This window comes from Sander lucioperca, chromosome 23, assembly GCF_008315115.2.
Source record: "Sander lucioperca isolate FBNREF2018 chromosome 23, SLUC_FBN_1.2, whole genome shotgun sequence".
NCBI lineage: Eukaryota > Metazoa > Chordata > Actinopteri > Perciformes > Percidae > Sander > Sander lucioperca.
Genome location: NC_050195.1, coordinates 13,010,992 through 13,155,170, shown reverse-complemented (window position 1 = coordinate 13,155,170; position 144,179 = coordinate 13,010,992). Strand labels below are relative to the sequence as shown.

Below are 144,179 nucleotides of genomic sequence, written 5' to 3'. Positions count from 1 at the left end.
TCAGATTTAGAGGTGCTGATCCTCATCCCAGCCGCTTCACACTCGGCTGTGAACCGATCCAGTGAGTGCTGAAGGTCACAGGCTGATGATGCCTTCAGGACCACATCATCTGCAAAAAGCAGCGATGAGATCCCCAGCCCACAGAACTGCAACCCCACCCCACCCCGACTACGCCTTGATATCCTGTCCGTGAATATCACAAACACGATTGTTGACAAAGCGCAGCCCTGGCGGAAGCCAACCAGTCAGATTTATAAAACCGTGTGTACGCACATCTGTAAGCAATGTTCACTTTATAAATCAGAGATTACCTACAAGTGTGCATACGTGGATCAGCCTCTTATCCCACCCTGTACATGCCCATTTTTAACCATAAATAGTCAATGCAAAGCACCTCATGAATGCTGATCAGTATATGAATGACACTGGCAGTTGTTAGACCGAATCGTGACGACTGGCGGAGAAAAAGCAAAAAAACTTCTCAGACATTCAGGAATTGCTGCAAATTGAATTAATTAATTTCGGCCTGTTCTTGCACAGTGTAGGGAAACCTGATCTATAACTACATGTATTAATAATACGTCCAAAACGGCAGGCATTACAGCATTCGGGGACAGCTTCAATATACCAGACGTATATGCACGGTCCCGGCGCGATGCCCGCTCTACTGGACCCAATTCAGTACATAGATCCAAGAGCTCAGCTTTAGGGAATCTAAATCGGCATATTAGCCAGTCATCGTCATGGTCCCTGAAGTCTCTTTTTCTCCTGAGTCTTCCATTGGGGGTTAGTCCTCCTGCAGGGCCAGCAGTGCCATTATGCAGCATTACCACGGAGGGGTCACCGCAGAATTTATATGTTTACAACAATTTGTGATTGTTAACACCTTGCCAAAATCACAGCATTAATGGTATCCCCCACCCCGAGATGCAATTTAAAGACGAAAGAAAGTGTAATAGGCAAACACACTTTCTTCATGCAGGTTTTGTCACAAACAGTATTAAAGTTCGGACTGATAACAAGGACTTTAAGTGTAACGATTGCGCGAGAGCTTATACGGCTGTATTTTCAGACTTTGACATTTGATGATATATGCACAGTTTTAAAGACCGATATTTAGTTATTTACACTGTGTTCTGCTAATTTTATCTTTCTAATGCTAGGGTATTTGATGCTATCTTGTAATCAATGCAGTCGGGCCATCTTCTCCTCCTGCGCTCCGTAGCGGACAATGTGACGGTGAGACAGCACCGATTAAACATTAAGAACACATTTTTATTTAAGATTTGAGTTGGAGGTGTTTATGGAACAATTATCACTCAGTACAAGTGCAAATAACACTGCTGGATATAACCTTCATGGTAACGTGGATGATATGAAGTGAAAAAATGTGCGTGAGGCATCACTACTTGAAAATATTACGAGTAATCGTTATTTCCATTTACTTTCTGTAGTCACCATCTGCGTCGCCAATTCCTATTTTGTCTCCACACACATTTTCAGCCCCGTTTTGTGCATACGCCACATTTATAAATGAGACCCCTGGTCTGTTGTTCCACGACCAGGAGGGAATCCGCATTGTTCCTCTTCAATCTGAAGTTCGACTATCAGCCAAACCCTCCTTTCCAGCACCTTGAAGTAGACTTTACCAGGGAGGCTGAGAAGTGTGATATCCCTGTAATTGGCACACACCCTCTGGTCCCCCTTTTTGAACAGGGGAACCACCACCCCAGTCTGCCACTCCTAAGGCACTGTCCCAAACTTCTATGCAATGTTGAAGAGGTGTGTCATCCAAGACATCCCCTCCACACCCAGAGCTTTCAGCATTTCTGGACGGATCTCATCAATCCCCGGGGCTTTACCACTGTGGAGTTGTTTGACTCCCTCAGCGACTTCCACCAGGGAAATGGACGACAATTCGGCACTGCTTTGCCTCTTTCACGGCAGAAGAGAGTACGTTTTTCTTTTTGTCATTAAAATCATTCATACCCTCTGCTGCCTCCTCGTCAACTTTCTGCACACCAAATCTGCACCACCCTGACAATTAGTATATCAAAAATCATAATTGCCCTGAAAGAAGTGATAGGAAATATCCTTTATTTCCTCAAATTATTTTGACAATATTGTCAAAAAAATTGAAGAGGTCTTGCTACACCTCTGACCTCAACTCTGACACATGGCCCTTTAAGAGGAAATCAAAGTATGTTGCATTATGTATAAAAACTTGTACATTATGTTTTATCTTGCTATGAATCTGCTGATAAAACTTGCTACTGAAAAAACACAAAATACTCATTCTCTTTAGAAGAGCTGTCAATTCAATTCAATTCAATTCAATTTTATTTATAGTATCAAATCATAACAAGAGATATCTCGAGACACTTTACAGATAGAGTAGGTCTAGACCAAACTCTGTACTTTACGAAGCCCCAACTATTACAGTGGTTGCCTCAAGAGCAAGCATTAGCAGTAGCTATTGCGACAGTGGCAAGGAAAAACTCCCTTTTTTTGTTAGGAAGAAACCTCGGACAGACCCAGACTCTTGGTAGGCGGTGTCTGACGGCACCAGTTGGGGGAGTGGTGAATGGTGGCAATAATAGTCATAATAAAGATAGTGAAGCAGTGATCACAATGGTAGTCATAGTAGTTCATGTCATAGTAGGGCACAGCAGGGCGTTACGGGGTGTAGTGTGGCACAGCAGCCTGGGTGGACGCGGTTGGACGCGGCAGGACGCAGTCGGACACTGCGGGGAAACGCAGAGCGTAGCAGGGTGTAGTAAGTCCATAGCGTCAGCTGCACCCAGGACCCCGGTGTAGGTGCCACCCAATTCCAAGGCGATGTTCTGGGTGAAGAAGAAGCAAAGGGACGCCGGGGAGAAAACTCCCCAGAGCTAGGTTAGTAACAGGCATTTCTGGGACTAAGATGCACACAAAAGGAGACAAGTGAAAAGAGAGAAGAGGGAGCGGCTCATTGTGTCCTTGGAAGGAGCTTCCCACAGCAGTCTAGAGTTATAATAGCATAACTAAGAGAGGCAGGCTAAAGAGAGGGGCCCTGGACCGGGCTCGTACTCTCCCCTGCCGGAACGGGCTTGTACTTCCTGCCTCCCTCTACTCTACTCTACTATGCTGCAACTCCTCACTCCCTAACTATAAGCTTTATCAAAGATGATGGTTTTCAGTTTATTCTTAAATGTGGCGACGGTGTCAGCCCCCCGAACCCAAGTTGGGAGCTGGTTCCACAGGAGAGGAGCCTGGTAGCTGAAGGCTCTGGCTCCGATTCTACTTTTAGAGACTCTAGGAACCACAAGTAGCTCTGAGTTCTGGGAGCGCAGTGCTCTAGTGGGACAATAAGGTACTAAAAGCTCTTCTATGTATGATGGTGCTTGACCATTTAGTGCTTTGTAGGTCAGGAGAAGGATTTTAAATTCAATCCTGGATTTTACAGGAAGCCAATGCAGAGAAGCTAATACAGGAGAAATGTGATCTCTTTTGTTAGTTCTTGTCAGAACACGTGCTGCAGCATTCTGGATCAGCTGGAGGGTCTTGAGGGACTTATTTGAGCAGCCTGATAGTAAAGAATTACAGTAGTCCAGCCGGGAAGTTACGAATGCATGGACTAGTTTTTCAGCATCGTTTTGAGACAGGATGTTCCTGATTTTGGCAATGTTACGAAGATGGAAAAAGGCTGTTCTTGAGGTTTGTTTTAAGTGGGCGTTAAAGGATAGATCCTGGTCAAAAATGACTCCTAGATTTCTGACAGTAGTGCTGGAGGCCAGGGCAATACCATCTAGGGTAGCTATATATTTAGATAATGAAGTTCGGTGGTGCTTGGGTCCCAGCACAATAACTTCCGTTTTGTTTGAGTTCAACATCAGAAAATTGTGGGTCATCCAGGATTTTATATCTTTAATGCATGCTTGAAGTTTAGCTAACTGACCGCTTTCGTCTGGCTTGATTGACAGATATAATTGGGTGTCGTCTGCGTAACAGTGAAAGTTAATTGAGTGTTTCCTAATAATATTGCCTAGAGGAAGCATATATAAAGAGAATAGAATTGGTCCAAGCACTGAGCCTTGAGGAACGCCATGGCTAACTTTAGCGTATTTGGATGGTTTATCGTTAATATTAACAAATTGGGATCGCTCAGAAAAATAGGACTTAAACCAGCTTAGTGCGATTCCTTTAATGCCAACTAAATGTTCCAGTCTCTGTAAGAGGATGGTATGGTCAATAGTGTCGAATGCAGCACTAAGATCTAATAAGACAAGTACGGAGACAAGTCCTTTGTCAGCAGCAGTTAGAAGGTCGTTAGTGATTTTCACCAGTGCCGTCTCTGTGCTATGATGCATTCTAAATCCTGACTGAAAGTCTTCAAATAGACTATTTCTATGCAGAAAGTCACACAATTGATTAGCGACTACCTTCTCAAGGATTTTGGAGAGAAACGGGAGGTTAGATATAGGTCTATAGTTGGCTAAGACCTCAGGGTCGAGGGTGGGTTTTTTCAGAATAGGTTTTATCACAGCTACTTTAAAAGACTGCGGTACGTGACCCGTTAATAAGGACATATTGATCGTATCTAGTAATGTGGTGTTGACCACGGGTAGTGCTTCTTTAAGTAGCTTCGTTGGAATGGGGTCTAAGAGACAGGTAGTTGGCTTAGCTAAAGAGACCCTTAACATTAATTGTTGGAGGTCTAAAGGATAAAAGCCGTCTAAATAAGTATCAGGTCTTATCGTTCTCTCTAGCCCTCCTGCGCCCAATGGTGAGTCGTTGGAAGCTGTGGGCAGAAGGTGATGAATTTTTTCTCTAATTGTTATAATTTTATCATTAAAAAAGGTCATGAAGTCATCACTGCTCAGAGCTATAGGAATAGATGGCTCAATAGAGCTGTGACTATCTGTCAGCCTGGCTACAGTGCTGAAAAGAAACCTTGGGTTGTTCTTATTTTCTTCTATTAGTGTTGAGTAATAGTCTGATCTGGCATTTCTGAGGGCCCTCCTATAATTTTTTAGACTATCTTGCCAATCCACACGAGATTCTTCCAGTTTGGTGGAACGCCATTTACTTTCAAGTTTTCGTGAGATTTGTTTTAATTTGCGAGTTTGGGAGTTATACCAAGGTGCTAGTTTCCTTTCCTTCATCATCTTCTTTTTGAGAGGAGCAACCGAGTCTAAAGTAGTCCGTAGGCAGGCCGTAGCAGCGTCTACAAAGTTATCAAGTTGGGAGGGACTAGAGTTAACATAACAGTCCTCTGTTATATTAAGGCATGACATTGAGTTAAGTGCTGTTGGAATAGCTTCCTTAAATTTAGCTATAGCACTGTCAGATAAGCATCTAGTGTAGAAACTTTTATTTAATTTCGTATAGTCTGGTAGTAGGAATTCGAAAGTTATTAAAAAATGGTCTGATAATAAAGGATTCTGCGGAAATACTATTAAATCGTCAATTTTGATGCCATATTCTAGCACAAGGTCGAGGGTGTGGTTAAAACAGTGCGTGGCCTTATGCACCCTCTGACTGAAACCAATAGAATCTAGCAGTGAATTGAAAGCAGTACTAAGGCTATTGCTCTCAATGTCCACATGGATATTAAAATCACCTACAATAAGTACTTTGTCTGATTGAAGGACTACGCATGATAAAAACTCTGAGAATTCAGATAAAAACTCAGAATATGGATCTGGTGCTCGGTAAACAACAACGAATATAATTGGCTGTACTGTTTTCCATGTTGGGTGTTGAAGATTAAGAACAAGGCTTTCAAACAAGTTATAATTTAGTTTAGGTTTAGGATTAATTAACAGGCTCGAGTCAAATATGGCTGCAACTCCCCCTCCTCGGCCTGTCAGAAACGGATCCCGTCTCATATGTCTAGTTAGTTTAAATAAACAACTTTTTGACTGATTTATCTGTGTGTGACCTCCCTTTTGTCGCCGGCCTTGACCCAGGCAGTAACACAATGAACAAACAAATTATTAAATATTGGTCCACAGGAGGTCAATAATGACACCTCATCTATACCTCCAAGTAATTCCAAGATTTATTTTATGATAACAATAATAACAATGGCAATATTGAGTGAATCTACTTTGTTTGCAGCTCTACATTAAAGCTCAACATAAAAAATGTATTGTGGCCATATTAATTGGTACATAACTGCTACACAGTCCTTACGAGGAATTTTCCTTGGTTGTTGGTATATAAAAATTCTAAACATTACCTTGAAATACACAAACAATAAATATATAAACAAATATGTACTTATAACTGTTTAACATTAAGAAAAGAAAAAAGAGGCTGTATTGATTAGTCAAGAATGGTGCCAAAATGTTGAGGGATGTGCAAAAGTTCAAGATATATAGAATGTGCAGAGGACAGGTATATAGTCCAGGATATAGGATAGAGCTGCAAGTAACTGTGTGCGTTAAAATTATTTTCTAGCTGTTGAAAGAACTACAGATGAAGCGATCTAAATTTTCCCCTCCAAGCCATAAGCCAGCCAGCTGTCAACCGGTTGCCTCCCAATATCACTTCCAGTCCCCCCCCCCCACTCCTGCGTCCTGACAGGGTGTGTCTAAATTCCACTGTAAACACCCATTCATTCACTTGCAGGGTTTCCCCATGAGGTGGCGCTTCCTTCACAAAGTGTAGTGAGTGAGTTAAGCTACCATTTATTGTACATTACAGTTTTTCTCAATTGCTAAAACACTAAAACCCATTGGCTGAACAAAGTTCTCAGTTGCCTAAGCTCATTTAGCTAATTGTGCAGTCTGTTGTCAATACCTTAAACCGTTTCACATAGTAAAACACAATTTGCAGATCTCACTTAGACCTTTCAGCAAATCTCTAAACACATTCTCATTCTCAAAACACATTCTGCCCTCTAATGCACATGTCATCCATACTGGTCAACACAAGTAGCAACAATCAAAGACAAATAGAGAACACATGTCATTGATTGAACACAACCACTCAAAATTGATTTCACTTGTTTCAAATGATGTGACACAACCAACATAAGCCAGCTCAGAGAGCAAACAGGTTGTTGAAGGTGGGAAGGAGAAAGTCTGAGAATGGATAGATGAAACAATGTGAGAGGACGAGTGCGTCTGCGAGGTGTCAGCGCTGGATACGGCACACAAGAGGCTTCTTCCCCCGGTACCTTTTAGTATTGTATACTGTAGTACAGTGCATTGTAGGCTGTATACTGTACAATGAACAAATTGTATGGCCCTGAACATTGTGCTTTCTATTTGTTACTGTAACAGTACTGACTGCTCAATAGATTTTGACTGGTTGCAGGTTCATATCAACAAAGAATTACAAGAATTACAGTATCACAGAGACAAAGGACAAGTTTGTGAGATGCAGGGTACAGTACTGTAAAAATAGGGGTACAAGGAGGAGGAAGAACAAAACAAATGGCAAAGAGCAAAGCAGAGTAGTAATTTCTCAATTTCAATTTTGAGCTACTATGATAGAACATGTTTTCGTGATGGAAAAATATGAAATTTGTTTTGAGATTAAAAATGCACTTCTCCCTGAGAACTATATGTTTTGAACAATGTGTTTTCTGTTTTTTGGTGTATTGTTAACTGACTGCTGTGAAAGTTTCATTTTGCAAGAGGAGTCGGAGGTTTTGTAAATAGTTCTTGAAGATGAGGTTTTGTGTTTAATATTTTCAGAAAATGGAGCAATTTTCAAAAATTGTGTTTTAGCAATTGAGAAAAACTGTAAATGACGCTTTACTACACTGAGACACTCCCCCAGAGACATGTAGCAAATCAAGTTCATTCCAAGTCAATGATGTCTGTTATAAAGTAGTTAAAGACTACTGTAGTTTTGTTCTCCAGTCTCTAATCTAGCTATATTTTTGAGTTAGTCTATTTAGTTATTGTAATTTAGCCTTTAATTAGGCCTATTTATTTATTTTACCGAGGCAGAGTTAAAATGTAGGATATATATGTAACCATGTTCCTACGGTTGCAATTTTACATACATTATAGCAAAATTAAATAATAAAATTAAAGAATGTTTTGCTCTCTTAACTAGTTAATATAAACTGAGGAAAATATTGAATTTACTGTGCTGCTCAAAGGCGACCACTGTCAGCTATACTAAAAAAATTAAGGGTGAAATGTTTCTTGCATGTTACTTAATAATACCCCTTTCACACCAATGGCTCAATCAGGGATACCCAGGTCGACTGTATTTTTGAATGGGTTAACCCTCCATGATCTGCTCGGCTTCGCGACCAAGGTAGCAAGTGGGTTTGATCAAGGGTCGATTTCAATGTGAATTGCAGACGACCTTGGTCGTTAACAGCCAGGGCGGGACAAATTATTCGTCACAGGTCACTGCACACTTTGAAAAAACAGCAACATAAATTTTATCTCAATGTGCTGGGTTTTCAAAATAGACTGTATAAAACTAGGATTTCCACAGGCAGCTTCAACATCAGCAGAGCGGAGCGGTTTAATTCATTTCTGAACAGTACGTGCATTGTATGTTTCTTACATTTCAATGGGACTCTGACTTTGAATTCCAATATTTAGCATACAAAAACATACCGCATCTGATGATGTGTCAGTCATTTTGCTGATGGTTTCTTGATCACAGCAACTAGCATGTTCATTAACATGAAGTTGCCTGCAATGCATACCAATGACCGTAATGAGTGATAGGTACATGGACTGCTCCTGAATGACTTAAAAGGCAGGCGCTTGATCTTCAAGCCACTACCACTTGCATTTGTTTCATTACTTTTTGAGGTTGAGCTGCACATGTATGCATATCAGGGTATATTCCTATTATTCAGATATTGGGGAAGCTGACTCATGCGAACATGTTGAAGCTGGCCGTGCATTGTATTTTTCTTACATTTCAATTGGACTCTGACTTTGAATTCCAATATTTAGCATACAAGAATAATCCACAACTGACGATGTAGCAGTCATTTTGCTGCTGGTTTCTCGGTCACATCAACTAGCATGTTCATTGACGTGAAGTTGCCCGTCATGTATCACAAACCTGTTGGATGGGGCATAATATATATTTGCCTATATTTCATCAAGTGACCTGCATACCAATGACCCTAATGAGTGATAGGTACATGGTTTGCAATAGTCTACCTTCTGATATCGGTCACACCACTTGTGTTATCTTTGGGCTGGTCTATATTCTCCTGCAGAAAGATAGTGCCCAGAGTTGGCTCATTCCTGGTTATTTAAGCACAAAACGTCCCTGGGTGGACTTGAACCACCTTCCTTTCGGTTAACAGCAGACTGCCCTGACCTATTGCGAAACAGAAACTGCTCCTGCTTAACTTTAAAGGCGGGCACTTGATCTTCAAGCCACTTCCACTTGCATTTGTTTTATTACTTTCGAGGTTGAGCTGCACATGTATGCATATCAGGGTATTTTCCTATTATTCAGAAATTGGGGAAGCTGACTCATGCGGACACGTTGAAGCTGGCCGTGCATTGTATTTTTCTTATATTTCAATTGGACTCTGACTTTGAATTCCTATATTTAGCATACAAGAATATTCCGCAACTGACGATGTAGAAGTCATTTTGCTGCTGGTTTCTCGGTCACATCAACTAGCATGTTCATTGACATAAAGTTGCCCGTCATGTACCACAAACCTGTCGGATGGGGCCTTATATATTTGTCTATATTTCATCAAGTGACCTGCATACCAATGACCCTAATGATTGATAGGTACATGGTTTGCAATAGTCTACCTTCTGATAGAGGTCACACCACTTGTGTTATCTTTGGCTGGTCTATATTCTCCTGCAGAAAGATAGATCCCAGAGTTGGCTCATTCCTGGTTATTTAAGCAGATAACATCCCTGGGTGGAATTGAAACACCTTCCATTTGATTAACAGCAGACTGCGCTGACCTATTGCCCCACAGAGACAGCTCCTGCTTAACTTTAAAGGGGAAGCTGACTCATGCGGACATGTTGAAGCTGGCCGTGCATTGTATTTTTCTTATATTTCAATTGGACTCTGACTTTGAATTCCTATATGTAGCATACAAGAATAATCCACAACTGACGATGTAGCAGTCATTTTGCTGCTGGTTTCTCGGTCACATCAACTAGCATGTTCATTGACATAAAGTTGCCCGTCATGTACCACAAACCTGTCGGATGGGGCCTTATATATTTGCCTATATTTCATCAAGTGACCTGCATACCAATGACCCTAATGAGTTATAGGTACATGGTTTGCGATAGTCTACCTTCTGATAGAGGTCACGCCACTTGTGTTATCTTGGGGGTGGTCTATATTATCCTACAGAAAGATAGAGCCCAGAGTTGGCTCATTCATGGTTATTTAAGCACAAAACGTCCCTGGGTGGACTTGAACCACCATCCTTTCTGTTAACAGCCGACTGCGCTGACCTATTGCGCCACAGAGACTATTCCTGATTGACTTAAAATTCGGGCACTTGATCTTCAAGCCACTTCCACTTGCATTTATTTCATTACTTTTTGAGGTTGAGCTGCACATGTATGCATATCGGGGTGTTTTCCTATTATTCAGAAATTGGAGAAGCTGACTCATGCGGACATGTTGAAGCTGTTATCTTTGGGCTGGTCTATATTCTTTGAAGTTGCCTGTCATGTATCACAAACCTGTCCGACGGGGCCTTATATATTTGCCTATATTTCATCAAGTGACCTGCATACCAATGACCCTAATGAGTTATAGGTACATGGTTTGCGATAGTCTACCTTCTGATAGAGGTCACGCCACTTGTGTTATCTTGGGGGTGGTCTATATTATCCTACATAAAGATAGAGCCCAGAGTTGGCTCATTCATGGTTATTTAAGCACAAAACGTCCCTGGGTGGACTTGAACCACCATCCTTTCGGTTAACTGCCAACTGCGCTGACCTATTGCGCCACAGACACTGCTCCTTGACTCTGACTTTGAATTCCTATATTTAGCATACAAGAACAATCCACAACTGACAATGTAGAAGTAATTTTGCTGCTGGTTTCTCGGTCACATCACCTAGCATGTTCATTGACATAAAGTTGCCCGTCATGTACCACAAACCTTTCGGATGGGGCCTTATATATTTGTCTATATTTCATCAAGTGACCTGTATACCAATGACCCGAATGAGTGATAGGTACATGTTTTGCAACGGTCTACCTTCTGGTAGAGGTCACGCCACTTGTGTTATCTTTGGGCTGGTCTATATTCTCCTGCAGAAGGATAGAGCTCAGAGTTGGCTATTTAAGCACAAAACTTCCCTAGGTGGACTTGAACCACCATCCTTTCGGTTAACAGCCGACTGCGCTGACCTATTGCGCCACAGAGACTATTCCTGCTTGACTTAAAATTCGGGCACTTGATCTTCAAGCCACTTCCACTTGCATTTGTTTCATTACTTTTTGAGGTTGAGCTGCACATGTATGCATATCGGGGTATTTTCCTATTATTCAGAAATTGGGGAAGCTGACTCATGCGGACATGTTGAAGCTGGCCGTGCATTGTATTTTTCTTATATTTCAATTGGACTCTGACTTTGAATTCCTATATTTAGCATACAAGAATAATACACAACTGACGATGTAGCAGTCATTTTGCTGCTGGTTTCTCGGTCACATCAACTAGCATGTTCATTGACATAAAGTTGCCCATCATGTACCACAAACCGGTCCGATGGTGCATTATATATTTGTCTATATTTCATCAAGTGACCTGCATACCAATGACCCTAATGATTGATAGGTACATGGTTTGCAATAGTCTACCTTCTGATAGAGGTCACACCACTTGTGTTATCTTTGGCTGGTCTATATTCTCCTGCAGAAAGATCGATCCCAGAGTTTGCTCATTCCTGGTTATTTAAGCAGATAACGTCCCTGGGTGGAATTGAAACACCTTCCATTTGATTAACAGCAGACTGTGCTGACCTATTGCCCCACAGAGACAGCTCCTGCTTAACTTTAAAGGGGAAGCTGACTCATGCGGACATGTTGAAGCTGGCCGTGCATTGTATTTTTCTTATATTTCAATTGGACTCTGACTTTGAATTCCTATATGTAGCATACAAGAATATTCCGCAACTGACGATGTAGAAGTCATTTTGCTGCTGGTTTCTCAGTCACATCACCTAGCATGTTCATTGATATAAAGTTTCCCGTCATGTACCACAAACCTGTCGGATGGGGCCTTATATATTTGTCTATATTTCATCAAGTGACCTGCATACCAATGACCCTAATGATTGATAGGTACATGGTTTGCAATAGTCTACCTTCTGATAGAGGTCACACCACTTGTGTTATCTTTGGCTGGTCTATATTCTCCTGCAGAAAGATATATCCCAGAGTTGGCTCATTCCTGGTTATTTAAGCAGATAACATCCCTGGGTGGAATTGAAACACCTTCCATTTGATTAACAGCAGACTGCGCTGACCTATTGCCCCACAGAGACAGCTCCTGCTTAACTTTAAAGGGGAAGCTGACTCATGCGGACATGTTGAAGCTGGCCGTGCATTGTATTTTTCTTATATTTCAATTGGACTCTGACTTTGAATTCCTATATGTAGCATACAAGAATAATCCACAACTGACGATGTAGCAGTCATTTTGCTGCTGGTTTCTCGGTCACATCAACTAGCACGTTCATTGACATGAAGTTGCCCGTCATGTATCACAAACCTGTCCGATGGGGCCTTATATATTTGCCTATATTTCATCAAGTGACCTGCATACCAATGACCCTAATGAGTGATAGGTACATGGTTTGCAATAGTCTACCTTCTGATAGAGGGAACGCCAATTGTGTTATCTTTGGGCTGGTCTATATTCTCCTGCAGAAAGATAGTGCCCAGAGTTGGCTCATTCCTGTTTATTTAAGCACAAAACGTCCCTGGGTGGGCTTAAACCACCTTCCTTTCGGTTAACAGCAAACTGCCCTGAACTATTGCGAAACAGAAACTGCTCCTGCTTAACTTTAAAGGCGGGCACTTGATCTTCAAGCCACTTCCACTTGAATTTGTTTTATTACTTTCGAGGTTGAGATGCACATGTATGCATATCAGGGTATTTTCCTATTATTCAGAAATTGGGGAAGCTGACTCATTCGGACACGTTGAAGCTGGCCGTGCATTGTATTTTTCTTATATTTCAATTGGACTCTGACTTTGAATTCCTATATTTAGCATACAAGAATATTCCGCAACTGACGATGTAGAAGTCATTTTGCTGCTGGTTTCTCGGTCACATCAACTAGCATGTTCATTGACATAAAGTTGCCCGTCATGTACCACAAACCTGTCGGATGGGGCCTTATATATTTGTCTATATTTCATCAAGTGACCTGCATACCAATGACCCTAATGATTGATAGGTACATGGTTTGCAATAGTCTACCTTCTGATAGAGGTCACACCACTTGTGTTATCTTTGGCTGGTCTATATTCTCCTGCAGAAAGATCGATCGCAGAGTTGGCTCATTCCTGGTTATTTAAGCAGATAACGTCCCTGGGTGGAATTGAAACACCTTCCATTTGATTAACAGCAGACTGTGCTGACCTATTGCCCCACAGAGACAGCTCCTGCTTAACTTTAAAGGGGAAGCTGACTCATGCGGACATGTTGAAGCTGGCCGTGCATTGTATTTTTCTTATATTTCAATTGGACTCTGACTTTGAATTCCTATATGTAGCATACAAGAATATTCCGCAACTGACGATGTAGAAGTCATTTTGCTGCTGGTTTCTCAGTCACATCACCTAGCATGTTCATTGATATAAAGTTTCCCGTCATGTACCACAAACCTGTCGGATGGGGCCTTATATATTTGTCTATATTTCATCAAGTGACCTGCATACCAATGACCCTAATGATTGATAGGTACATGGTTTGCAATAGTCTACCTTCTGATAGAGGTCACACCACTTGTGTTATCTTTGGCTGGTCTATATTCTCCTGCAGAAAGATAGATCCCAGAGTTGGCTCATTCCTGGTTATTTAAGCAGATAACATCCCTGGGTGGAATTGAAACACCTTCCATTTGATTAACAGCAGACTGCGCTGACCTATTGCCCCACAGAGACAGCTCCTGCTTAACTTTAAAGGGGAAGCTGACTCATGCGGACATGTTGAAGCTGGCCGTGCATTGTATTTTTCTTATATTTCAATTGGACTCTGACTTTGAATTCCTATATGTAGCATACAAGAATAATCCACAACTGACGATGTAGCAGTCATTTTGCTGCTGGTTTCTCGGTCACATCAACTAGCATGTTCATTGACATTAACTTGCCTGTCAGGTATCACAAACCGGTCCTATGGTGCATTATATATTTGTCTATATTTCATCAAGTGACCTGCATACCAATGACCCTAATGAGTGATAGGTACATGTTTTGCAACGGTCTACCTTCTGGTAGAGGTCACGCCACTTGTGTTATCTTTGGGCTGGTCTATATTCTCCTGCAGAAAGATAGTGCCCAGAGTTGGCTCATTCCTGGTTATTTAAGCACAAAACGTCCCTGGGTGGACTTGAACCACCTTCCTTTCGGTTAACAGCAGACTGCCCTGACCTATTGCGAAACATAAACTGCTCCTGCTTAACTTTAAAGGCGGGCACTTGATCTTCAAGCCACTTCCACTTGCATTTGTTTTATTACTTTCGAGGTTGAGCTGCACATGTATGCATATCAGGGTATTTTCCTATTATTCAGAAATTGGGGAAGCTGACTCATGCGGAAACGTTGAAGCTGGCCGTGCATTGTATTTTTCTTATATTTCAATTGGACTCTGACTTTGAATTCCTATATTTAGCATACAAGAATATTCCGCAACTGACGATGTAGAAGTCATTTTGCTGCTGGTTTCTCGGTCACATCAACTAGCATGTTCATTGACATAAAGTTGCCCGTCATGTACCACAAACCTGTCGGATGGGGCCTTATATATTTGCCTATATTTCATCAAGTGACCTGCATACCAATGACCCTAATGAGTTATAGGTACATGGTTTGCGATAGTCTACCTTCTTTTTTTTTTTTTTTTTTTTAAAGAATTATTTTTTGGGGCTTTGCCCTTTATTAAGTGACGGTGGATAGATATGAAAGGGGGAGAGAGATGGGGGAAGACACGCAGCAAAGGGCCGCAGGTTGGATTCGAACCCCGGCCACTGCAGGACTCAGCCAACATAGGTTGAATGCTCTAACTGGGTGAGCTAGAGGCCACCCCGCAATAGTCTACCTTCTGATAGAGGTCACGCCACTTGTGTTATCTTGGGGGTGGTCTATATTATCCTACAGAAGGATAGAGCCCAGAGTTGGCTCATTCATGGTTATTTAAGCACAAAACATCCCTGGGTGGCCTTGAACCACCATCCTTTCTGTTAACTGCCAACTGCGCTGACCTATTGCGCCACAGACACTGCTCCTTGACTCTGACTTTTAATTCCTATATTTAGCATACAAGAACAATCCACAACTGACAATGTAGAAGTAATTTTGCTGCTGGTTTCTCGGTCACATCACCTAGCATGTTCATTGACATAAAGTTGCCCGTCATGTACCACAAACCTTTCGGATGGGGCCTTATATATTTGTCTATATTTCATCAAGTGACCTGCATACCAATGAACCTAATGAGTGATAGGTACATGTTTTGCAACGGTCTACCTTCTGGTAGAGGTCACGCCACTTGTGTTATCTTTGGGCTGGTCTATATTCTCCTGCAGAAGGATAGAGCTCAGAGTTGGCTATTTAAGCACAAAACTTCCCTGGGTGGACTTGAACCACCATCCTTTAGGTTAACAGCCGACTGCGCTGACCTATTGCGCCACAGAGACTGTTCGTGATTGATTTAAAATTCGGGCACTTGATCTTCAAGCCACTTCCACTTGCATTTGTTTCATTACTTTTTGAGGTTGAGCTGCACATGTATGCATATCGGGGTATTTTCCTATTATTCAGAAATTGGGGAAGCTGACTCATGCGGACATGTTGAAGCTGGCCGTGCATTGTATTTTTCTTATATTTCAATTGGACTCTGACTTTGAATTCCTATCTTTAGCATACAAGAATAATCCACAACTGACGATGTAGCAGTCATTTTGCTGCTGGTTTCTCGGTCAGATCAACTAGCATGTTCATTGACATTAACTTGCCTGTCAGGTATCACAAACCGGTCCGATGGTGCATTATATATTTGCCTATATTTCATCAAGTGACCTGCATACCAATGACCCTAATGAGTTATAGGTACATGGTTTGCGATAGTCTACCTTCTGATAGAGGTCACGCCACTTGTGTTATCTTGGGGGTGGTCTATATTATCCTACAGAAAGATAGAGCCCAGAGTTGGCTCATTCATGGTTATTTAAGCACAAAACGTCCCTGGGTGGACTTGAACCACCATCCTTTCGGTTAACAGCCGACTGCGCTGACCTATTGCGCCACAGAGACTGCTCCTGCTTAACTTTAAAGGCGGGCACTTGATCTTCAAGCCACTTCCACTTGCATTTGTTTCTTTACTTTTTGAGGTTGAACTGCACATGTATGCATATCAGGGTATTTTCAAATTATTCAGAAATTGGGGAAGCTGACTCATGCGGACATGTTGAAGCTGGCCGTGCATTGTATTTTTCTTATATTTCAATTGGACTCTGACTTTGAATTCCTATCTTTAGCATACAAGAATAATCCACAACTGACGATGTAGCAGTCATTTTGCTGCTGGTTTCTCGGTCAGATCAACTAGCATGTTCATTGACATTAACTTGCCTGTCAGATATCACAAACAGGTCCGATGGTGCATTATATATTTGCCTATATTTCATCAAGTGACCTGCATACCAATGACCCTAATGAGTGATAGGTACATGGTTTGCGATAGTCTACCTTCTGATAGAGGTCACGCCACTTGTGTTATCTTGGGGGTGGTCTATATTATCCTACAGAAAGATAGAGCCCAGAGTTGGCTCATTCATGGTTATTTAAGCACAAAACGTCCCTGGGTGGACTTGAACCACCATCCTTTCGGTTAACAGCCTACTGCGCTGACCTATTGCGCCACAGACAGTGCTCCTTGACTCTGACTTTGAATTCCTATATTTAGCATACAAGAACAATCCACAACTGACAATGTAGAAGTAATTTTGCTGCTGCTTTCTCGGTCACATCACCTAGCATGTTCATTGACATAAAGTTGCCCGTCATGTACCACAAACCTTTCGGATGGGGCCTTATATATTTGTCTATATTTCATCAAGTGACCTGTATACCAATGACCCGAATGAGTGATAGGTACATGTTTTGCAACGGTCTACCTTCTGGTAGAGGTCACGCCACTTGTGTTATCTTTGGGCTGGTCTATATTCTCCTGCAGAAGGATAGAGCTCAGAGTTGGCTATTTAAGCACAAAACTTCCCTGGGTGGACTTGAACCACCATCCTTTCGGTTAACAGCCGACTGCGCTGACCTATTGCGCCACAGAGACTATTCCTGATTGACTTAAAATTCGGGCACTTGATCTTCAAGCCACTTCCACTTGCATTTGTTTCATTACTTTTTGAGGTTGAGCTGCACATGTATGCATATCGGGGTATTTTCCTATTATTCAGAAATTGGGGAAGCTGACTCATGCGGACACGTTGAAGCTGGCCATGCATTGTATTTTTCTTATATTTCAATTGGACTCTGACTTTGAATTCCTATATTTAGCATACAAGAATATTCCGCAACTGACGATGTAGAAGTCATTTTGCTGCTGGTTTCTCGGTCACATCAACTAGCATGTTCATTGACATAAAGTTGCCCGTCATGTACCACAAACCTGTCGGATGGGGCCTTATATATTTGTCTATATTTCATCAAGTGACCTGCATACCAATGACCCTAATGAGTTATAGGTACATGGCTTGCGATAGTCTACCTTCTTTTTTTTTTTTTTTTTTTTAAAGAATTATTTTTTGGGGCTTTGCCCTTTATTAAGTGACGGTGGATAGATATGAAAGGGGGAGAGAGATGGGGGAAGACACGCAGCAAAGGGCCGCAGGTTGGATTCGAACCCCGGCCACTGCAGGACTCAGCCAACATAGGTTGAATGCTCTAACTGGGTGAGCTAGAGGCCACCCCGCAATAGTCTACCTTCTGATAGAGGTCACGCCACTTGTGTTATCTTGGGGGTGGTCTATATTATCCTACAGAAGGATAGAGCCCAGAGTTGGCTCATTCATGGTTATTTAAGCACAAAACATCCCTGGGTGGCCTTGAACCACCATCCTTTCTGTTAACTGCCAACTGCGCTGACCTATTGCGCCACAGACACTGCTCCTTGACTCTGACTTTTAATTCCTATATTTAGCATACAAGAACAATCCACAACTGACAATGTAGATGTAATTTTGCTGCTGGTTTCTCGGTCACATCACCTAGCATGTTCATTGACATAAAGTTGCGCGTCATGTACCACAAACCTTTCGGATGGGGCCTTATATATTTGTCTATATTTCATCAAGTGACCTGCATACCAATGAACCTAATGAGTGATAGGTACATGTTTTGCAACGGTCTACCTTCTGGTAGAGGGCACGCCACTTGTGTTATCTTTGGGCTGGTCTATATTCTCCTGCAGAAGGATAGAGCTCAGAGTTGGCTATTTAAGCACAAAACTTCCCTGGGTGGACTTGAACCACCATCCTTTCGGTTAACAGCCGACTGCGCTGACCTATTGCGCCACAGAGACTGCTCCTGCTTAACTTTAAAGGCGGGCACTTGATCTTCAAGCCACTTCCACTTGCATTTGTTTCTTTACTTTTTGAGGTTGAACTGCACATGTATGCATATCGGGGTATTTTCCTATTATTCAGAAATTGGGGAAGCTGACTCATGCGGACATGTTGAAGCTGGCCGTGCATTGTATTTTTCTTATATTTCAATTGGACTCTGACTTTGAATTCCTATATTTAGCATACAAGAACAATCCACAACTGACAATGTAGAAGTAATTTTGCTGCTGGTTTCTCGGTCACATCACCTAGCATGTTCATTGACATAAAGTTGCCCGTCATGTACCACAAACCTTTCGGATGGGGCCTTATATATTTGTCTATATTTCATCAAGTGACCTGCATACCAATGACCCTAATGAGTGATAGGTACATGTTTTGCAACGATCTACCTTCTGGTAGAGGTCACGCCACTTGTGTTATCTTTGGGCTGGTCTATATTCTCCTGCAGAAGGATAGAGCTCAGAGTTGGCTATTTAAGCACAAAACTTCCCTGGGTGGACTTGAACCACCATCCTTTAGGTTAACAGCCGACTGCGCTGACATATTGCCCCACAGAGACTGTTCCTGATTGATTTAAAATTCGGGCACTTGATCTTCAAGCCACTTCCACTTGCATTTGTTTCATTACTTTTTGAGGTTGAGCTGCACATGTATGCATATCGGGGTATTTTCCTATTATTCAGAAATTGGGGAAGCTGACTCATGCGGACATGTTGAAGCTGGCCGTGCATTGTATTTTTCTAATATTTCAAATGGACTCTGACTTTGAATTCCTATATTTAGCATACAAGAATAATCCACAACTGACGATGTAGCAGTCATTTTGCTGCTGGTTTCTCGGTCAGATCAACTAGCATGTTCATTGACATTAACTTGCCCGTCAGGTATCACAAACGGGTCCGATGGTGCATTATATATTTGCCTATATTTCATCAAGTGACCTGCATACCAATGACCCTAATGAGTGATAGGTACATGGTTTGCGATAGTCTACCTTCTGATAGAGGTCACGCCACTTGTGTTATCTTGGGGGTGGTCTATATTATCCTACAGAAAGATAGAGCCCAGAGTTGGCTCATTCATGGTTATTTAATTACAAAACGTCCCTGGGTGGACTTGAACCACCATCCTTTCGGTTAACTGCCAACTGCGCTGACCTATTGCGCCACAGACACTGCTCCTTGACTCTGACTTTGAATTCCTATATTTAGCATACAAGAACAATCCACAACTGACAATGTAGAAGTAATTTTGCTGTTGGTTTCTCGGTCACATCACCTAGCATGTTCATTGACATAAAGTTGCCCGTCATGTACCACAAACCTTTCGGATGGGGCCTTATATATTTGTCTATATTTCATCAAGTGACCTGTATACCAATGACCCGAATGAGTGATAGGTACATGGTTTGCAACGGTCTACCTTCTGGTAGAGGTCACGCCACTTGTGTTATCTTTGGGCTGGTCTATATTCTCCTGCAGAAGGATAGAGCTCAGAGTTGGCTATTTAAGCACAAAACTTCCCTGGGTGGACTTGAACCACCATCCTTTCGGTTAATAGCCGACTACGCTGACCTATTGTGCCACAGAGACTATTCCTGATTGACTTAAAATTCGGGCACTTGATCTTCAAGCCACTTCCACTTGCATTTGTTTCATTACTTTTTGAGGTTGAGCTGCACATGTATGCATATCGGGGTATTTTCCTATTATTCAGAAATTGGGGAAGCTGACTCATGCGGACATGTTGAAGCTGGCCGTGCATTGTATTTTTCTTATATTTCAATTGGACTCTGACTCTGAATTCCTATATTTAGCATACAAGAATAATACACAACTGACGATGTAGCAGTCATTTTGCTGCTGGTTTCTCGGTCACATCAACTAGCACGTTCATTGACATGAAGTTGCCCGTCATGTATCACATCACCTTATATATTTGTCTATATTTCATCAAGTGACCTGTATACCAATGACCCGAATGAGTGATAGGTAAATATTTTGCAACAGTCTACCTTCTGATAGAGGTCACGCCACTTGTGTTATCTTGGGGGTGGTCTATATTATCCTACAGAAAGATAGAGCCCAGAGTTGGCTCATTCATGGTTATTTAAGCACAAAACGTCCCTGGGTGGACTTGAACCACCATCCTTTCGGTTAACAGCCGACTGCGCTGACCTATTGCGCCACAGAGACTATTCCTGATTGACTTAAAATTCGGGCACTTGATCTTCAAGCCACTTCCACTTGCATTTGTTTCATTACTTTTTGAGGTTGAGCTGCACATGTATGCATATCGGGGTATTTTCCTATTATTCAGAAATTGGGGAAGCTGACTCATGCGGACATGTTGAAGCTGGCCGTGCATTGTATTTTTCTTATATTTCAATTGGACTCTGACTTTGAATTCCTATATTTAGCATACAAGAATAATACACAACTGACGATGTAGCAGTCATTTTGCTGCTGGTTTCTCGGTCACATCAACTAGCACGTTCATTGACATGAAGTTGCCCGTCATGTATCACAAACCTGTCCGATGGGGCCTTATATATTTGCCTATATTTCATCAAGTGACCTGCATACCAATGACCCTAATGAGTGATAGGTACATGGTTTGCAATAGTCTACCTTCTGATAGAGGGCACGCCAATTGTGTTATCTTTGGGCTGGTCTATATTCTCCTGCAGAAAGATAGTGCCCAGAGTTGGCTCATTCCTGTTTATTTAAGCACAAAACGTCCCTGGGTGGGCTTAAACCACCTTCCTTTCGGGTAACAGCAAACTGCCCTGAACTATTGCGAAACAGAAACTGCTCCTGCTTAACTTTAAAGGCGGGCACTTGATCTTCAAGCCACTTCCACTTGAATTTGTTTTATTACTTTCGAGGTTGAGATGCACATGTATGCATATCAGGGTATTTTCCTATTATTCAGAAATTGGGGAAGCTGACTCATGCGGACACGTTGAAGCTGGCCGTGCATTGTATTTTTCTTATATTTCAATTGGACTCTGACTTTGAATTCCTATATGTAGCATACAAGAATATTCCGCAACTGACGATGTAGAAGTCATTTTGCTGCTGGTTTCTCAGTCACATCACCTAGCATGTTCATTGATATAAAGTTTCCCGTCATGTACCACAAACCTGTCGGATGGGGCCTTATATATTTGTCTATATTTCATCAAGTGACCTGCATACCAATGACCCTAATGATTGATAGGTACATGGTTTGCAATAGTCTACCTTCTGATAGAGGTCACACCACTTGTGTTATCTTTGGCTGGTCTATATTCTCCTGCAGAAAGATAGATCCCAGAGTTGGCTCATTCCTGGTTATTTAAGCAGATAACATCCCTGGGTGGAATTGAAACACCTTCCATTTGATTAACAGCAGACTGCGCTGACCTATTGCCCCACAGAGACAGCTCCTGCTTAACTTTAAAGGGGAAGCTGACTCATGCGGACATGTTGAAGCTGGCCGTGCATTGTATTTTTCTTATATTTCAATTGGACTCTGACTTTGAATTCCTATATGTAGCATACAAGAATAATCCACAACTGACGATGTAGCAGTCATTTTGCTGCTGGTTTCTCGGTCACATCAACTAGCATGTTCATTGACATTAACTTGCCTGTCAGGTATCACAAACCGGTCCTATGGTGCATTATATATTTGTCTATATTTCATCAAGTGACCTGCATACCAATGACCCTAATGAGTGATAGGTACATGTTTTGCAACGGTCTACCTTCTGGTAGAGGTCACGCCACTTGTGTTATCTTTGGGCTGGTCTATATTCTCCTGCAGAAGGATAGAGCTCAGAGTTGGCTATTTAAGCACAAAACTTCCCTGGGTGGACTTGAACCACCATCCTTTCGGTTAACAGCCGACTGAGCTGACCTATTGCGCCACAGAGACTATTCCTGATTGATTTAAAATTCGGGCACTTGATCTTCAAGCCACTTCCACTTGCATTTGTTTCATTACTTTTTGAGGTTGAGCTGCACATGTATGCATATCGGGGTATTTTCCTATTATTCAGAAATTGGGAAAGCTGACTCATGCGGACATGTTGAAGCTGGCCGTGCATTGTATTTTTCTTATATTTCAATTGGACTCTGACTTTGAATTCCTATATTTAGCATACAAGAATAATCCACAACTGACGATGTAGCAGTCATTTTGCTGCTGGTTTCTCGGTCACATCAACTAGCATGTTCATTGATGTGAAGTTGCCCGTCATGTATCACAAATCTGTCGGATGGGGCCTTATATATTTGCCTATATTTCATTAAGTGACCTGCATACCAATGACCCTAATGAGTGATAGGTACATGGTTTGCAATAGTCTACCTTCTGATATCGGTCACACCACTTGTGTTATCTTTGGGCTGGTCTATATTCTCCTGCAGAAAGATAGTGCCCAGAGTTGGCTCATTCCTGGTTATTTAAGCACAAAACGTCCCTGGGTGGACTTGAACCACCTTCCTTTCGGTTAACAGCAGACTGCCCTGACCTATTGCGAAACAGAAACTGCTCCTGCTTAACTTTAAAGGCGGGCACTTGATCTTCAAGCCACTTCGACTTGCATTTGTTTTATTACTTTCGAGGTTGAGCTGCACATGTATGCATATCAGGGTATTTTCCTATTATTCAGAAATTGGGGAAGCTGACTCATGCGGACACGTTGAAGCTGGCCGTGCATTCTATTTTTCTTATATTTCAATTGGACTCTGACTTTGAATTCCTATATTTAGCATACAAGAATATTCCGCAACTGACGATGTAGAAGTAATTTTGCTGCTGGTTTCTCGGTCACATCAACTAGCATGTTCATTGACATAAAGTTGCCCGTCATGTACCACAAACCTGTCGGATGGGGCCTTATATATTTGTCTATATTTCATCAAGTGACCTGCATACCAATGACCCTAATGAGTGATAGGTACATGTTTTGCAACGGTCTACCTTCTGGTAGAGGTCACGCCACTTGTGTTATCTTTGGGCTGTTCTATATTCTCCTGCAGAAGGACAGAGCTCAGAGTTGGCTATTTAAGCACAAAACTTCCCTGGGTGGACTTGAACCACCATCCTTTCGGTTAACAGCCGACTGCGCTGAACTATTGCACCACAGAGACTATTTCTGATTGATTTAAAATTCGGGCACTTGATCTTCAAGCCACTTCCACTTGCATTTGTTTCATTACTTTTTGAGGTTGAGCTGCGCATGTATGCATATCGGGGTATTTTCCTATTATTCAGAAATTGGGGAAGCTGACTCATGCGGACATGTTGAAGCTGGCCGTGCATTGTATTTTTCTTATATTTCAATTGGACTCTGACTTTGAATTCCTATATTTAGCATACAAGAATAATCCACAACTGACGATGTAGCAGTCATTTTGCTGCTGGTATCTCGGTCACATCAACTAGCATGTTCATTGACATTAACTTGCCTGTCAGGTATCACAAACCGGTCCGATGGCGCATTATATATTTGCCTATATTTCATCAAGTGACCTGCATACCAATGACCCTAATGAGTGATAGGTACATGGTTTGCGATAGTCTACCTTCTGATAGAGGTCACGCCACTTGTGTTATCTTGGGGGTGGTCTATATTATCCTACAGAAAGATAGAGCCCAGAGTTGGCTCATTCATGGTTGTTTAAGCACAAAACGTCCCTGGGTGGACTTGAACCACCATCCTTTCGGTTAACAGCCGACTGCGCTGACCTATTGCGCCACAGAGACTGCTCCTGCTTAACTTTAAAGGTGGGCACTTGATCTTCAAGCCACTTCCACTTGCATTTGTTTCTTTACTTTTTGAGGTTGAACTGCACATGTATGCATATCAGGGTATTTTCCAATTATTCAGAAATTGGGGAAGCTGACTCATGCGGACACGTTGAAGCTGGCCGTGCATTGTATCTTTCTTATATTTCAATTGGACTCTGACTTTGAATTCCTATATTTAGCATACAAGAATATTCCGCAACTGACGATGTAGAAGTAATTTTGCTGCTGGTTTCTCGGTCACATCAACTAGCATGTTCATTGACATAAAGTTGCCCGTCATGTACCACAAACCTGTCGGATGGGGCCTTATATATTTGTCTATATTTCATCAAGTGACCTGCATACCAATGACCCTAATGAGTGATAGGTACATGTTTTGCAACGGTCTACCTTCTGGTAGAGGTCACGCCACTTGTGTTATCTTTGGGCTGGTCTATATTCTCCTGCAGAAGGATAGAGCTCAGAGTTGGCTATTTAAGCACAAAACTTCCCTGGGTGGACTTGAACCACCTTCCTTTCGGTTAACAGCAGACTGCCCTGACCTATTGTGAAACATAAACTGCTCCTGCTTAACTTTAAAGGCGGGCACTTGATCTTCAAGCCACTTCCACTTGCATTTGTTTTATTACTTTCGAGGTTGAGCTGCACATGTATGCATATCAGGGTATTTTCCTATTAGTCAGAAACTGGGGAAGCTGACTCATGCGGACACGTTGAAGCTGGCCGTGCATTGTATTTTTCTTATATTTCAATTGGACTCTGACTTTGAATTCCTATATTTAGCATACAAGAATATTCCGCAACTGACGATGTAGCAGTCATTTTGCTGCTGGTTTCTCGGTCACATCAACTAGCATGTTCATTGACATAAAGTTGCCCGTCATGTACCACAAACCTGTCGGATGGGGCCTTATATATTTGTCTATATTTCATCAAGTGACCTGCATACCAATGACCCTAATGATTGATAGGTACATGGTTTGCAATAGTCTACCTTCTGATAGAGGTCACACCACTTGTGTTATCTTTGGCTGGTCTATATTCTCCTGCAGAAAGATAGATCCCAGAGTTGGCTCATTCCTGGTTATTTAAGCAGATAACGTCCCTGGGTGGAATTGAAACACCTTCCATTTGATTAACAGCAGACTGCGCTGACCTATTGCCCCACAGAGACAGCTCCTGCTTAACTTTAAAGGGGAAGCTGACTCATGCGGACATGTTGAAGCTGGCCGTGCATTGTATTTTTCTTATATTTCAATTGGACTCTGACTTTGAATTCCTATATGTAGCATACAAGAATATTCCGCAACTGATGATGTAGAAGTCATTTTGCTGCTGGTTTCTAGGTCACATCACCTAGCATGTTCATTGACATAAAGTTTCCCGTCATGTACCACAAACCTGTCGGATGGGGCCTTATATATTTGTCTATATTTCATCAAGGGACCTGTATACCAATCACCCGAATGAGTGATAGGTAAATATTTTGCAACGGTTTGCAACAGTCTACCTTCTGATAGAGGTCACGCCACTTGTGTTATCTTTGGGCTGGTCTATATTCTCCTGCAGAGGGATAGAGCCCAGGGTTGGCTCATTCCTGGTTATTTAAGCAGATGATGTCCCTGGGTGGACTTGAACCACCATCCTTTTGGTTAATAGCCGACTACGCTGACCTATTGCGCCACAGAGACTATTCCTGAATGACTTAAAATTCGGGCACTTGATCTTCAAGCCAATTCCACTTGCATTTGTTTCATTACTTTTTGAGGTTGAGCTACACATGTATGCATATCGGGGTATTTTCCTATTATTCAGAAATTGGGGAAGCTGACTCATGCGGACATGTTGAAGCTGTTATCTTTGGGCTGGTCTATATTCTTTGAAGTTGCCTGTCATGTATCACAAACCTGTCCGATGGGGCCTTATATATTTGCCTATATTTCATCAAGTGACCTGCATACCAATGACCCTAATGAGTTATAGGTACATGGTTTGCGATAGTCTACCTTCTGATAGAGGTCACGCCACTTGTGTTATCTTGGGGGTAGTCTATGTTATCCTACAGAAAGATAGAGCCCAGAGTTGGCTCATTCATGGTTATTTAAGCACAAAACTTCCCTGGGTGGACTTGAACCACCATCCTTTCGGTTAACAGCCGACTGCGCTGACCTATTGCGCCACAGAGACTGCTCCTGCTTAACTTTAAAGGCGGGCACTTGATCTTCAAGCCACTTCCACTTGCATTTGTTTCATTACTTTTTGAGGTTGAGCTGCACATGTATGCATATCAGGATATTTTCCTATTATTCAGAAATTGGGGAAGCTGACTCATGCGGACATGTTGAAGCTGGCCGTGCATTGTATTTTTCTTATATTTCAATTGGACTCTGACTTTGAATTCCTATATTTAGCATACCAAGAACAATCCACAACTGACAATGTAGCAGTCATTTTGCTGCTGGTTTCTCAGTCACATCAACTAGCAGTTCATTGATGTGAAGTTGCCCGTCACGTATCACGAACCTGTCGGATGGGGCCTTATATATTTGCCTATATTTCCTTCCACTTACACTTACACTTGCATTTGTTTCATTACTTTTTGAGGTTGAGCTGCACATGTATGCATATCAGGGTATTTTCCTATTATTCAGAAATTGGGGAAGCTGACTCATGCGGACATGTTGAAGCTGGCCGTGCACTGTATTTTTCTTATATTTCAATTCGACTCTGACTTTGAATTCCTATATTTAGCATACAAGAATAATCCACAACTGACGATGTAGCAGTCATTTTGCTGCTGGTTTCTCGGTCACATCAACTAGCATGTTCATTGTCATTAACTTGCCTGTCAGGTATCACAAACCGGTCCGATGGTGCATTATATATTTGCCTATATTTCATCAAGTGACCTGCATACCAATGACCCTAATGAGTGATAGGTACATGGTTTGCGATAGTCTACCTTCTGATAGAGGTCACGCCAGTTGTTATCTTGGGGGTGGTCTATATTATCCTACAGAAAGATAGAGCCCAGAGTTGGCTCATTCATGGTTATTTAAGCACAAAACGTCCCTGGGTGGACTTGAATCACCATCCTTTCGGTTAACAGCCGACTGAGCTGAGCTATTGCGCCACAGACACTGCTCCTTGACTCTGTCTTTGAATTCCTATATTTAGCATACAAGAACAATCCACAACTGACAATGTAGAAGTAATTTTCCTGCTAGTTTCTTGGTCACATCACCTAGCATGTTCATTGACATAAAGTTGCCCGTCATGTACCACAAACCTTTCGGATGGGGCCTTATATATTTGTCCATATTTCATCAAGTGACCTGCATACCAATGACCCTATTGAGTTGTAGGTACATGGTTTGCAATAGTTTACCTTCTGATGGAGGTCACACCACTTGGGTTATCTTGGGGGTGGTCTATATTCTCCTACAGAAAGATAGAGCTCAGAGTTGGCTCATTCATGGTTATTGAAGCACAAAACGTCCCTGGGTGGACTTGAACCACCATCCTTTCCTTTCTTTTAATAGCCGACTGCACTGACCTGTTGCGCCACAGACACTGCTCATGCTTAACTTTAAAGGCGGGCACTTGATCTTCAAGCCACTCCCATTTGCATTTGTTTCATTATGGCCCGAGCGCCGACAGCGGCGAAGGCCCTATTGAAACTGAAAGAATTATTATCAGGGCCCGAGCGCCGACAGCGGCGAAGGCCCTATTGAAACTGAAGGAATTATTATTAGGGCCCGAGCGCCGACAGCGGCCAAATTTGGCGGTCGCATCAAGTCTGTTGAAAATTTACGTATTTTAAGGGTTTCGGGAATAGGCGCGCATGTCTCGCTACAATGTTAAAAAAATTGAGCCCCTGCAGTGCGTTTAACGTAGACTCACGAAACTTGGTACACATATGTATCATGTCAAGATGTACAAAAAACGTCATTGAAGCCATACCCTAAGCCCAACAGGAAGTCCGCCATTTTGAGCTCAAAGTTCGAAATTAATGCGATTTTGGCCATTTCCACATGTCGTACTTTAACGGACTCTTCCTAGAGATTTCATCCGATCAACTTCAAATTTGGTCTGTACCATCTTGAGACGTTAAAGATGAAAAGTTGTTAAAAGAAAAACTTTTCGTCATAGGGCGTGGCCGTGGCGGGGCGGCCATTTTGTGTGTTTCGCCGCCGAAACAGGAAGTGGGTGTAACTCAAGTGTACATTGTCCGATTGGCTCGAAACTTTTCAGGATTCATAAGAGTCCAACCCTGAGGACAAATAAAGGCCGATATTTACTTAAAGTCATAGCGCCCCCTAGTGGCAACAGGAAGTAGGCCTAAAAGTCAAGGTGCTATACTTTAACGAACTCCTCCTAGAGATTTCATCCGATGTACTTCAACCTTGGTCTCTATCATCCCAACACCTTAAAGATGAAAAGTTATTAAAAGAAAAACTTTTCGTCTGATGGTGTGGGCGTGGCGTGGTGGCCATTTTGAGTGTTGAGCGATGAACAAATAAATTGTTGTAACTTGAGTGTACGTTGTTGTATCTGCCCGAAAATTCTCAAGATTGACAAGGGTCCAGGCCTGAGGACACCTACAGGCCATATTTGACTTTTGGTCATAGCGCCCCCCGCTGGCAACAGGAAATGCGCCTTATATGACAAACATCATCCGATTTACATGAAACTTAGAATGTGTGGTCTACATGTGATAATGAGCCGGCCCCTATAATATAACCACGCCCACTTACTCAGGCCACGCCCCCTTTCATAACATTTGTACCGTTTAAGGTAGAGCCTTGTGTGAGGTGTCATTGAACTCAGCAGAGAGTTGCTTCTTCATTGGTGATGGTTTGGCCCGCCCCCTATGCTTAAGCCACGCACCCTTTCATAACATTTGAACCGTTTAAGGTAGGGTCTTGTGTGAGGTGTCATTGAACTCAGCAGAGAGCTGCTTCTTCATTGGTGATGGTTTGGCCCACCCCCTATGCTTAAGCCACGCCCCCTTTCATAACATTTGAACGATTTAAGGATGACCATTGTGTGAGGTATCAATGAACTCAGCAGAGAGTTACTTCTTCATTGGTGATGGTTTGGCCCGCCCCCTATGTTCAAGCCACGCCCCCTTTCAGAAATGCTGACCCATCTAAGGTAGAGTCTTGTGTGAGGTATCATTGAATGCAGCAGGGAGTTCCCTTTTCATTGGTGACGATTTGCGGTGTCTGAGTGCCGCGCAAATGCACGGTCGCAAGGAGCGGCGACCGCCGGTGACCCCGACGCGCGCAGAGGAGCGAGGGCCCGTCCATCGCTGCTTGCAGCTTTAATTATTATTCTTTTTCCCAGTCAAATTAATTGGCTTTTTGAGGGGCTTAACATATTTAAAAACTCACCAAATTTGGCGGTCGCATCAAGTCTGGTGAAAATTTACGTATTATAAGGGTTTCGGGAATAGGCGCCCAAAAATGGTTCGCTAGCACCCCCTACAAAGTTAAAAAAAATTTAGCCCCTGCAGTGCGTTTAACGTAGACTCACGAAACTTGGTACACATATGTATCAAGTCAGGACGCACACAAAACATCATTGGAGCCATATCCTAAACCCAACAGGAAGTCCGCCATTTCAAATTGAATGTTCGAAATAAGTGCGATTTTGGCCATTTCCACATGTCGTACTTTAACAAACTCCTCCTAGAGATTTCATCTGATCAACTTCAAATTCGGTCTGTGCCATCTTAAGACATTAAAGATGAAAAGTTGTTAAAAGAAAAACTTTTCGTCATAGGGCGTGGCTGTGGCGGGGCGGCCATTTTGTGTGTTTCGCCGCCGAAACAGGAAGTGGGTGTAACTCGAGTGTACATTGTCCGATTGGCTCAAAACTTTTCAGGATTCATAAGAGTCCAACCCTGAGGACAAATAAAGGCCGATATTTACTTAAAGTCATAGCGCCCCCTAGTAGCAACAGGAAGTAGGCCCAAAAGACAAAGTGCTATACTTTAACGAACTCCTCCTAGAGATTTCATCCGATGGACTTCAAACTTTGTCTGTATCATCCCAACACCTTAAAGATGAAAATTTATTAAAAGAAAAACTTTTTGTCTGACGGTGTGGGCGTGGCGTGGCGGCCATTTTGAGTGTTTAGCGATGAACAAAGAAATTTTTGTAACTTGAGTGTACGTTGTCATATCTGCCCGAAAATTCTCACGATTGACAAGGGTCCAGGCCTGAGGACACCTACAGGCCATATTTGACTTTTGGTCATAGCGCCCCCCGCTGGCAACAGGAAATGCGCCTTATATGACAAACATCATCCGATTTACATGAAACTTAGAATGTGTGGTCTACATGTGATAATGAGCCGGCCCCTATAATATAACCACGCCCACGTACTCAGGCCACGCCCCTTTCATAACATTTGTACCGTTTAAGGTAGGGTCTTGTGTGAGGTGTCATTGAACTCAGCAGAGAGTTCCTTCTTCATTGGTGATGGTTTGGCCCGTCCCCTATGCTTAAGCCACGCCCCCTTTCATAACATTTGAACCGTTTAAGATAGGGTCTTGTGTGAGGTGTCATTGAACTCAGCAGAGAGTTGCTTCTTCATTGGTGATGTTTGGCCCGCCCCCTATGCTTAAGCCACACCCTCTTTCATAACATTTGAACGATTTAAGGTTGACCATTGTGTGAGGTATCAATGAAATCAGCAGAGAGTTCCTTCTTCATTGGTGATGTTTTGCCCCGCCCCCTATGCTTAAGCCACGCCCCCTTTCATAAAAGAAACTGTCTAGTAAACCCATGTAGTATTTATATGTTGCGGTTCAATGGTGTAATGGTTAGCACTCTGGACTCTGAATCCAGTGATCTGAGTTCAAATCTCGGTGGAACCTGTAACGTTTGATTTTCCACTAAATGAAAAATCAAACATTCCACATCTAGCTTACAGGTAAATTGTCCTTGGCCATTTAGACTGAAAACAGTATGTTGGTGGGGGCATGTTGAGGAGTCACCTGGTCTTGCTCCAAATTTGACAGTATTAACAGGAAGTGAAAGGCTTTGAGTTACATGATAGATACACACTTTACATTCTGTCCTATCACCATAAAAATGAGGTTTCGCTGAGATTTGAACTTGTGTTGCTGCAGTCAGAGTATACAGTGCTCATCCTGAAGGGGCCAGTATAGTGCATCAGAATTGCTTGTTGAATGGTCAACTAGCTTTAGAAACCCCCTTTCCCCACAGCTTTCCTTTGTCGTATAGGGGTGGGGGAGTGGGTACTGTGTCCAACCATTTCTGTGTAAAAAACAACTAAAGAAGTGTCTTGGATGAGTGACAAAACATCTTTGGAGCACATTTTACCAAGTCCAGCTGCCCTTGATTTGAACCCTTCCCTAGATAACTATTCATGGGTAGCTGTATTTTGTCCCTTAAAATCTGCGACACGTCTGCCCCGACTTACTTTTGCAGACCTTTACATTTACCTTGTAACGTTACATAGTCCATCCCCATACACCGGCGATAGCTAAAGGCTTTCATCATGACATATTTGATTTACTGTATTATAATTTTTGTGACAATTCCTACTAAACTTCGGTTCATTCAGTCAGGATGGCCGAGCGATCCAAGGCGCTGTGTTCAGGTCGCAGTCTCCACTGGAGGCGTGGGTTTGAATCCCACTTCTGACAGCAGAGCTTTCCTCTGGAACTAATGTCTGAAACATGATATTGGGAAAAAAGGAACTTAGCAATTCTTTGTATTTTAGGGCACATGAATATGCGCAAGATACGGAATTGTGAGTACAGCCCCACCTTTTGTGAGCATCTTCATTGTCAACCCATGTAAAGTTACCATGTGTTTGTACACAGTAGACCTATCTACTGCTGTATTCATTGTTTGTGGCAAGTCCTTCAAAGCCTTTTCTTGAATTGCCTTTTCCCACATCCTCTGTGAATGCTTAGCTTACTGAACTACTTAAGTTACCCAGTTGTTCTGTCCTCACTAAGTGTTGTCCACACAAACTTATACTCAGCTATACAGACAGCTAAACACTCTCCTAATGAAGCTCCAAGGAACAGGCTCATGTATTGATTTTTGATTGTTTAATCAGGTTTAAGTGTAAAACTGTGGACAAAGAACAAAAATGATACCAAAATGAAAATTTGGCATCATAATGCAAAATATCACACAAAGCTTAGCTTATGAACCTTGGGCACTGCTTAAGCGGTGTAATGTTTTTTTTTTCCTGGATAGTATACAAAATGACTTTCGGTTTTCAAAGCAGCAGCAGTAGACCTACTGTTAAAATACTTAAGCAGTATCTTAGCACACACTTATGGTATAACGTTTAGCTAACATTATTCAATTTAATTTATAGTATCAAATCATAACAAGAGTTATCTCAAGACACTTTACAGATAGAGTAGGGTGATAGGATAGAGTTAAAGCGGTAACATTAATGTTACAAGGATGAAAACCAGAAGTTATCCTTTTTAATGCCTTTGACAGTAACATTAAATTTAACTGGCCATTTCTGAAAAAGTGCTGATTATTTCTCAGCACTTTGGTGGCTTGAAACAATACTTTTTCTTATACTCAAGTATACTGAATACGATTCACCTCAAGTTGTTGAAATGCATGAGATTCTTATGTATGTTAAATAGTGACCTGCTTTTATTTGAGGAAATACTGCTACAATAAGCCCATCAACTTTTTAACTGTGAGAAATTGTACTGATACTATTTGCAGGGTGCTAAAAAGGATGCTGCTTAAAGCTAAACTTGGAGATGTCCAAAAATTTGTCAGAATAACTGAGCCAAATCTGAAAGAGTTTTTGATTGCAGGTAAGAATTTTATAATTTAATTTATACTGTTTATTGATCCCCAGTGGGGAAATTACAATTTACGGAGTATGGAATATTCCTAAAATGATGGGACATTTTAAGTTCTCAGGTTTTTGGAACTGGTCCATTTTTGTATGTCTAAATTTCTTCTGTGATGCCCTTTGTAACTACACTTTAATTGTGGATGCATTGCTTAAGATATAGTTATGATGCTACAAAAAGCCATTTTAATCACTTAATAGTGTTTGTTTAAAACCTATTTTATAGGGTAAGGTAGTTGTACACTGTGAAATTATTATATAAATAATGATTTACTTTTGTTTACACAAGCTTTGATCCCTGTTTTTTCTAGCATTTGCAAATGTTGGTGTCCCAGCTGTAACAGAAGGTGTGAAAGTTGTTGATAGTTCGGGGACTGAATTGGATGATGATGTTTTTGAGGATATTATAAAGGATCCCTCAACTGGGGTGCTAACCATCAAATATGACTCGTTGTTTGTTGTTTCAGTTAATTAATTAATGGATAAGTTATTTCTTTGTTTTATGAAGGTCATGGTGTCTATTAAATAAGTGTCTTAGATAAGGGTTTATGAGGGAACTATATATAATTTTTTTTCTTCTTTCTGCTTCTCAAATCATGGTTAGAATCTGTCTCCATGGTGGCCTCTCTTGAGCAGTCCCAACCATCATCCCTTGATACCTTGGACTCTGAGGATACAGTCATCATTTCAGATAGCCCCTCCAGAAAACGCCAGAGGCTGGATACAGAAGCCAAGCAAGTAAGACAATTATGACATTTTAAATTCTGTTCTTGAATCAGTTCTCAGAGAATTAAAATTACATTAATATACATTGTAAATTACATGGTTTCTGAACATTTTTGAAGTCATGATTAGGGATGTCCCGATCAAGTTTTTTTAAGCGCCCTATCCTATCCTATAAGGATGCCCCCTGGGCGCCTCCCTAGGGAGGTGTTCCAGGCACGTCCAGCTGGGAGGAGGCCTCGGGGAAGACCCAGGACTAGGTGGAGGGATTATATCTCCAACCTGGCCTGGGAACGCCTCGGGATCCCCCAGTCGGAGCTGGTTAATGTGGCTCGGGAAAGGGAAGTTTGGGGTCCCCTGCTGGAGCTGCTACCCCCGCGACCCGTTACCGGATAAGCGGAAGAAGATGGATGGAGTTTTTTCTGATTGCTTAAGCACATTTTTTGTAACTATTGGCTATTTTTGCAAAACTCTAGACACAAATAAGAAAACCTTTCACCCAATTATCAAAACATTGTAGTTCTCTTGCAAAAGCGAACACAGCTAGATTAACTCTTCACACCTTCGTAAAAATGGTGTTTTCGTGTCAAAGAGTAAACACAAGCCATCATCTACTAAGCACACAATGTGGCAACTACACACTGATGGTATGAATACAAAACACATCTGGCTTTTGCTTTCTCTGTGTACAGATGTCAATTTGAGGTCATACTTTTGTCATAGTGTCATGTAAACATACAAGGATCCAAACTTCAAGTATTGGTGTTTATTCACACTCATCAAAACCAAGACAAAGTCAGAACACAAAATAGTAATTTCACAAAAAAAAAGTATAAAAGACAATCAGTCTACATCATGTCGTCTTTCTGGGTCCGGCCACAAAATTTCATCCACATCGCATGCGATATCCTCCAGTCCAAGGCACCGGGGAAAATATCTCCTTGAATGCCGTATCCAGGCTTGACATGATGCCTGATCAATATCTCCACATGCCTCCTCCATTGCCTGTAAAAGGGCTACCTGTTGATGAGGATGACGGTCGTACACTTTCCAACGCCAGGCAGAGAAGAACTCCTCGATGGGATTTAAGAATGGAGAGTATGGAGGGAGGTTGAGTGCCATGAAGAATGGGTGGTCCGTAAACCAGTTGCGGACCAAAGCAGCCCTATGGAAACTTACATTGTCCCATATGATGACATATCGGGTATGCTCTGGTCTCTGAACAGTGAGCATGTCATGTAAGGTGTCCAGGAATGCAATAATATGTGCAGTGTTGTATGGGCCTATGGTTGCATGATGGTGAACAACACCATTTAGGCTTATAGCTGCACACATGGTTATGTTACCACCACGTTGTCCTGGGACATTGATGATGGCACGGTGTCCAATAATGTTCCTGCCACGTCTCCTGGTTTTACTGAGGTTAAAACCGGCCTCATCTACAAAAAGTAGCTCATGTCCCATGGCATCTGCTTCTAGTTCCATCACTCTCTGGACAAGACAAAACAAATGCAACACATCAGGCCCATGCACAGCACTACAGTATGCACTTCCAAATTCAGAACCAATGACACTATAGCTTACCTGCACATAGTCATATCGCAGTTGCTTTACACGTTCTGTGTTTCTCTCGAAAGGAACTCTGTAAATTTGCTTCATTCTTATTCTGTGGCGCGCAAGTACACGACTTAGTGCAGAAATGCTTACACTGTGTATATTTTGAAAGATGGTGTCATTATCAATTATGCGCTGCTGTATTTCGCGCAGTCTTATTGCATTATTGGCAATCACCATGTTCACTATATGGGTCTCTTGCTCTGGAGTGAACATTCTTCCTCTGCCTCCAACATCTGGACGTCTAGCAATTCTGTAAAGTAACAATTTCAGTATTTTTGCATGTATGGTACTGTTGTGTTTCTCATTAGAGTATGGCAGTGCTACAAAGTACTTACCGATTCTCATTTCGAAATGTCCTAATGATGCTTGCCACAGTGTAGCGGCTCAAATTAGGCTGAACGCGTTGGCCAGCTTCCCTCAGGGTCATCCCATGGTTGATGACATGGTCCACTACTGTAGCTCTGATGTCATCAGTTATTCTATTTCTTACTCTTCTTACCCTTCCTCTTTCCCCTCCTCGTCCTCTTCTTGCTCCTCCTTGTCCTCTTCCTCTAACTTCCTCTAACCCTCTCACTTCTTCAAGTCCATGTCCTCTCCCTCCAACTTCTTCAACTCCACGTCCACGTCCTCGTCCTCTTCCTCGGCCTCCTCTGATTCTCACTCTTCTCACTCTTACTGCTCCTTCCATTGTACTCCACACAGACAGCTTACCTGTGGCTTATTTATAGTGCTTAGGCTGATTGCAAAGTGAACTAATTATCTAAAACAGTTTTCACATGTGAATGTGTGCCAGACAGTTGGCAAAATAGTGTTAATGATAGCCATACATGTGTATAATTTTGCTAGCAGTGTGTTGGAAATGTGGTAATTGAGTGTAAGCACAGAGTTGTGTTTAAAGTTCTGCAAAAAGAGTGTTGTGCTGTGAATTGTGCCTACAGTTTTGCAAAGTGTGTGTTACAAAATTGCAAAATGAGTGCAAAGCAGTGTTTGTGCTTTTAGTTTTGCAAACTCAGTGAGTGGTTTTGCTATACGTATTAATAGTTTTAGAAATTGTGCTACAAGATTCACGATTAGCGCTTAAGCAATCAGAAAAAACTGTAAGTTGGTGGACTCAGCTCTTACCAACAAACCTGGTGGGGAACGGATAATAAATGAATACAACCGAACCAAGTCCTTGACGGATGAAACTAGACGTAAAATGGTGAACATGCTGGCAGCTGACATGACAGAAAAGAATGGGTAATATGTTAATAGTCGTGTTCTCAATCTGTAAATCTAAATCCGAATCTAAGTGAATATGACTGCACAATCCTTTCTTCTTCAATTTTGCAGTAAATCTCCACCCAGACAGGTGAAAGAAATGTATGCCAAAGGAATAGTGACCTTATTCCCGTACCTCAGTGACCCATTCTCTAAGAATGGCTATGTGAGTTGCACACAGTAATAGTTGAAATGTTAAATGCTATTGGAAGATTTTGAATCCTACCAGACCATGTTGTTTTCAATGAAGTATCCATTTTTGTTATCCTTTCATTCTTCAAGGAGCATTATTATGATGGTGAGAGTGGAACTGGGTACTTGGCCTGGAGGATTAAAACTATTCAGAGAGGCACCGCTAAAGACAGGCGATCATCATTTGGAGGTAATACTGGAAATGTATGGAACAAAACAGTTGCTAGATCAATAATTGCATTTGTTGCACAATGTTTCTCAGTCAGATAATATAATGTGTAACTACATCTTTCAATTCTGCTAGCTCCCTCCCTCTTAGCAAATAAAAAAAAAGCATCAGAGACCTACAAAGGACTGTGACTTTAGGGGGTGTTGCCTCGACACTGACTGGTGTGATAAACTGGCCTTGCAAACTTTAGGGTGATTTAAAGCAGTAGATGGCATTTTGATAAATTTTCAACCCACGCAGATTTTCATAAATTGTGAAGAAATAATGTCAATATTAACACCAGCATTGATGTCTTTCATCACAGCACATTCATCCAATTTAGTTTACAGCTCAAAAAGTATGTTTTACAGTGGAGTACCTCCTTTAAAAGTTAGCCAGGCTACTAAAACGTTTGACATGATTGACATTTTCCCGTGTTGTGTAGAATCAGCCAAAGGATCATCTGGTGAAGACATGTCTGGAGGACCAACTGTCAGACGAGAATCCCAGTTTGTTCCAGAGACTGCCCTGACTGAAGATGAGTGCAACGAAGCAATCTCACTGATGAAACATTCTGCTGATGCAGACACAATCAAGAAGAAAATGAAACTGACGTTTGTGTATTGCCACAACATGATCCTCGACCCCCAGCAGTCAAGCAACATACTGTCTGAGTTTCTACATTTTAAAGACGTCAAAAGCTTGGTAATTATGTTATTTTGAAAATGAAATGACAAGTGAATTGTTTTGTAAGACATTGTAGTGATACTCCAATAACTAGCACCCAATACCTTTTGATTGGCTGTCAAATAACTGAAATTGTCACCAACACCACCCCACTCCAGGTTGAACAGGATTTCGTTCTGATGTTCGGAAAGGATACCTCAAGCAAGCGTCTGGAAAGGTGGCCGGTCACGTTCAAGAAAAAGATCATCAAACAATGCAGAAAGCTTCCATCCACAAGTGAGCTTGAAGAACTCTTGCTGGCAGCTGATCCTCCTGAGAATGGCACTGAATTGGATGTTGACTTTGGTAAGCTGCTTGTAAGCCTACCTTTCGTGTTGTATTGCAATAAATATATCAAAATTATGTGTAAACCTTTACATATCAACATAATACTAAGAAGCTGGATCTGTGAAAGATTTACGAGGACGTTCTGTAGCAGTATATTGAACAAAACCTTTGAGATTTGACTCAGCCCTGTGGATGTTTTAGTTGGAGAACTTCTTGTGATATAGAACTGCTGTCTGTGGGGGGGTCTTTTGTAAAGAAAACAACATAACTGAAGTGTGTTAACATTGAACTTGTGTTGTTACAGGTTGGGAAAGTGATCTGTCATCAGTTTTACTGCTGCTACACCTGATTCCACCCTCCGCTCAGGGTTGGAAGAGACCAGGAAATGTTTCTGCATCCCAAGCAGAGAAACATCTTGTGGTATTCAAGAAGGTTTGTATTTTTTCTAATTTGTGGTATGAACACCTACTATTAGGGTACAAGTATTCATTCAATATTCATATTCAATACTAGTAGTGTATTTGCTCTTTCTGCACATTCTACAACTACTTGGCCATTAACTAGAGTTTTCCCTCATTTGTCTTCGCAGACTGGAACAAACATTCAAGAGCATCTCAATGCCATCAGTACTAGCGCTCAGCCCTATCTCCTGGCTGTTGGAGTTAAGAAGAATGCAATCCACCAGTTCTTCATCATTCTCGACAAGAATGCCATACCTTGCAGGTCAACCTCTTCTTTTTTTGCTTTTGACGAACTATTTAAGGCACATTTTGTGTTTGGCACATCCTACAACACCATGCTCCACAACATGTACACTTTCGTCCAAACCACAGTGTACAACATCGATGTTGGCAAGGTCAAGGAGAGTCCTCGTGTTGCTCAAGTCAGGACGAGGTTATTTCATTAGTGCTTGAAGTTTCTCCTCGAACATGAAGTGTTTTGTTTGTCAGGCTGAGTTATCTAGTTAAAATACGCTTGTTAGGCATTTATGATTAGTTCACGGTTACTTACCTGTTTTTTGAGATTCATAGTCAAGCTAAAGATGCAGCTTTGCAGTGCTTATCTCCACAGGACACAGAAAATAAGAACAGAATAGAACAATATTTGCAAAAGTTGGAAAACCCCTTCACACCCTTAAATTCAGAAGCTAAACAAAATAAACACTTCAAAGAGAAATGGGAATCGTAGAACCTGTTGAAAAGGTGCTTGGCACAAGATTTGACAGCAGAAGAAACAAAACAACTAGGACATATGATCAGGTCGTTGTAACTGACAAGTTTGCATATATTCATATTTTAGAAACACTAAAGGCAATTTTTCAAAACCCAGAATTTGCAGACATGTTCAAGCCCAGGCACATGCCCAAGGAAGGTGTGTATGCAGACTTGAGAGATGCCGCATATTTTAAAAAAAGTCCCTTATTCTCTACAGAAAAAGATGCCTTACAGATACAGCTATTTTATGACGACTTTGAAACAGCAAACCCCTTGGGGTCTAGAAAGGGTATACACAAATTAGGTGCTATATATTTTACATTAAGGAATTTTCCCCCATTGATAAATATTCATTTGTGTGCTCTTTTCCATGCGCAGGACATCAAGCGTTATGGATTTAATTTGATACTTGAGCCACTTGTCAGTGATCTTAAAGTACTCGAGACAGAGGGATTTAAAGTTCCCAGATTGAAAGATGTGATTCACGGTACCATAGTTCAGGTCACTGGTGATAATCTTGGGTTGCATGGTTTGTTTGGCTTTGTGGAGTCATTTGGGGCACAGTATTGTTGTCGTTTCTGTCTCCTTGAGAAAGATTGTTTTCAAACTGTGTTCTGTGAAGATGATCCAGAAGTTGTACTACGAACTATCGAGATGCACAAACTGCACTGTCAAACTTTACAAACAGATCCTACACTACCTCATATATATGGTGTCAAACGCATTTGTCTGTTGAATTCACCACAGTATTTTAATACAGCCAACAATTTTTCTGTAGATATAATGCACAATATTTTAGAAGGAGTTGCTCAGTTTGAAGTCAAAGTTGTCCTGCAGTACATTAAGGAAAACTTCCTAAATGCTGAACAACTGGCTGGTAGAATACATGCTTTTGACTATGGTTACAATCAGCAGCGAAACCGTCCACCTAAAGTTGTTTGATGGAAGTAATGATTTGGGGTTGAATGCTATACAGTCTTGGTGCTTATTACGTAATATGCCTTTGCTATTTGGTGATTTTATACAGTCAGATGATCAGCACTGGCATCTTCTACTTTTGCTTCTACACATTGTTAACATTGTATTTTCACCAGTCCTTACAGAAGGCATGACCATTTACCTCAAACATTTAATCATTGATCATCATCAGCTCTTCAAGCAGTTGTTTCCTGCAATCAAGGTCTTACCAAAGCATCACTTCATGATTCATTACCCTCGTAATATAAAAAACATCGGCCCAGTTCTGCACATGTGGTGCATGCGTTATGAGGCTAAACATAATTTTTTCAAGAAGCAATTAAAAAGCTTTAAAATGTAACAAAAACATTAGCCAAAAAGCACCAAAGTTGTATGGCAATGTATCAAGAGTCCTTTAGCAAGGAAAGATTAACTTTAGGTTCGGGGAAGATGGTGACACTTAGTGAGCTCAGAGTGATAGAGAAAGACAGAGTGGCGACACTCCCATTTGACTCCGTTGTACGCTTTTTGCCGCCTACTTCCGGGGTATGCAGTCTCGCATAGTTCCAAACAATCCATTCACGGTCATTCATTTTCATTGCTGGCCGTGGAGTAACTTCTGAGGTAAGCTGATTAAATAGCTACCTCTTTTGAATTGTCAACTGTCTATATTTTATCAAAGGCCCTTTATGATGCATATACTGATATTTATTTGTATGTGTGCACAGCGTAATTATATATATTTTTATCTTGGTAGCCGACCGATTGCCTGCTAGTTTATTAGCTCGTTTGTTAGCTTGACTTCGCCAGCTGTGAAGGTATTGCTACACCAACAATTACGAAGTTCAGTAGTGAATCTCTGACAACTTTTATTTAGTTAGTGTGGTGTCTTAAATAGTAATGCTGTGATGCTGTATGAAGAGGAATCCGCCGACACTGATCTTGAGTATAAAAAGGTTTATTACAAGCAAAGATTCAGCATCAATTTTACAAACTCCTGCAGAGAGCTTGGAGAACGACCAACCCAAATTCTTCCAAAAAGTCGTTCTGCCTTTTCTTCGTGTGAACAACGTATATATCCTATGCATTGTATCAACATAGGACGTGATATGTGTGAGTATATGATTCGACCACAGAACTGACCAATCAATGCCTGTTATCTGGCACAACTCCAAAAAAGGTCTCTTCTGTCTTGGGGGGACCTCTGCTCATGTTAACAATTTCCAGATGTTCTCAGTGAATGTAGAGTAAAGTTCATGCATCCTCCTTATACCAACTCTTAAGTCAAAGTATATAGAATGTTATAGAATGTCAATATACCACATTTCCCCCCTTCGAGACTTAATAAAGTCTCGAAAAACAAGAAGAGTAGGAATAACATTTCTCATTATAACATGTTCCTTATAATATAACTTTCGGGGTGTAAACAAACTTATAGAGTGTAGCAAAATGAAATCGTTGGAGTGTGAGAGCGAAAAACCCATCTGGCAGCTGTCTTTTCAAGTAACCATCAATCAATCAAGATAGGAAAACTCTCTCACGGTCCCTCTGCCCTAGGCGACCACCTTAGTACTCCAGATCAATAAGAAAATAAATCTTTATCAATTTATATAGAATTATGGTTTAAGCAAATACATGTGAAAACCTCAGAAAATGAAATAAAATCAAAACAATGTCCAAATTCAGGCAGGTCGACCCTTCGGATCTGAAAAAGGACTTCTATTTCCTAGACCCCATTTCCCTAAGCGTCGAGAAAAAAAGAAAAGCATCTGAGGTCTCCATATATTCACTTCATGACAGAAAACATCATTCTTCAAACAATCAATGCAAGAATACTATACAAAGTATATGTTACACATGCAAACATGTATTTATATCAGACAAACACAGGAATGTAGTCTACTACATTGCAGCTTCTCAGCAATGTTGATGTGGTGAAATCTGAACAGATCCACACCATCCTGGTTCAGAAGTCTCCTAGTTCCTTCATATTGTCCATATCCATATTTGTATCTGTATCCCTTCTGCACATTACCCCATATGCTCTGGAAGAAAAGAAAACACTGACCAGTATCGTTTGCAAAACAGCACATGAAAATTAAAAACATCAAATAAGAATAAAAATTACTATCAAAAATAATACATGATAATATGAATCACATTCCATTTCCCCCCTTTGATTAATAAGACGATACGAAATACCACTACAATATCCAAAGAAATGTGAAAAAAGCATACAGTAAGCCAAACCCTTATTTATAAACAAAATTTCTAATTCCCTCTTCGCCGACCATTGATAGTCAGAAACAAAAGTTATGTCATTTCTAAAAAAAAAAAAAAAAAAAAAAAAAACTCTTATCCTGATGCATCAATCACACCTTCAACAAATTAAATCAAACAAATCATAAACATCCCTTTTTAACACGTCTTGGTGTAGCCAATTGGGGATTAGAGAAGACCAAATTTATTTTAAGAGCCAATCATTTTGTTGCATGTAATTACTCGCTTTTTACAAAGTACCACACAAAGTCTCTCTTCACTGTTTGGTTACCAGATAGTGGGTGTAATAAATCTCCTCATGTCCAACTCTGTCAACCTCATCTATGTGACATTCCTGTTTAAATTAGACAAAAGACAAACCAAGTCTGCTTGCTAATGTAATATGCAGAACAATCGTTCCTCTCCAATTGTAATCACTATCAAAATTCAATAAACACTATAAACAACAAATTAACCAATGCAAACAACTTTTCATTTAACTAAAATATATCTGTGATTGGGAGTTGTCTTACTTCCCAATAAATTATCTGGGCAACATTCAAATAATAGAAACATCTCCAAAAGTTGCCTATGTCATTGGACCACAAAAATAAAACAGTGAAATGTTCTTTTAACATTTCCTGACACAGCAACCAAAGTACCATATTTGTCACTAGTCTTGTTAGAAGCTTTCACAGGAAAGTCATTACAAATTTAACAGAATAGATTTCACCAGATACTGACAAAATGTAAGGTTTTCATACCAAGTTGCTTAATTTAGATGCATGTCTCAACCCTTCACATAGGTGTGTTCACATAGGAGTAACTCTATTTTAAAAGTAGAATTAATTACTTCTTTAGAGTATGTGTATTTTCAAATTGTGTGTTTGTCGGTGCATTACCTCCTTTTTATGTGTTGGTGCGTCAATGCGTCGATGCGTCGATGCGTCGATGCGTCGATGCGTCGATGCGTCGATGCGTCAGAGCAAATCCGATCTCTCTCACTCCTCCCTCTTTCTCTGGTCAGTCTGCTGATGTCAACGCTCATCTGTGCAGATCTGTATCAACTCGTGACTGTCCTTGTCCTCAATTGTTGGATCTCTTTCCGGCCCTGATGACACCAGCTGACACCCCCCTTTCAGATCTTCTGGGCATCTCTAGAATCCTGGTTCCAGACTCCTGTATCCTCCTCTATAATTTCCTCTGGAGTTTCTTCCTGGTCTATTACACTCACGGGCAAAGTGTCCATCCTGTCCACAATTAAAACACGCTTGTGGTGGTTGCATAGAGTATGAATCAAATCTTCTTCCTCTTCCTCTGCCTAAGCTTCCTCGTCCTCTTCCTCTCCAGTTCTGTATCTGTCCAAAAACTGGCTGTGGATATAAAACAACTGGAACCACTAGTGGTGGTTGGGGCAACTGGCTTGACTGGAATTGTGGCGGTAATTGTTGATTTGGTGGGCATTGATTCTGCACAACCAAAACCTGCTTCTTGTCCTTCTTATTCTCCACCAGCTGCATTTGATTGAGTTTTCTGAGAGTTTCTCGGTCCTGTTCTTTCTGCTCATTTCTATATAGCTTCACTTGATGGGCTATTTGATTTGTATAAACACCTATTGTCATACTTCCAAGTCCCACTACTTCTGCTAGCTTACTCCTTACTAGTAGGGGCAGCCCCTCCTGCAGTTTGGTTCGCAAAATTGACTGTTTCAGTTGGCTCAGATCTGGATCATTTCCTGTAATATTTCTCCACACTTGATAAGCTCTCGACACATACGCTCTCGGTTTTTCTTCCTGTCCCAATGGCTCAATCAGGACGTTGTCTGGATGCACATTTGTTGGATAATCATCTCTCAGCTCTCTCCACAGACGTCTTCTACTTGCGGCAAACAACTCAGGATCATATACAGAAGTCCCACCATATCGATTAAGTCCTGCTCTCTGGAAGATTTCTCCCATAGCTGGAATCCCAACAAGATTAGCCAAAAGTCTCTTGATATCTCCTATGGCAAACTGTGTTCCCGTCGACATTTCTTCCAACTTTGCAATCCAAGGATGTGCTCCCTCTTGAAGAGTAGGCAATTTATCAAGAATATCTGACATATCAGTGTTCTGCAAGGGCTTATACTCCAAATCTTGAATGATCACTGGAAGCCTCTTCTTCCTTGTGCCCCTTTGTCTTGGGCGCAATGTATACTTCTTCTCCACTTTCTGGGATCCTTTTTTCAGCAATGTGTCCCTCTGTATCTTCAGCTTCTCAAAGTGCTCTTCCAATCGCTCCATGTCTCTTTCAATCTCTTCTATGCTAGACGCTGCAGGATGAAATCCTGTAGCTCCTCTGCTCTCCAAATCTTCATTGCTGTCTCCATCTTCACTTTCATAACACTCTTCTGAATCACTCTGATCATCATCATCATCATCATCCTTTGTCTTGCTAAACCTCAGTCTGCCCTTAGTTTCCAGATGTTTCATTTTCTTCTTACTTTTGGAGCTTGGATTCATCTCTATGGTTGTTTCAGCTTGTCCTCTCTCAATTATTAGTTCATCTGTGAATGTTTCACCAAAGAACTTTGTAGGCATGTGTGACGTTACTTCTTTAATGTCAGTCTCTGGTCATGCCCTGAGAGCCATCTGGGTGTCCAATTCAGTCACTTAACCATGGACAGTTGTAAATCTGTCGCCCCTCCTTCTCTGCTGCTCCAGCTCCAGATGCAGTTTCTGGTGCAAGTTTGTGGGGATGGGGCCAAAGTTGACTACCAAATCAGCTTGTAGAGGAGTGAGACAGGTCTGCTCTGACATCCATCGAGGCACACTGAATAAACACAAAACACAACACCTCCGAGAAGCATTACTTGTACTTTAATCATACTCATTTTAGTTTTCTTGCTTCTAACCTATGACATCATTGATTCAAAATGTTGCTACAAAAATATTACCTAAGTAAGAAAAGTATCATAAAATATGTACTCCAAGTATAAAAAGTAACAATGTAGAAAAATCCTCACATTTTTAAACTGGAATGATCACAGTAGTCCTGTCAACTAACTAAGCATTTCAAACAGCTAAACATTTCAACCAAACTTGTAGGCCTACATATTTGTTGAACAGTCTAACAACAATTAAACAACATATTCTATAAACATATGTTTGTTCTACACAAATCCTAATTAATTTTTTATATGTCAGATTACAATAATATCCAAAAGCAATTTGTCTTTAAAATTGCCATTAGTCATTCCTGAAAATTACATAATTTATCTCTTTTTCCCTAAGTTTTTGGTGCTTGTGGTATAGCAGTTTTTACTATTTTCATCTAAACGTCTTCCCTCCTGTAGATTGTAACCCCAATGCTACAGTTGTCTCTGTAACAACAATATTAGTATGAACTCCAGTATCCTAATTCAAAAGTACATTTATCTCTTTCTTTGTCTTTCTGTCACTTTCACAACACTCTCTTTCTGTCTTTAACCACCTTAGTACTTTATTGTACACTTAACTTTCTCTTAAAGTCATGCCTTTTTTCCCTTGTCCCATAAAACTTTCTTTTACCTTTCTACAGCATACACTTCTCTCAGCTTTCCTGACCATCTTTTGTAACAATAGTTACCCATTATTAACTCAGTCTGTTGTTTCATTAGGATTGAATTGACTCGCTGTTTCTTCACAGGAATCAGATTCATTTTCGTTTTCCACCTTCACAAATGTCACTCATTTCCTTGGTGCAATGACATAACCACATGTGACAGTGGGGTACTTTAGCAAAATCAAAAACCTTATAGAATTATCAAATTTTGAATTGTTTTATTCAAAGTAAAATCATTTTAGATGCCTCACCACTCAAAACAAGTGGTCCAACATTTTAAAATGGCAGAGGTGACAATCCTGAAGCCCATCAATCAGTCCTCTCATCTCTTACTTTCAATAGAGGTATAGAGGCTGGAATTTTCTTAATCCAGGGTGATCAATCACTGATATGAGTTCCAGCAAATCACCTATGCCAGCTATTAATCTCTCTTTTTTCCTTTTTCTTTCAGGCCTGAGCCTTATTTATCCTACTTTTGTCCTCAAATCTTTCTCCCAATTTTTCTTTTCATGCTTCAGAAGCAAGCATAGTTAAGGCTTCCTAATTAGAAGGACATTTCAAATTCTAATGCCATTTCTCTAGGTGTTTTATGACATTTTCTCTCTCTTTTTTATCTATCAACATAACTCTCATTTATAAATTTGATGGATCCCTATCAAATAGTTACATAGTCAAGCAATAGCCACTTTAATGTTTTACTGAGCTGCACTCTACCCCCCTTCTCCTTTAGCCGCTCCGTCTCTGCCCTTAAGTGCAGGTAAGGAGTGGCCTAAACTTTCTGTGAAGACTTGAATTCCTAGCATTCTTGGGCATGCGCAGATCAGTCAGCAGTGTGAGTTCACAGTGAGAGGAACTCCAGAGCACCCAAGCTCATACTCAACCAAGAAGAATAACTAAAGAATCACTCAGCTTACTTCAACATAAAATTTCTTAATCTCACTAGTTTCAAAGCAGCAGATAACGCAAATAGCAATATGCTATCACAAAGCAGTTTAAACGATCTCAAAGAAATCAGAGAAAACTTAATGATTCTTACAAATTCTCTCAACAGACAGACCTATTGTCTCTCCATTTTTCCCTTCAACAGAGCACATTAAAACAACAATGACAGGACAAAACAAACCAACACAAAACATAAAGCACAAATACTACTTTTGAAGCTTCTTATTTTTACTATAGTCTAGGCTATTTTCACACCCTCCAAAAGGGGCTCATAAGTTTTTATATGTTTTTGAAAATGTTCTCCTTCGAAGAAGACTCATAAGATTGTTAAACAAAAGTCCTCCCAAAGAAGGCTCATACATTTTAACACTTTAGAAAACGTTCTCTTCAAAAAGAGACTCATATTTTAGCCATAATGAACAGAATATTTTTCCTTACAGATAACTAAGACTCCTGTTTACAACCAAAACATATATGTATATATCTATCTAATATAGGATCCTTATGACGCATGTACAGCCTATCACACACAGCAGAAACACCACTGTTCACACACACACCACTGTTCACACACACTCTCTCTCATACACACAAAAGTCGACATCATTCATGCATGTAATTCCTAAAAAGAGCCTGCTTTCCGCCGTATTCTTTTTCCTTTCTTATTTCTTTTTCCTTATTATTTTGCTACCTAGATATAGAAGTCCAATGGGAGGTCTGCGTCGGACATTATTCGTCAGCAATGAATCGATTGGCAAACCTACCATTGAACTGTTAGTCTACACCTCAGTTCTCAGAACTGGCTCAAACTTTTCATCTAATAAAAGTTCAAGAATACGGCCCATCCTAAGATCGCCTTTTTTCAAAGGGTTTTTTATCAGATTAACGGCGTTATCCTTTATTCTTTATTCCTGTTATTTTCTCTTTATTCTTTATTTTTCTCTTATTTCCTTTTATCTTCTCTTCATTACTTCTTGTTTTTATTTACTCTTGTTTCCTTTTTCTTTATGTTGTTTAAGCCAAATTACCCTGGCCAGGTTTATCAACTGTTTTCTTTAATCCAATTTGCCTATTCCTTAAAGCCTTTTCACATTGTCTATGTGAATATTCCTTAATCCAGTACTTTTTTCCTTTTCTCTATTTCTTCACTTAAATTTCCTTTTCCTCTGTTTCTCTAACTTTTGTTTTCCTCTTATTTCTCATATGTTAACTCACACTTCCCCCTGTCTGCGTTGATTTTAACGCAAATAAATTTAGGACGGAACCTCCCCCTCACAGCAATCACTGCACAAAACACACACAGGTTCGACACGGTGCAATCCCTCAACGCACACACAGAGCCACACACGAACTGACCAGCGCCCAAATTGTGAGAAAGCTCACCTCATAGTCGACCAATGAAGCGGGAGTCAGTCCCTGGGTGCCCATGATGAAACGATGACCTGGGAGATGCAACCGATCCCATCCTCGTCGCCAAAATTGTGGTGTCTTAAATAGTAATGCTGTGATGCTGTATGAAGAGGAATCCGCCGACACTGATCTTGAGTATAAAAAGGTTTATTACAAGCAAAGATTCAGCATCAATTTTACAAACTCCTGCAGAGAGCTTGGAGAACGACCAACCCAAATTCTTCCAAAAAGTCGTTCTGCCTTTTCTTTGTGTGAACAACGTATATATCCTATGCATTGTATCAACATAAGACGTGATATGTGTGAGTATATGATTCGACCACAGAACTGACCTGTTATCTGGCACAACTCCAAAAAAGGTCTCTTCTGTCTTGGGGGGACCTCTGCTCATGTTAACAATTTCCAGATGTTCTCAGTGAATGTAGAGTAAAGTTCATGCATCCTCCTTATACCAACTCTTAAGTCAAAGTATATAGAATGTTATAGAATGTCAATATACCACATTAGTTATTGATGTTGGATTACTAGGATCATTAAAAGTATTAAGGCAAATTTCACAGTTGTGTTTTTTTTTTTTTTTTTTACTGTTGATTTATTTAACGTTTTCCACTGTTTAAGTTAAATAATTGCAACATCTTTCCAGAAGTCAGCGAGTAATCGTGTTAAATTATCGTGATTTCAATATTGACCGAAATAATTATGATCATATTTCTTTCCATATTCGAGCAGCCCTAGCTAGTGCTGGCCACGGCTGCTGAAATATGAGGCGACTGGAGGCTGCAGACGGTGTGCCGGGGATGGAGAGGCCAAAGACATCCATGGCAACCAGTAAGGTGTTTGGCAGTGGACTAGATGTTATGACCTTAGTTGAGGAAGTCTGCTGGGTTGAAATTGCCTTCTTAGTCTGACTCTTGCTGCCAAGGTACCCCTTATCACGGTTGTTTACCTTCCTCTCAGCCCTGATGCACTTTGATTGTCATCACATGTTTATATTTCACAGTGTCAGTATTTCTGTTTTAATCTGTGCACTTTGCTTGTATCCTTAACCTCAGCCTGATATATGTGGAGGATTTTTTTTGTTAATTAATCACTTATACTATTCCCCCCTGTTCCTTCACTTTGTTCTTGTTTTTCAAGTAAGATACACACCACACCTGTTAACACATTTGTTGTTTTTTTTCCACTCATGACTAACTTTGTTTTATTTATTGATACCCCTTGGCTCTACTTTGTTGCTCTTATTCATGCTATTTCCCACTTGTTTTTTATTCCACAAACCTCAGCCTGATATATGTGGAGAGGATTTGTTTTATTAAACACTCAGCATCACAAACACTAACCCCCCAAACTCCTGGCTCCAGCTTTACATGCTGCATCCTCCTTTGCAGCGTGCGGATGTTAGGCAGTAGAATCTGCATTTGCTGAAGGGTTTTATAACCAGTGGTGCCAGCGGTAAATCTTATTTGTATTGTTTTTTTTTTTAATTGTCTCCTTTCTCCACTGTATTCCTTTTTTCTGTACTTGTTCTTGTTGTGTCACTCATTGTTTAATAAAAAAATACATTTCATTTATTCATCCAAGTGTAATGAGTTGTTATTCTTTAATATATGTGATACTTTGTGTATGGCTTAGTCTTAAAATGATCATGGTTGTGTGGTCAACTCCTGCCTCATCAGAAGAAGTGGGCTGGACACTAAATGCTGAATGGACTGTTGCTACTCTGCTTTCTCAATCGCTCTGACCACAGGTAAGTGAATCAGAATTACAAGCAAAATCAAGGAAAATACAATAATCCAGATGTGCAAAAAAGAACATCTTGAATCATCTTTGATTTAAAAAAAAGATGTAGTAAGGTTAAGGTTAACCCTTGTGTTGTCCTTCGGGTCCCTGGGACTTAGTTTATTTTTCACGTTTTTGCATTGGCCTGGCATTGAGCTTCGGGTCCCCCGGTGACCCTCGCATACTATGTGATGTCATTTAACGTGAACTGGCACGGGGGGTCCCAGACATATCAGAACGAACGCGTTTGGACAGGCTAATACAAAATGTAAATAAACTAAACAAGCCCCGTGACACAAAGGACAATACAAGACAGTAGCCTAGTGCTACTCATGCTACTATATACACGGACGTGAAGCTTTCCCTCCAAAACTTAAAAACGTATCAATACATAGCTTTCAGTTGTCACCCTACCACTCCGAATGTAAAACTGGCATTTACAAATATGCAATAACAATCAAACAAGTACATGGGTATGTGTTTTTATTTATATTTACCATTCAATATAGCAATCGCTGCTGTCAGTCCCATAGTAGAACATGACAGCGCTGCGTGTGTTTGGAACTATACAGGCTTACATGAACCACGTGACCACCCCGCTAGTGAGATCAACGAGTGTCGCAACTCTTACTATCTCTATGGCTCTGAGTGAGCTCAAAGAAGGTCCCGAGATTGCTTTCAAATTTGGGGCTGTATTGTCTACCAGTGTGTTTTCTGCCAAGTGGATAAAACATCATGGTACAGAGTACCGCCGTGACTTCATTATCTGTACTGAGGTAGCATTTGAGATGCCTGTATTTTATAAAATCAAAATTATTGCTGTGAAAGATGACTGTGTATTGCTCTGTGGAAAACCGATGGAAACAATGTGTTTTGATCACCATTACTATGCCTTTAAGGTCAGGATGCGTCCAGACAGGGTGAATCAAAAAGGTCAATCAAAGTCATCAAAAGGTGATCAACATTAATGAACTGTGTTACTTTAAACCTTTTGATGTTCAAATGAAGTATCGAACAACAGATTTCTCCTTGTATGTTCTTCCCTATTGTCATTTTATGGAGACCTAAGGTCAGTGTTTTAAAAAGGGATTTGTATTCTTCGTGTTTTAGCCTTACATAGTTGAGCTGATAATAAAAATTTGAAATGCATTATTTTGTGGAAAGTTGTGATTTTTACTCACTTAATGGTGTATTTGGTGTAACTTGACACTAAAAAAGTGTAAAATTGATACTGCTGAGATTTATTTCTGTGACACTATACAGTGTTAGAATTTGACTCTATTTGAGCTTGTTTTTCACTGCAAGATAGTCAATTATCAACACAACAGTGTGTAACATCAACACTTAGCAGAGTTATTTTACCCTTGAGTGTCAACTTTTAATAACTCCATGCAGTGTTAAACTGGACTGGAATCAAACTCAATCAGAGTTGATTTGTTATTGTAGAAGAGTAAATGATCAACTCTTCCAAGGGTAATATTTACACTCTCCAGTGTTATTTAACCTTTAGTGTAAAATTAAAATAACACTATTCAGTTTAAGTGAGTGTTAAATTTTTACTCTATTTAGAGTTAATTTAACTCTAAAATTTTAACACTATGAAAAGAGTCAATTTAACACTAAATGTAGCTCAGCGTAAATTCTGTCAGGTAGACTTCTAATACGTTGTCTCTTTTCTCTTTAACTGATCAGCTGGGCAGTGAGTGTTTCGGTTCTGTATACCAATTAGAATCAGGCACGTATGTTTTATCCAATCACAGCATGACTACCTTGTTTTAAATATCTTCTCTCTCCCGTTTTTGTCAGTTGTATTTTCAGACGAGAGTGCGAGTGCGACTAGTAGTTGTTGGCTTATGGCATTAGTGGTTTTCTATGTTGCGTCTGGTTCGTGGTTCTGTGTCATTTCAGGTTAAGAGCACATTTCAATTCACCTTTTCCGGCGTGTCTCGTGTGGTAGCAAATGATGTCTATCCTAGACGATTTCTCTCTCGCACTTGTCCTGCAAGCTGTTTTCCGTAGCATGGCGCATGCACGCGGGTGCAAACAGTAGCATCCTGGCAGGCAGAAATCACTCCAGAAGTACTTTCACACGACTGCAGTCCCGGAGATTTTGCCTTGTTTGTAGCTCCCGACTCGCCGCACGGCCCGCTCTGAACTGCAGCTGGCCTCCAGCCGCGACTCTCAGCCGTGGCGTTGTACGTGTTTTGGTCAGGTTCATTACGGCAGAGGAACCGGCATGTCAACTCAGATGAATAATCCAACCCTTCGTAGTTAAGTTGTCTCATCGGGCATATTTTGTTCATTCATGTTTGCCGCCACCAGTAATGCGGATCACGTTGCTGTGGCCTGGAGTTCCAGGCTCTGTCTAAACTCTGGCTTCTACCGCAGATTCCTCTGCATCTCTGGGGCCTATTTACCGTAAATTCTATGATAGAGACAGCCGGGGACGTCGTTTTACTTCTATACATGCAGCAAGGTTAATTGTGTACTTAGACTGGCACGTCTTTTCTCTATGGGCTCTCTAGGCTGGCTGCTTTTTAGTTTTCCGACATTTTGTTAGTGTGCTGTCATTGCAGCTGACGTTCTAAAGTAAAGTACGTGCGCGTTTACATGCGCATTTACGGTGGATTCAGTTTTTCAACAGGTGTTGCTCTGGACATGGATGCATTAGCTGGATGGTGACACTGAAGTATGTTAGGGCTGAGCGCTACTGCGCAGCTGCAAACTGAGTTTACCTACGTAGTTGTGGTATGAAGAGCCTGTCCGAAGTTGTAATCTTCTGATGGTTGTGCATGAGTAAACTCCATCGTATCAATCTTGCAGAGTGAGATTGAGTTATGTGCTAGGAATAATGTAGGCAAGGGGTAATTGTTGCTAACTGGAATGCTAGTTAACATTAGTTATTATCTTGCAAGTAACGGTAGCTTTTTTGTTTTTAACTATAAACGTCTGTTATGGTGCACACCGTGACATACAAGCTATGGAGCATTTATACATTGTTGTGTTTCTTTAGTTAAATGTACGAATTACGTCTTTAACGCTTCGGATGTAAGTTATTGGTGTCAAGTGACGTCATATGGCAGTCACTGGATGCTACGGGGGGTGAGTACTTGGTAGCATATAATGGGCAGTACATGGAGGTACGTAAGTGTGTGGTCCCATATTCGTGATGTTTCTGGGCTTAAGTACTGGTTAATACTTGGGCAGGTGTAAATTCTTTCTCGTTAGGGAATGACACGTTAAGGTTTGTCTTCGGAGCTGTCGTGATAATTGTCAGTAGTCATGCTGACGTCAGCAAAATGCATAAGGCACTTATATTCTGCATTTGTACATAAATATACTCATTGCCGTTGTTGCCTGCTTACTAACGTTTTGTGCGTTATGCTCACTCATGGTGGGTAGCTCACACTCATTATGTTTCATTTATGGTCTTTCAAAGCAAGTGTTCTCAGCATAATATTTATATTGTACAAACTATCTAACAAGCTGCATTGCTCGCATCAGCTATTTAGCCTACTTTTATTTTCATCTCATATCTGTGGGGCCTCTTGGTGTTTACGTTTTATTTTATCTATTTACAAGATGTGTTGTTCATTTCCACTAAGCTTCCTGTGTTGGTAATAGATTGGTGTGAGTCCTGCAAATCAGATTCTGACTGATTCCCGGTAGATGTGTTGGAACCGGTGGCAGCCCAGGTTTCTAATCACTACGTGTATTCACTTTCGGTTATGGCTGGTCGGTGGTTAGTCTTGCATCATTAAAGTACGTTGTCTTATTCATTATTCGCATAATCGTCATCGTGCGGTTGGCTTCTCTGTCTTAACCACGCTAGGTCAGTTGGTATCTGGGTTTTATTAAGGCGCTGTATTAATAATACATGTGTGGCACTTGTTTTCTTTTGCTGAGCTAAGTTTTGGGGGAATCCCTATCCTAAGTATGGTGGTGGTAGTCCATCTTACTGGGCAAAAGGCAGTCGTTATTGTCTTATGTTACTGATTGAATTTTAGCAGCTAGTTGTACAGTTCATCTCTGCAATATGTTTAAACATAATTCTGCAAACCTTTGCAATGGGATTCTTATATAGCTACACCCTATAGATCTCCTCATATCTATGTCTCATTATGAGCATGTTTTACACGATATCGTTGCAGCACGGCCAGCTATACTTCATATTATGCACGTTTAAATAGCCTCTTATTGCAGCATGTTTAACCTGTTTTTCTCGCAGGATGGGTAAATTCTCTATTGTAACTCTTCATTTATGCAGTGCATTAAGTGACGTTATCACTAATCTTGTACGCAGCTAACTCATGACATTTGACCTCATTAGTTGTACTCCTTACAACACTAACCTTCTAAGTCTCAGACACTGCTTCTTTTCATTGTTTTTATCTAAGATTAACTACTCATTGCTTATGCTCATACTAGAGGTTTTCCGGGTGTATTTCGGTTTAGCCATCATTTAGTTTTCTTTACTCAGTTTAGTCGGGTCATTCATTCAGAATAGGGGCAGCTACTAATGTGGGAAATCTAGGCATTTCATGTATGTCCCTGCAACAACCCGGCATATGGTCTTCCTCTGTTTATTCCCCTTACATTCGTAACGTCTTTGCAACCCAGTGATCTTTTTGGCATAATCCAGGTAAGCGTGCATATAACTGGTTGTGGTGTATTGATCTCTTAACAGTGGTGGTTGTAGTACTGCATCTCAGTAAAATAACCAGGCATATATTTATTTTAGTAAAAGTACTATGTTAACCCTTCAGTAACAGTACCCGGTTCTAATGTACTTTAAGTATTAAAGTATAAAGTCTGCAGAGGTTCTGTGTGTTCCGGCCTGAATTGCCGAGGTTTGGGTTTGTGTTCAGCCTTCTTAATGTGGATGCGCTAGTTCAATCATTGTTGCCCGCACTGACACACAGTTTTGCCATTTAAAGATATGATTGAGTATCTATCTTACAGAGTAGTACCCTGTCACCCTTATTTGTTTTCCTGGAGATTTCCCTATGTCAAAATGTTGGTTTAAACAGCATTTGGTACTAGTCATTATCAAAGCTAACATTTCACCAAAGCGTTTTACGAGTCATTCATTTGGAATAGGGGCTGCTACTACTGCTGCTAGTCGAGGGGTCTACAGTACTTCTCTACAACAACTTGGACTGTGGGCTTCCTCTGTGTACTCTTCATATATTTGCTCTGATGTAGAAGACATCATCAATAACCAGAGATCTCTTAAACCTTGATTGTGGTAAGATTGCATATAACTGGTGGTGGTGTATTGGATGGGTGGTGTTCTCAATGGTACTGATGTATTGTTATAACTGTTTTCATCAATTTAGATTTTATTTTTGCATCTATCATAACTACAGGTTCTGTGTTTGTTCCTGCCTGAATTCCCAATGTTTTGTGTTATGTTCAGCCTGAATTGCTGATGTGTATTGCCCTTATAATTACAGGTGCCTTTGTAACTGCAGAGGTCTGTGGTTGTTCCTGCCTGGATTGCTGAGATTTCGTGTTCAGCTGAATTGCTGATATGTATTTTTGTTTTAGATCTGCAGAAGTTTTGTTTGTTCCAGCCTGAATTGCTGATATGTGGTTGTTTTGTAATTACAGGTGCCGTTGTAACTGCAGAGGTCTGTGGTTGTTCCTGCCTGGATTGCAGAGTGCATGTTCAGCTTAATTGCTGATAATGTGTTTGTTCCGGCCTGTATTGCCGAGTTTTGTTTTGATCCGGCCTGTATTGCCAAGTTTTGTTTGTTCCGGCCTGAATTGCCGAGTTTTGTTTGTTCCGGCCTGAATCGCCGAGTTTTGTTTTGTTCCGGCCTGAATCGCCGAGTTTTGTTTGTTCAGGCCTGAATCGCCGAGTTTTGTTTTGTTCCGGCCTGTATTGCCGAGTTTTGTTTTGTTCCGGCCTGAATCGCAGAGTTTTGTTTTGTTCCGGCCTGTATTGCCGAGTTTTGTTTTGTTCCGGCCTGTATTGCCGAGTTTTGTTTTGTTCCGGCCTGAATCGCCGAGTTTTGTTTGTTCCGGCCTGAATCGCCGAGTTTTGTTTGTTCCGGCCTGAATCGCCGAGTTTTGTTTTGTTCCGGCCTGAATCGCCGAGTTTTGTTTTGTTCTGGCCTGAATCGCCGAGTTTTGTTTTGTTCCGGCCTGTATTGCCGAGTTTTGTTTTGTTCCGGCCTGTATTGCCGACTTTTGTTTGTTCCGGCCTGAATCGCCGAGGTTTTCTTTTGCAAAATTGTATTCTTATGTCTTTTGGGCAATGTCAATGTTCAATGTCTTTGTTACACTGATTATTCACTGATTATTTAACACTTCATGTTTCTATTACCATACAGATTGTGGCGGCTGTAAGGTAGGCTATATTCATGTCATTTAATCACTTAAATTCTTTTCAAGTTTGGGGGATGTGTTTGGTTTTCCTAAACATTAATTGTATAGATCCCCTTTTACAATGGAGTCTAATCTCTAAATTATTGTTTGTACTTGTTTGGTTAATTGTTAGTAATAAATGTTTGCATATCTGCAACGAAGTCTCTCCTGATTGAAATGTAGCTCAGCGTAAATTCTGTCAGGTAGACTTCTAATACGTTGTCTCTTTTCTCTTTAACTGATCAGCTGGGCAGTGGGTGTTTCGGTTCTGTATACCAATTAGAATGAGGCACGTATTTACGTTTTATCCAATCACAGCATGACTACCTTGTTTTAAATATCTTCTCTCTCCCGTTTTTGTCAGTTGTATTTTCAGACGAGAGTGCGACCCACCTCCTCCCCTTCTACCTCCAGGCATTGTCGACGGTGTATCGGTCTTCTCCCGGCTGACGGCCCATTTTATATCTCGGATTTCTCACCACCACCACCAGTGTCTAGATTCCATTGGGGGATGTGTTTGGTTTTCCTAAACATTAATTGTATAGATCCCCTTTTACAATGGAGTCTAATCTCCAAATTATTGTTTGTACTTGTTTGGTTAATTGTTAGTAATAAATGTTTGCATATCTGCAACGAAGTCTCTCCTGATTGAATTCAGGGTGGGACCAAATACACTCAGGACTAGTGTTAAATTTAACTCTTTAAGTGTTACTTTAACACTTCAAAATTTACTGTGTATAGCGTTTTGCCTGCAAAACCATGTCTGTGTTATTCATTTATTATAATGTAGAATTGTAATGTAGAATTATAATTTCCTCTTCTTATGTAACATCTGGTAGATGTTTGCGATTGGTCGTGCTGTGCAAACACCGCCTCTTTTATGTGAACGTCCGCTGGATTGGGAAACCCTGGGTTGATTGATCTAGTTGATAACCAGCGTCGTGATACAGCTTATGTAGGACTGCGGTTGTTAGGTTAGGTGAAGCGGGGTAACTGAAAGAAATCCAGGACATGTTGATCTTGCTTTGTAGTACAGGGGCCTGTTTCACAAAAGCAGAATATATAAATCCAGGATAACTGATAAAGCGAGGCTTGACCTAGTCTAATCTGTGCATCCTGGCTTGGTGCGTTTCACGAAGGCCAAGCCAGGCTGAGGAGAGACTAGGTTGAGCCAGGCTGAAGTAATTCCGATAGATGCGCGTCCACGGCTTTCCTCAAAAGACCGCAAGGTCGATCACAGATTTACTGATGCCAAAATGGAGAATACGAATTGTACATACTTTATACAGAGTGAGCAGCAGCTTCTTGTGGAAGTATGATGATGTGAAACACATTTTTTGTATAAAAAGAAAAGAAACACGGCCGCTGTAATGAAACAGCGAGAGAAAGCGTAGCAGACCACGGACCGACTGAAGGCGTAAGTAGCCTAAATATATACAATAACTGACCACTGCTCTGAACTGAAACCGTCATAATCATTCATTCATTCAAGGATTAGGCTACTAATCATTTGCACAAATTAACAGTTGTACTCTTTGCCTTAAAAGTAAGCAGAAAATAATGTTACTCAGGAAATTTACCATGAAGATCAATTTTCTACAACGCTAGAGTATGATGCGTAAATATCTCTTTCACTCTGTTCCTCCCTCTCTCTCATGGGCTAAAATATACATTTCCTAAGTTTCCATATTAACTTCCACTGCTCGCTTTTAATGCAAAGTGTACAACTGTTTGCTTTTGCAAATAACAAGGGACTCATTGAATGGTTTCAGTTAAGAGCAGTAGTTCATAAATGTATATTTTTAGACTATCATTCTGTCTGTAAGTCACGTTTTTTTTAAATTTTTTATAGAGGACAAGTTTCTTCTCTACATATTATATGCCTTGCTCCCTTGTGGACATATAAAATAAAGACACTGAAGAAATTGGACTCTAAAATCTAGAAAGTATAAAGATAATTAAGTGATAAATTCCATGCACACTGTAAACATGAATGGAACAGAGTATATTCATCAGTTATTTCCCCCCCCAGCTAAACATAAGGTCAAAAACCATTGGAGTGTCCTCTCCCCTGTTGTTACATGAATGTACAGTAGCCTACATCACTAGATAGTTACTGGTCCAGTGAACTAAGACTATAATTTGGGAGGATTGTACAATTAGGATATGTTCTTTAAATTGTACAATCCTCCCAAATTATAGTCCCAGTTTACTGGACAACACAATTTGTGTGCTAAGAATGCCAAGTAACAATGCACATGGAAGCGGAACAAACATGATCCTTATTGTTAAAGAATTAAAAAAATGAATCAACTAAATTAATTCAAGGTGCATTGGTCAACTATAGAAATGTACAGCATTGTATGTATTGCCCTTAGTAACAGACTTCATTTAAAACACATTTGAAATGTTATCAGCCTTTTCAAATTATCTCAACAACTGCCATAATATATTCATCAAACTTCTAACAACAATATGAACAGCAGTCTTCATACAGCAATATAACAGTAACAATGACTGTCACATGAATAATTATTAAAAAAAATAATGGTCCCAACTTTAAATAATAACAGTACATAAATGAACAGCAATATGCACTTGTTGTATTTTAATCCAGGCTGATAACAATAGGGTAAAACCACTGCTGGGTGATCAGAAAAGACTCCAGGATTAATAAATCCTGGCTGCACAGAATAAATCTCCATGGTGATTTATGTGCCTCCACTTTAGTGAAAACGAGTCAAGGCTTACATCATCCAGGATAACTGATAAATCCCGGCTTAATCCCTTATCTTGGTTTTGTGAAACAGGCCGCAGGCCTCTGGTGACTCCTCAACATGACCAAACAACATACTGTTTTCAGTCTAAATGGCCAAGGACGATTTACCTGTAAGCCTACTTTAAGTTAGATGTGGAAAGTGGAAAGGTTGATTTTTTTTTTCATCTGTGCTCTGGCTTAAAACCAGGTTCCACCGAGATTTGAACTCGGAATGCTGGAAAAAAAAAAAAGAAAAACGGCAGCTGATTGGATGAACGCGTCACATGCTCCAAAGATGTTTTGTCTCTCATCCAAGAGACGTCTTTAGTTGTTTTTTAAACAGAAATGGTTGGACACAGTACCCACTCCCCCACCCCTATACGACAACGGAAAGCTGTGGGGAAAGGGGGTTTCCAAATCTAGTTGACCATTCAACAAGCAATTCTGATGCACTATACTGGCCCCTTCAGGATGAGCACTGTATACTCTGACTGCAGAAACACAAGTTCAAATCTCAGCAAAATCTAATTTTCATGGTGATTACAAGACAGAATGCAAAGTGTGTATCATGTAACTCAAAGCCTATCACTTCCTGTTAATACTGTCAAATTTGGAGATCCTACAAGTTAACATAAAGACCAGGTGACTCCTCAACATGCCCCCACCAACGTACTGTTTTCAGTCTAAATGGCCAAGGACATTTTACCTGTAAAGGTAGTTACACACCAACCAGACGGCCGACCGTTGGCAGAAAAGGCAGTTGGACTGATCAGTCTCCCCGAGTTGGTCAAAAAAGTACATCGGAACACACTAAAGCGACGAGACGTAACACGTCTCCATAACAGCAGGCGGCGCTAATCTGTATTGTCGCCCAAAAAATGAAAAACGGCAGCTGATTGGACGAACTCGTCACGTGGGTCTGGCTGCTGCTTCCGGTTTTTTGAACGGCCATTACTGGCGACTCATTCAGATTACGATCTCATATTGTAATAAAATAGTTCACCGAAACGTGTTTCTAAAAAACATTTTAAGTGAGAAATAGGCCACGCAGTTGCTGAATCTGTCTTCATTTCAGATCGACAAAGGTCAGTTTAAAAGATTTTCGTCAGATTTTGAGAGGCTTAGTCACTCTCATGCCGCTTGCCATTTCCGGTCCCGACTGCCCTGTCTCCGACTGAGCATGTCAGTTCGGCGAAAATGAAGGACGACAGCTTCTACAACGGACGACGGCACAGAAAACACACCAAACAGACTCGAGTACCTGACATCGCCAGACTGTCCAACGGCCGATTATTGGCCCGGTGTGGAACTGCTTTAAGCCTACTTTAAGCTAGATGTGGAAAGGTTGATTTTTTTTTTCACCTGTACTCTGGGTTAAAACCAGGTTCCACTGAGATTTGAACTCGGATCACTGGATTCAGAGTCCAGAGTGCTAACCATTACACCATAACATAAAAATCCTACATGGGTTTGCTAGGCAGTTTCTTTCATAATATACACATGTATGCTATTAAAGGCACACAACAATCACAAAGTAGATACGATGACAAAGCAGAAATTACTGGCTAACTTAAGTAATTCAGTAAGCTAAGCATTCACAGAGGATGTGGGAAAAGGCAAGTCAAGAAAAGGCTTTGAAGGACCTGCCACAAACAATGAATGCAGCAGTAGATAGGTCTACTGTGTACAAACACATGGTAACGTTACATGGGTTGACAATGAAGATGCTCACAAAAGGTGGGGCTGTACTCACAATTCCGTATCTTGCACATATTCATGTGCCCTAAAATACAGGGAATTGCTAAGTTCTTTTTTTCCCCAATATCCTGTTTCAGACATTAGTTCCAGAGGAAAACTCTTGTTGTCAGAAGTGGGATTCGAACCCACGCCTCCAGTGGAGACTGCGACCTGAACGCAGCGCCTTGGACCGCTCGGCCATCCTGACTTGACGAACAGAAGTTTAGTAGGAATTGTCACAAAAATCATAATACAGTAAATCAAATATGTCATGATGAAAGCCTTTAGCTATCGCCGGCGTATGGGGATGGATTATGTAACGTTACAAGGTAAATGTAAAGGTCTGCAAAAGTAAGTCGGGGCAGACGCGTCGCAGATTTTAATGGACAAAATACAGCTACCCTTGAATAGTTATCTAGGGAAGGGTTCAAATCAAGGGCAGCTGGACTTGGTAAAAGGTGCTCCAAAGATGTTTTGTCTCTCATCCAAGAGACTTCTTTAGTTGTTTTTTACACAGAAATGGTTGGACACAGTACCCACTCGCCCACCCCTATACGACAACGGAAAGCTGTGGGGAAAGGGGGTTTCCAAATCTAGTTGACCATTCAACAAGCAATTCTGATGCACTATACTGGCCCCTTCAGGATGAGCACTGTATACTCTGACTGCAGAAACACAAGTTCAAATCTCAGCAAAATCTAATTTTCATGGTGATTACAAGACAGAATGCAAAGTGTGTATCATGTAACTCAAAGCCTATCACTTCCTGTTAATACTGTCAAATTTGGAGCTCCTTCAAGTTAACATAAAGACCAGGTTACTCCTCAACATGCCCCCACCAACGTACTGTTTTCAGTCTAAATGGCCAAGGACATTTTACCTGTAAAGGTAGTTACACACCAACCAGACGGCCGACCGTTGGCAGAAAAGGCAGTTGGACTGATCAGTCTCCCCGAGTTGGTCAAAAAAGTACATCGGAACACACTAAAGCGACGAGACGTAACACGTCTCCATAACAGCAGGCGGCGCTAATCTGTATTGTCGCCCAAAAAATGAAAAACGGCAGCTGATTGGACGAACTCGTCACGTGGGTCTGGCTGCTGCTTCCGGATTTTTTGAACGGCCATTACTGGCGACTCATTCAGATTACGATCTCATATTGTAATAAAATAGTTCACCGAAACGTGTTTCTAAAAAACATTTTAAGTGAGAAATAGGCCACGCAGTTGCTGAATCTGTCTTCATTTCAGATCGACAAAGGTCAGTTTAAAAGATTTTCGTCAGATTTTGAGAGGCTTAGTCACTCTCATGCCGCTTGCCATTTCCGGTCCCGACTGCCCTGTCTCCGACTGAGCATGTCAGTTCGGCGAAAATGAAGGACGACAGCTTCTACAACGGACGACGGCACAGAAAACACACCAAACAGACTCGAGTACCTGACATCGCCAGACTGTCCAACGGCCGATTATTGGCCCGGTGTGGAACTGCTTTAAGCCTACTTTAAGCTAGATGTGGAAAGGTTGATTTTTTTTTCACCTGTACTCTGGGTTAAAACCAGGTTCCACGAGATTTGAACTCGGATCGCTGGATTCAGAGTCCAGAGTGCTAACCATTACACCATGGAACCACAACATAAAAATCCTACATGGGTTTGCTAGGCAGTTTCTTTCATAATATACACATGTATGCTATTAGAGGCACACAACAATCACAAAGTAGATACGATGACAAAGCAGAAATTACTGGCTAACTTAAGTAATTCAGTAAGCTAAGCATTCACAGAGGATGTGGGAAAAGGCAAGTCAAGAAAAGGCTTTGAAGGACCTGCCACAAACAATGAATGCAGCAGTAGATAGGTCTACTGTGTACAAACACATGGTAACGTTACATGGGTTGACAATGAAGATGCTCACAAAAGGTGGGGCTGTACTCACAATTCCGTATCTTGCACATATTCATGTGCCCTAAAATACAGGGAATTGCTAAGTTCTTTTTTTCCCCAATATCCTGTTTCAGACATTAGTTCCAGAGGAAAACTCTTGTTGTCAGAAGTGGGATTCGAACCCACGCCTCCAGTGGAGACTGCGACCTGAACGCAGCGCCTTGGACCGCTCGGCCATCCTGACTTGACGAACAGAAGTTTAGTAGGAATTGTCACAAAAATCATAATACAGTAAATCAAATATGTCATGATGAAAGCCTTTAGCTATCGCCGGCGTATGGGGATGGATTATGTAACGTTACAAGGTAAATGTAAAGGTCTGCAAAAGTAAGTCGGGGCAGACGCGTCGCAGATTTTAATGGACAAAATACAGCTACCCTTGAATAGTTATCTAGGGAAGGGTTCAAATCAAGGGCAGCTGGACTTGGTAAAAGGTGCTCCAAAGATGTTTTGTCTCTCATCCAAGAGACTTCTTTAGTTGTTTTTTACACAGAAATGGTTGGACACAGTACCCACTCGCCCACCCCTATACGACAACGGAAAGCTGTGGGGAAAGGGGGTTTCCAAATCTAGTTGACCATTCAACAAGCAATTCTGATGCACTATACTGGCCCCTTCAGGATGAGCACTGTATACTCTGACTGCAGAAACACAAGTTCAAATCTCAGCAAAATCTAATTTTCATGGTGATTACAAGACAGAATGCAAAGTGTGTATCATGTAACTCAAAGCCTATCACTTCCTGTTAATACTGTCAAATTTGGAGCTCCTTCAAGTTAACATAAAGACCAGGTAACTCCTCAACATGCCCCCACCAACGTACTGTTTTCAGTCTAAATGGCCAAGGACATTTTACCTGTAAAGGTAGTTACACACCAACCAGACGGCCGACCGTTGGCAGAAAAGGCAGTTGGACTGATCAGTCTCCCCGAGTTGGTCAAAAAAGTACATCGGAACACACTAAAGCGACGAGACGTAACACGTCTCCATAACAGCAGGCGGCGCTAATCTGTATTGTCGCCCAAAAAATGAAAAACGGCAGCTGATTGGACGAACTCGTCACGTGGGTCTGGCTGCTGCTTCCGGATTTTTTGAACGGCCATTACTGGCGACTCATTCAGATTACGATCTCATATTGTAATAAAATAGTTCACCGAAACGTGTTTCTAAAAAACATTTTAAGTGAGAAATAGGCCACGCAGTTGCTGAATCTGTCTTCATTTCAGATCGACAAAGGTCAGTTTAAAAGATTTTCGTCAGATTTTGAGAGGCTTAGTCACTCTCATGCCGCTTGCCATTTCCGGTCCCGACTGCCCTGTCTCCGACTGAGCATGTCAGTTCGGCGAAAATGAAGGACGACAGCTTCTACAACGGACGACGGCACAGAAAACACACCAAACAGACTCGAGTACCTGACATCGCCAGACTGTCCAACGGCCGATTATTGGCCCGGTGTGGAACTGCTTTAAGCCTACTTTAAGCTAGATGTGGAAAGGTTGATTTTTTTTTTCACCTGTACTCTGGGTTAAAACCAGGTTCCACCGAGATTTGAACTCGGATCGCTGGATTCAGAGTCCAGAGTGCTAACCATTACACCATGGAACCACAACATAAAAATCCTACATGGGTTTGCTAGGCAGTTTCTTTCATAATATACACATGTATGCTATTAGAGGCACACAACAATCACAAAGTAGATACGATGACAAAGCAGAAATTACTGGCTAACTTAAGTAATTCAGTAAGCTAAGCATTCACAGAGGATGTGGGAAAAGGCAAGTCAAGAAAAGGCTTTGAAGGACCTGCCACAAACAATGAATGCAGCAGTAGATAGGTCTACTGTGTACAAACACATGGTAACGTTACATGGGTTGACAATGAAGATGCTCACAAAAGGTGGGGCTGTACTCACAATTCCGTATCTTGCACATATTCATGTGCCCTAAAATACAGGGAATTGCTAAGTTCTTTTTTTCCCCAATATCCTGTTTCAGACATTAGTTCCAGAGGAAAACTCTTGTTGTCAGAAGTGGGATTCGAACCCACGCCTCCAGTGGAGACTGCGACCTGAACGCAGCGCCTTGGACCGCTCGGCCATCCTGACTTGACGAACAGAAGTTTAGTAGGAATTGTCACAAAAATCATAATACAGTAAATCAAATATGTCATGATGAAAGCCTTTAGCTATCGCCGGCGTATGGGGATGGATTATGTAACGTTACAAGGTAAATGTAAAGGTCTGCAAAAGTAAGTCGGGGCAGACGCGTCGCAGATTTTAATGGACAAAATACAGCTACCCTTGAATAGTTATCTAGGGAAGGGTTCAAATCAAGGGCAGCTGGACTTGGTAAAAGGTGCTCCAAAGATGTTTTGTCTCTCATCCAAGAGACTTCTTTAGTTGTTTTTTACACAGAAATGGTTGGACACAGTACCCACTCGCCCACCCCTATACGACAACGGAAAGCTGTGGGGAAAGGGGGTTTCCAAATCTAGTTGACCATTCAACAAGCAATTCTGATGCACTATACTGGCCCCTTCAGGATGAGCACTGTATACTCTGACTGCAGAAACACAAGTTCAAATCTCAGCAAAATCTAATTTTCATGGTGATTACAAGACAGAATGCAAAGTGTGTATCATGTAACTCAAAGCCTATCACTTCCTGTTAATACTGTCAAATTTGGAGCTCCTTCAAGTTAACATAAAGACCAGGTAAACTCCTCAACATGCCCCCACCAACGTACTGTTTTCAGTCTAAATGGCCAAGGACATTTTACCTGTAAAGGTAGTTACACACCAACCAGACGGCCGACCGTTGGCAGAAAAGGCAGTTGGACTGATCAGTCTCCCCGAGTTGGTCAAAAAAGTACATCGGAACACACTAAAGCGACGAGACGTAACACGTCTCCATAACAGCAGGCGGCGCTAATCTGTATTGTCGCCCAAAAAATGAAAAACGGCAGCTGATTGGACGAACTCGTCACGTGGGTCTGGCTGCTGCTTCCGGATTTTTTGAACGGCCATTACTGGCGACTCATTCAGATTACGATCTCATATTGTAATAAAATAGTTCACCGAAACGTGTTTCTAAAAAACATTTTAAGTGAGAAATAGGCCACGCAGTTGCTGAATCTGTCTTCATTTCAGATCGACAAAGGTCAGTTTAAAAGATTTTCGTCAGATTTTGAGAGGCTTAGTCACTCTCATGCCGCTTGCCATTTCCGGTCCCGACTGCCCTGTCTCCGACTGAGCATGTCAGTTCGGCGAAAATGAAGGACGACAGCTTCTACAACGGACGACGGCACAGAAAACACACCAAACAGACTCGAGTACCTGACATCGCCAGACTGTCCAACGGCCGACTATTGGCCCGGTGTGGAACTGCTTTAAGCCTACTTTAAGCTAGATGTGGAAAGGTTGATTTTTTTTTTCACCTGTACTCTGGGTTAAAACCAGGTTCCACCGAGATTTGAACTCGGATCGCTGGATTCAGAGTCCAGAGTGCTAACCATTACACCATGGAACCACAACATAAAAATCCTACATGGGTTTGCTAGGCAGTTTCTTTCATAATATACACATGTATGCTATTAGAGGCACACAACAATCACAAAGTAGATACGATGACAAAGCAGAAATTACTGGCTAACTTAAGTAATTCAGTAAGCTAAGCATTCACAGAGGATGTGGGAAAAGGCAAGTCAAGAAAAGGCTTTGAAGGACCTGCCACAAACAATGAATGCAGCAGTAGATAGGTCTACTGTGTACAAACACATGGTAACGTTACATGGGTTGACAATGAAGATGCTCACAAAAGGTGGGGCTGTACTCACAATTCCGTATCTTGCACATATTCATGTGCCCTAAAATACAGGGAATTGCTAAGTTCTTTTTTTCCCCAATATCCTGTTTCAGACATTAGTTCCAGAGGAAAACTCTTGTTGTCAGAAGTGGGATTCGAACCCACGCCTCCAGTGGAGACTGCGACCTGAACGCAGCGCCTTGGACCGCTCGGCCATCCTGACTTGACGAACAGAAGTTTAGTAGGAATTGTCACAAAAATCATAATACAGTAAATCAAATATGTCATGATGAAAGCCTTTAGCTATCGCCGGCGTATGGGGATGGATTATGTAACGTTACAAGGTAAATGTAAAGGTCTGCAAAAGTAAGTCGGGGCAGACGCGTCGCAGATTTTAATGGACAAAATACAGCTACCCTTGAATAGTTATCTAGGGAAGGGTTCAAATCAAGGGCAGCTGGACTTGGTAAAAGGTGCTCCAAAGATGTTTTGTCTCTCATCCAAGAGACTTCTTTAGTTGTTTTTTACACAGAAATGGTTGGACACAGTACCCACTCGCCCACCCCTATACGACAACGGAAAGCTGTGGGGAAAGGGGGTTTCCAAATCTAGTTGACCATTCAACAAGCAATTCTGATGCACTATACTGGCCCCTTCAGGATGAGCACTGTATACTCTGACTGCAGAAACACAAGTTCAAATCTCAGCAAAATCTAATTTTCATGGTGATTACAAGACAGAATGCAAAGTGTGTATCATGTAACTCAAAGCCTATCACTTCCTGTTAATACTGTCAAATTTGGAGCTCCTTCAAGTTAACATAAAGACCAGGTAAACTCCTCAACATGCCCCCACCAACGTACTGTTTTCAGTCTAAATGGCCAAGGACATTTTACCTGTAAAGGTAGTTACACACCAACCAGACGGCCGACCGTTGGCAGAAAAGGCAGTTGGACTGATCAGTCTCCCCGAGTTGGTCAAAAAAGTACATCGGAACACACTAAAGCGACGAGACGTAACACGTCTCCATAACAGCAGGCGGCGCTAATCTGTATTGTCGCCCAAAAAATGAAAAACGGCAGCTGATTGGACGAACTCGTCACGTGGGTCTGGCTGCTGCTTCCGGATTTTTTGAACGGCCATTACTGGCGACTCATTCAGATTACGATCTCATATTGTAATAAAATAGTTCACCGAAACGTGTTTCTAAAAAACATTTTAAGTGAGAAATAGGCCACGCAGTTGCTGAATCTGTCTTCATTTCAGATCGACAAAGGTCAGTTTAAAAGATTTTCGTCAGATTTTAAGAGACTTAGTCACTCTCATGCCGCTTGCCATTTCCGGTCCCGACTGCCCTGTCTCCGACTGAGCATGTCAGTTCGGCGAAAATGAAGGACGACAGCTTCTACAACGGACGACGGCACAGAAAACACACCAAACAGACTCGAGTACCTGACATCGCCAGACTGTCCAACGGCCGACTATTGGCCCGGTGTGGAACTGCTTTAAGCCTACTTTAAGCTAGATGTGGAAAGGTTGATTTTTTTTTCACCTGTACTCTGGGTTAAAACCAGGTTCCACCGAGATTTGAACTCGGATCGCTGGATTCAGAGTCCAGAGTGCTAACCATTACACCATGGAACCACAACATAAAAATCCTACATGGGTTTGCTAGGCAGTTTCTTTCATAATATACACATGTATGCTATTAGAGGCACACAACAATCACAAAGTAGATACGATGACAAAGCAGAAATTACTGGCTAACTTAAGTAATTCAGTAAGCTAAGCATTCACAGAGGATGTGGGAAAAGGCAAGTCAAGAAAAGGCTTTGAAGGACCTGCCACAAACAATGAATGCAGCAGTAGATAGGTCTACTGTGTACAAACACATGGTAACGTTACATGGGTTGACAATGAAGATGCTCACAAAAGGTGGGGCTGTACTCACAATTCCGTATCTTGCACATATTCATGTGCCCTAAAATACAGGGAATTGCTAAGTTCTTTTTTTCCCCAATATCCTGTTTCAGACATTAGTTCCAGAGGAAAACTCTTGTTGTCAGAAGTGGGATTCGAACCCACGCCTCCAGTGGAGACTGCGACCTGAACGCAGCGCCTTGGACCGCTCGGCCATCCTGACTTGACGAACAGAAGTTTAGTAGGAATTGTCACAAAAATCATAATACAGTAAATCAAATATGTCATGATGAAAGCCTTTAGCTATCGCCGGCGTATGGGGATGGATTATGTAACGTTACAAGGTAAATGTAAAGGTCTGCAAAAGTAAGTCGGGGCAGACGCGTCGCAGATTTTAATGGACAAAATACAGCTACCCTTGAATAGTTATCTAGGGAAGGGTTCAAATCAAGGGCAGCTGGACTTGGTAAAAGGTGCTCCAAAGATGTTTTGTCTCTCATCCAAGAGACTTCTTTAGTTGTTTTTTACACAGAAATGGTTGGACACAGTACCCACTCGCCCACCCCTATACGACAACGGAAAGCTGTGGGGAAAGGGGGTTTCCAAATCTAGTTGACCATTCAACAAGCAATTCTGATGCACTATACTGGCCCCTTCAGGATGAGCACTGTATACTCTGACTGCAGAAACACAAGTTCAAATCTCAGCAAAATCTAATTTTCATGGTGATTACAAGACAGAATGCAAAGTGTGTATCATGTAACTCAAAGCCTATCACTTCCTGTTAATACTGTCAAATTTGGAGCTCCTTCAAGTTAACATAAAGACCAGGTAAACTCCTCAACATGCCCCCACCAACGTACTGTTTTCAGTCTAAATGGCCAAGGACATTTTACCTGTAAAGGTAGTTACACACCAACCAGACGGCCGACCGTTGGCAGAAAAGGCAGTTGGACTGATCAGTCTCCCCGAGTTGGTCAAAAAAGTACATCGGAACACACTAAAGCGACGAGACGTAACACGTCTCCATAACAGCAGGCGGCGCTAATCTGTATTGTCGCCCAAAAAATGAAAAACGGCAGCTGATTGGACGAACTCGTCACGTGGGTCTGGCTGCTGCTTCCGGATTTTTTGAACGGCCATTACTGGCGACTCATTCAGATTACGATCTCATATTGTAATAAAATAGTTCACCGAAACGTGTTTCTAAAAAACATTTTAAGTGAGAAATAGGCCACGCAGTTGCTGAATCTGTCTTCATTTCAGATCGACAAAGGTCAGTTTAAAAGATTTTCGTCAGATTTTAAGAGACTTAGTCACTCTCATGCCGCTTGCCATTTCCGGTCCCGACTGCCCTGTCTCCGACTGAGCATGTCAGTTCGGCGAAAATGAAGGACGACAGCTTCTACAACGGACGACGGCACAGAAAACACACCAAACAGACTCGAGTACCTGACATCGCCAGACTGTCCAACGGCCGACTATTGGCCCGGTGTGGAACTGCTTTAAGCCTACTTTAAGCTAGATGTGGAAAGGTTGATTTTTTTTTCACCTGTACTCTGGGTTAAAACCAGGTTCCACCGAGATTTGAACTCGGATCGCTGGATTCAGAGTCCAGAGTGCTAACCATTACACCATGGAACCACAACATAAAAATCCTACATGGGTTTGCTAGGCAGTTTCTTTCATAATATACACATGTATGCTATTAGAGGCACACAACAATCACAAAGTAGATACGATGACAAAGCAGAAATTACTGGCTAACTTAAGTAATTCAGTAAGCTAAGCATTCACAGAGGATGTGGGAAAAGGCAAGTCAAGAAAAGGCTTTGAAGGACCTGCCACAAACAATGAATGCAGCAGTAGATAGGTCTACTGTGTACAAACACATGGTAACGTTACATGGGTTGACAATGAAGATGCTCACAAAAGGTGGGGCTGTACTCACAATTCCGTATCTTGCACATATTCATGTGCCCTAAAATACAGGGAATTGCTAAGTTCTTTTTTTCCCCAATATCCTGTTTCAGACATTAGTTCCAGAGGAAAACTCTTGTTGTCAGAAGTGGGATTCGAACCCACGCCTCCAGTGGAGACTGCGACCTGAACGCAGCGCCTTGGACCGCTCGGCCATCCTGACTTGACGAACAGAAGTTTAGTAGGAATTGTCACAAAAATCATAATACAGTAAATCAAATATGTCATGATGAAAGCCTTTAGCTATCGCCGGCGTATGGGGATGGATTATGTAACGTTACAAGGTAAATGTAAAGGTCTGCAAAAGTAAGTCGGGGCAGACGCGTCGCAGATTTTAATGGACAAAATACAGCTACCCTTGAATAGTTATCTAGGGAAGGGTTCAAATCAAGGGCAGCTGGACTTGGTAAAAGGTGCTCCAAAGATGTTTTGTCTCTCATCCAAGAGACTTCTTTAGTTGTTTTTTACACAGAAATGGTTGGACACAGTACCCACTCGCCCACCCCTATACGACAACGGAAAGCTGTGGGGAAAGGGGGTTTCCAAATCTAGTTGACCATTCAACAAGCAATTCTGATGCACTATACTGGCCCCTTCAGGATGAGCACTGTATACTCTGACTGCAGAAACACAAGTTCAAATCTCAGCAAAATCTAATTTTCATGGTGATTACAAGACAGAATGCAAAGTGTGTATCATGTAACTCAAAGCCTATCACTTCCTGTTAATACTGTCAAATTTGGAGCTCCTTCAAGTTAACATAAAGACCAGGTAAACTCCTCAACATGCCCCCACCAACGTACTGTTTTCAGTCTAAATGGCCAAGGACATTTTACCTGTAAAGGTAGTTACACACCAACCAGACGGCCGACCGTTGGCAGAAAAGGCAGTTGGACTGATCAGTCTCCCCGAGTTGGTCAAAAAAGTACATCGGAACACACTAAAGCGACGAGACGTAACACGTCTCCATAACAGCAGGCGGCGCTAATCTGTATTGTCGCCCAAAAAATGAAAAACGGCAGCTGATTGGACGAACTCGTCACGTGGGTCTGGCTGCTGCTTCCGGATTTTTTGAACGGCCATTACTGGCGACTCATTCAGATTACGATCTCATATTGTAATAAAATAGTTCACCGAAACGTGTTTCTAAAAAACATTTTAAGTGAGAAATAGGCCACGCAGTTGCTGAATCTGTCTTCATTTCAGATCGACAAAGGTCAGTTTAAAAGATTTTCGTCAGATTTTAAGAGACTTAGTCACTCTCATGCCGCTTGCCATTTCCGGTCCCGACTGCCCTGTCTCCGACTGAGCATGTCAGTTCGGCGAAAATGAAGGACGACAGCTTCTACAACGGACGACGGCACAGAAAACACACCAAACAGACTCGAGTACCTGACATCGCCAGACTGTCCAACGGCCGACTATTGGCCCGGTGTGGAACTGCTTTAAGCCTACTTTAAGCTAGATGTGGAAAGGTTGATTTTTTTTTCACCTGTACTCTGGGTTAAAACCAGGTTCCACCGAGATTTGAACTCGGATCGCTGGATTCAGAGTCCAGAGTGCTAACCATTACACCATGGAACCACAACATAAAAATCCTACATGGGTTTGCTAGGCAGTTTCTTTCATAATATACACATGTATGCTATTAGAGGCACACAACAATCACAAAGTAGATACGATGACAAAGCAGAAATTACTGGCTAACTTAAGTAATTCAGTAAGCTAAGCATTCACAGAGGATGTGGGAAAAGGCAAGTCAAGAAAAGGCTTTGAAGGACCTGCCACAAACAATGAATGCAGCAGTAGATAGGTCTACTGTGTACAAACACATGGTAACGTTACATGGGTTGACAATGAAGATGCTCACAAAAGGTGGGGCTGTACTCACAATTCCGTATCTTGCACATATTCATGTGCCCTAAAATACAGGGAATTGCTAAGTTCTTTTTTTCCCCAATATCCTGTTTCAGACATTAGTTCCAGAGGAAAACTCTTGTTGTCAGAAGTGGGATTCGAACCCACGCCTCCAGTGGAGACTGCGACCTGAACGCAGCGCCTTGGACCGCTCGGCCATCCTGACTTGACGAACAGAAGTTTAGTAGGAATTGTCACAAAAATCATAATACAGTAAATCAAATATGTCATGATGAAAGCCTTTAGCTATCGCCGGCGTATGGGGATGGATTATGTAACGTTACAAGGTAAATGTAAAGGTCTGCAAAAGTAAGTCGGGGCAGACGCGTCGCAGATTTTAATGGACAAAATACAGCTACCCTTGAATAGTTATCTAGGGAAGGGTTCAAATCAAGGGCAGCTGGACTTGGTAAAAGGTGCTCCAAAGATGTTTTGTCTCTCATCCAAGAGACTTCTTTAGTTGTTTTTTACACAGAAATGGTTGGACACAGTACCCACTCGCCCCACCCCTATACGACAACGGAAAGCTGTGGGGAAAGGGGGTTTCCAAATCTAGTTGACCATTCAACAAGCAATTCTGATGCACTATACTGGCCCCTTCAGGATGAGCACTGTATACTCTGACTGCAGAAACACAAGTTCAAATCTCAGCAAAATCTAATTTTCATGGTGATTACAAGACAGAATGCAAAGTGTGTATCATGTAACTCAAAGCCTATCACTTCCTGTTAATACTGTCAAATTTGGAGCTCCTTCAAGTTAACATAAAGACCAGGTAAACTCCTCAACATGCCCCCACCAACGTACTGTTTTCAGTCTAAATGGCCAAGGACATTTTACCTGTAAAGGTAGTTACACACCAACCAGACGGCCGACCGTTGGCAGAAAAGGCAGTTGGACTGATCAGTCTCCCCGAGTTGGTCAAAAAAGTACATCGGAACACACTAAAGCGACGAGACGTAACACGTCTCCATAACAGCAGGCGGCGCTAATCTGTATTGTCGCCCAAAAAATGAAAAACGGCAGCTGATTGGACGAACTCGTCACGTGGGTCTGGCTGCTGCTTCCGGATTTTTTGAACGGCCATTACTGGCGACTCATTCAGATTACGATCTCATATTGTAATAAAATAGTTCACCGAAACGTGTTTCTAAAAAACATTTTAAGTGAGAAATAGGCCACGCAGTTGCTGAATCTGTCTTCATTTCAGATCGACAAAGGTCAGTTTATTCAACCTGCCAAAGACAATGATGGTGCACTTCTACACAGCCATCATTGAGTCCATCCTCACATCCTCCATCACCATCTGGTACGCTGCTGCCACTGCCAAGGACAAGGGCAGGCTGCAGCGTGTCATTCGGTCAGCTGAGAAGGTGATTGGCTGCAATCTGCCGCCGCTCCAGGACCTATACGCCACCAGGACTCTGAAGCGTGCTGGAAAGATTGTGGCTGACCCCTCCCACCCCGGACACAAGCTCTTTGAGCCACTCCCCTCTGGCAGGAGGATGAGGTCCATTAGGACCAAAACCTCACGCCACATAAACAGTTTTTTCCCCTCCGCCACTAGCCTTCTAAACAAGGCTCGGAATCCATCCTGACTCTCTCCACACCCCACCTCTGGCTCCTCATGCCACTGTACCTACTCTGCTGTAGCGTCCCTTTTCACTACTGTTTAACTTATTTTACTATTTATTTAAATTTATTTTATCGTTATTAATACGTACTGTGTGTATATGTTTATACTTATATTGTTTATATCTTTTTATCCTTCTTATATTTGTATGTGTGACATGCTCCAACAACACCATGACAAATTCCTCGTATGTGCAACGTACTTGGCAATAAAGCCCTTTCTGATTCTGATTCTGATTCAAATCTCAGCGAAATCTAATTTTCATGGTGATTACAAGACAGAATGCAAAGTGTGTATCATGTAACTCAAAGCCTATCACTTCCTGTTAATAGTGTCAAATTTGGAGCTCCTTCAAGTTAACATAAAGACCAGGTGACTCCTCAACATGCCCCCACCAACGTACTGTTTTCAGTCTAAATGGCCAAGGACATTTTACCTGTAAAGGTAGTTACACACCAACCAGACGGCCGACCGTTGGCAGAAAAGGCAGTTGGACTGATCAGTCTCCCCGAGTTGGTCAAAAAAGTACATCGGAACACACTAAAGCGACGAGACGTAACACGTCTCCATAACAGCAGGCGGCGCTAATCTGTACTGTCGCCCAAAAAATGAAAAACGGCAGCTGATTGGACGAACTCGTCACGTGGGTCTGGCTGCTGCTTCCGGATTTTTTGAACGGCCATTACTGGCGACTCATTCAGATTACGATCTCATATTGTAATAAAATAGTTCACCGAAACGTGTTTCTAAAAAACATTTTAAGTGAGAAATAGGCCATGCAGTTGCTGAATCTGTCTTCATTTCAGATCGACAAAGGTCAGTTTAAAAGATTTTCGTCAGATTTTGAGAGGCTTAGTCACTCTCATGCCGCTTGCCATTTCCGGTCCCGACTGCCCTGTCTCCGACTGAGCATGTCAGTTCGGCGAAAATGAAGGACGACGGCACAGAAAACACACCAAACAGACTCGAGTACCTGACATCGCCAGACTGTCCAACGGCCGATTATCGGCCCGGTGTGGAACTGCTTTAAGCTAGATTTTTATTCACTTGTACTCTGGGTTAAAACCAGGTTCCACTGAGATTTGAACTCAGATCGCTGGATTCAAAGTCCAGAGTGCTAACCATTACACCATGGAACCACGACAGAAAAATACTACATGGGATCGCTAGGCAGTTTCTTTCATAATATCCACATGTATGATATTAAAGGCACACAACAATCACAAAGTAGATACGATGACAAAGCAGAAATTACTGGCTAACTTAAGTAATTCAGTAAGCTAAGCATTCACAGAGGATGTGGGAAAAGGCAAGTCAAGAAAAGGCTTTGAAGGACTTGCCACAAACAATGAATGCAGCAGTAGATAGGTCTACTGTGTGCAAACACATGGTAACTTTACATGGGTTGACAATGAAGATGCTCACAAAAGGTGGGGCTGTACTCACAATTCCGTATCTTGCACATATTCATGTGCCCTAAAATATAGGGAATTGCTAAGTTCTTTTTTTTCCCAATATCCTGTTTCAGACATTAGTTCCAGATGAAAACTCTTGTTGTCAGAAGTGGGATTCGAACCCACGCCTCCAGTGGAGACTGCGACCTGAACGCAGCGCCTTGGACCGCTCGGCCATCCTGACTTAACAAACAGAAGTTTAGTAGGAATTGTCACAAAAATCATAATACAGTAAATCAAATATGTCATGATGAAAGCCTTTAGCTATCGCCGGTGTATGGGGATGGATTATGTAACGTTACAAGGTAAATGTAAAGGTCTGCAAAAGTAAGTCGGGGCAGACGCGTCGCAGATTTTAATGGACAAAATACAGCTACCCTTGAATAGTTATCTAGGGAAGGGTTCAAATCAAGGGCAGCTGGACTTGGTAAAAGGTGCTCCAAAGATGTTTTGTCTCTCATCCAAGAGACTTCTTTAGTTGTTTTTTACACAGAAATGGTTGGACACAGTACCCACTCCCCCACCCCTATACGACAACGGAAAGCTGTGGGGAAAGGGGGTTTCCAAATCTAGTAGACCATTCAACAAGCAATTCTGATGCACTATACTGGCCCCTTCAGGATGAGCACTGTATACTCTGACTGCAGAAACACAAGTTGTGTTTCTGTGCATCACCTCCACCTCGCCCACCTCAGCAGGGTCCTGGGCCCCCCCACCAATGCCCTCCTTAAAGGTCCCCTCCACCTCCACCCCCCCTCCCACCTCAGTGACGACTCTCTCCATTCACGAGAGGGACGTCAACAGACTGTTCAGGAGACAGAATCCCAGGAAAGCTGCTGGACCGGATGCTGTCTCCCCATCCAGCTTGAAGCACTGCGCTGACCAGCTGTCTCCAGTGTTCACAGACATTTTTAACACCTCACTGGAGACATGTCACGTGCCAGCCTGCTTCAAGACCTCAACCATAATCCCTGTCCCCAAGAAGCCAAGGACCACAGGACTTAATGACTTCAGACCCGTCGCCCTGACCTCTGTGGTTATGAAGTCCTTTGAGCGCCTTGTGCTTTCACACCTCAAAGACCTCACCGACCCCCTCCTGGACCCCCTGCAGTTTGCCTACAGAGCCAATAGGTCTGTAGACGATGCAGTCAATCTGGCCCTCCACTACATCCTCCGGCACCTGGACTCCGCAGGAACTTACGCCAGGATCCTGTTTGTGGACTTCAGCTCTGCCTTCAATACCATCATCCCGGCTCTGCTTCAGCAGAAACTCTCCCAGCTTGGTGTGCCTGACTCCACCTGCAGGTGGATCACTGACTTCCTGTCTGACAGGAAGCAGCATGTGAAGCTGGGGAAACACGTCTCCGACTCACAGACCATCAGCACCGGATCCCCCCAGGGCTGCGTTCTTTCTCCTCTGCTCTTCTCCCTGTACACCAACAGCTGCACCTCCAGTCACCAGTCCGTCAAGCTTCTGAAGATTGCGGACGACACCTCCCTCATCGGACTCATCTCTGATGGTGACGAGTCCGCCTACAGGTGGGAGGCTGACCACCTGGTGACCTGGTGCAAGCAAAACAATCTAGAGCTCAACGCTCTAAAGACAGTGGAGATGGTTGTGGACTTCAGAAAGAACCCAGCCCCACCTGCCCCCATCACCCTCTGTGGCTCCACAATTGACACTGTGGAGTCTTTCCGCTTCCTGGGAACTACCATCTCCCAGGACCTCAAGTGGGAGCTGAACATCAGCTCCCTCGTCAAGAAAGCACAACAGAGGATGTACTTCCTGCGGCAGCTGAAGAAATTCAACCTGCCAAAGACAATGATGGTGCACTTCTACACAGCCATCATTGAGTCCATCCTCACATCCTCCATCACCATCTGGTACGCTGCTGCCACTGCCAAGGACAAGGGCAGGCTGCAGCGTGTCATTCGGTCAGCTGAGAAGGTGATTGGCTGCAATCTGCCGCCGCTCCAGGACCTATACGCCACCAGGACTCTGAAGCGTGCTGGAAAGATTGTGGCTGACCCCTCCCACCCCGGACACAAGCTCTTTGAGCCACTCCCCTCTGGCAGGAGGATGAGGTCCATTAGGACCAAAACCTCACGCCACATAAACAGTTTTTTCCCCTCCGCCACTAGCCTTCTAAACAAGGCTCGGAATCCATCCTGACTCTCTCCACACCCCACCTCTGGCTCCTCATGCCACTGTACCTACTCTGCTGTAGCGTCCCTTTTCACTACTGTTTAACTTATTTTACTATTTATTTAAATTTATTTTATCGTTATTAATACGTACTGTGTGTATATGTTTATACTTATATTGTTTATATCTTTTTATCCTTCTTATATTTGTATGTGTGACATGCTCCAACAACACCATGACAAATTCCTCGTATGTGCAACGTACTTGGCAATAAAGCCCTTTCTGATTCTGATTCTGATTCAAATCTCAGCGAAATCTAATTTTCATGGTGATTACAAGACAGAATGCAAAGTGTGTATCATGTAACTCAAAGCCTATCACTTCCTGTTAATAGTGTCAAATTTGGAGCTCCTTCAAGTTAACATAAAGACCAGGTGACTCCTCAACATGCCCCCACCAACGTACTGTTTTCAGTCTAAATGGCCAAGGACATTTTACCTGTAAAGGTAGTTACACACCAACCAGACGGCCGACCGTTGGCAGAAAAGGCAGTTGGACTGATCAGTCTCCCCGAGTTGGTCAAAAAAGTACATCGGAACACACTAAAGCGACGAGACGTAACACGTCTCCATAACAGCAGGCGGCGCTAATCTGTACTGTCGCCCAAAAAATGAAAAACGGCAGCTGATTGGACGAACTCGTCACGTGGGTCTGGCTGCTGCTTCCGGATTTTTTGAACGGCCATTACTGGCGACTCATTCAGATTACGATCTCATATTGTAATAAAATAGTTCACCGAAACGTGTTTCTAAAAAACATTTTAAGTGAGAAATAGGCCATGCAGTTGCTGAATCTGTCTTCATTTCAGATCGACAAAGGTCAGTTTAAAAGATTTTCGTCAGATTTTGAGAGGCTTAGTCACTCTCATGCCGCTTGCCATTTCCGGTCCCGACTGCCCTGTCTCCGACTGAGCATGTCAGTTCGGCGAAAATGAAGGACGACGGCACAGAAAACACACCAAACAGACTCGAGTACCTGACATCGCCAGACTGTCCAACGGCCGATTATCGGCCCGGTGTGGAACTGCTTTAAGCTAGATTTTTATTCACTTGTACTCTGGGTTAAAACCAGGTTCCACTGAGATTTGAACTCAGATCGCTGGATTCAAAGTCCAGAGTGCTAACCATTACACCATGGAACCACGACAGAAAAATACTACATGGGATCGCTAGGCAGTTTCTTTCATAATATCCACATGTATGATATTAAAGGCACACAACAATCACAAAGTAGATACGATGACAAAGCAGAAATTACTGGCTAACTTAAGTAATTCAGTAAGCTAAGCATTCACAGAGGATGTGGGAAAAGGCAAGTCAAGAAAAGGCTTTGAAGGACTTGCCACAAACAATGAATGCAGCAGTAGATAGGTCTACTGTGTGCAAACACATGGTAACTTTACATGGGTTGACAATGAAGATGCTCACAAAAGGTGGGGCTGTACTCACAATTCCGTATCTTGCACATATTCATGTGCCCTGAAATATAGGGAATTGCTAAGTTCTTTTTTTTCCCAATATCCTGTTTCAGACATTAGTTCCAGATGAAAACTCTTGTTGTCAGAAGTGGGATTCGAACCCACGCCTCCAGTGGAGACTGCGACCTGAACGCAGCGCCTTGGACCGCTCGGCCATCCTGACTTAACAAACAGAAGTTTAGTAGGAATTGTCACAAAAATCATAATACAGTAAATCAAATATGTCATGATGAAAGCCTTTAGCTATCGCCGGTGTATGGGGATGGATTATGTAACGTTACAAGGTAAATGTAAAGGTCTGCAAAAGTAAGTCGGGGCAGACGCGTCGCAGATTTTAATGGACAAAATACAGCTACCCTTGAATAGTTATCTAGGGAAGGGTTCAAATCAAGGGCAGCTGGACTTGGTAAAAGGTGCTCCAAAGATGTTTTGTCTCTCATCCAAGAGACTTCTTTAGTTGTTTTTTACACAGAAATGGTTGGACACAGTACCCACTCCCCCACCCCTATACGACAACGGAAAGCTGTGGGGAAAGGGGGTTTCCAAATCTAGTTGACCATTCAACAAGCAATTCTGATGCACTATACTGGCCCCTTCAGGATGAGCACTGTATACTCTGACTGCAGAAACACAAGTTGTGTTTCTGTGCATCACCTCCACCTCGCCCACCTCAGCAGGGTCCTGGGCCCCCCCACCAATGCCCTCCTTAAAGGTCCCCTCCACCTCCACCCCCCCCTCCCACCTCAGTGACGACTCTCTCCATTCACGAGAGGGACGTCAACAGACTGTTCAGGAGACAGAATCCCAGGAAAGCTGCTGGACCGGATGCTGTCTCCCCATCCAGCTTGAAGCACTGCGCTGACCAGCTGTCTCCAGTGTTCACAGACATTTTTAACACCTCACTGGAGACATGTCACGTGCCAGCCTGCTTCAAGACCTCAACCATAATCCCTGTCCCCAAGAAGCCAAGGACCACAGGACTTAATGACTTCAGACCCGTCGCCCTGACCTCTGTGGTTATGAAGTCCTTTGAGCGCCTTGTGCTTTCACACCTCAAAGACCTCACCGACCCCCTCCTGGACCCCCTGCAGTTTGCCTACAGAGCCAATAGGTCTGTAGACGATGCAGTCAATCTGGCCCTCCACTACATCCTCCGGCACCTGGACTCCGCAGGAACTTACGCCAGGATCCTGTTTGTGGACTTCAGCTCTGCCTTCAATACCATCATCCCGGCTCTGCTTCAGCAGAAACTCTCCCAGCTTGGTGTGCCTGACTCCACCTGCAGGTGGATCACTGACTTCCTGTCTGACAGGAAGCAGCATGTGAAGCTGGGGAAACACGTCTCCGACTCACAGACCATCAGCACCGGATCCCCCCAGGGCTGCGTTCTTTCTCCTCTGCTCTTCTCCCTGTACACCAACAGCTGCACCTCCAGTCACCAGTCCGTCAAGCTTCTGAAGATTGCGGACGACACCTCCCTCATCGGACTCATCTCTGATGGTGACGAGTCCGCCTACAGGTGGGAGGCTGACCACCTGGTGACCTGGTGCAAGCAAAACAATCTAGAGCTCAACGCTCTAAAGACAGTGGAGATGGTTGTGGACTTCAGAAAGAACCCAGCCCCACCTGCCCCCATCACCCTCTGTGGCTCCACAATTGACACTGTGGAGTCTTTCCGCTTCCTGGGAACTACCATCTCCCAGGACCTCAAGTGGGAGCTGAACATCAGCTCCCTCGTCAAGAAAGCACAACAGAGGATGTACTTCCTGCGGCAGCTGAAGAAATTCAACCTGCCAAAGACAATGATGGTGCACTTCTACACAGCCATCATTGAGTCCATCCTCACATCCTCCATCACCATCTGGTACGCTGCTGCCACTGCCAAGGACAAGGGCAGGCTGCAGCGTGTCATTCGGTCAGCTGAGAAGGTGATTGGCTGCAATCTGCCGCCGCTCCAGGACCTATACGCCACCAGGACTCTGAAGCGTGCTGGAAAGATTGTGGCTGACCCCTCCCACCCCGGACACAAGCTCTTTGAGCCACTCCCCTCTGGCAGGAGGATGAGGTCCATTAGGACCAAAACCTCACGCCACATAAACAGTTTTTTCCCCTCCGCCACTAGCCTTCTAAACAAGGCTCGGAATCCATCCTGACTCTCTCCACACCCCACCTCTGGCTCCTCATGCCACTGTACCTACTCTGCTGTAGCGTCCCTTTTCACTACTGTTTAACTTATTTTACTATTTATTTAAATTTATTTTATCGTTATTAATACGTACTGTGTGTATATGTTTATACTTATATTGTTTATATCTTTTTATCCTTCTTATATTTGTATGTGTGACATGCTCCAACAACACCATGACAAATTCCTCGTATGTGCAACGTACTTGGCAATAAAGCCCTTTCTGATTCTGATTCTGATTCAAATCTCAGCGAAATCTAATTTTCATGGTGATTACAAGACAGAATGCAAAGTGTGTATCATGTAACTCAAAGCCTATCACTTCCTGTTAATAGTGTCAAATTTGGAGCTCCTTCAAGTTAACATAAAGACCAGGTGACTCCTCAACATGCCCCCACCAACGTACTGTTTTCAGTCTAAATGGCCAAGGACATTTTACCTGTAAAGGTAGTTACACACCAACCAGACGGCCGACCGTTGGCAGAAAAGGCAGTTGGACTGATCAGTCTCCCCGAGTTGGTCAAAAAAGTACATCGGAACACACTAAAGCGACGAGACGTAACACGTCTCCATAACAGCAGGCGGCGCTAATCTGTACTGTCGCCCAAAAAATGAAAAACGGCAGCTGATTGGACGAACTCGTCACGTGGGTCTGGCTGCTGCTTCCGGATTTTTTGAACGGCCATTACTGGCGACTCATTCAGATTACGATCTCATATTGTAATAAAATAGTTCACCGAAACGTGTTTCTAAAAAACATTTTAAGTGAGAAATAGGCCATGCAGTTGCTGAATCTGTCTTCATTTCAGATCGACAAAGGTCAGTTTAAAAGATTTTCGTCAGATTTTGAGAGGCTTAGTCACTCTCATGCCGCTTGCCATTTCCGGTCCCGACTGCCCTGTCTCCGACTGAGCATGTCAGTTCGGCGAAAATGAAGGACGACAGCTTCTACAACGGACGACGGCACAGAAAACACACCAAACAGACTCGAGTACCTGACATCGCCAGACTGTCCAACGGATGATTATTGGCCCGGTGTGGAACTGCTTTAAGCCTACTTTAAGCTAGATGTGGAAAGGTTGATTTTTTTTTTCACCTGTACTCTGGGTTAAAACCAGGTTCCACTGAGATTTGAACTCGGATCACTGGATTCAGAGTCCAGAGTGCTAACCATTACACCATGGAACCACAACATAAAATTCCTACATGGGTTTGCTAGGCAGTTTCTTTCATAATATACACATGTATGCTATTAAAGGCACACGACAATCACAAAGTAGATACGATGACAAAGCAGAAATTACTGGCTAACTTAAGTAATTCAGTAAGCTAAGCATTCACAGAGGATGTGGGAAAAGGCAAGTCAAGAAAAGGCTTTGAAGGACCTGCCACAAACAATGAATGCAGCAGTAGATAGGTCTACTGTGTACAAACACATGGTAACTTTACATGGGTTGACAATGAAGATGCTCACAAAAGGTGGGGGTGTACTCACAATTCCGTATCTTGCACATATTCATGTGCCCTAAAATATAGGGAATTGCTAAGTTCTTTTTTTTCCCAATATCCTGTTTCAGACATTAGTTCCAGAGGAAAACTCTTGTTGTCAGAAGTGGGATTCGAAGCCACGCCTCCAGTGGAGACTGCGACCTGAATGCAGCGCCTTGGACCGCTCGGCCATCCTGACTGAATGAGCAAAAGTTTAGTAGGAATTGTCACAAAAATTATAATACAGTAAATCAAATATGTCATGATGAAAGCCTTTAGCTATCGCCGGTGTATGGGGATGGATTATGTAACGTTACAAGGTAAATGTAAAGGTCTGCAAAAGTAAGTCGGGGCAGATGCGTCGCAGATTTTAATGGACAAAATACAGCTATCCTTGAATAGTTATCTAGGGAAGGGTTCAAATCAAGGGCAGCTGGACTTGGTAAAATGTGCTCCAAAGATGTTTTGTCTCTCATCCAAGAGACTTCTTTAGTTGTTTTTTACACAGAAATGGTTGGACACAGTACCCACTCCCCCATCCTCTACGACAACGGAAAGCTGTGGGGAAAGGGGGTTTCCAAATCTAGTAGACCATTCAACAAGCAATTCTGATGCACTATACTGGCCCCTTCAGGATGAGCACTGTATACTCTGACTGCAGAAACACAAGTTGTGTTTCTGTGCATCACCTCCACCTCGCCCACCTCAGCAGGGTCCTGGGCCCCCCCACCAATGCCCTCCTTAAAGGTCCCCTCCACCTCCACCCCCCCTCCCACCTCAGTGACGACTCTCTCCATTCACGAGAGGGACGTCAACAGACTGTTCAGGAGACAGAATCCCAGGAAAGCTGCTGGACCGGATGCTGTCTCCCCATCCAGCTTGAAGCACTGCGCTGACCAGCTGTCTCCAGTGTTCACAGACATTTTTAACACCTCACTGGAGACATGTCACGTGCCAGCCTGCTTCAAGACCTCAACCATAATCCCTGTCCCCAAGAAGCCAAGGACCACAGGACTTAATGACTTCAGACCCGTCGCCCTGACCTCTGTGGTTATGAAGTCCTTTGAGCGCCTTGTGCTTTCACACCTCAAAGACCTCACCGACCCCCTCCTGGACCCCCTGCAGTTTGCCTACAGAGCCAATAGGTCTGTAGACGATGCAGTCAATCTGGCCCTCCACTACATCCTCCGGCACCTGGACTCCGCAGGAACTTACGCCAGGATCCTGTTTGTGGACTTCAGCTCTGCCTTCAATACCATCATCCCGGCTCTGCTTCAGCAGAAACTCTCCCAGCTTGGTGTGCCTGACTCCACCTGCAGGTGGATCACTGACTTCCTGTCTGACAGGAAGCAGCATGTGAAGCTGGGGAAACACGTCTCCGACTCACAGACCATCAGCACCGGATCCCCCCAGGGCTGCGTTCTTTCTCCTCTGCTCTTCTCCCTGTACACCAACAGCTGCACCTCCAGTCACCAGTCCGTCAAGCTTCTGAAGATTGCGGACGACACCTCCCTCATCGGACTCATCTCTGATGGTGACGAGTCCGCCTACAGGTGGGAGGCTGACCACCTGGTGACCTGGTGCAAGCAAAACAATCTAGAGCTCAACGCTCTAAAGACAGTGGAGATGGTTGTGGACTTCAGAAAGAACCCAGCCCCACCTGCCCCCATCACCCTCTGTGGCTCCACAATTGACACTGTGGAGTCTTTCCGCTTCCTGGGAACTACCATCTCCCAGGACCTCAAGTGGGAGCTGAACATCAGCTCCCTCGTCAAGAAAGCACAACAGAGGATGTACTTCCTGCGGCAGCTGAAGAAATTCAACCTGCCAAAGACAATGATGGTGCACTTCTACACAGCCATCATTGAGTCCATCCTCACATCCTCCATCACCATCTGGTACGCTGCTGCCACTGCCAAGGACAAGGGCAGGCTGCAGCGTGTCATTCGGTCAGCTGAGAAGGTGATTGGCTGCAATCTGCCGCCGCTCCAGGACCTATACGCCACCAGGACTCTGAAGCGTGCTGGAAAGATTGTGGCTGACCCCTCCCACCCCGGACACAAGCTCTTTGAGCCACTCCCCTCTGGCAGGAGGATGAGGTCCATTAGGACCAAAACCTCACGCCACATAAACAGTTTTTTCCCCTCCGCCACTAGCCTTCTAAACAAGGCTCGGAATCCATCCTGACTCTCTCCACACCCCACCTCTGGCTCCTCATGCCACTGTACCTACTCTGCTGTAGCGTCCCTTTTCACTACTGTTTAACTTATTTTACTATTTATTTAAATTTATTTTATCGTTATTAATACGTACTGTGTGTATATGTTTATACTTATATTGTTTATATCTTTTTATCCTTCTTATATTTGTATGTGTGACATGCTCCAACAACACCATGACAAATTCCTCGTATGTGCAACGTACTTGGCAATAAAGCCCTTTCTGATTCTGATTCTGATTCAAATCTCAGCGAAATCTAATTTTCATGGTGATTACAAGACAGAATGCAAAGTGTGTATCATGTAACTCAAAGCCTATCACTTCCTGTTAATAGTGTCAAATTTGGAGCTCCTTCAAATTAACATAAAGACCAGGTGACTCCTCAACATGCCCCCACCAACGTACTGTTTTCAGTCTAAATGGCCAAGGACATTTTACCTGTAAAGGTAGTTACACACCAACTAGACGGCCGACCGTTGGCAGAAAAGGCAGTTGGACTGATCAGTCTCCCCGAGTTGGTCAAAAAAGTACATCGGAACACACTAAAGCGACGAGACGTAACACGTCTCCATAACAGCAGGCGGCGCTAATCTGTATTGTCGCCCAAAAAATGAAAAACGGCAGCTGATTGGACAAACTCGTCACGTGGGTCTGGCTGCTGCTTCCGGATTTTTTGAACGGCCATTACTGGCGACTCATTCAGATTACGATCTCATATTGTAATAAAATAGTTCACCGAAACGTGTTTCTAAAAAACATTTTAAGTGAGAAATAGGCCATGCAGTTGCTGAATCTGTCTTCATTTCAGATCGACAAAGGTCAGTTTAAAAGATTTTCGTCAGATTTTGAGAGGCTTAGTCACTCTCATGCCGCTTGACATTTCCGGTCCCGACTGCCCTGTCTCCGACTGAGCATGTCAGTTCGGCGAAAATGAAGGACGACAGCTTCTACAACGGACGACGGCACAGAAAACACACCAAACAGACTCGAGTACCTGACATCGCCAGACTGTCCAACGGCCGATTATTGGCCCGGTGTGGAACTGCTTTAAGCCTACTTTAAGCTAGATGTGGAAAGGTTGATTTTTTTTTTCACCTGTACTCTGGGTTAAAACCAGGTTCCACCGAGATTTGAACTCGGATCGCTGGATTCAAAGTCCAGAGTGCTAACCATTACACCATGGAACCACGATAGAAAAATACTACATGGGTTCGCTAGGCAGTTTCTTTCATAATATCCACATGTATGATATTAAAGTCACACGACAATCACAAAGTAGATACGAAGAAAAAGCAGAAATTACTGGCTAACTTAAGTAATTCAGTAAGCTAAGCATTCACAGAGGATGTGGGAAAAGGCAAGTCAAGAAAAGGCTTTGAAGGACTTGCCACAAACAATGAATGCAGCAGTAGATAGGTCTACTGTGTGCAAACACATGGTAACTTTACATGGGTTGACAATGAAGATGCTCACAAAAGGTGGGGCTGTACTCACAATTCCGTATCTTGCACATATTCATGTGCCCTAAAATATAGGGAATTGCTAAGTTCTTTTTTTTCCCAATATCCTGTTTCAGACGTTAGTTCCAGAGGAAAACTCTTGTTGTCAGAAGTGGGATTCGAACCCACGCCTCCAGTGGAGACTGCGACCTGAACGCAGCGCCTTGGACCGCTCGGCCATCCTGACTGAATGAGCAAAAGTTTAGTAGGAATTGTCACAAAAATTATAATACAGTAAATCAAATATGTCATGATGAAAGCCTTTAGCTATCGCCGGTGTATGGGGATGGATTATGTAACGTTACAAGGTAAATGTAAAGGTCTGCAAAAGTAAGTCGGGGCAGATGCGTCGCAGATTTTAATGGACAAAATACAGCTATCCTTGAATAGTTATCTAGGGAAGGGTTCAAATCAAGGGCAGCTGGACTTGGTAAAATGTGCTCCAAAGATGTTTTGTCTCTCATCCAAGAGACTTCTTTAGTTGTTTTTTACACAGAAATGGTTGGACACAGTACCCACTCCCCCATCCTCTACGACAACGGAAAGCTGTGGGGAAAGGGGGTTTCCAAATCTAGTAGACCATTCAACAAGCAATTCTGATGCACTATACTGGCCCCTTCAGGATGAGCACTGTATACTCTGACTGCAGAAACACAAGTTGTGTTTCTGTGCATCACCTCCACCTCGCCCACCTCAGCAGGGTCCTGGGCCCCCCCACCAATGCCCTCCTTAAAGGTCCCCTCCACCTCCACCCCCCCTCCCACCTCAGTGACGACTCTCTCCATTCACGAGAGGGACGTCAACAGACTGTTCAGGAGACAGAATCCCAGGAAAGCTGCTGGACCGGATGCTGTCTCCCCATCCAGCTTGAAGCACTGCGCTGACCAGCTGTCTCCAGTGTTCACAGACATTTTTAACACCTCACTGGAGACATGTCACGTGCCAGCCTGCTTCAAGACCTCAACCATAATCCCTGTCCCCAAGAAGCCAAGGACCACAGGACTTAATGACTTCAGACCCGTCGCCCTGACCTCTGTGGTTATGAAGTCCTTTGAGCGCCTTGTGCTTTCACACCTCAAAGACCTCACCGACCCCCTCCTGGACCCCCTGCAGTTTGCCTACAGAGCCAATAGGTCTGTAGACGATGCAGTCAATCTGGCCCTCCACTACATCCTCCGGCACCTGGACTCCGCAGGAACTTACGCCAGGATCCTGTTTGTGGACTTCAGCTCTGCCTTCAATACCATCATCCCGGCTCTGCTTCAGCAGAAACTCTCCCAGCTTGGTGTGCCTGACTCCACCTGCAGGTGGATCACTGACTTCCTGTCTGACAGGAAGCAGCATGTGAAGCTGGGGAAACACGTCTCCGACTCACAGACCATCAGCACCGGATCCCCCCAGGGCTGCGTTCTTTCTCCTCTGCTCTTCTCCCTGTACACCAACAGCTGCACCTCCAGTCACCAGTCCGTCAAGCTTCTGAAGATTGCGGACGACACCTCCCTCATCGGACTCATCTCTGATGGTGACGAGTCCGCCTACAGGTGGGAGGCTGACCACCTGGTGACCTGGTGCAAGCAAAACAATCTAGAGCTCAACGCTCTAAAGACAGTGGAGATGGTTGTGGACTTCAGAAAGAACCCAGCCCCACCTGCCCCCATCACCCTCTGTGGCTCCACAATTGACACTGTGGAGTCTTTCCGCTTCCTGGGAACTACCATCTCCCAGGACCTCAAGTGGGAGCTGAACATCAGCTCACTCGTCAAGAAAGCACAACAGAGGATGTACTTCCTGCGGCAGCTGAAGAAATTCAACCTGCCAAAGACAATGATGGTGCACTTCTACACAGCCATCATTGAGTCCATCCTCACATCCTCCATCACCATCTGGTACGCTGCTGCCACTGCCAAGGACAAGGGCAGGCTGCAGCGTGTCATTCGGTCAGCTGAGAAGGTGATTGGCTGCAATCTGCCGCCGCTCCAGGACCTATACGCCACCAGGACTCTGAAGCGTGCTGGAAAGATTGTGGCTGACCCCTCCCACCCCGGACACAAGCTCTTTGAGCCACTCCCCTCTGGCAGGAGGATGAGGTCCATTAGGACCAAAACCTCACGCCACATAAACAGTTTTTTCCCCTCCGCCACTAGCCTTCTAAACAAGGCTCGGAATCCATCCTGACTCTCTCCACACCCCACCTCTGGCTCCTCATGCCACTGTACCTACTCTGCTGTAGCGTCCCTTTTCACTACTGTTTAACTTATTTTACTATTTATTTAAATTTATTTTATCGTTATTAATACGTACTGTGTGTATATGTTTATACTTATATTGTTTATATCTTTTTATCCTTCTTATATTTGTATGTGTGACATGCTCCAACAACACCATGACAAATTCCTCGTATGTGCAACGTACTTGGCAATAAAGCCCTTTCTGATTCTGATTCTGATTCAAATCTCAGCGAAATCTAATTTTCATGGTGATTACAAGACAGAATGCAAAGTGTGTATCATGTAACTCAAAGCCTATCACTTCCTGTTAATAGTGTCAAATTTGGAGCTCCTTCAAATTAACATAAAGACCAGGTGACTCCTCAACATGCCCCCACCAACGTACTGTTTTCAGTCTAAATGGCCAAGGACATTTTACCTGTAAAGGTAGTTACACACCAACTAGACGGCCGACCGTTGGCAGAAAAGGCAGTTGGACTGATCAGTCTCCCCGAGTTGGTCAAAAAAGTACATCGGAACACACTAAAGCGACGAGACGTAACACGTCTCCATAACAGCAGGCGGCGCTAATCTGTATTGTCGCCCAAAAAATGAAAAACGGCAGCTGATTGGACAAACTCGTCACGTGGGTCTGGCTGCTGCTTCCGGATTTTTTGAACGGCCATTACTGGCGACTCATTCAGATTACGATCTCATATTGTAATAAAATAGTTCACCGAAACGTGTTTCTAAAAAACATTTTAAGTGAGAAATAGGCCATGCAGTTGCTGAATCTGTCTTCATTTCAGATCGACAAAGGTCAGTTTAAAAGATTTTCGTCAGATTTTGAGAGGCTTAGTCACTCTCATGCCGCTTGACATTTCCGGTCCCGACTGCCCTGTCTCCGACTGAGCATGTCAGTTCGGCGAAAATGAAGGACGACAGCTTCTACAACGGACGACGGCACAGAAAACACACCAAACAGACTCGAGTACCTGACATCGCCAGACTGTCCAACGGCCGATTATTGGCCCGGTGTGGAACTGCTTTAAGCCTACTTTAAGCTAGATGTGGAAAGGTTGATTTTTTTTTCACCTGTACTCTGGGTTAAAACCAGGTTCCACCGAGATTTGAACTCGGATCGCTGGATTCAAAGTCCAGAGTGCTAACCATTACACCATGGAACCACGATAGAAAAATACTACATGGGTTCGCTAGGCAGTTTCTTTCATAATATCCACATGTATGATATTAAAGGCACACGACAATCACAAAGTAGATACGAAGAAAAAGCAGAAATTACTGGCTAACTTAAGTAATTCAGTAAGCTAAGCATTCACAGAGGATGTGGGAAAAGGCAAGTCAAGAAAAGGCTTTGAAGGACTTGCCACAAACAATGAATGCAGCAGTAGATAGGTCTACTGTGTGCAAACACATGGTAACTTTACATGGGTTGACAATGAAGATGCTCACAAAAGGTGGGGCTGTACTCACAATTCCGTATCTTGCACATATTCATGTGCCCTAAAATATAGGGAATTGCTAAGTTCTTTTTTTTCCCAATATCCTGTTTCAGACGTTAGTTCCAGAGGAAAACTCTTGTTGTCAGAAGTGGGATTCGAACCCACGCCTCCAGTGGAGACTGCGACCTGAACGCAGCGCCTTGGACCGCTCGGCCATCCTGACTGAATGAGCAAAAGTTTAGTAGGAATTGTCACAAAAATTATAATACAGTAAATCAAATATGTCATGATGAAAGCCTTTAGCTATCGCCGGTGTATGGGGATGGATTATGTAACGTTACAAGGTAAATGTAAAGGTCTGCAAAAGTAAGTCGGGGCAGATGCGTCGCAGATTTTAATGGACAAAATACAGCTATCCTTGAATAGTTATCTAGGGAAGGGTTCAAATCAAGGGCAGCTGGACTTGGTAAAATGTGCTCCAAAGATGTTTTGTCTCTCATCCAAGAGACTTCTTTAGTTGTTTTTTACACAGAAATGGTTGGACACAGTACCCACTCCCCCATCCTCTACGACAACGGAAAGCTGTGGGGAAAGGGGGTTTCCAAATCTAGTAGACCATTCAACAAGCAATTCTGATGCACTATACTGGCCCCTTCAGGATGAGCACTGTATACTCTGACTGCAGAAACACAAGTTGTGTTTCTGTGCATCACCTCCACCTCGCCCACCTCAGCAGGGTCCTGGGCCCCCCCACCAATGCCCTCCTTAAAGGTCCCCTCCACCTCCACCCCCCCTCCCACCTCAGTGACGACTCTCTCCATTCACGAGAGGGACGTCAACAGACTGTTCAGGAGACAGAATCCCAGGAAAGCTGCTGGACCGGATGCTGTCTCCCCATCCAGCTTGAAGCACTGCGCTGACCAGCTGTCTCCAGTGTTCACAGACATTTTTAACACCTCACTGGAGACATGTCACGTGCCAGCCTGCTTCAAGACCTCAACCATAATCCCTGTCCCCAAGAAGCCAAGGACCACAGGACTTAATGACTTCAGACCCGTCGCCCTGACCTCTGTGGTTATGAAGTCCTTTGAGCGCCTTGTGCTTTCACACCTCAAAGACCTCACCGACCCCCTCCTGGACCCCCTGCAGTTTGCCTACAGAGCCAATAGGTCTGTAGACGATGCAGTCAATCTGGCCCTCCACTACATCCTCCGGCACCTGGACTCCGCAGGAACTTACGCCAGGATCCTGTTTGTGGACTTCAGCTCTGCCTTCAATACCATCATCCCGGCTCTGCTTCAGCAGAAACTCTCCCAGCTTGGTGTGCCTGACTCCACCTGCAGGTGGATCACTGACTTCCTGTCTGACAGGAAGCAGCATGTGAAGCTGGGGAAACACGTCTCCGACTCACAGACCATCAGCACCGGATCCCCCCAGGGCTGCGTTCTTTCTCCTCTGCTCTTCTCCCTGTACACCAACAGCTGCACCTCCAGTCACCAGTCCGTCAAGCTTCTGAAGATTGCGGACGACACCTCCCTCATCGGACTCATCTCTGATGGTGACGAGTCCGCCTACAGGTGGGAGGCTGACCACCTGGTGACCTGGTGCAAGCAAAACAATCTAGAGCTCAACGCTCTAAAGACAGTGGAGATGGTTGTGGACTTCAGAAAGAACCCAGCCCCACCTGCCCCCATCACCCTCTGTGGCTCCACAATTGACACTGTGGAGTCTTTCCGCTTCCTGGGAACTACCATCTCCCAGGACCTCAAGTGGGAGCTGAACATCAGCTCCCTCGTCAAGAAAGCACAACAGAGGATGTACTTCCTGCGGCAGCTGAAGAAATTCAACCTGCCAAAGACAATGATGGTGCACTTCTACACAGCCATCATTGAGTCCATCCTCACATCCTCCATCACCATCTGGTACGCTGCTGCCACTGCCAAGGACAAGGGCAGGCTGCAGCGTGTCATTCGGTCAGCTGAGAAGGTGATTGGCTGCAATCTGCCGCCGCTCCAGGACCTATACGCCACCAGGACTCTGAAGCGTGCTGGAAAGATTGTGGCTGACCCCTCCCACCCCGGACACAAGCTCTTTGAGCCACTCCCCTCTGGCAGGAGGATGAGGTCCATTAGGACCAAAACCTCACGCCACATAAACAGTTTTTTCCCCTCCGCCACTAGCCTTCTAAACAAGGCTCGGAATCCATCCTGACTCTCTCCACACCCCACCTCTGGCTCCTCATGCCACTGTACCTACTCTGCTGTAGCGTCCCTTTTCACTACTGTTTAACTTATTTTACTATTTATTTAAATTTATTTTATCGTTATTAATACGTACTGTGTGTATATGTTTATACTTATATTGTTTATATCTTTTTATCCTTCTTATATTTGTATGTGTGACATGCTCCAACAACACCATGACAAATTCCTCGTATGTGCAACGTACTTGGCAATAAAGCCCTTTCTGATTCTGATTCTGATTCAAATCTCAGCGAAATCTAATTTTCATGGTGATTACAAGACAGAATGCAAAGTGTGTATCATGTAACTCAAAGCCTATCACTTCCTGTTAATAGTGTCAAATTTGGAGCTCCTTCAAATTAACATAAAGACCAGGTGACTCCTCAACATGCCCCCACCAACGTACTGTTTTCAGTCTAAATGGCCAAGGACATTTTACCTGTAAAGGTAGTTACACACCAACTAGACGGCCGACCGTTGGCAGAAAAGGCAGTTGGACTGATCAGTCTCCCCGAGTTGGTCAAAAAAGTACATCGGAACACACTAAAGCGACGAGACGTAACACGTCTCCATAACAGCAGGCGGCGCTAATCTGTATTGTCGCCCAAAAAATGAAAAACGGCAGCTGATTGGACAAACTCGTCACGTGGGTCTGGCTGCTGCTTCCGGATTTTTTGAACGGCCATTACTGGCGACTCATTCAGATTACGATCTCATATTGTAATAAAATAGTTCACCGAAACGTGTTTCTAAAAAACATTTTAAGTGAGAAATAGGCCATGCAGTTGCTGAATCTGTCTTCATTTCAGATCGACAAAGGTCAGTTTAAAAGATTTTCGTCAGATTTTGAGAGGCTTAGTCACTCTCATGCCGCTTGACATTTCCGGTCCCGACTGCCCTGTCTCCGACTGAGCATGTCAGTTCGGCGAAAATGAAGGACGACAGCTTCTACAACGGACGACGGCACAGAAAACACACCAAACAGACTCGAGTACCTGACATCGCCAGACTGTCCAACGGCCGATTATTGGCCCGGTGTGGAACTGCTTTAAGCCTACTTTAAGCTAGATGTGGAAAGGTTGATTTTTTTTTCACCTGTACTCTGGGTTAAAACCAGGTTCCACCGAGATTTGAACTCGGATCGCTGGATTCAAAGTCCAGAGTGCTAACCATTACACCATGGAACCACGATAGAAAAATACTACATGGGTTCGCTAGGCAGTTTCTTTCATAATATCCACATGTATGATATTAAAGGCACACGACAATCACAAAGTAGATACGAAGAAAAAGCAGAAATTACTGGCTAACTTAAGTAATTCAGTAAGCTAAGCATTCACAGAGGATGTGGGAAAAGGCAAGTCAAGAAAAGGCTTTGAAGGACTTGCCACAAACAATGAATGCAGCAGTAGATAGGTCTACTGTGTGCAAACACATGGTAACTTTACATGGGTTGACAATGAAGATGCTCACAAAAGGTGGGGCTGTACTCACAATTCCGTATCTTGCACATATTCATGTGCCCTAAAATATAGGGAATTGCTAAGTTCTTTTTTTTCCCAATATCCTGTTTCAGACGTTAGTTCCAGAGGAAAACTCTTGTTGTCAGAAGTGGGATTCGAACCCACGCCTCCAGTGGAGACTGCGACCTGAACGCAGCGCCTTGGACCGCTCGGCCATCCTGACTGAATGAGCAAAAGTTTAGTAGGAATTGTCACAAAAATTATAATACAGTAAATCAAATATGTCATGATGAAAGCCTTTAGCTATCGCCGGTGTATGGGGATGGATTATGTAACGTTACAAGGTAAATGTAAAGGTCTGCAAAAGTAAGTCGGGGCAGATGCGTCGCAGATTTTAATGGACAAAATACAGCTATCCTTGAATAGTTATCTAGGGAAGGGTTCAAATCAAGGGCAGCTGGACTTGGTAAAATGTGCTCCAAAGATGTTTTGTCTCTCATCCAAGAGACTTCTTTAGTTGTTTTTTACACAGAAATGGTTGGACACAGTACCCACTCCCCCATCCTCTACGACAACGGAAAGCTGTGGGGAAAGGGGGTTTCCAAATCTAGTTGACCATTCAACAAGCAATTCTGATGCACTATACTGGCCCCTTCAGGATGAGCACTGTATACTCTGACTGCAGAAACACAAGTTGTGTTTCTGTGCATCACCTCCACCTCGCCCACCTCAGCAGGGTCCTGGGCCCCCCCACCAGTGCCCTCCTTAAAGGTCCCCTCCACCTCCACCCCCCCTCCCACCTCAGTGACGACTCTCTCCATTCACGAGAGGGACGTCAACAGACTGTTCAGGAGACAGAATCCCAGGAAAGCTGCTGGACCGGATGCTGTCTCCCCATCCAGCTTGAAGCACTGCGCTGACCAGCTGTCTCCAGTGTTCACAGACATTTTTAACACCTCACTGGAGACATGTCACGTGCCAGCCTGCTTCAAGACCTCAACCATAATCCCTGTCCCCAAGAAGCCAAGGACCACAGGACTTAATGACTTCAGACCCGTCGCCCTGACCTCTGTGGTTATGAAGTCCTTTGAGCGCCTTGTGCTTTCACACCTCAAAGACCTCACCGACCCCCTCCTGGACCCCCTGCAGTTTGCCTACAGAGCCAATAGGTCTGTAGACGATGCAGTCAATCTGGCCCTCCACTACATCCTCCGGCACCTGGACTCCGCAGGAACTTACGCCAGGATCCTGTTTGTGGACTTCAGCTCTGCCTTCAATACCATCATCCCGGCTCTGCTTCAGCAGAAACTCTCCCAGCTTGGTGTGCCTGACTCCACCTGCAGGTGGATCACTGACTTCCTGTCTGACAGGAAGCAGCATGTGAAGCTGGGGAAACACGTCTCCGACTCACAGACCATCAGCACCGGATCCCCCCAGGGCTGCGTTCTTTCTCCTCTGCTCTTCTCCCTGTACACCAACAGCTGCACCTCCAGTCACCAGTCCGTCAAGCTTCTGAAGATTGCGGACGACACCTCCCTCATCGGACTCATCTCTGATGGTGACGAGTCCGCCTACAGGTGGGAGGCTGACCACCTGGTGACCTGGTGCAAGCAAAACAATCTAGAGCTCAACGCTCTAAAGACAGTGGAGATGGTTGTGGACTTCAGAAAGAACCCAGCCCCACCTGCCCCCATCACCCTCTGTGGCTCCACAATTGACACTGTGGAGTCTTTCCGCTTCCTGGGAACTACCATCTCCCAGGACCTCAAGTGGGAGCTGAACATCAGCTCACTCGTCAAGAAAGCACAACAGAGGATGTACTTCCTGCGGCAGCTGAAGAAATTCAACCTGCCAAAGACAATGATGGTGCACTTCTACACAGCCATCATTGAGTCCATCCTCACATCCTCCATCACCATCTGGTACGCTGCTGCCACTGCCAAGGACAAGGGCAGGCTGCAGCGTGTCATTCGGTCAGCTGAGAAGGTGATTGGCTGCAATCTGCCGCCGCTCCAGGACCTATACGCCACCAGGACTCTGAAGCGTGCTGGAAAGATTGTGGCTGACCCCTCCCACCCCGGACACAAGCTCTTTGAGCCACTCCCCTCTGGCAGGAGGATGAGGTCCATTAGGACCAAAACCTCACGCCACATAAACAGTTTTTTCCCCTCCGCCACTAGCCTTCTAAACAAGGCTCGGAATCCATCCTGACTCTCTCCACACCCCACCTCTGGCTCCTCATGCCACTGTACCTACTCTGCTGTAGCGTCCCTTTTCACTACTGTTTAACTTATTTTACTATTTATTTAAATTTATTTTATCGTTATTAATACGTACTGTGTGTATATGTTTATACTTATATTGTTTATATCTTTTTATCCTTCTTATATTTGTATGTGTGACATGCTCCAACAACACCATGACAAATTCCTCGTATGTGCAACGTACTTGGCAATAAAGCCCTTTCTGATTCTGATTCTGATTCTGATTCAAATCTCAGCGAAATCTAATTTTCATGGTGATTACAAGACAGAATGCAAAGTGTGTATCATGTAACTCAAAGCCTATCACTTCCTGTTAATAGTGTCAAATTTGGAGCTCCTTCAAATTAACATAAAGACCAGGTGACTCCTCAACATGCCCCCACCAACGTACTGTTTTCAGTCTAGATGGCCATGGACATTTTACCTGTAAAGGTAGTTACACACCAACCAGACGGCCGACCGTTGGCAGAAAAGGCAGTTGGACTGATCAGTCTCCCCGAGTTGGTCAAAAAAGTACATCGGAACACACTAAAGCGACGAGACGTAACACGTCTCCATAACAGCAGGCGGCGCTAATCTGTATTGTCGCCCAAAAAATGAAAAACGGCAGCTGATTGGACGAACTCGTCACGTGGGTCTGGCTGCTGCTTCCGGATTTTTTGAACGGCCATTACTGGCGACTCATTCAGATTACGATCTCATATTGTAATAAAATAGTTCACCGAAACGTGTTTCTAAAAAACATTTTAAGCGAGAAATAGGCCATGCAGTTGCTGAATCTGTCTTCATTTCAGATCGACAAAGGTCAGTTTAAAAGATTTTCGTCAGATTTTGAGAGGCTTAGTCACTCTCATGCCGCTTGCCATTTCCGGTCCCAACTGCCCTGTCTCCGACTGAGCATGTCAGTTCGGCGAAAATGAAGGACGACAGCTTCTACAACGGACGACGGCACAGAAAACACACCAAACAGACTCGAGTACCTGACATCGCCAGACTGTCCAACGGCCGATTATTGGCCCGGTGTGGAACTGCTTTAAGCCTACTTTAAGCTAGATGTGGAAAGGTTGATTTTTTTTTTCACCTGTACTCTGGGTTAAAACCAGGTTCCACCGAGATTTGAACTCAGATCGCTGGATTCAGAGTCCAGAGTGCTAACCATTACACCATGGAACCAAGAAAAGGCTTTGAAGGACCTGCCACAAACAATGAATGCAGCAGTAGATAGGTCTACTGTGTACAAACACATGGTAACTTTACATGGGTTGACAATGAAGATGCTCACAAAAGGTGGGGCTGTACTCACAATTCCGTATCTTGCACATATTCATGTGCCCTAAAATACATGGAATTGCTAAGTTCTTTTTTTTCCCAATATCCTGTTTCAGACATTAGTTCCAGATGAAAACTCTTGTTGTCAGAAGTGGGATTCGAACCCACGCCTCCAGTGGAGACTGCGACCTGAACGCAGCGCCTTGGACCGCTCGGCCATCCTGACTTAACAAACAGAAGTTTAGTAGGAATTGTCACAAAAATCATAATACAGTAAATCAAATATGTCATGATGAAAGCCTTTAGCTATCGCCGGTGTATGGGGATGGATTATGTAACGTTACAAGGTAAATGTAAAGGTCTGCAAAAGTAAGTCGGGGCAGACGCGTCGCAGATTTTAATGGACAAAATACAGCTACCCTTGAATAGTTATCTAGGGAAGGGTTCAAATCAAGGGCAGCTGGACTTGGTAAAAGGTGCTCCAAAGATGTTTTGTCTCTCATCCAAGAGACTTCTTTAGTTGTTTTTTACACAGAAATGGTTGGACACAGTACCCACTCCCCCACCCCTATACGACAACGGAAAGCTGTGGGGAAAGGGGGTTTCCAAATCTAGTTGACCATTCAACAAGCAATTCTGATGCACTATACTGGCCCCTTCAGGATGAGCACTGTATACTCTGACTGCAGCAACACAATTTAACTTATCATTGCACTTACAATAACGAGTGCAGCTGTCCTCAATTTAGGTTAAACTGTACATCTCATCTGCGTTTTTTCCTGCATCCACCGTGTGTGATTGTGTGCATGCTCGAGAGTCGCGGGGGAAATGGAGCAACAGCCCCGCCCGCTGCAGACAGGCGACAGATGTAAACAGCAGCAGCTGACTTTAGAGTGAAAAAACTTTACAGTGTACATTGATGTTAAAATGTATACATGTTGGCAGGACGGTCTGAAATGTTTTGCACGGTCTTTCACTGTACGTTTTGTTGGTAAATGTGAGATGTTCGAGTCACACATCTTGCCTTCATAACAGAAACAAGGAAATTAATTTTACCCGTTCTCTCCCGCTTGGTCAGTGGCTGCACGTGGGACTGCTGGGATTGTGTGAGTAATGAAAATGTGATAGGGGGACTCGGCTGTCAATCAATCAATGTCTTCCAGTGATGCGGGCCCCTGATTGGACCAGGCCCGTAAGCAACCGTGTACCCTGCTTACTGATAGTTACGCGTCTGAATCACTCAATTTTCATTGGTTACCTGGTAGATTGACAGTGTTACCCGCTAATTGCAAAATTCACCCGCATTTGGCGGGGACATGGAAGAAAGTCACCAGGGTGGCAATGTGCTTGACAATGGCAATACATTGCGCGGGATGTGAAGGCATCTTACTGACTTTGTACCCTAATGTGCATTACAGGCTAAATCCTGTGGTGGGAATCAAGATCCACCAATGTTTCTGCGCACTATGTCCACCTGAGTCCTGAAATGTCCCTGCCAGATGGGAAATAGACGACAATTGGGTCAACATTGTGCAAATATCTTCAATATGTCCAACTGAGTCCAAAAATGTACGTGCCACATGAGAAATAGACTGACAACCAGGTCTTAATGGTCTAAACGCAACACTCCCAACTCGTAAAATACGAATGCGAGTTTTTATTGACGCTAAAAGTCTCCTTTAGCGTCATATTTAAACGTTTTATCTAAACGCGCTTGGTGGGGACAATTGGCGTCACTTTTGATGCACTTAGGTTTAGGAAAAGATCGTGGGTCGGCTTATAAAAGGTACGTTGCCATGGTACATACGTTTCCTAATCCACCAATTTGCCACATGAAGGCATTAAAAAAACATCTATGATCTGAACAAGATTCCCAGAGCGTGTGGCCAGCCGGTGCACCTCGGTATTCAAAGGGACCACCTGATGTCCCAGTACTTTGTCGCCAGTAACACAGTTGATGTCCTGTTAGCAAATATATCATGACCTTCCTGAAATAATGGCGTAAGTCATTTTTTGACAAAAATTGCTTGCCTAAATCATCTCCTCATGATGCTAGCTATTTCTGGTAAATCGCCTACATCCTCAGTTGAACAGATCATGTGATTCTACCCCTGTAGTATAATGGCCTTTGTCAACAGTGTGACTCAAGCCATTTTATTTTGCCTAAGTCAAAAGACAATGTGATGTTAATAAGCTTTTCAAGATGGCGGCTGCTTCAAGAAGAATGAAAATCACTCTATCACTGAAGTTATTTCCATGATTCAGGGCTTGTCCCCAATTGGTAAGTAATGAGGTTAACTATAATATAGGCTAGGCTATAAATATTGTATAGTTATTTAGTATTTTTATTCAGTCTTTTTAGTCAGCATTTTAGTCAGCAAAAAAGCTAAGTCCATGAAAGCTAGCATTTAGCTAGCTTCATTGAATTAGAGTGGAAAGGCTCCAGGATCTGTGGCTGTTACAAGTGATAGGCTTTCTGTAAACTCTCTTTTGTCTTTTCAAACAATATTTCATGTAGAGTATTTCCACATTACATAAATTACAGAAATATTTGAATACCTTATTGTAATCTAACAGCTAGAAATTCTGTGTATAACCAAAAAATACAAAGAATCCTCTTTACTTTTGTGTTTTTATGTAATGAAAATCTCACTTGAACATAATATTAGTAATCATAACATAATTGTGTTAATGTGTAATGAAGACAACCTAACCATGGTGGCAACAACTCCAGAACAGGAGGATAAGGATGTTGATTTAAACAATACGGTCAAAAGTAAAGAAATACTGTAAACATCTTAGTCCGGTAACATGAAGCATAATGAATCCATAATGAATGAATCCATCCAATCAGCAGGCAACTGCAACTTCTGGAGTGAGGGCTGTTGGAATACGATATTTCACAGATGTCTTTCATGAAGAGAACTATTTCGTATTCATTCCGCGAAAAGATCAGTGTGATGTTTGTGTTTCATTCAAGCATGGGAATAGCAGTAAGATGCGCATGTCACCCAGAAAGATGAAGCGAGGCAAGAGAAATCTAGGCAAGGATTCTGCAAATAATGAGAAGTCCGTTTGGACAGTGGACTTGCAAGCTGCGCTGCTGTGTCCAAAAACCCAAGCCAGCAGCCTGTATTACAAAATGAAACTGCAGATCCATAACTTCACCCTTTTCGACTTGAAATCAAAGGAAGGGTACTGCTACATTTGGGACGAATCAGAGGGAAACCTGAGTAGCGGGGTATTTGCAAAATCGCCATTTTGAAGGTGTGATAAGAAATCATCCAGAACTCAAGGAGATCATAGCGTGGAGCGACGGTTGAGGTTATGAGAAGGAAATATGGGGTACTAATATCACAGAAATATCTTATTGCAGGGCACACACAAATGGAATGTGACAGCATGCATAGTACTATTGAACGCAAAATAGTTACGGATATCTTCACCCCGAGAGACTACGTCATCATACTCCAGACAGCAGGAATCAGGTGATCACCTTACCATGTGAAGGTGCTCAAGCATGATGAGTTCCTGAAACTGAATGGATCTTACTTCATTAGCATCAGATCAGGCAAGAAAGCTGGAAATCTGACTGTGCATGACTTACGGGCTCTTCAATTTAGCAGTGAAGGCAAGATCCATTTCAAGATGTCCTTCTTGGAGGACTCTGCATGAAAAGCACTGGGCACAGGTGCCAAATGAGTCGACAGCATGGATAATAATGTTTCCATGTGCTCTGCCAATCAAGGAGAGTTCTATGACCTCCAGTCAATGAAACACGTCATGCCCGTCGAGGGTCATCACTTCTTTGACAATTTGCCACATTAATAGGCATCAGTAAAGAATCCAGCAAAGAAGAGCTTGAGGAAGAAATATGGAGATGCACATGCCTCCTCAGCATTGTTTAGTTTGTTAGTAAATGCTTTATTGTTGACAGAGTTGAAGGTTTAAAATTGCATGTTCAAATATATATATATATATATATATATACACACATACATATATATATATATATCTTTTTCTTTTAGTGCCATATCCTAGTGTCGTTCACCCATTCTGCAACAGTCTATTGATAGGCATCTGCACTCTTGAAAGCCTTTAGCTATCGCCGGTGTATGGGGATGGATTATGTAACGTTACAAGATATATGTAAATGTCGGCAAAAGTAAGTTGGGGCAGACGCTTCGCAGATTTTGAAGTGCTCAAATTAGGTCTTTTTAGCTTTTTCCCATTCCTTTATGTTATATATCTTTTTTTGTGCATGTAATAGGTTTACAAAGTGAAAAAGCCCAAAGTCCACCCCAAAGGGACTTACCATCTCCAACAGAAAACACTGTTCACAAACTGCTCCAAACAGCTCTATTGTAGTCCAGCTTTTACTTCCGTGACGAACGTGCGTCACTTTGTAACACGTTATAATGTTCGCCTAGCTGCAGCATGGAACGCCCTCATACTCTGTTTCTGACTGGCTTGTAGTCCTTACCTAGGTACTGTCAGGGCACGGCCTCATACTCTGCTTCTGACTGGCTAGTAGTCCTTACCTAGGTACTGTCAGGGCACGCTCTCATACTCTGCTTCTGACTGGCTAGTAGTCCTTACCTAGGTACTGTCAGGGCACGCCCTCATACTCTGCTTCTGACTGGCTAGTAGTCCTTACCTAGGTACTGCACACAGGGTGAAAAGAGGAGCTGCAGCAATGTATAGTACAACAAAAGTATGGTGTTTTTTTTTTTTAAACCATGTAAACCTATTCTGATATAACCTTTAAATACAATTATGAACCTGAATATGAGCATAATATGAGCACTTTAAGAGACAAAATACAGCTAACCATGAATAGTTATCTAGGGTTAATATCAAGGGCAACTGGACTTGGTAAAAGGTGCTCCGAAGATCTTTCGTTTCTCATCTGAGGGACTTCTTTAGTTGTTTTTTTACACAGAAATGGTTGGACCCCACCTGACAACGGAAAGCTGTGGGTAAAGGGGGTTTCCAAATCTAGGTGACCGTCCGACAAGCACTTCTGGTGCACTATACTGGCCCCTTCAGGATGAGCACTGTATACTCTGACTGCAGCAACACAAGTTCAAATCGTGAACATGACCGCACTGTTTCCAGTCTAAATGACCAAGGACGTTTTACCTGTAAGCCTACTTTAAAGGTGCAATGTGTAATACTGACAGCTAATATTTAAAATAGTTACAGCAGTACAAATTAAAAATACTGGAGAGAGACGTCTCCCCCTTCCCCTACTCCCCAGACTCGAAGTTTGACACAATGGTTGCTAGGCTCAGACCAGAGCATCCAACAATGTTGGTAGACGCTTGTCTCCACAGCACAGCAGAGTAGCTAACGTTAGATGCTGGCTATAGTCAATTCAATTACATTTTATTTATAGTATCAAATCATAACAATAGTTTACAGATAGAGTAGGTCTAGACCACACTCATAATTTACAAAGACCCAACAATTCCAGTAATTCCCCCCAAGAGTAAGCATTTAGTGCGACAGTGGTGAGGAAAAACGTCCTTTTAGGGAGAAACCTCGGGTGGTGAGGAAAACTACCTTTTAGGGAGAAACCTCGGACAGACCCAGGCTCTTGGTGCTGGTTGGGGGTGTGATGAACAGTGGCAGTAATAGTCACAATAAAGATAATGGAACTATGACTAGAAATAGTAGTTGTATCAATCTCACCATGCTCTGTAACTGGGTTATTTGGCATTACACCTGAGTCAAGCCATCTAACTAAGGCACAATCTGAAAGCATTGCGTTTCTTACTCTCGTCGCTAGACAGTTGATTTTGATGAAATGGAAAGACCACCAACATTTACACACTGGATCAAAGATGCCCTTTATTTTCTCAAACTTGAAAGAATTAGATACTTTTTGAAAGGGTCAGCAAATAAGTATAATACGATATGGGGACCTTTCTTAGATTATGTTAGGAAACAAATCACATTGCCTGACTCCCAGTAGAATGAGTAGAGACATGCTTTATATTTTATTTATTTATTTTTCATTTGTGGATATGTATGGAAGTTCCGTAATGTATGAGGCAGTAGTGTTAACCATACTGCAGTGATGGTTTTGTAGACAGTGATCACTCCCTTCCCTTAGTGCAGACATGTCAAACTCAAGGCCCGCGGGCCAAATGTGGCCCGCCACGTCATTTTATGTGGCCGGCGAGAGCTTTGCCTTAAAAGGTCTGATTCTCTAAAAATAAATAGGTCAAAAGCATGCTTTGACCAAAAACTACACTTCCCCACAATGCATGCCTATTATGTTTCCTGCGAAGTGACGGCATCCCGTGACTGTAACCTGAAGTACTTAAGCCTTGATTTTACACACTCCGGTACAATAGGTGGAGGTATGCCTCTGATAACGTATCATTGCATTATCCATCAAGAAGCTTTGTGTGGGAAGGTGCTGGGAATGGATGACATAGTGACCACGGTCATGAAAACAGTGAACTTCATTCGGGCGTGTGGCCTGAAACATCGTCAGTTCCAGCTGTTTTTGCAGGAGATGGGCTCGGAGCACGGAGATGTGCGGTACCATACAGAAGTACGGTGGCTGAGTAGGAGCAAAGTCCTCAAAAGATTTTTTGAGCTCAGGGAAGACATTGCTCTTTTCATGCAGAGTAATGGAAAACCCTTGTCTGAACTGTCAGATCCAAAGTGGCTGTGTGACTTTGCTGTGTTGTGTGACATAACCGAGCATCTCGCCCAACTGAATCAGAAGCTGCAGGGACGCAAACAAGTCATCACGCAGATGACCGACACGATCACGGCTTTCCAGCGTAAACTGGACCTATGGATGTGTCAAGTGAAACAGGACAATCTTGCCCACTTTCCTGTTTGTCAGAGCATCTCAGCCTCATTTCCCAGTACTTTTTCATGTGCTCAGTTGGCTACCAAACTGAGCCGGTTAATGAATGAGTTTGATCGGCGCTTCTCTGACTTCAGAGCACAGCACTCTGGCTTTGCCATCTTTGCCAATCCTTTCACCACTGACGTCTGCACTGCACCCCAACACCTTCAGATGGAGTTAATTGAGCTTCAAAGCGACCTGGAAACCAGGACTTTTACCGTTTGATGCCACAGCTTCGACTTCATGCTGCCCGTGTTCTGTCCATGTTTGGGAGCACATACCTGTGCGAACAGATGTTTTCAATAATGAATCTAAACAAAAACAAGCACAGATCTCGCATCACTGATGACAACCTCCATGCTGTTCTACGGATTGCCTCAGCACAGGACCTAAAACCAGACATTGACACACTGGCAACGGGAAAACGGTGTCAGACATCTGGTCAGAAAACACATAGGTAAGCATTTTTAAAAACCTAATTAGAATATAATAAAATGTAATTCAACCAAGAAGAAGAATAGTTAAACTGTGTGCAATGTAATGATTGTGCTTGCATTTTGTTTTGTGTTTGTTATTTTCAGAACATGATCAATGGATGGTGGAGAGGGGATCCACTCGGTGTGTTCAGGGACAGGCAGCATCTCCTCATCAAAAACTAACCTAAAAACTTGACCAATAAGTTGTGAACTGAGACAACCTTTATTTTGTTATTTTGAGTTTATTACATATACTTAGTTAAATGTGGAGCAATGTATTTAGTGTTTGCAGGTTTTATGTGTTTATGCAGACAAATGTTTATTGTAATCAAACCATCTCATTAGTTGGATGTATGCCACATGCAAGGCTGTGTGCAGCCATTTTTATTATTTTTTTGTAAAATGCTACATCTGTCACACATGTTCTTAGCAGCTCACAATTGTTGGTTTTACAGTAGTTATGCCCCTCTCAACTATGACAAACAAGTTTTGAACAAAGTTAATGTCATAACTTAAATGTTTGAGGTTATTTTTCTTTATTCACTTGGATAGTTTGATCCTTGATTGATGGAGTTATGTGGGTTTCATAACCTGACAAATTTAAAGGATTTATGTTATAACAGAGCAACAAGCAAACATATTTTCTTTCTATGCAAATATATATATAATATTTGTAACTTGAATAAGTAATAAATTCAGTTATTTAACATTAAGGAGTAGTTACATTTATTTTACATTACATTTGGTTACATTTAGTTACATTTATAAGTTACATCTGGCCCTTTGAGGGCAGCCATTATGCTGATGTGGCCCTCGGTGAAAATTAGTTTGACACCCCTGCCTTAGTGTGTGATTATTGTTAAGGTTCAGTTCTGACCTAGCCTCGTGAGACCGTCCTGATCTGGCGAGCTCCAGTTTTCCACTCGCAGATCAGTCTGGCATCTTGAAACAGAGAAAATTTGGAGCCGTTCGCCAAACGACCGACCAATCAGCGTTGGTTTTGAGGCGGGTTTAGGTGTGATGCAACGAGATGTGACTGTTCAGTCTAAACAACATGGCGGCTTCCACGGATGAGATAAGCGTAGCTATCGCGGAAGTTTTATCCGAATTAGAAAGTATTCCTTCATTGAAAGAAGAGCAAAAAACGGCACTGGAGGCTTTTCTCGGAGGAAAAGATGTTTTTGCTCTTCTCCCGACTGGTTTCGGCAAAAGTTTGATATATCGTTGATCTGATTGGTTGATTTGGCCCGTCTATCAGCAACATAGGTGGTGATAGACAGATGGTTTATCTAATCAGCTAACCAGTATTTTCGCCCCTTCCCAAAAGTTTTCCAACGGAAAGTTCCCAGATGGATATGCCGAGCAAATGCAAAGCAATCCATCTGGCGGAGTCAGGTTAGTTCTGACCCAGAACGCAGAGATAAACACATGGAACTAGTAATTCATTTTTAAAGGAGTCTTTAAAGAACAGATTTGTACTTATAAGATGCAATGACGGTAGAGTCAGGGCAGGGAAGCTCCAGGTCTGGTCCGAGGCTCGAGGCGGGCCAACAGAGGAGAATCCAGGCAGGACCGGGACACGAGGTACACAAGTACACTCTAGTACACAGAGGAATCCCAGCATGGATGACGAGACTGGATGGTGTGAACTGAAAGCACAGCAGGTACAGCGGGGAAGGCAGCAGGTCTAGAGCGGAATCTAGATGGAGAACAAAAGGTAAGTAGGAGCACTACGTATACGGAATACTTCAGGACTGACAGGAACACTGAGCCAAGTTACCACGTTGTTTTTTGATTGTTGTAACAAACTGGCACCGATGAGGGGATCAGCCCGGGTATATTTACTGCTGGGTTGAATCATGGAATGCGCTGCGGCTGAGCAGGTAGCTGTGCAGGGATGAATGGCCATGCCCCTTGACCTACTTTCCTCGAACCACGCCTCCAGCAAACTCCAGGTGGAAACCAACACAGAACAGACAGACACATAGGGAAAAGGGGAGAGAACACACAAACGGGACCGGGACAAACAGCTGACCCATAACAATTATCCTTTTTCTCTTCTTTTTTTAGGGGTCCAAGCCCGAGTCTGGAAGAACCCGGTGGTAGCAAAGCTATGCCGTTCGCACAGCAGGGCAGTGGAACCCTATTGTTTTTCTAAGGATTATTATCATTCTTCTCTGCCTAAAACTCCAACTACAACCTAAACCGTACATGGTGGGGGGTTGCCATTTTCAGGACTGGTCTGAAACTCTGCAAGGACGTCAGGCGCAAGAATTGACCCACTTCCACCACTAGGTGGTGCTATAGTAGAAAAAACACATTTGGCCCTATAACTCCGGACATTCAAAAACCATACATCCACGCGTTCCCTGGATCGAACTGAATCACGTGATATAGGCCACGCCCATTTCCGCCTAGACCTTTATGTGTGAAAAATCGCAATTTATCAAAAACCTACTTTTTCGATCTCCTCCTAGACCGTGCGACCAATCGGCACGAAACTTGGCAGGTAGCATCTCCAGATTGACCTGACAAAAAGTTCTTAAAATAATTTGTATAGGATAAAAATTGCGCATATTACGCACAAACAAATTTGTGTAGCTAACTATGAAAACACCAACTTTGCCATATCTCGGCCAAAATAAAAGCTATTAACGCCAAACTTAAGATTCTTGTTTGCCAAGACCCTCTGGAGGTCCCCCAAGCAATTGGTCACTAGGGGGCGTTGCAAGTACAAAAAGTTACTCATGAACGGCTCATCCGATTTTTATGAAATTTGATGGGTACCATCTAGGGCCACTCCTGAAGCCAACCCTAGAGTGGGGTACTGAGGGGTCAAAGTGGGCGTGGCCTATGGGACCCAAGTCTAGATTTACCACTTACACTAATGTGAACAACTTTAAATGTACAGGGTAGATGGACAATGGGGCATGGACCACACCTACCAAACATTACACATGTGGACCACTAGGTGGCGCTATGTTTTTTTGCCTTTAACTCCCACATTACACATCGCACATTAGAAAACCTTACATCCACATGTTCCTTGAATCAAGCTGAATCATGTGATATAGGCCACACCCATTTCCACTTAAGTGTTTTCGCAATATCTCACAATGCGTAAAACCTACTTTTTCGAACTCGTCCTAGGCCGTGCGACCGATCTACACGAAACCTGGTAGAGAGCATCTACAGATGGAATTTTGCTACGTTAAAGTATGCGCATTTGACGACCAAACAAATTTTCCTAGCTAGCTACCACACACATATCATATCTCGGCCAAATTAAATGTTATCATAAAAGATCTTGAGAACCTTTTTCAACATCCCACTACGATGCTCTGTACCAAATGTGGCAAAGATCGGCCTTAAGGGGGCGCTGTAATCAATGTTTATTTGTTTTGGCCAAAAACTCATTTTAATGGGAAATTTGCAATTGCAATATCTCTGCAACAGTAAATGCTATCAACACAAAACTTGTAAAGCTTGTTCGGCATGCTGCTATGAGGCTCTGTACCAAATTTGGTAAAGATCGGCCATTAGGGAGCGCTATCCCCCATCCCAACAAGGCTACTTAAAGAAGCGCTACCCATGGTTAACACTTCATTACTAGATATTAGGGCTGGGCGAAAAATCGATTTTATCGATTAACTCGAATGTGTAGTTAACGTCGATTTGTTAAAATGAAAATCGATTTTCTCCTTAACATCCGCCAACGCTCCCCTCTGGGCTCCCATAGCTCCGAACGGGCTCAGCCCTCGCCCCGCGCGTTTGCCATAGAGATACACAAACAACATGGCAGCGACAGGGACTAACATTAATTCTTTTCTTAACTAGCAGTTTCATTACTTACTTATCCGTAATCTCCGCCGAAATGACCGGCAGCTCGCGGTGCTCTGTCCCCGGCTGAGAGTCACCTATTCTCGGATAACTGAACCACCAGCTACCGCTGACCTAAAGGACCACCATGCGGGGCACCAGAGGCGGTATTGAGGAACTCTTTTGCGGCTCAACACATCTACTAAATGCCGCTGATACGACCGAGCTGTGACGGAGGTCTGTAGCGGCTTAAACAACTAGCAATCGCCGCTCTGTAGCACGGAGCTCCTCTTCGACGTTTGTTTCTACCGCTAGTTACTACGAAGGCGCTTGCTACAGGTATGCTACATTCAAGAGACCATGGGATGTTAATGTACGTTACTCAGCAACAGGTGGAAATAGGGGCAAGGTTGCGCAATAACGTTAAAATGATTTTAACTTTTAGCGAGGAACGAGAAGTGAATTACCTGTATGTGTGAAAACAGCTTTATCTCACGCATCCGTTTGTTTGTTGAATATATAGCACCCCCCCATCCATAAAAAGGGAAAACACTCAAACCAATTTATATTTCCACAAAATTGGCATGAATAATCATAATGGTATACATGCCCCATGTGTGTGCGTGTGTGTGAGTCAAAACAAAATAAAGTTAAAACTTGTTTTGAACAATTTCTTTGTCATCTGCAGATTGATTTTAAGTAGGGGGAGAAAAAAATCGATTTAAATCTTAAATCGGATTTTTTTGGAAAAAATCGGGGATTTTATTTTTAGGTCATATCGCCCAGCCCTACTAGATATGATCAATATGTCCTTAGTAACAGGTTATGTACCAGTCATTTAAAGTAGCTGTGATAAAAGCTCTTCTGAAAAAACCCACCCTCGATCCTGAGGTTTTAGCCAACTATAGACCTTTATCTAACCTTCCCGTTCTCTCCAAGATCCTTGAGAAAGTAGTCGCTAATCAGTTATGTGACTTTTTACATAGGAAAAGTCTATTTGAGGATTTTCAGTCAGGATTTAGAAAGCATCATAGTACAGAGACGGCACTGGTGAAAATTACTAACGACCTTCTAATTGCTGCTGACAAAGGACTTGTCTCCGTACTTGTCTTATTAGATCTTAGTGCTGCATTCGACACTATTGACCATACCATCCTCTTACAGAGACTGGAACATTTAGTTGACATTAAAGGAATCGCACTAAACTGGTTTAAGTCGTATTTCTCTGATCGATCTCAAGTTGTTAATATCAACGACAAATCCTCCAAGCACGCTAAAGTTAGCCATGGCGTTCCTTAAGGCTCGGTGCTTGGACCAATTCTTTTCTCCTTGTATATGCTTCCTCTAGGTAATATTATTAGGAAACACTCAATTAACTTTCACTGTTATAAGGATGACACCCAATTATCCTTATCAATCAAGCCAGACGAAACCAGTCAGTTAGTTAAAGTATGCATTAAAGATATAAAATCATGGATGACCTACAATTTCCTGATGTTAAACTCAAATAAAACTGAAGTTATTGTGCTGGGCCCTAAACAAACACCTCCGAACATCATTATCCCAAGATATACTTACTCTGGATGGCATTGCCTGGCCTCCAGCACTACTGTCAGAAATCTAGGAGTTATTTTTGATCAGGATATATCCTTTACCGCCCACTTAAAATAAACCTCTAGAACAGCCTTTTTTCACCTTCGTAACATTGCCAAAATTAGGAACATCCTGTCTCAAAACAATGCTGAAAAACTAGTCCATGCATTCGTTACTTCCAGGCTGGACTATTGTAATTCCCTATTATCAGGATGCTCAAATAAAACTCTTAAGACTCTCCAGCTGATCTAGAATGCTGCAGCACGTGTTCTGACAAGAACTAAGAAAAGATATATTTCTCCTGTATTAGCTTCTCTGCATTGGCTTCCTGTAAAATCCAGGATTGAATTTAAAATCCTTCTCCTGACCTACAAAGCTCTAAATGGTCAAGCACCATCATATCTTGAAGAGCTCATGGTACCATATTGTCCCACTAGAGCACTGTGCTCCCAGAATGCAGAGTTACTTGTGGTTCCTAGAGTCTCTAAAAGTAGAATCAGAGCCAGAGCATTTAGCTATCAGGCTCCTCTCCTGTGGAACCAGCTCCTAGTCTGGGTTCGGGAGGCAGAGACTGCCACCACCTTTAAGAGTAAACTTAAAACTCTCCTCTTCGATAAAGCTTATAGTTAGGGAGTGAGGAGTTGCAGCGTTCGCCTAGATCGGCGGGGGAAGGTGTGTAGCCACAGTCATGATGCACCCTCTCCCTATCTCTGCTTCTCTTCATAGAAATCTTACTATATTTAGGGTATGAGGAGTTGCAGCATTCGCCTAGACCGCCGGGGGTGGGTGTGTAGCCACAGTCATGGCGCACCCCCACACTATCTCTGCTTCTCCCCATAGAAAGCTAACGTATACTTAGGGAGTAATGATTCGCAGCGTTAACCAAGACTGGCAGGGGAAGGTGTGTAGCCACAATCCTGGAACACAGCCTCCCTATCTCCCCTTCTCTGCAGCTCTTAGTTATGCGGTTATAGTTAGCCCTACGCCCTGCTGTGCCCTATTACACCCTGCTACGCTCTGCAATGCCCGGCTTCGACTTCCTATGTCCGGCCAACGCCCTGCCACACCCTGTTACCCCCTTCTGTGCTCTACGACACCATGAACTATTACAACTATTACTTCTAGTCATTATCTTTATTGTGACTATTATTGCCATTGTTCATCATACCCCCAACCGGCACCGTCAGACACCGCCTACCAAGAGCCTGGGTCTGTCCCAGGTTTCTTCCTAAAAGGGAGTTTTTCCTTTGCCACTGTCGCACTTACGCATTCATGCATGCTCTTGGGGGAATCACTGGAATTGTTGGGTCTTTGTAAATTAGTGTGCTCTAGACCTACTCTATCTGTAAAGTGTCCTGAGATAATTTCTGTTATGATTTGACACTATAAATAAAATTGAATTGAACTATAGTCAACGTAGACCAGTTTTGGCCCTTTTACTCAATGTTAATGGCATATTGGCAATGGGAATGTACCACAGACCTTGCAGCTCACACTTCTCAATAATTACTGATGTTTGCCTCCTACCATTACGTTTTGGTTTTTGCTTTTGTGTGCTCCCCTAGTTTTCTACAATAAACAAACTTCTTAACCCACCTGACAAAGTTTCTACAACCTTCACAGTGGACAAATGCAACTCTTTTCTCTCACTTTTTCAATCCAAAATCAACACCATTCATAGGCACTGATACTATAATACTGAGCACCCACGTGTGCCAGACTGCCAGTAGGCTACATTCATTTAAAATTAAACATTGCAGTTGGTGCTAAGTGGAGCGTCTGTCATAGTGTGATTGGTTAATCATATGGTGGCATTGATTCTTAATTTCCCACGAAGCTGATTGTGGTTACGTGTCAGTTAAACTTTACATCTCCAATCCTATCTGTATTTGTGAGAAGTGGCGCAGTCCTGAGTTGAAAGCCTACTTTACGGCTTTATTATCGAGTTAATAGGCGTGTGTGTTCATGTCGGTCGAATTCTCTACAATAAACAAACTTCTTAACCCCCCTGTGGTCCAATAACAAATCAACACTGCGCTAATTTCCGTTTTGCCAAAGAAGGGCAAAGATCTTACGGATTGCTCAAATTTCAGGCCCATCGCCGCCTCACCATACATGCATCCCTACAGCGGGTTGTCCAGGACAACTATGAAACTATATTAAGTAGTGTTCAAAGGGATCTGGCCAATTAGTCTGCGCTGCCGGCATTGCTACGCTCCAGGATTGCTGTTGTTAAAATGAACATAGTTCCTTGTGTGAATTTCTTAAGTACAATGATCCCCTTACCCCCACCAATAAATTTCTGGAAGAAACTTGATACCCTAATTCGTCAGTATATTTGGAATAATGAATAACCTAGGCTAAAATACTCTATCCTGCAACGTACCACAAACACGGGAGGCTTGGCCCTCCCCAACCTTAAAGTGTATCACAGAGCCTTTCAGCTACGGGCCCTCAGAGTATGGACGGACCCCTCATCTACAGTCCCATGGAGAGAAATAGAGCAAAACCTCACTGGAAGTCTAAGACTGCAAGACCTTGCCTTTGCAGGTGTGTGTCCAAAAAAAGTGTATGCTAGCCCTATTATCACCAACACATTGACCAACTTTAAACAGGTGGAGGAGCAACTACGCTACACCAATAAGTGGCATTTGAACACCCCAATTTGGCACAATACACACTTACTGTCCGGTAACATTCCTTTGCTTGTAAGTGTAACCCACCCCAAATTGGCTGGTTGTGTTTAAAGTTTTAAGCAGGGATGGTATGATTTGTGTGATCAATATTTGTCATCATAATAGGACATTTTGTACATTCATCCAAGCTAATTAGAACTGAAGCTAAAATATTCCTTCAGATATAATGCATGAGTAAAAACACTTCCTATTTTTCACTTATTAATCAGACACAAATAGCTGAGGTTATGCCACTTTGTTTTAATTGAGTCATTTTAATTCTCAACACTTTTCAGCAGTGGCAAACACTTTGCGGTAATGCCCACTAGGTGGCTGCTGCGCAGCGCTGGTGTCGTTCTTTCCTTAGCCTGTTACAGAGGAAGAAATGGCGAACATTTGGCTCTGCAAGAAAAAGTAAGGAAATAACATCCTGAAAAGGGATTTATTTTTTTTTTCTTTCTTTTGATGGTGATGTCTGAAAACTTTTATCTGTTGAAATAGCTGTACTGTGCGACTGTGTGGTGGACTGTGAGAGCGACAGCACGGGTGCAATGGAGGAGCGGTGTGTTTCCACTCTGCTAGCCGTAACAGGAGAGAGTGTGGTGGACAGCGGACTGGACTCTGAACTTCAGGCCTGAGTTTGGATTTCCATTTCTACTATCTCACCAGTAAGGTCTTTCCCTCCTGTGGATTTGGAGGATCGTGTCGGATACGTTTTTTTTTTTTTAAGACTGAGCTCAAACAGGTACTGGGTTGTGCACAACTAAATTAAAGAGCCTATTGCTGCAGCAAAACTTAAAATGTGGTTTCTGGCCAGAACATATTTTGTTGACGAATGTATTTTGGGGTGGGAAATGGGAGAATAATATGTGTTGGACATTTTTAATAATACTATTTTCTTGAAAAGAGTTACTGTGTGTTTGTGTTTTCATTCTCTGTGTGAAGTCAATAATCATCTACAGCCAAAGACAAATTAGTATTAAGTGTCAGTTCATTTGATATCTATCTTATCTTTATCCCTCGAACCAGGACATTACTAAAAGTTTTGAAGTAGTGATCCTAGACCTTGAGGTGTTTTTGCAGGTAATGTTGAAGGCTGATTAGAACCTGGTTACATAAGCAGTGGAGCGACAGAGGTATTTATACTTTAGACCAGCTATTCAATGAGAACGGTATGTTGAGTTTTGAAGACCTGAGAGCTAGTTTTGAGGTCCCCAATACATCCTTATTCTTGTACCTTCGCTTAAGATCAGCCCTAAAATGTTATGGAGTGCCATGGGGAAACAATCTTGACACGCACCCAGTCATTAAATGATTTGTTGATTTTCCTGTGAGAGGATTAGTGTCCAAGATCTATGTGAAACTGATGCAAGTATCCATAGGACAATTCCCAATAGCAAGGAAATGGGAGCGGGGATGGTCTGGGCGTGTGAACAGGTGCACAAGTTCTGGAATAAAACAACATCAATAAAATCTGATGTGATAGGATGTTGTATTCCTACTGACCCGAAACTTAATGACGACTCTAAATTACACCTGCTTGGGAGACAGAAGAAACTTTGGCTAGCCGGCTCAACTGCAACCAAAAAAATGATAGCCCAACACTGGCCTCATTTGCTTTTGTTGAGATAAATAAAGTTGTAAACAATGCTAATTTTAATAACCATGTATTTCTATGATTTATTTTATTAAATTGTATGCTGCAGCTGGGTTAGGAAAATACGATTGAATCAATGACATACTGTTGTAATTCTCACACCTTGTCTCTGAGAAGGTCAAGACAGCCTTTTGTCTCACACTCACTCACAGTCACTCTGACTCTTCACCTGTCTTTTCAAGAGAGATAGGATTAAAACCCAACAATTAACATGCAAAAGAAACCGCCTCCTATACAGCAGGAAGAAACCTTCTGTCTCCAACCCCCTGGTGTCCTAGACTAGGTTAGGACAATAGAATGTTAATTACTGATAACCTTGTAAAGATTTCACATCTGTATGCAAGAATCTGTTGATCTGTAACTGAAAATGACCCAAAGGGAGCAGAGTTTAGAGCATGTCCTTCCTCACTGGACAGCAAAGAAACCAACGAGATTCTTCCAACATGTCACCATGCCAACGAAGAGCCAATAAGGATGGTTTTTACTCACGAGAGTGAAAAGTAACCGCCCCTGGGGCTAGAGGAATTAAGCCGGTAGAGAGACGGAGATCTGGCCGATTAGATGTGGAAACTTAAGGGTTAAAACTGCAGCGTAATTCATGTATTTTTTGAATCTTTGTGTTAAATCTTCATTTGGACTAAAGCCTCTTCTTCTTCAGAGATTCTGAAACACGTATAATTTCTCTACACTTTGTATAAAACAGTGGTTGGTGTATTTTCTGGACATAGTTATGCTTGAGCTCTCTACAGCAAGGATTAACAAAGCCAAACTATCGACTATCGACCTATGGAAAAAACACAGCAGCACAAATATCAGACCTAATGACCTCAGCGCCACAAGAAATAGAGGAGAGTGACTTGGTAAGGTGTGATTTCCATTTGTTTATTTGTTGTTGTTTTTTTCCTCGAGACCGCAGAGGGTGGGGGGTGGGAGAGGGTTTTTGTTCTTGTTCAATTCGTGTTCATCTGTTCTGTATTTTCAATGATAAAAAAAACAATAAAAAATTGATCTCAAAAAACAAAAAAGGACTCCAGGGAATAAGCTCCCCAGAGATAAGTTAGTAACATATTGACACTCAAAAAAGCCCGTGCTCACGCAGCACTCTGTACCCAACTGACAGACACCCTTTTTCGGCTTAGAATTACAGTAGGAACCGCTAAAAACCCTACAAACTCGCCGTCCTCTCCACACGCCAGACAGACACACTTCCTCGGCTTACAATTACGGTATGAACCGCTAAAAATACCACTACCTTGCCGTCCTTTTTCACCTGACTGAAATACTAGAGCTGGGGGTAAACGATTATTTATTAAACGATTAATCGGGCGATTATTTTATCGATTAGTCGACTAATCTAACGACTAATTGGACGATTAATATAACGATTATTTTTCTGTTGCTCGATTAATAAAAACCATAATGCATCTCAAATAAATACCAAAAAATTCTTAATAATATATTTTATTAAACAATTTTGCACAGCAAAAAATCTTCTGCTTTACACAAAATAAAATAATTATTTTACTGTTATACAAAATGAAAGGCCAGCCTGTTTACCCTTTTACAGTACCAACATAACTCTCTTGTTCAAAAAAATCAAGTTGTAGTGCAAAAAAGAAAAACACTGTGCAGTGCACAGTACAGACATTCCTTGGATTGTTTAACACAACATAACAGTCCCAACATAAAACCTGATGCATAATCAAACTGACTCTCTTAACTGCTATTCTGTAGGTTTACATGCTAATGCAGCTGTGCACTTTGGTGGTGCTAGGCTAACCAACGCATCTTAGCTCTCTGTGCAGTTTGTTCGTGCTAGGTTAGTAGCTAACGTTCACGTTAGCTAACGTTAGCTACTATAGATAGCTGTGTTCTGCAGCTGTAAGCTAGCTACCATTCAAGCCAACATTAGATGATAACTAACGTTAGCTAAACACAGCTGCCTAGGCGCCAGTAGCTAGCTAACGTTAACGTTAGCTACTAACCTAGCACGAACAAACTGCACGGAGAGCTAAGATAGTTAGCTAGCACCACCTAAGTGCGCAGGCTACACAACACACTACACAAACATGAAATTAATTTAGCTAACGTTAGTACTTGGGACTATATTTTAAGTATTTCCATACCCTCGATGATTAAGGGCGAGCTGTTTTTTTTAGGACTTCTTCTTTTCATGGGGCTTTTTGCAGGGCTTTGTTGGGAATTCTGTGAGGAGGTTGCTGTTTCCTGCAATGTTTTGGTCTCCCACGTGTGTGGCGAAGCGTCGACGCAAAAATACGACGTCGACGTAATTTTGACGTCGATGCGTCGACGTAATCGACGCGTCGCTGCAGGCCTATGAAATACACACTTTATTGGCTTAGAATTACGGTAACAATCGCTAAACACACTGCAAACTCAAGGTCCTCTCTTCCCGAGTTAAAGCCCCCCTCTCTTGGGTTCAAATAACTCACCTTTGTTGGATACGGCTGCTGAACAGGCTACACATTGTAAACAGCCGTGGCCCGCTTGCGTGGTCCTCCAGTAATGTTACCAGGACCAGTCAGGATCACTTTACTGGCTGTGTCTCAGTTGTTTATGGGAGTAACCAACTAGGGTACTCTAGCTATATAATTCAACGTGAGCATGGGCGTCAGTTTGGTTTGAAACGTGCTGGGGACAGAGACACATTCGGAAGTGCATTTTCATAAGGGCAGGGTATGACGACACATTCTTTTTTCTTTTCTCTTTAGCGCAGGTCATGTTTTGAAAGACGTTGTCCTGTAGCTTACTAATGTAAATGAATAAAAATGTATACAAAAATGTATTGATGTCCGACACGTTTTATGAAGAAGAAAGCCTTTAGTTTTCAAAAAGCATTAGACACTATATTCTGTTTCATGTATCCATGCACCATGTTGACAATGTGACATGACGTGACATCAGACTCAGAGAGGAGCTGTGCAGGATAAAAAAAAAAAAAAACACTTGGAGTACTTTTGGGACACTGAATAACTGCTGTGGAAAGAGTTGGTTCTGGGGTTTCAATGCAAACACAATCCTCTTGGATGGAGAGAATGATTCCTACAGATCAGGGGAAGTTTCAATTCAACTTCGAAAATAAAAAAAGCTTTTCAAAATGGAATCTAACAATCCCTTGAGAAAGAAAAACAAAGCAAAAGTCCCTGGCTCCTTGGAGATGTGAAGGAAAAACAGTTTATCCGTAGTTAGAGCACAAGTGAGCGGAATGACGAAATCTGATGATAGGTATGCGTACCCACCGTCCCCACCGAAATCAACACTTATGTGTATAAGCCTGTGTTGGTTGGTACAAAATAAAGTTATAACAAAAAAAAAAAAAGAATTCTGTGTAACACCGCCCACACAATCAGCCACATCACCTGAAACACCTGTGGATGTTGAGACTTTAAAAAGGTCTGCAATTTCCTCCAGAGCTCTTGGACAACACAACCAAACAGTATTGAAAAAAAAGAACAAAAAAGATAAAGAATACAAAATAAACACTGTAAAAAAAAAAAAATCATAAAAAAACGGTAAAAAGTCTGGCAGCATTAAATACAGAAATTTCCTGTAAATATTTTCTGTATTTTTACAGTCTAACTATTGTAGAATTAAAACAAATTCTTGTTATAAAACATTTCTAGAATGTTAAACAACTGTATAAATCTTTATCAAAACTAAGAAATATTGCAGAAATACCTTAAAATTACATAATTTAATGAAAACTGCTGTTTTCATACGGTTTTCTTTGGTAAATTCACAAGATTATTCAATCCATCCACAAGAACTCCCTGTTAAAGTACAGATTCCTGGATGTAAAACATAAAAATTACGTAAAATGACTTTCAAATACCCTCCTTTAGGCATTTATTTTATGATTATCCAATCTATTTACGGTAAATTCCTGTTTAACACTGTTTTTTTACTGTACAAAAAAGAGAAGATAACGGGATAATACCTTCCAGAAACATTGTAATAATAGTCATTACTTTATATAAACAATATTTGAGAGTATTTACAAGCAACTCTCCAATATATCTACATACTTTTACCATTAATATACAAGGTTTACTTTATATATACAAGCAAATATCCAATATATACACATAGTTTTACCATTATTGTATGGGTGTTCACTTTATATAAACATTATGCCCGTGATAACAAGCAACTATCCAGTATATCTACAGACTGTACCTCATTATTGTATGGGGGCTTACTTTATATAAACTGTTCTTTATAGTAATTACAAACAACTATCCAATATATATATATACTTTTACCATTATTGTACGGGGTTTACTTTATATAAACATAGTTTTATAGTAATTTAGAAGCAACTCTCCAATATATCTACATACCTTTACTATTAATATATGAGGTTACTTTATATAAACATTGTTTTATAGTAACTTAAAAGCAACTATCTGGTATATCTACAGACTTTTCCTCATTGAAGTAGGGGGTTTACTTTATATAAACATTATTTGACAGTAATAACAAGCAACTCTCCATTATATGTACATACATGTTTATTTTATATAAACTTCATTTGACAGTAATAACAAGCAACACCAATATATCTACAGACTTTTCTTATAAGTGCATGGGATTTACTTCATAAACATTATTTGACAGTAATTACTATTACTAACCAATATATGTTCACAACTTCCTCATTAGTAAATGGGGTTTTGAATGTACAAAAACCAAAAGGGCTATGTAAAAGTGCAATTGCATCAACTACTTTTACACGCAATAAATATATAATTTTTTCTGCTGACATTTTACAGCATTGTCCAATCCATTCACTGAAGATCCCTATTTGAGATGTATGAGATTTTAAGATGTATCATAACCAGAAAGTATTATAGAATGACCATTTACTGCATGCTTTACAAAGAAATGCACTATTTAAACAGTGCTATCCTTAAAGTTCACTTATGAATAAACTTATGGGAGCAAAAACTGTCTGGTACATTGAATTATAGCAAAAGGGGAACTATGGGCAATTTGGGAATTCATACATGTGTATTAAAAATGTCAGTAAACATGAACAACTCTCTCCAAAATCTAAAAACTCAAATTTGTGATGTCATCTGATATAATGTCTGGAGCTTTTCCAAAAACAATGAATTGAGAAATATTTTAAAGATGACACTGAGATCACCCAGGGGGATGTTCAGAGGTAACGGGTAGAGTTTCTGTTTCAGAAATGAAACGCTAACATAGAATAAACCTCATTTGGTTTTTTTTTATTCTACAAAATTAGTTTCACATTCATTGTCTATGAAGCAGCTTAGTAACCTGATGACATCATAGTTTGAGTCTTACATTTCTGGTTTGTGGCTTCGCCAGAGAGTAGCTCTTAATCAAAAATATCAGAGGTGAGATTAAAGACCATTGCACACCAGGGACGATTATTTCGCATGTCAATATATTTTTTCAAACTGTTGTTTTTGTCACAAGTAGTGTTTACTTATGAGGATCACCAAACAACAACACGGAGGCTGCTGTCCCAACTACAGACTGTACATCAGCAAACTTTATTACTCCTTTCAACCTTTACAATGGCAGCGTATGCCAGGAACATTCTTTTTACGTTTTTACCTTTCACAATAAGCCCGAGACATATGCTACACTGTTTTGCAGAGGGAATTCAATTGAGTATTAACTGTATACTCAATTAGAGTTAGAGGAAACTCAATAAATAGCTTACAGTAGCTTAGTGTTACAGCTTTTCCTGGGACGTATCCGAAGCTAACCCCCGTCCCTCCACTCAGCAGCCTGGAAACCAGACAGGACACCTTTTGGTGCTTTTGAGGAGCTGCTGCATTTATTTGTTGTCAAACTGCAGAATCTAGCTGCTGTACAATCACTTCATATCTTCACCACTAAACGTTAACTCTCCTCTGCTCCGACTGCTCTCTCTTTCTCGTCCGCTCACACCACATCTTCCGTCACTTTCTCGCTCTCTTCAGCATCTGTCCTACTGACATTGTAGATGAGCTGGCGTGTATATCCAAACCTTTTATTGAAAACTGTCACAAATTTGCATCGCTGCCGGTGTGAATAGTTTTGATGTGAAATATTCACAGGCGATTATTTTGCATATTGGCGTCGCTTATTCGTCACGCCCCCAGTGTGTAACGGTCTTAAGTCACACATGTGCAAGTCACAAATCTTAACCTTCACCGTCTTGAACAAGTCCCAAGTCACTGTGTTTAGACTCAAGTAAGGCTGTACCAACAAAAAGGGGTGTAACAATGTTACAAATCCAAATCCGGTTCGTTTTTATTTACAAGCACAGACTAGGTAAAGCAACCGTTAACAATGCAGGGGCCCATTTCAGGAAGGAGGTTTAACAAACTCTGAGTGTAACCTAGGCCTGCAGCGACGCGTCGATGACGTCGACGCATCGACATCAAAATTACGTCGACGTCGTATTTTTGCGTCGACGCTTCGCCACACACACATGTGGGAGACCAAAACATTGCAGGAAACAGCAACCTCCTCACAGAATTCCCAACAAAGCCCTGCAAAAAGCCCCATGAAAAGAAGAAGTCCTAAAAAAACAGCTCGCCCTTAATCATCGAGGGTATGGGAATACTTAAAATATAGTCCCAAGTACTAACGTTAGCTAAATTAATTTCATGTTTGTGTAGTGTGTTGTGTAGCCTGCGCACTTAGGTGGTGCTAGCTAACTATCTTAGCTCTCCGTGCAGTTTGTTCGTGCTAGGTTAGTAGCTACTGGCGCCTGGGCAGCTGTGTTTAGCTAACGTTAGTTATCATCTAATGTTGGCTTGAATGGTAGCTAGCTTACAGCTGCAGAACACAGCTATCTATAGTAGCTAACGTTAGCTAACGTGAACGTTAGCTACTAACCTAGCACGAACAAACTGCACAGAGAGCTAAGATGCGTTGGTTAGCCTAGCACCACCAAAGTGCACAGCTGCATTAGCATGTAAACCTACAGAATAGCAGTTAAGAGAGTCAGTTTGATTATGCATCAGGTTTTATGTTGGGACTGTTATGTTGTGTTAAACAATCCAAGGAATGTCTGTACTGTGCACTGCACAGTGTTTTTCTTTTTTGCACTACAACTTGATTTTTTTGGAACAAGAGAGTTATGTTGGTACTGTAAAAGAGTAAACAGGCTGGCCTTTCATTTTGTATAACAGTAAAATAATTATTTTATTTTGTGTAAAGCAGAAGATTTTTTGCTGTGCAAAATTGTTTAATAAAATATATTATTAAGAATTTTTTGGTATTTATTTGAGATGCATTATGGTTTTTATTAATCGAGCAACAGAAAAATAATCGTTATATTAATCGTCCAATTAGTCGTTAGATTAGTCGACTAATCGATAAAATAATCGCCCGATTAATCGTTTAATAAATAATCGTTTACCCCCAGCTCTAGTGTAACCCTGATATCTGAGTTGATTTACCCTGAGATGGGAAACTCTGAGTTTTCAGTTTCAGGCAGCATGAATGGAGCCATGATACTACGATTCACCATGGTAACAACCACAAACAAACTGGTGGGCAGAAATACTGCACATACAGCGAGTTTGAACATGTATTTAGTTAAAAAAGCAACACAGCGGCTGCTTTAAAAGAGAGAATTTGCGTGGGAGAAAATTGCTGCTAGAGTAAATGCGTTAGTTCCAATATAGTGTATATCATATTTAATCATAAGTATAATATTACTGGTGAAATGGTATTGAACCTATAATCTATAAAAGTCCTAGGCCTACTAATCCCATTCTGAGGCTGCAGCACCATCATCAACAGAACTATAATTCATAATCTTATATTTCAAAGGGTTTACATCATTCACCTGCAATACTGTGGAACTCTTTTTTAATGGCTCTTACTGGTTTGTGTCCAGGGAACACTACACAAACGTTTAAAAAACGTTTCAGAGTGAGTTACACTCTTCTGACGGCGCTTTGCTACAGTAGCTTTACTAATATGCTCCGCATCACCAATGTTGTAAAGAAAACTGTTGTTTGCAAAGAAATGTAATGTGACACAAATAATGTGCATGGATGTAGAGCATGTTAACGATGGGTGACGTTAGTGATATGAGGATGATAAGGTTATGTAAGCTACATAACTGATAGACTGGGAAGAAAAAAACGGTACCGCTCAAATAGGTATTTATCTGGAAATTAAAATGCGTCGGGGCCTCAATATCATCTCCTGACGTATGTTTAACTCCCTGCAAAGTAATACAGCTTCTACATCACCGGGATCGTCGACAAAAGGACATTGCATGTTTTGAGAAAAAAAAACGTTTTATAATCTGCCTAACATGGTTAATAAACCAACCCTGTTTTTTTATTCATGCCGATAACAAACTGCGCTAAAATGCGCCTGATACAGAATGCAATTATGAATGATGAAATGAAAGAGAGCTGTGTCAGAGGGAGGAGACTGAAAGAAGAAAACCTGTTCCCGACCAGGTTAGGTTCACAGAGTCCGAGGTTAGGTTACCTCTCTTTCTGAAACGGAAAACCCAGAATTACCCTCATCTCAGGGTTAACAAACTCAGAGTTTTCACTAAACCTGCTTTCTGAAACGGACCTGTCATTCGGTACCTCCATTAGCTGTATGTGGGTTTGTGAACTCCTTTGCTGCCTCCTTCTTAGCCTCTGCTGGGCTCCCTCTTGCTCTGGGCTATCCTTTTCTCAGCCATCTGATGCACGAGTCTTCAACTTCACCAAGGCTATTCAGACCGTAAAGCAGGTTCTCAGGCTGGCTGTGGGAGAGCTGTCTGGTCTGTTGATCCTTGTCAAACTGAACACAGAATGAGAGCCATAACATGGGTGAGAAAGATGTGGTAAGGTACAGATGATAACGTGTGATACTGTAGGGTGAACATCTATTTACTTTAGCTTTCTTTATCTTCTTGATCTTCTTATCTTGGTATTCTTTCTTCCATCTTGCCTAAACAAGGATTAAAGAATTAGGGTGAGATTTGAACATTACTGTAACAGTAGTATACATAGATTTATTTGTGGAGGCTTGCCAGCATTGACCACCAGGTATTTATTTATTTTGATTTACAGCAAAAATTAAACTTAAAATACATATTTAATTACAGACTGAGTGCAATTGTCTGGAGGAAGAAACACTTATAAATAGAGCAGGTAGCCTATATCTTATTTCTGAGTTTGTTCAATTCCCTGTCCATTTATTTTTATGTGGAAAGCGGGAATGGAAATATTCTCTCTGGAAAGACAGAATGGTAATGTTAAGTTGGACACACTGAATCATGAGTGAAAATAACGATCACGTTCAAATTAAGATGTTGTGGTCCACAAAGCAGACGCTCCGTTTAATGTCAAGTTGTAACTTGTTGTTGTTACAACGTGTGGTTCACTGTTCATAAAGTAGAACCAACGTAAAGTTAGTCAGCTGAGATAGCTTATGTAAACTTGAGGCATAACCTAGTTAGGTGGTAACGTTAAACGGCAGGTTACCGGTTAGTTAACAGTAATGTTAACTACTAGCGTTAGGAGCAACGGAGCGTTATAACGTTTCTTTAATTACTAGTATTAGCTAGTGTCGGTACACGATCCGTTCTGCCTGCACGATCCGTTCTGCACATGCGCAAAATGTTCGCGCATGCGCGGTTGTACGAGGATTTACGACACTGCACGATCTGTTCCACGCTTCCGGTCGACAGCCAAGCTAACGTTAGTTTAGCTAACAGCTAATTCGGCTAACTGCTAGCTGAGACAGCATGTAATAACTTTAAAAGACCCTCAAAATAAAACTTGAAAATAAACGTTGACATATATAACAAACACCTAACATATATAACAGCTGTTACGTCAGTTCTACTTTACTTGTGCTCATTTAAAATACAATCACTCAATACTTGTCTTTATTGTTATTACTGTGAAGTCTTAATTTAGCTGTAGCCTGCTTTTCCCATTACGTTTGAGTTAACGTTATTTTAGACTGAATCTAGTTGTCAGCTAGCGGTTAGCCGAATTAGCTGTTAGCTAAACTAACGTTAGCTTCCCGGTGGAGGCTAGCCATAGGCTAGCGTGGAACAGATCGTGCAGGTCGTATGATACGTAAAACAGTATTATCTTGCGCATGTGCAGAACGGATCGTGTACCGACAGCTAGTACCCAGCAAATCAAGCTGACCTGCTAAACTGTCTAACTGTCTAGTTAACTGTTATATATTTAGCTAGCTAGCTAGTTAGCTAAAATTACGATTGGTGCATGGTTCACATTCAAGGCTAACATTACATAAGGACAGTCTTAATGTAACGTTAGCTAACGCCAGACACACTTTGATAAGGCACATAAACGGCAAATGCTAACGTTATCCCTGCTGACATTTTAAAATTGTGAAACGTATGCAAGTGTTATCTTAACTCGTGTCCAGTTGATATCTCGTGAGGAAACTGCATGTACATAAAAAGAAAAGTATTACTTTACCTTAAGTGAAAGCTGAATGTGAATCATCGTGGAGAAGTCCTGACTCCTGCGTTACATTATTATCCACACTGTCTCTGCGTCGAGATGAGTTTGACGTTAGCACAGCCCCCCATGAAGTCAAACAATATCATTGGTCAAGATCGTCTCTGCCCGGCATGATTCATCCAATGATTGTGCAACATTCAATTATTTGAATCTGCGCGCACTTTCCTGAAGCACATAGCCTAGACTAAAGAGACCATTTCTGTTTACATTTCTGTTTTTTCAACCATTTTAAGGTCTTACATCGCTTCACGCCCTGATTATCAATGTTCACGTTGATGCTAGAAGCCTTGGTTGAACTGTTGAGCCCTAGCATCCCTTCCCCAGTCTTTCACACATTGCATGTATTGCTAAATTGAAAAAATATATATTGCACACCAATGTAAAGCTTTATTCATACTGTGTCCTCCCTGTCTTTATTCACCGTATATTACCTCAGCCCATGAAAAACTCTTTGTTCCCTTTGACCTGTAGAAAGTGGGGAGAGGCAAAATGATTTGAGGGAGCAGTAGACTGCACAATGACCTTGCATTTTGTTGAACACTGTGACTCACTTTGGGTCTTAATATTAAGAAAAATTGTTTTAACAACAATTTTAACTTCATAAGGAAAAGAACGTGTATGCTACATATTCTATTTGAAGTACACCAAATACATTAAAAAAAGGTCTGTCCCGCATGCATGCATATTAGTTTCTGACTGTGGGGAATTGGGAAAAACAGTAAAAACGTCCCCAAATTTCTGAATTGCTTATTTTCATAACATTCACTGAGCCTTGCCTAAAACAGTTTGGAGTTTGTATTGGAAGACTCCAACATTTTTAAAGTGGATTAACACCCTTTTATGAAAAGCCTACTCCTTCAGTTTTGAAATGAAATCACAGATAATTTCTCAAATAAGCATAATGTTGCAGATGTCCATACTGTTTGTCGGGAGGCATGACTTTCATAGGAGGGGACACACTTTCCTATCAACGCAGGGTTGAATTAAACTGTATGAGGGTTGGAACTAGCGGAACAAGTTAGGTTAGGTGGTGTGCAAGTTAGGCAAGCAGGTACATACTGTATTTGAGGTACTGGTGTGCATTAATATTGATTTTCCACCCCTTATAAAAGTGTAGTATAGCTGTGGCACAGGCAATCCATTTAACTTATTAATGTTACACCTTAATGAAACACACATTGCCCAATATGTGCATCAATGCCTGTGTAACCATTGCAAGTCAATGGAAATTGTAGTGTAATTTCAGAGGCAGGGGTGGTCAGATCACCGAGGTCTTGGTGAGGCATTTAAGGTACCGGACATGCATGAATATTCATTCTACCCCACATAAGAGGGAAGCTCATGCTCTGAGCTGTTTGCATGACATAGACAGGAACAAACATCAAAAGCCAGAGTGGACACAGTATAAGACATCACCGCAGACATCAGCAAAGTAAGCAGTCAATGGAAAAAGATGTTGGGCCATGAATCTGAAATAGGCCCATGGCCTCCACGGAAGTGAAATGAGGCAAGAACATCAGATGCCCCCTAAAATATTAGGATGGTGAAGATGTAGGCTTACCCAGGCTGTAGGCTGCCTGGCTCTCTGTGTACTGTATCGTCATCCTGTAGGCCTATAGGGTTGTGGGCCTATGTGATGTGAACTGTGGCTGCACGATTCTTTTGTCAACTAATTTGCCAGACCAAAACATGATTATATAGTGATGAGCATATCACAGACTTGGACTAAAATAGACATCATGTACATCCAAGGCCTGTAGTTTAGGTTGACTCTTGTCTCTTATGCATTCCCATAACTGAAGCTATGGCTTTGTTTCCACAAATATTTAGGTGAAAGAATGTTTATTTTTACAAAGACAGATCTAAATACAGCATCTTTGTCACCAGTGGTGATTTGGTGCAGTAGTCCTATAGCTTTTTAAGCTTGTGTGCTGCCAAGTTGTTTTACTGTTTGTATTACCATAAATATGCTTGCAAAATATTACAGTAGTGTAGTTTCTAATATAATTACATTGATCCAACTATAATTGAGAACAATTGCTTGTGGGTTTTTGCTGTGGAGTTGTTGAGGCCATGCAGTGAGGGTTCATGTCAGCCTCATTCAATGCATTAAACGGGTATGGCTGGTCCTACCTGTCTCAGTACCTCTGTTAACCCCTCTTCAAATAACTGCAAAGCTAAATACAAGTCCTACTCTATTGCTAGAATTTAGTAGACTTGCATTAAGAGACACTGGCCAGGATGAAGTTTGACAGCGATTAAAACACTAACACACAGTATGAGACCACATTGAATAAGCTAAAATGGACCCCTATACATTATACCAATATTTACCCTCTGAAGAGTCTCTGATGCATATATTGGATAGTTAATTGTAAATATTGTCAAATATTTTTACAAAGTAAACACACAGTACATTAATGGGATAAGTCTGTAGATATATTGATGAATGAATAGCTTTTAATCACTATAAAGTATTTTTGTATGAAGTAAACCTGATATATTAATGATTAAAGTACAGTATATTAGATAGTTTCTTTTTAACACTATAGAATATTGTTTATATAAAGTAAACCCTTATACATTTATGGGGAAAAGCCTGTAGACATAATGAAGAGTTGATTGTAACGTTTATATAAAGTAATGACTATAAAATAATGGTTCTGCAAGTTATTATCACATATTGTTTTTTGTACAGTAGAAAACCAGTATTAAACAGGAATTTACTGTAAATTGATTGGATAATCATGTAAAATAAATGCCTAAAGCTTTTAAGATACTATTAATGGGCTGTCAAATAGGGTAATTTTACATTAATTTGACATGTAAATAACTATAAATGAATGTTTATTTAAAGTAAACAACATACATTAATGGTAAAAGTATGCAGATATATTGGAGAGTTGCTTGTAAATACTCTCAAATATTGTTTATATAAAGTAATGACTATTATTACAATGTTTCTGGAAGGTATTATCCCATTATCTTCCCTTTTTGTACAGTAAAAACACAGTATTAAACTAAAATTATGGATAATCATAAAATAAACGCCTAAAGGAGGGTATTTGAAAGTCATTTTACATATTTTTTATGTGTTTTACATCCAGGAATCTGTACTTTAACAGGGAGTTCTTGTGGATGGATTTAAATTATATAATTTTAAGGTATTTTGCAATATTTTTCAGTGTTTGTACAGATTTATACATTTGTTTAACATTCTAAATATGTTTTTTGATTACAATTCTTTTTAAATCTACAGTAGTTGGACTGTGAAAATACAGAAAATGTACAGTAGATATCTGTATTTTAAAAATAAATTCTTTGTAGAATAACAAAAGGTTTTTTACTGTCATTTCACGGTAAGTGTTTTTTACCGTTTTTTCACAATTGTTTTTTAACGTTTCTTTACATTAAATTTAAGGTTTAACAGTAAAAAACCAGAAAGAGGCCTCAATTTTACACACCGTAAAATTATGTTTTTTTTTGTCTTTTTACATAAAATTCAATGTAATTTAACTTTCAAGACCGTTAAGCAATGGAATTATCCTGTTAAACAACTATATTATCTCATTATATCAATTTACAGACTAAAACCTTAATTTAATGGGTTTTTTTTAAATAAAAGTATTCTTCTGTATTTTTCTGGCATTAACACTTAATGTAGAAAAAACGGAAAAAAATCCGTAAAATTATACAGTGAATTCCAGTGAAATAACTTTTTTTTTTTTACAGTGTATGGACGCCACAAAGCCAATTGTGAGTCACTTTTAATCTCTCTACAGAACTTTAACTCAGAACAATCACTCAGTTAAGATGGAAGCCACAGACAGGGCAGAGTTTCACTCAAATTTGCGACTAAAAAATAGAAGTGTGTAAGTGTAAAATGTATTTAGCAGCACGTGTGCGAATAACCTAACGTTGAGGTGTTCATTTGCAGATGCTTTCTTCCATGAACTTTTCTCCATTTTAGTTTGAATGAGTTGTCTCTGTGTCTCTGTTACTGGAGCACATGATATAGCATGACTCAGAGGAAGTGGAACCCGCTAGGGCTCCTTTAGATTGCAGAGAGCCTGCAGCTACAGCAGCGCTTTTTTAAAATTTAGAATTCAATTTACAAAGTTATTTTATGCAATATTTCCAAGTGTAATTGTTTGTGATACAATATCTAAAAGAGACGAGCCACACCATATGCCAGTTAATATCAGTAAGAGGAGAGTTACAGACACTTTTTCCACGAGAAGACAAGCTCGGTCTCGGAGGGGGCCCACCAAATTACTGATTGAAAGTCAGATCAGCGGACCTTTGAGTGATCCGTTTGAGAACTTGTGTCCTAAGGTATTTGAACAGTCCAGCACCCAGCAGAAGCATGACTGCAGCCCCGTCCCTCTAACTGCCTCAACACCAACTAGCTAAGCTCCCCCCTAGTCTTCATGTGGCTTGCGGCGGGTATTTACGCACTGAAACCCAGCGGACTAGCAAAGCCGCCTGCACGCAGGCAAACCCACAAAAAACCGCTGATGTGCTCCCGAGACAGCTGCCCGGAAGCAGCTGACACTAACCACGTAGCCACAACACTACACACCCCCCAACGGACTCCAAAGGGAATCCGCTCTTCAGCCTGCAGGGACAGAGCAGCAGCCACAGTACCCAATTCTGTACTTTTGGGTGCCGACCGAATTACGTCAGTATTCCGAGGACAGATTCACGTTAAATCAAACAGTCCCTAATTTCGGTACCTGAGAGCATGTGGTGTCTGAATAATGGGATAAATGAGTTTCTGACCATTAAGCCATCTTTCAGTGGAAACCGCTATCACCCTGTTGTTTAAAAGCTCTGAGCAGTAAGATACAACACTACTTCTTTGTAGCGTCAAGTTCTACATTACGGCTTCCAGATCATCAACACAAAGTCCCACGAAAACAGAAAGAAAGAGTTTTTCTCCATAAACTGCTCACGTGTGGCGGCTAGACAACAGTTAAATTAAGGGGTCATATATCAAATACAATTGATATATGATATACTATATTAGGTTTTGCTTAACTTCCGGCTGTAGCTGTCATGCCTGCTCCTGTGTCAAGTTATTGTTTTTAGTTTGATTCTCATTTTTGTTGTTTTTTCCATTTCCGGTTTTATTTTGAAGGTTTCTGTTCCCCTTAGTGTTTCTTGTTTTACTTCCTGTTTGTCATTTTTCCCGCCATTGTGATTACATGTCCCCGCCCTAATGTGCTGCACCTGAGTCTCATTGTCTCCCCTGTCTTGTGTATTTAAGTTCAGTCTTCCCATTACCCCAGTTTAAGATTGTCCGCTTCCTTTGTGGTCAGCCTTCAAGCGTTTCCCTAGTGTCCTGTATTCTGAGTTTTGTTGTTTCCCTGGATTTTGACCACTGCCTGTATTTTGGATTTTCCGAAGCAATGGAGACCTACATAAAGTCTTCACTGGACGCTGGCATAATCCGTCCCTCCTCATCTCCTGTGGGGGCCGGATTTTTCTTTGTGGGAAAGAAGGATGGGACATTGAGACCATGTATTGACTACAGGGGTCTAAACAAGATCACAGTTAAGAATAAGTACCCTCTGCCTCTAATGAACTCTGACTTTGACTCTCTCCAGGGATCTACCATCTTTTCCAAACTCGACCTGCGAAACGCCTACCACCTGGTTCGCATCAGAGAGGGAGATGTGTGGAAAACAGCATTTAACACCCCACTTGGTCATTTTGAGTATTTAGTTATGCCTTTCGGATTAACAAATGCTCCTGCTGTCTTCCAGAGTTTGGTCAATGACGTACTCAGAGACATGCTTGATCGCTTCGTTTTTGTTTATTTGGATGACATTCTGATTTTTTCCAGAACCCCATCTGAGCATGTGCAACATGTCCGCCAAGTCCTGCAACGCCTTCTGGAGAATCGTCTATTTGTCAAGGTCGAGAAATGTGAGTTTCACACTACCACCACATCCTTTCTGGGATACATCGTCTCTCAAGGTGAGCTTAAGATGGATCCTGTAAAGGAGAGAGCTGTACAGGAGTGGCCCTGAATCGCAAACAGTTGCAGAGGTTTCTGGGATTTGCCAACTTTTACAGACGATTCATTCGCAACTACAGCCAAATTGCTGCACCACTAACTAACCTCACTTCCACCTCTAGAGCTTTTCTGTGGTCTCCAGATGCAGAGAAAGCGTTTTCAGGACTCAAAAGACGCTTCACTGAAGCACCCATCCTCGTTCAACCTGACCCTAACAGACAATTCGTTGTGGAGGTGGACGCTTCAGATGTGGGGGTTGGGGCTGTTCTCTCTCAACGGTCGGCGGTTGACGGTAAAATGCATCCCTGTGCTTTTCTATCACACCGTCTTTCTCCTGCTGAACAGAACTATGCGGTGGGGGATCGGGAGCTCTTAGCCATCAAGACGGCTCTGATGGAGTGGCGCCACTGGCTGGAGGATGCATCTCAACTGTTTGTGGTATGGACAGATCATAAAAACCTTGTACATTTGTTCTGCTAAACGTCTAAATCACCGTCAAGCTAGGTGGGCTCTGTTTTTTGGTCGCTTTTATTTCTCCATCACCTACAGACCTGGATCCCGCAACATTAAGCCCGACGCACTTTCCCGGGTTTTTGTAAGGAGGATGAGTTCCAGTCCGCACCCAACACTGTGGTTCCCAGCACCTGCGTGGTGGGATCTCTGACCTGGAGCATAGAGGATAGGGTCCGTAAGGCCCAGGAGACTGACCCTGGTCCAGGTAACGGTCCTCTGGATCGTCTTTTTGTTCCTGCATCGATCAAAGCTGAAGTTTTGCAGTGGGCTCACACATCTAAGTTTATGGGCCATCCGGGAGTGTCCCGTACTATCGCTTTTCTTCGCAGGAGATTCTGGTGGCCCGCCTTAGAGAGGGATACCAAGGCCTACATCGCGGCTTGTCCTGTGTGCGCCCAAAATAAGAGCTCAAATCGACCTAGTTCTGGCTTGCTTTACCCTCTTTCCATTCCTCGCCGCCCTTGGTCCCACCTGGCGCTAGATTTTGTTACGGGACTTCCACCTTCCGAGGGTAAGACGGTCATCCTCACTGTCGTTGATCGTTTTAGTAAGTTTGTTCACCTGTTGCCTCTGCTCAAGTTACCTTCTGCCAGGGAGACTGCTGACCTGCTCGTTAAGGAGGTTTTCCGTCTCCACGGCCTCCCTGTGGACATCGTGTCAGACCGTGGTCCTCAGTTTGTATCAGCTGTTTGGAAGGACTTCTGTCGGGCCTTGGGAGCCACCATCAGCCTTTCGTCTGGGTACCATCCTCAATCCAACGGTCAGGCCGAGAGGGCCAACCAGAAGATGGAATCAACTCTTAGCTGCATGGTTGCCACCAATCCCACGTCCTTGGCCACCCAGCTTCCGTGGGTTGAATATGCCCACAACACTCTACCCACTACTCCTACTGGGATGTCGCCTTTCCAGTGCGTTTATGGATATCAGCCTCCCTTGTTTCCCGCCTTGGAGAAGGAGATCGCTGTTCCCTCTGTCCAGACGCATATCCGCCGATGCCATCGGACCTGGCATCGAGCACGCTCTGCCTTGTTGAAGACTTCTGCTCAGTACCAGCGTCAGGCTAACCGCCATCGCACTCCTGCCCCCAAGTACTCTGCGGGTGACAGGGTGTGGTTGTCCGCTAGGGATCTTCCCCTTCGCACTACCTCTCGCAAGCTCTCTCCGAGGTTTGTCGGGCCATTCGTGATTGAGAAGGTCATCAACCCCGCTGTGGTTAGGCTCCGGCTTCCACGTTCCATGAGGATACACCCTTCATTCCACGTCTCTTGCATCAAACCTGTTGCCATCAGCCCGCTGCTGCCTCCTCCTCCCGCCCCTCCTCCCCCGCGGATGATTGATGATGCTCCCGCTTACACTGTGAACCGGCTGCTGGATTCTCGTCGCCGCGGCCGCAGCCTGCAGTATTTGATGGACTGGGAAGGTTATGGTCCGGAGGAGAGGAGTTGGATTCCCCGCCACCAGATCCTGGATGCGTCCCTGGTCAAGGACTTCCATCGCCTTTACCCCGACAAGCCGGGTGGTCCGCCAGGTGGCGGCCGTCAGAGGGGGGGTACTGTCACGAATCCACTAGTGGGGAAGTGACAAGCTGGGCTTCCCTGGAGTTTTCTCTCTCTCTTTTCCTCTCCCTCTCCTCTGCTCGCTCTTTCTCTTCTCTCAGTGCAGTGTGTGCGACTGGCCACTCCCGGGATAACTCGCAGCTGCAGGCAATCGAGAATCAACCACCTGTTTTCCGTGGCTCATCAGCGCAGCTTCTTAAGCTGTGGCTGCTCTCTGCTCGGCGCCGGATAGTTAAGTCTAGTCAAGTAGGTGAATGTCCAGTTTTGAATCTGTCGCGGTACCTTTTGTTACCTGCTGTTTTGCCTGTTAACCTGTATGCTATTCTTTGTGTTTCGAAGGAGAACCACTCTGCTCTACAGTCTCTCAACCTGCCTGCTGACGTCACTCTCCACCTGCCGTCACCAGTCCTGCATGCTTCGTCTCCCTGCCTGTGTTCACATACTGCTCTGTCGCCTGAGAGGTTTATCCCACCAGTCCATTCTGTTACCTTGTCAGAATCATCAATAAACTGTGTAAAACTTCGAACTGTCTGCAGTCTGCGTCTGGGTTCTATCACATAGTCTGACATCTTTTGCCAGCTTTACCCAGGCATTTACACAGATTTTTCAGCATGTCACTCCGGGTAGAGAAGCAGCCCGGGTGCTGGTGAATCTTCCGTCAAGGCAGGCGGCGAGTGGTGGACTACGCCATTGAATTCCGCACGGTGGCAGCAGAGAGTGGGTGGAATCAGACTGCTCTTTTGGATGCCTTTCTGTGTGGCCTGTCCCCGCCAATCGCAAGGAGGTTCAACGGTTTTTGGGGTTTGCTAATTTCTATCGGAAATTTGTGAGAAACTTCAGTTCAGTCACTGCACCATTACATAAACTGACCTCTTCCAAGACTAGGTTTGAGTGGACTCCTCAAGCCGACTCTACCTTTCGGTCTCTTAAAGAACGTTTTGTGACGGCTCCTATTCTGACCATGCCTGATCCCTGCCGACAGTTTGTGGTGGAGGTGGATGCATCCAATGTTGGGCTGGGGGCAGTTCTCTCCCAACGCCTTCCCACGGATGGTAAGCTGCATCCCTGTGCTTTTCTTTCCCATAAAATGTCTCCTGCAGAGAGGAACTATGATGTCGGCAACCGGGAGTTGCTGGCTGTGAAAGTGGCGTTGGAGGAGTGGAGACATTGGTTGGAGGGGGCGGAGCTTTCTTTCTTGGTCTGGATTGACCACAAGAACCTGGAGTATCTACGGTCTGCGAAACAGCTGAACTCTTGGCAAGCCAAGTGGGCGTTGTTTTTCAACAGATTCAACTTTACACTGTCTTATCGTCCTGGTTCCAAGAACGTCAAGCCTGATGCCTTATCTCGACTGTTTGACCCTGGTTCTTTCCCCAAGTCAGAGGAGACCATTCTTCCTGTGTCCTGCGTTATTGGTGCTGTTTCGTGGGAGGTAGAAGAGAGAGTCAAAAGTGCTACTGTTAACTTACCTGTCCCAGTCGGCTGCCCGCCGAACCGCTTGTTTGTTCCTCCTGAGCTCAGGTCTCCAATTGTCCATTGGGCCCACTCCAGTATGTTGTCGTGCCATCCAGGAGTAAAGAGAACAGTTTTTGTGGTGTGACAACAGTTCTGGTGGCCCGGGGTTGTGGATACTGTGAAGGAGTATGTGGCAGCTTGTCCAGTGTGTGCTCAAAACAAGTCTTCTCATCGACCTCCTGCTGGATTACTCCATCCGCTTCCTGTTCACTCTCGACCGTGGTCTGACATATCGCTGGACTTTGTCACAGGTTTGCCTCTCTCTGAGGGTAACACCACTATCCTCACCATTGTAGATAGGTTCTCCAAGATGGTTCATTTTGTTCCATTACCCAAGTTACCCTCTGCCAAGGAGTTGGCGGAGATAATGCTTTCCAATGTGTTCAGGCTTCATGTACTTCCCAAGGATGTGGTATCGGATCGGGGACCCCAGTTCGTCTCTCGATTCTGGAAGGCGTTCTGCAGTCTCATTGGGGCCACCGTGAGTCTGTCTTCAGGATATCATCCACAGTCCAACGGACAGACTGAACGACTGAACCAGGAATTGGAGGTGGGTCTTCGCTGCCTATCCTCCAGGAATCCTGCTAGCTGGAGCAAGCAGCTGATTTGGGTGGAATAAGCCCACAACACCCTGCCCTGCTCCTCTACCGGTCTTACTCCGTTCCAGTGTGTTTACGGATACCAACCCCCCCATCTTTGCTGCGCTGGAACGTGAGGTGGGAGTTCCAGCGGCCCAAGCCTTGGTTCGCCGTTGTCGGAGGACGTGGACCAGGGCGCGTCAAGTTTTGCTTCGCAAATCTTCCTAGTACAAGAAGGCTGCGGATCACCGGAGATCCAAGGCTCCTACCTACATGAAGGTCAGAGAGTTTGGCTTAGTACCCGGGACCTTCCCCTCACCGTAAGAGCCGTAAGTTTGCACCCCGTTTTGTTGGTCCATATCCTGTTAGAAAAGTTATTAATCCTGTTGCTGTGAGACTGACGCTTCCTAGGACTATGAGGGTGCATCCCACTTTCCATGTGAGCCGTGTGAAGCCGGTTCTGGCGAGTCCACTGGTTCCTGAGACTCCTGCTCCTCCTCCTCCTCGCATGATCGATGGGGGTCCCGTGTATACTGTTAAGAGACTTCTGGCTGTCAGGAAGCATGGCAGGGTCGTCAGTACCTTGTGGACTGGGAGGGGTATGGACCAGAGGAGAGATCGTGGGTGTCGGCCAGTAACATTTTGGACCCTGATCTCATTTGTGACTTTCATCGTCTCCATCCTGAGGATCCGGGGCCGTCGGGTGTCGGCTCTTGAGGGAGGGGGATCCGGGGCCGTCGGGTGTCAGCTCTTGAGGGAGGGGTACTGTCACGCCCGCTCCTGTGTCAAGTTATTGTTTTTAGTTTGGTTCTCATTTTTGTTGTTTTTTCCATTTCCGGTTTTATTTTGAAGGTTTCTGTTCCCCTTAGTGTTTCTTGTTTTTCTTCCTGTCATTTTTCCCGCCATTGTGATTACATGTCCCCACCCTAATGTGCTGCACCTGAGTCTCATTGTCTCCCCTGTCTTGTGTATTTAAGTTCAGTCTTCCCCATACCCCAGTGCAAGATCGTCTGCTTCCTTTGTGTTCAGCCTTCAAGCATTTCCCTAGTGTCCTGTATTCTGAGTTTTGTTATTTCCCTGGATTTTGACCACTGCCTGTATTTTGGATTTCCCTTTTGCCTGCCGATTTGGACACTGTGCTTGTAATTTTATTCAGTCTGTTAATAAACTTTTGGCATTCTACATACCTGAGTCGTGTATCTGTGGGTCCATACTTCTGTGTGCGTGATAGTAGATGTATCCTTTCTAGCAACAACCCCTAAGTAGGCGTGCCACCAGTACCAGTGCTCACTCTGACCAATGAGCAGGCAGCTGTGTTGTATTTAAACCCATGTTTGGCCTCTCTTTTCTTCCAAAATGCCAGGTAAAAAAAGATGCAGAGAATGCTGAAGAAGCAGCAGTTCAACCATTTCTTCCAAAATGCCTGGAAGAAGCAGAAACTGACACAGCTACATGGATAACTAAGGATAAAACAATAAGTGAAGCAGTTTGCATTCAAATTTCAACACAACAAATGTAATAAGACGCCTAGCGGAGCATGGCCAGTTTGTTAAGGTGACAGCAGAGAATGGAAAGAATAAAGACAGAAAACAACACCCAAACGCCAGGTAACGCAGGTTTGTTTTAGTTTTTTTCATGTGGCAACGCCATACTTGAGGCTTCAAAACGGCTACAAACACTTTTTTCAGTCTGTGGTCAGCAGTTTGTCAGATGAGGAGGAAATAATAAATAAATGTTTTCAGACTCACATGCTGAAGAGGATGTTGTGTTAAGGACAGACTCCCAGACTCAGGTGCGTCCAGGTGTCTCTGCCCAGGACGTAGACGGTACCAGAGGTTGGAGGGAACAGACCATCAGGATGGAGCTGCAGGGACCACATCATTTAGATCAGGGGGCAGCAAACTTTACTATCAAGAGTCATTCAAAGGGGAAATCAGCCTGAAACCACAGACATTAGAGCCTTATAAAGAAGGAAACTGTGGTGTCTTAAATAGTAATGCTGTGATGCTGTATGAAGAGGAATCCGCCGACACTGTTCTTGATTATAAAAAGGTTTATTACAAGCAAAGATTCAGCATCAATTTTACAAACTCCTGCAGAGAGCTTGGAGAACGACCAACCCAAATTCTTCCAAAAAGTCGTTCTGCCTTTTCTTTGTGTGAACAACGTATATATCCTATCTGTCCCTCGGTGAAGCGCCAGCTTCTTCCCGTGGCGGTAAACCTTCACCAGGTTCTCCATGTAGACACTAGGCTCCTCCTCGATACACAGAGCTGGAAAAAAAAAAAAACTTTAACCATCTGTCCACTAAGTGACAAAGTTTTAGTGTATTTACAGGAGAATAAAATTGTTAGGTGCATTTAGATGTTTAATGGTTACAGGTGTTATTTGCTAGCTGTGCGTGCAGCTCTATCGTCACCGTGTGGTAACTCAGAGTTACAGCAGTCTCACCTTCTAGGTTTCCTTTCTGGCTCAGAGGAACGCTGCTGAACTTTCCCTCTCTACAGAACAGTAGGACTTGCTGAGGCTCGAGGGATCCCGTACTGACCTGAGACACACAGCACACAAACCTTGGGAAAACTCAGACTAATCACCACAATATCTGTGTTAGGGCTGGGCGATAAATCCATTTTATCTATTAACTCGAATGTGTAGTTAACGTCAACTTGTTTAAATGAAAATCGGTTTTCTCTTAAAGATCCGCCAATGCTTCCCTCTGGGCTCCCATAGTTCTGAATGGGCTCAGCCCTCCCCCCGCACGTTTGCCATAGAAATACACAAACATGGCAGCAACAGGGACTACAGTAGTTCTATAGAAATAGTAGAACAACATTTTATTTCTATGGTTAGTTATTTTCTTAACTAGTCGTTCTGATTACTTAACCATATTCTCTGCCAAAATGACCGGCTGCTCGCATTGCTCTGTACCCAGCTCATGGTCACCTATGCTTAGATAACTGAACCACCAACTACTGCTGACCTGACGGAGCGCCATGCGGAGCGCTGGAGCTGGTGTTGAGTTCTGTTGCGGCCCAACCCATCTACTAAATGTCTGGCTCCTCAGACGGCCGACGGCACGGGACACACAGAACAGACTCGAGTCACCGACCTCGCCAGACGGTCCGACGCCGGATTTTCGGGCTGGTGTGTCTTCTCTCTAAGACTCTTTAGCCTCTCTGGGATAATCTAGTCCAGATTTGTCTAGGCATAGTGGTTTTGGATCTGGACCTGGTCTAATGTGATCTACATATGAGAAAAAATCTCCCTTTATTGCGTTTTCATAAAGACAATAAAGCTTTCACAAATCTAAAAGTATGTTTTAGACATAATTAATAATTTACCTTAATGACTAACACGCTTTCAATACAGTCAGAGGTAAAAAAAAAAAAAAACAGAGGGTCAGTCACTCAGCAATGTAAGTTATGTTTCCTGCTGAATGGGACGCTAACTGAGAGTTAAAGTTGTGTTCTTGTTAAACAGAGCCCACTGTTTGGAGATTCAAAGAGACTCACCATAGTTTAGTTTAGCAGTGTCCAACAGCTCTGGAGGAAACTGCTAACCTAAAGGCTCAACAGCAACACAGCTGTTTCAGGTGATCTGGCTGATTGTGTGGGCAGGGTTACACTGATTGATTGACATCTTCCTCCTGTTAGGGCGGGACTAATGACAGCTTTATCATTCTTAGTGGAAGAAAAGATGAGTGTATATGTAATTCCCATCTAAGTTCCGCCCACCTTCAGCCTGAGCAGAGTTTAATCAGCCAGAAGAAGTGAAATCACCTGTGTGCTGTTCACTGCTCTAAGACTACATTTACACGTGGCCGGCTATTTTCATAAACGGACATTTAGAACCTCTACGTTTTCAGAAAAGTGTTTGTTTACATGTACCCGTGTATATATGCTGTCAATGTCGTTAAGAGCATGTCAAACCTGTAGGTGGCGTTGTAACGAGAAGCTCAAGCCCACGTTAGCCAATCACAATCCCGAAAATAGCAACAACAGCAACGACTCACTTACTCTTTCTCTCTCTCTCGGCTGCCTAAACCTCCGTTTGTCTCAGTTTACATGCAAACGTGCAAACAAAGTTTTCCAAAATCTCCACTTTGGCCGGAGTTTTTAGAAATAATTGTTTTCTGTGATAAAAACGGGGTTTTCGTGTAAATGAGAGGCCAAACCACAGGAAAATATCTGCGTCTTCCCTTTGTGTAAACAGGGCCTCAGTGCTGGAGTGTAACTAAGTACATTTATGTCCAAATGTTGAGCTACCTGTACTTTATAACTTTAAATTTGAGAAATATTGTACTTTTTACTCATCTGACAGCTTTAGCTTTCTAAAATGTTTTAATACTTTAACTACATTCTCCTGATGATACTTACACACTTAGTTAAATAACATTTTCAGTGCAGGACTTTTACTGTAACAGAGTATATTTACAGTGTGGTATTAGTACTTGTACTGTAACAGAGTATATGTACAGTGTGGTATTAGTACTTGTACTGTAACAGAGTGTATTTACAGTACAGTACAAGATCTGAATACTTATACTGAAACAATAAAAGCAGACATAGTGTTGACCATGGTAGATAATAGGGGCTGGCTGCCGTTCACTAAACAGTTTACTTTGAGTTTACGTTGATAGAATATGGGATGCATTGCTAGGTAACATATTATCTTCATTAATAAAATGATTTCTTTCACTGTTGCTGAGATGTGCTATATAAATAAAATTGCCTTGCCTTACATATGAACAAAAATCAGGAAATCCCCCTGTATTGCATTTTTACAAGTGGAATAAAGCTTTCACAAATCTGAAACTGTGTTTTTAAGGGCCCTGACACACCAAGCCAGTCGGACTGATCAATCGGGTCCCCAAGGTCCAAAAAATGCCTCAGAACACACTGAGGTGACGCCGACTTGAGCGTACGCTCTGCGCGTGCGCGAAACGTAATACGTCTCCATAGCAGCAGGCGGCGCTGCTCTGTATTGTTTCCATTAACAGTCATGATTGTTTCCCAGAAAATGAAAACCGGCAGCTGATTGGACGAACTGGAATTCACAGCCAGACTGTCATGGCGGATTGTTCAGAATAAAAAAGATAAAATAAAATAGTTCACCGAAACGTGTTTCTGAAAACATTTTAAGCGAGAAATACTAGCAGGAGACAAGTTATAATTGAGGTAAGTTTGGAGACACTACCTAATGTAATCATTAAATTAATAAATATTTTTGTTGTAAGCTATCTCTTGTCGGTGTTGTAGTTTGTAGACCGTCCCTAAGCACTCGTCTTACTACTGTCTCACCGCCGGCTGGAGAAATAACATTGGTCTCTACGACCAATGTTATCACTAATGTCACCCTAATTTTGGTTGCTTAAAAATGTCTTGTTTAGCATTCATTAGCCAACCAAAGCTAAATGCTAAATGCAGATGAATGGCGCCAGTGCCCAGAGGTCTGTGTTTACCCGCTGGAAAAACTCCACTGGATGACTCGCTTCAGAAGTTGAAAAAAGTTTTCCTCTTTATATTTAGCTTAGCATTTAGCTTTGCGTTTAGCTTAGCGCTTAGCCAGCATCTCCAGCTCCGCCCACTTGTCCAAATATGATCAGATGTGGTTTCAAAATACAAAGATGTCGACGGCCAAATGGCCAAGATCGAGGCTTCAGAACGGCAGTCCACAACCCAACGGTTGCTGCTACGTTGGCTATTATTACAGCCTCTGCTTTGTGCCCCCCCAGTCCTTAGCAGGTGGGAAACTTTTAACTAGCTGACAGATGGAGTTCATCCATCATCTAGGGAAGCCGAGGCAGTATTGAATGTATTGTTTCATTTTTGTGAGAAGAGACAACATTAAGTGGACAGTTTACCACAGTACACCATTTATAAATGGTGAATAGTTTATACTTCAGATTATATGGATTACTGCTTGTATTAAAGTGCTACTTTTTGGGCTTTTAGAACAAAATTACAGTACAGTAAATCAGTTTTTAACATACAAATATAACATTACGCAGTGTGTCATCAAAGCTGTGATCTTACAGTTTTTTCCAATTGCTAAAAGACAATTTTGCAAACTAGGCCGGTTTTATCAAAATACTAAACACAATTCACAAAACCACACACCCAAACTGCAAAAGATCTCATATATCCTACAACATGAGGCACTGCAACCAAAACTACATATAGCATTATCAAAATCAAACTTTTGCACCACATGGCACACACTTCATTCATATTACCAGATTGTTGTCTAACCAACTACACACTGTTGGGCATAATGAAAAGCAGTCTCATCTTTAGTATGCTTTGCCATAATACTAAAATAGTTCAAATTGTAGAAAATTCGTCAGATTGTTCACATGCACAGACCTTATCATGGTCATTGCATTTCTGTGCGTGATTTTTATTTTTATTCTTATGTATGTGTGATATATGTGTGTATATGTGTTTGTTGTGTTAAGGTTGTCTAACCTACTGGATCCTAACATTTCCTTCGGGATGAATAAAGTATCTATCTATCTATCTATCTATCTATCTAAATATTTGCAGATACACACATGCTGTTGAAACATTTATGTTTTTATTTTTAACCAAACAAGTCAGTGCAACATATGCACAGCAGATATATTTACATAGGACTGAACAGAAATATGCTCACGACAAACAGTAAACTGAAAAAGAAAATTGCAGAAAAAATATATAGAAAAAAAGAGGTGCTCACATGTGGTCTTTTTATAGTGCTTACTTCCTGATTGAAGTGGTAACAATTAAGCATTGAGGTGTTTGGCCAGGTGGCGCATATGTTGGCCAATCAGCTCATGTAGTGTCATTTTGAATGGCAGTGTTTTGAAATGGCAAACATGTGACTTTATGTCAGATTGTTGTGCAGAGAATTGTGTTCAGTGCATTTAAAAAGTGCCATTTCGAATTGCAAAATGTGTGTAAAGCAGAAAATGTGTTTAGACTTTTGGAGACTTGAGAAGAGGTTTTCTCTCTGTGTGTCAGTTTAAATAATTGTGCTATGCATGTTATTTTAGTGTGTTAGCAATTGGAAAAAACTGTAACAGACTGAGTCCTTACAAAGAGAGGAAGGAACGAGTACATTATAGAAAGGTTCAATGGGAATGTATACACACACACATTTAATGGTTTGTTAACGACCTGTATGTGTTGAGACATCATACTGTAGCACTTGTCCAGTCAGACCTTTGGAGCTCTGACATTCTGCCTGTGATGACGCTCCGCTGGGTTTATAATCCACCATGAGCTTCTGGAGCAAGTTGAGATACGCTGGGATGAGTACGGTGGCCCTGAAGTGCAAATCACAACAGCAAATAGAAAAACGCAACAGCAAATCATAAAACACGACAGCAAATAGGAAAACATGACAGCAAATATGAAAACACTTCAACAAATCATAAAACACAACGGCAAATAGAAAACTGCAACAGCAAATCATAAAACACAACGACAAATCATAAAACACAACAGTAAATAGGAAAACACGTTAGCAAATATGAAAACACAACAGCAAATATGAAAACACTTCAACAAATCATAAAACACAACGGCAAATCATAAAACACGACAGCCGTGAATTTTCAGCAATTCTGTGAAACTGCCACAGATTTTGAGTTAAGGGGCCGTGTTCATTTCACGGAATTCTGTGAGATCAGGTTGGTTGATTCTAGCAAGTGTGGACAAACGCGGTAGTGTTTTTACCAGTGGTGTGCAATACTGCAAAATTTGGTATTGATCCCATACCAAGTAAATACAGGGCCAGTACCGATACAATACCGATACTTTTTAATAATTAAGGTGGATGCATCATCAAATTGCTAAATCTGAATGAATTTTCATGACCTTCAAGTGTTTTTGTGAGGTTTCCTTTGGATTATTAAGTTAAAACCCAGGACAGAATGTTCATATGTTTGTATAAATTTGTTATACTGTTGTACTGTATCTTACAACCTTTTTACAAATTATATAGCTTGCCGTTGTTTCATTTTTGGCCTGAAAATATAGCCACACAGCGCTCCTCTTCCTCTCTACCATTCTTCTGCTCCATCTCTGTCCTGCTTGTGTGTGTGTGCTGCTGGCCACTGCCGGTGTGCCAGTTTAGCTGGTGATCATGTTAACTGGTGATATTTGCATAAAATCAGTGAATATTCAAGAAGCCCCTGCCTACTTTTTAAGAGCGTTCTGCTCTGCCTCGAGTACCAGAGGTTCACATTTTCACCAAGTGTTTGCAAGTGAGACAAAATAATG

At 42.5% G+C, this 144,179-nt stretch overlaps 1 protein-coding gene and 36 non-coding genes across 37 annotated transcripts; 2 read left to right on the top strand and 35 right to left on the bottom strand.

Moving 5' to 3' along the window:
* Positions 1–10,362: 10,362 nt before the first annotated feature.
* Positions 10,363–10,436, bottom strand: trnan-guu. The gene has a single exon. It is a non-coding gene; the product is annotated as a tRNA-Asn (tRNA).
* Positions 10,437–16,393: 5,957 nt separating this feature from the next.
* Positions 16,394–16,467, bottom strand: trnan-guu. Its single transcript has one exon. It is a non-coding gene; the product is annotated as a tRNA-Asn (tRNA).
* Positions 16,468–17,426: 959 nt separating this feature from the next.
* trnan-guu lies at positions 17,427–17,500 on the bottom strand. Its single transcript has one exon. It is a non-coding gene; the product is annotated as a tRNA-Asn (tRNA).
* A 1,174-nt stretch (positions 17,501–18,674) lies between these two features.
* On the bottom strand, positions 18,675–18,748 carry trnan-guu. Its single transcript has one exon. It is a non-coding gene; the product is annotated as a tRNA-Asn (tRNA).
* Positions 18,749–20,915: 2,167 nt separating this feature from the next.
* Positions 20,916–20,989, bottom strand: trnan-guu. Its single transcript has one exon. It is a non-coding gene; the product is annotated as a tRNA-Asn (tRNA).
* A 3,488-nt stretch (positions 20,990–24,477) lies between these two features.
* trnan-guu lies at positions 24,478–24,551 on the bottom strand. Its single transcript has one exon. It is a non-coding gene; the product is annotated as a tRNA-Asn (tRNA).
* A 1,662-nt stretch (positions 24,552–26,213) lies between these two features.
* On the bottom strand, positions 26,214–26,287 carry trnan-auu. The gene has a single exon. It is a non-coding gene; the product is annotated as a tRNA-Asn (tRNA).
* A 422-nt stretch (positions 26,288–26,709) lies between these two features.
* Positions 26,710–26,783, bottom strand: trnan-guu. The gene has a single exon. It is a non-coding gene; the product is annotated as a tRNA-Asn (tRNA).
* A 4,627-nt stretch (positions 26,784–31,410) lies between these two features.
* Positions 31,411–31,482, top strand: trnaq-cug. Its single transcript has one exon. It is a non-coding gene; the product is annotated as a tRNA-Gln (tRNA).
* Positions 31,483–32,194: 712 nt separating this feature from the next.
* On the top strand, positions 32,195–32,277 carry trnal-cag. The gene has a single exon. It is a non-coding gene; the product is annotated as a tRNA-Leu (tRNA).
* A 2,762-nt stretch (positions 32,278–35,039) lies between these two features.
* On the bottom strand, positions 35,040–36,030 carry LOC118494325. Its single transcript, XM_035997966.1, has 2 exons — positions 35,781–36,030; positions 35,040–35,687 (listed from the first exon to the last, which is right to left on the bottom strand). The coding sequence occupies exons 1-2, from the start codon at positions 36,024–36,026 to the stop codon at positions 35,040–35,042; spliced, it is 894 nt and encodes a 297-aa protein (XP_035853859.1). The 5' UTR covers positions 36,027–36,030.
* Positions 36,031–61,622: 25,592 nt separating this feature from the next.
* trnal-cag lies at positions 61,623–61,705 on the bottom strand. The gene has a single exon. It is a non-coding gene; the product is annotated as a tRNA-Leu (tRNA).
* A 1,835-nt stretch (positions 61,706–63,540) lies between these two features.
* trnal-cag lies at positions 63,541–63,623 on the bottom strand. The gene has a single exon. It is a non-coding gene; the product is annotated as a tRNA-Leu (tRNA).
* Positions 63,624–64,972: 1,349 nt separating this feature from the next.
* Positions 64,973–65,044, bottom strand: trnaq-cug. The gene has a single exon. It is a non-coding gene; the product is annotated as a tRNA-Gln (tRNA).
* Positions 65,045–65,460: 416 nt separating this feature from the next.
* On the bottom strand, positions 65,461–65,543 carry trnal-cag. Its single transcript has one exon. It is a non-coding gene; the product is annotated as a tRNA-Leu (tRNA).
* Positions 65,544–66,893: 1,350 nt separating this feature from the next.
* trnaq-cug lies at positions 66,894–66,965 on the bottom strand. Its single transcript has one exon. It is a non-coding gene; the product is annotated as a tRNA-Gln (tRNA).
* A 416-nt stretch (positions 66,966–67,381) lies between these two features.
* Positions 67,382–67,464, bottom strand: trnal-cag. The gene has a single exon. It is a non-coding gene; the product is annotated as a tRNA-Leu (tRNA).
* A 1,349-nt stretch (positions 67,465–68,813) lies between these two features.
* Positions 68,814–68,885, bottom strand: trnaq-cug. The gene has a single exon. It is a non-coding gene; the product is annotated as a tRNA-Gln (tRNA).
* A 416-nt stretch (positions 68,886–69,301) lies between these two features.
* trnal-cag lies at positions 69,302–69,384 on the bottom strand. Its single transcript has one exon. It is a non-coding gene; the product is annotated as a tRNA-Leu (tRNA).
* Positions 69,385–70,733: 1,349 nt separating this feature from the next.
* Positions 70,734–70,805, bottom strand: trnaq-cug. The gene has a single exon. It is a non-coding gene; the product is annotated as a tRNA-Gln (tRNA).
* Positions 70,806–71,221: 416 nt separating this feature from the next.
* Positions 71,222–71,304, bottom strand: trnal-cag. The gene has a single exon. It is a non-coding gene; the product is annotated as a tRNA-Leu (tRNA).
* A 1,349-nt stretch (positions 71,305–72,653) lies between these two features.
* On the bottom strand, positions 72,654–72,725 carry trnaq-cug. The gene has a single exon. It is a non-coding gene; the product is annotated as a tRNA-Gln (tRNA).
* Positions 72,726–73,141: 416 nt separating this feature from the next.
* Positions 73,142–73,224, bottom strand: trnal-cag. Its single transcript has one exon. It is a non-coding gene; the product is annotated as a tRNA-Leu (tRNA).
* A 2,534-nt stretch (positions 73,225–75,758) lies between these two features.
* On the bottom strand, positions 75,759–75,830 carry trnaq-uug. The gene has a single exon. It is a non-coding gene; the product is annotated as a tRNA-Gln (tRNA).
* Positions 75,831–76,246: 416 nt separating this feature from the next.
* trnal-cag lies at positions 76,247–76,329 on the bottom strand. The gene has a single exon. It is a non-coding gene; the product is annotated as a tRNA-Leu (tRNA).
* Positions 76,330–79,420: 3,091 nt separating this feature from the next.
* Positions 79,421–79,492, bottom strand: trnaq-uug. The gene has a single exon. It is a non-coding gene; the product is annotated as a tRNA-Gln (tRNA).
* Positions 79,493–79,908: 416 nt separating this feature from the next.
* Positions 79,909–79,991, bottom strand: trnal-cag. The gene has a single exon. It is a non-coding gene; the product is annotated as a tRNA-Leu (tRNA).
* Positions 79,992–83,129: 3,138 nt separating this feature from the next.
* trnaq-uug lies at positions 83,130–83,201 on the bottom strand. The gene has a single exon. It is a non-coding gene; the product is annotated as a tRNA-Gln (tRNA).
* A 416-nt stretch (positions 83,202–83,617) lies between these two features.
* trnal-cag lies at positions 83,618–83,700 on the bottom strand. The gene has a single exon. It is a non-coding gene; the product is annotated as a tRNA-Leu (tRNA).
* A 3,136-nt stretch (positions 83,701–86,836) lies between these two features.
* trnaq-uug lies at positions 86,837–86,908 on the bottom strand. The gene has a single exon. It is a non-coding gene; the product is annotated as a tRNA-Gln (tRNA).
* Positions 86,909–87,324: 416 nt separating this feature from the next.
* trnal-cag lies at positions 87,325–87,407 on the bottom strand. The gene has a single exon. It is a non-coding gene; the product is annotated as a tRNA-Leu (tRNA).
* Positions 87,408–90,542: 3,135 nt separating this feature from the next.
* trnaq-uug lies at positions 90,543–90,614 on the bottom strand. The gene has a single exon. It is a non-coding gene; the product is annotated as a tRNA-Gln (tRNA).
* A 416-nt stretch (positions 90,615–91,030) lies between these two features.
* trnal-cag lies at positions 91,031–91,113 on the bottom strand. Its single transcript has one exon. It is a non-coding gene; the product is annotated as a tRNA-Leu (tRNA).
* A 3,135-nt stretch (positions 91,114–94,248) lies between these two features.
* On the bottom strand, positions 94,249–94,320 carry trnaq-uug. The gene has a single exon. It is a non-coding gene; the product is annotated as a tRNA-Gln (tRNA).
* Positions 94,321–94,736: 416 nt separating this feature from the next.
* Positions 94,737–94,819, bottom strand: trnal-cag. The gene has a single exon. It is a non-coding gene; the product is annotated as a tRNA-Leu (tRNA).
* Positions 94,820–97,961: 3,142 nt separating this feature from the next.
* trnaq-cug lies at positions 97,962–98,033 on the bottom strand. Its single transcript has one exon. It is a non-coding gene; the product is annotated as a tRNA-Gln (tRNA).
* A 239-nt stretch (positions 98,034–98,272) lies between these two features.
* Positions 98,273–98,355, bottom strand: trnal-cag. Its single transcript has one exon. It is a non-coding gene; the product is annotated as a tRNA-Leu (tRNA).
* Between the last annotated feature and the right edge of the window lie 45,824 nt (positions 98,356–144,179).

Coding starts and splice junctions, on each gene's coding strand:
- LOC118494325 (XM_035997966.1), bottom strand. CDS start 36,026: ATGTTCACTCCAGAGCAAGAGACCCATATAGTGAACATGGTGATTGCC. Junction 35,688..35,780: donor TGCGATATGACTATGTGCAG/GTAAGCTATAGT, acceptor TGTCTTGTCCAG/AGAGTGATGGAACTAGAAGC.